The sequence below is a fragment of the Crinia signifera genome, chromosome 6, assembly GCF_055691185.1.
Source record: "Crinia signifera chromosome 6, ASM5569118v1, whole genome shotgun sequence".
Lineage (NCBI taxonomy): Eukaryota > Metazoa > Chordata > Amphibia > Anura > Myobatrachidae > Crinia > Crinia signifera.
This window is the reverse complement of record NC_139222.1, coordinates 106,377,280-106,521,458: the sequence shown is the minus strand read 5'-3', so window position 1 is coordinate 106,521,458 and position 144,179 is coordinate 106,377,280. Positions and strand designations below refer to the sequence as shown.

General features: G+C 42.8%; 2 protein-coding genes across 5 annotated transcripts; both read right to left on the bottom strand.

Moving 5' to 3' along the window:
* Positions 1-42,694: 42,694 nt before the first annotated feature.
* Positions 42,695-142,116, bottom strand: KCNQ2 (potassium voltage-gated channel subfamily Q member 2). Of its 4 annotated transcripts, none has more exons than XM_083146755.1 (17): positions 141,565-142,116; positions 118,067-118,157; positions 117,720-117,846; positions 113,525-113,700; positions 102,766-102,894; positions 101,578-101,688; positions 101,375-101,470; positions 85,332-85,426; positions 80,533-80,556; positions 79,233-79,301; positions 73,446-73,475; positions 59,340-59,563; positions 58,207-58,312; positions 57,450-57,581; positions 55,306-55,413; positions 47,401-47,524; positions 42,695-47,182 (listed from the first exon to the last, which is right to left on the bottom strand). In XM_083146755.1, the coding sequence occupies exons 1-17, from the start codon at positions 141,861-141,863 to the stop codon at positions 46,457-46,459; spliced, it is 2,667 nt and encodes an 888-aa protein (XP_083002881.1). In that variant the 5' UTR covers positions 141,864-142,116; the 3' UTR covers positions 42,695-46,456. The 4 variants fall into 4 exon arrangements, with proteins under 4 accessions (XP_083002881.1, XP_083002880.1, XP_083002883.1 ...); XM_083146754.1 differs by having other exon boundaries at positions 59,340-59,566; positions 141,565-142,115; XM_083146757.1 differs by lacking the exon at positions 55,306-55,413 and having other exon boundaries at positions 141,565-142,115.
* Positions 87,484-91,116, bottom strand: LOC146007030 (uncharacterized). The gene is made up of 4 exons (XM_083145428.1): positions 91,038-91,116; positions 90,330-90,405; positions 89,622-89,697; positions 87,484-88,899 (listed from the first exon to the last, which is right to left on the bottom strand). The coding sequence occupies exon 4, from the start codon at positions 88,896-88,898 to the stop codon at positions 87,960-87,962; it is 939 nt and encodes a 312-aa protein (XP_083001554.1). The 5' UTR covers position 88,899; positions 89,622-89,697; positions 90,330-90,405; positions 91,038-91,116; the 3' UTR covers positions 87,484-87,959.
* Positions 142,117-144,179: the final 2,063 nt, after the last annotated feature.

The window sequence follows — 144,179 nt, the reverse complement described above, 5'->3', positions numbered from 1 at the left end:
GCCGTGCGGGATGCTGGACATACCCTGAGTTTTTTTTAAAGGGGCAATCATTTACAGGGCATCATTTATAAATGATTGCCCCTTTAATAAACTCAGAGTTAGGCCGGCATACCGCACGCCCACAAAACTCGTGGGCTATTACATCTGGCCCAGAATGTGCATATAGAAAAGGACTCACCTTTAGAGCGGTAACATGTGCTGGGTGCAACAGTGGTGGAGCAAGGCACCTGTTCCCGAAGCAAACCATGTAATGGTATGCGCTAAACTAATGGGGGTCCACTTAGGTATCAAAATTGACATAAAGAAATTATGAAAAACTCATGTCAAAATTTTCTGGTGTTGTCATGTTCTATGTTGACCTTTTGCTTGTGTTCTTCTTTTGTCAATGTTGACCTAGTGCCTGTTGATCTTTTGGTGTTGACTTATTGACTGTTGACCTAGACATTGCCTGTGAGCTATAGCACACCCCAAGCTAAAAGTTAAAGATAAATATTGGTGCCCTTCCCACATACACACACACACACATGTACCCACCTTAAAAAACATGGCGGCAATGGCCCAATCGCAATTAATAGGATCAACCCCATAGTGTGTACAAATCATACCATTTTTGCCCAGCGTCTATGGATAACGACAATGGGGAAATCTCTGGGCTGAAAAATGCTCAGTGCATATGCACTGAACGATTTTCACCCGCAGGAGACTATGGAATGCCGCCCACCCCCTTACTCATCGGCTGCTAATACCAGCAGGTGGTCGGCCAGGCCGGCGATGATGCAGGAGCGCACATCAGAGTTGGTCCCCTGCCTTCAGGAATAAAACTGACTTTTATTTCCTTTGGTGTGCACCGACGTCAGCAACCCAGCCCTGGCAGGCATCAGTCCCACTGCGTTCCCAACGCACAACATTTTCATGGGGATGCCCATAAAATGCTTGGGTGTTCCCATGGTCCAGCCCCTACTATCGACCATCAAATGAGTTCATGAACACATCCCCTCACATGGTAATGGGGGGGGGGCAGTCATTCCGTGGGATGGCGTTTCAGCACTCGGAAAGCAGCGATTTTCATTTCTTACTGAGCCAACATGAATCACCCCCCATAGTGCAGTAATATACAGATATAACAGATCCTGTTATTGCTTTTAGATGGATGTGTTCTCTTAGACTAGGTCAGACTAGGACATAACCCACGTGTTGCGTACACAAACCTCACAAGGCCTGGGGAAATTCCTTGCATATTACATTTTTTGAGTTAAATTAGGACTGGAATGAACTAATTTGTGCTGCACTGTATACACTTGGTAATGACAAAATCGACCTAAAACACTATGCAATGCCCAAGACGTACTTATATCATACATTCTTCATACTGAGATCGTAACAACAAACACAACTGCTGCTAAGTGTACAGATTTTTATGCTGTATATGTATATTCCTACTAAGCATATTATTTTAGCTTTCTGTATTTTTTTTTATTTGCCTGAAAGTCCAAGTAATTGTTACTGTCGACTGTTTTAAAATATGTACAGGATTCTACCCCTTCTGGTTTATATTCAGTTTTTGCAAAGAGGTTCCCAGACTTTTTAAAGGATCTATATACACAAAAAGGAGAAAATAGGGGTACCTATTCCCTTGCATTTGCCAACTCAATGTTAACAATCACCCTTTTTAGTTTATTTATATGTATGTAAATGATTATATTTATGCATGTTATTAATTATGGTTTATTACCAAAAATAAATGTTTATATATTTTTTTATAAAATGTTTTGTGGATTAATCCTTTCTCAAAAAGCGAAGATTCTTTCACCTCTTTTTTTAATAAGAAAACGGGACAGACTATCCCGATAAACTATAACTGCTGCAATCCAAAAAGAAGCCTCTGACAGCTCCTGGAATTTCTATCCTTAAGGATAGAATATTTTCCATTTCTTTCCTGGTTGTCACTGTGAACGTCTTATTTGTTTAGAACCTTCTAGAAGATAATAGATATAACTTGATTGGTTGCTATGGGCAACATCCCATCTTCAATAAAACTAAAATATTGGTAAATTTACCCCACAATACAGTATGTGTGTGAGCAGAACAGTCAATAAGGATTACAGCCTTTTAGCCAAAGTCTATATTTTTAGTACTGTAGTGCAGTGGGACCAATTGTATCTCATTGCCACGCCATCAGTATACTGTAGGTCTTCTGTTCTCCATTCTTATAGCCTTCATTCCATAACGGAGAGACACATAAACAACAACAGTCTCACCAGTACAAACCCAAATAATGGAACTCATTGCTAGAACCCAGTTTGAAATAATACACAAAAAAATGCATCATTGAGAGAACGGCCGGTTCTCAAGGTTATTGACAGCAGGCAGCCGTATGTGGGCGGCACCCTAGCATTTTGTGGGAGTGCCTCAGAAAACTCAGGTGGCTCCCGGTCATAGGAAGGAAGCAGCATCCAGCAGTGGCCTTCATCTCCCCATGGCCTTCGCAAATGCCGAGTAATGGGCCCCATACATCAGCAATCACAATTAATGGTTTTCCAGATCCAGTGATTTTTTGGCCAGATAAATGGTTTCTACAATCTATTTGACTTGCCCACATATTACAGATTTATTCCAGTGATCTGCACTTTTTCCCATCTAAAGATTGCATCTTCATATCTGGAAAGTGCCCATACATCACCTCAATCGATTGTCATCGTGCGGGGGGGGGGGGGGGGAAGCTCCTGGCTGCTGCTCTTGGATGTTAAGTGGGGTACACATTGTGCAGCAATTAAGGTGATCTGACTTTTAGTACTACATTTTCCCATACAATAATAGAACAGTGGGTCAGATCACTGAGGTTTGTACCTAGCAGTTGCACTGGGATTGTGGAACTTGGTTATGATTTAACAAGTACTGTACCACATAGGTGCCGATTCTGTGGGTGCTCAAGGGCCCAAGCACCCACGGAAATTGATAAGCACCCACGGGCCTGAGTCCGGCTGCTGGGCCGCCATATTAACTTGCTAATTTGCGGATGCAGCACCCACATTGCCGGACCCGCCACCTAGGAAACAATATGCCGGGAAGAGTGTATTCTGTCCGCGGAGTACCTGCACTGTGGGGGCATTTATGTACCTGCACTCTGGGGGCATTTATGTACCTGCACTGTGGGGGTGTATGTGGAACTCTGTTGCTGTAATTTGAATATTGGAGACCATATAATTTGGTATTATTTTGTGGCCACACCCCTTCCCCATGAAGCCACTCCTCTATATTTTTGGCTTGAGCACCCACCAGCAAAAACATAAATCGGCACCTATGCTGTACCACCCATCAAAGAGTAGAAAATGCCTCCATATCCTGCTCATTGCAATGCAGCCGGGGTTAGCACAGCCCTGACAGTATTATTTCTGATGCTAATACAGCTTTGCTGTCCTTCATACATTGGATATAATTACAGCCATAAACTCTGCTGGAAATCAGCACAGAAGGAACCTAGAATTATACTGCAATGTAATTATGTGTTAAAATCTAAGTCAGTAAGTACTAAACAAACATAATAACGAATATGGAATCTACAACCATGTGTACGTATGTGCCAAATTACCCATCCAAGAGCATATCAAAGTATAAGGTGATAACCATATACTTGTGTGTTTATTGGTACTCTGGAATAAGGCGTACACTCGATGGTATAAGCTGTATAAAAATGTAATTTGCAAATGTCTTTCAGAAACCATTGCTGGTGCACTGTTATCATGTGTTTGAAGCATTTTAGTACATAGTTTTGAGTAATCCTAAACATACACATTCCAATGAAGCGAGAGGCTCAAATAAATTCTCATTAAATGGTCTCTATTCTAGGGATGGATACACAAATGCTATGTGTACATCTGTAACGCTGAATTCCGTTTGAAATGCTCTTTCTCAATCCTCACTGGCTCGATAATCCTGTCCACATAACAAAACATCAGGTTTCCATTGCAAATGATGCACATTGGTTTCCCTAATCTGTAGTCAGACCAGGCAAACCTGTGCCGTGCCCCCCCCCCCCCCCCCCCCCCCCCCCCGCAGATGCCCCCACTTATAGTTTGTGGAAAACTGGGGTTTTGCAGTTATTGCTTAACCAGTGAAAAATTGACTGGTGCTCATTAACCAGCATAGAAAATGCAGAGGAGACACACACAGATGCTATTACTGTTTTCGTGTAGCATCATGCACATGTGTATGCACTGATTGCGCTCCTTTAAAGGACAAGTTAAAGTCACAGGATGTTTCTGTTGTAAACAATGGATGGATATGTGCAATGTTGGGCGCCGCTTTCAGACTCCTGGTTTAGGCCAAAGCTTTCCATTTCTTGTGTGGAAACATGACCTTTCCCTATTGAGGTGATTATGAGCCTTATTTTGGTTCACTCTCTGACAAAGGAGGTTATTCTGATCGGAGCGGCTAAACGTGCGTACGTTCACTATTAACGTACGCTATCCGTACGCGGCCGTTGGGGTTAAGTCCACCCACAACTCAGCCGCATACGTACGGCCAGAAACAACGTCGAAGGGGAGTGGCGTACAATTGAGCGTACGCCAACGTACACGGACGGACCAGCCCTTACACTCCGACAACTGGCGTACAACAGAGCGTACGCCACCGTTTACGGACGTCTCTCGTCCGTCTTCCCACTGACTTCTTGCGGCTATCTGAGTGTACGCCAGCTTGCACGGACGGTCGCTATTGTTTTCAATGGAAAACTCAGCTTATGTCACCGCTCGTGAGAGTGAGCGTACGTCCGTGTACGCTGGCATACCCTTCACATATATGGACCTGCAAATCTTGCCTTTCAACTATAATTCTGACAATTAATTAATTATTGTAATTGTTATTCAATTATTGTTTTCTATTAACTCAATTGAAGATTGTGTGCAAAATAGTAGGCATGGGCTTAAAACATTGCTGAAACATACTTTGTAGGTGTTAGATGTGGTTTATGTTATTGTATCATAAATACAAAACCTATGTTTGTATTAGAGTGAACACGTTGACACATGTCGACTTGTGTAGATTGAGTGTGCTACTGTGTAAAGTCTATGAAAGCACGTAGTGAATGTGTATAACTTTAACAAATACCTACCTTAGCATATATAAGCAGGTCTTAAAAAGATTCTTACCTTAAATTAAACAAACCTTTAAATGTCGAGAAGTATAGAAAGATAAGCTTCCAATGTGTTTGAGTGCTGTGTGTGGCTTGCAGGTAGTGAAATCATGGTTTGGACTTAAAAGACTGCAGCATTGCTTATTACATTCAGGTGTATGTGTTTGAGTAGTAATCTGCGTAAATTAGCAAACCCAGGCGCACGCTGGCATGTGGTATCTGTAGGGGTGGTCTGAGCTGGCGGTTGGCGGCCGCCTGTTTTGTGTCCGAAATGAACGGTGCTTTAGCCGATCGTGCGGTAGTAGCACCGTTTATTTTTGGTGCACACCCCCGTGTACTCCCATATTTACGCCCATTTTCCCTCATTATTTCGGCCGCTCCCCTCAACACGCCCCTATGCCGCCCCCAATGCCCGTACTCTCGCGTACAGGTTTTTTCGCATGGAGAGACCCGTCCGTAAGTGTTGTGGAGTGTTCGCGCCTGCGCATTGGCGATTGTACGCATGCGCAGATTGTGAAAAACCCCGGAACGTACGCGTACGGCCCGGCCGCACCAACCAGAATAAGGCCCAAAATCCCTCTTAGATGCAGTGGCGTAACTAAGTTTTGGGCGCCCCCCCCCCCGCCGCCACCCCGCACCCCCAATCCCCCGCCGCCCATGCAACCCCCCCAATCCCCTGCAGCCTTACCTATCGCGCTGGTCCCAGCGGCTCCATTCTTCTTCTGCTGAGGACCACCACAAAATGGCCGCCCACATACAGCAGACAGTTTCAGAGAACTGTGTGCTATATGGGAGCGGCCATTTTGTGGTGGTCCTCAGCAGAAGAACGGAGCCACCGGGACCAGCAAAATAGGTAAGTCTGCGGGGGATTGGGGGGGGGGGTGGGTAACTATAGCACCGCAGCCCCCGGCGCCCCCACATGCACAACGCCCCCCCGCGGTGGCGGGGGCTGCGGTGCTATAGTTACGCCGCTGCTTAGATGGACAAAACCATGTGCACTGCAGGTGGGGTAGATGTTACTTGTGCAGGGAGAATTAGATTTGAGTGGGGTTTTACTTCAAGGTGAGATCTATATTGCAGTGTAAAAATAAAGCAGCCAGTATTTACCCTGCACAGAAACAAAATAACTCACCCAAATCTAAATATCTCTGCACATTTTACATCTGCCCCCCTGCAGTGCACATGGTTTTGTCCATCTAAGAAGGATTTTGTCAGAAAGAGTGAACTAGAATAAGGCCCTATGTGTGCATCTCACTAACTATACCTGATTCTGCAAATGTTTCACAATTCTGTGAATGGGCAGCAAAATGACCTTGGGATACTGGGTGGCCCTTATATGTACACTACTACACATGCCTTTTTGTTTTGTCTCTGTGCAACTTGTAAGATAATTGTTTGAATCTAGTGTATCAAAGAATATAAAAGGGAAATAAATGCAGTTGATGTCCTCTCAGTGTCATGAGATATGTAATACAAAGCTAGGGTAACAGGAACAGTTATTTACTAGGCTAAAAAGTGAACTTGTAAAAAGGGTTAATAATAATTTTATTTATACAGCGCTCTTTCTCCAATAGGACTCAAGGTGCTTAACAGATAGAATGAATGTAATACAGTACAGGAACAATACTTAAGGGAATGAAGGAAATGCTTGAGTAAACAGGAAAGTCTTGAAGTTGTTGAAATTGTAGGTATACGGTCGTTGGGTCAACACATATAAAGTCGACATACATTGGGTCGACCACTGAACGTCAACATGGCTTAGGTCGACACCTCAAATAGGTCAACATGCCTAAGGTTGACATGGAAGTAAGGTTGACACAAGCATTAGGTCGACATGGGTTTTTACTTTTTCTTGAGCCGACATGTGCCGACAGGCAGTATTTCATGCCCTACCATCCACTAGGGCGTGGAGAAAGAACAGAATAGCGTGCCGAGCATAGCGAGGCACCGTGCCCAAAGCAATGTGAGGGACGCGATGCACAGATGTCCATGTCGACATTTGGGACAAAAAAAGTGAAAACCTTTGTCGACCTTTTGACTGTCGACATTAATTTAAAAAAGAGGCGCGTTGTTTTGCTGCTCTGCTATGCGGTTAGTGATGTAACAGCACATCACATATGTTATGCTGCTACAGCAGCCTTATATATATAGTTGGCTCCAAATATCTCTAGAACAAAGTATCTAAGTATATGGGGTGTAGGCGGTTAGGATATACCTTTCCTCATCAGGCTGAAAATCATGCACACAATTTGGAAGCATCCTGTCTGGTGTAAATATGAGGACTCCCTCACGTACCGGTAGATCTATTCTCCCCGATTACTATGGAATTGCAGAGACAACGCCAAGCTGAACAAGAAACTTTTCTGTTGCAGGTGAAACTGACTCTGTCATGAATTCTCTCCGGTGCCAAAGCTCATATCTCCAGCATACAGGATGCGGCATCTGGAATCATTACTTATCCAATGCCTGCAGAAGAGGATTTGCGCTCCTGTCTTTCAGGATAAAGCAACATGACATTCTGCGGTGTTGACTTCTTCTCCAGCTTTGAGGGCATACTGTCCAGAACGCACTAGTCCTGTTAGATCCAAAATCCTTGCACAACTCCCATAATATAATTTGTCATGAAGCACAAGATGTGAAATGTCATGTGTAGTGAGGAAAGCGTTAACCATGTAGGCAGTGTGCCTAAAATAATTTGTCCTAGACAGATTAAAATTAAAAGGTGATTTTCACCTTCAAGTTTGGTTTTGCAAATCTCCAGCTAGCACGTCTCCCGGTACTGGGACAGGCACTGTGTATGAGGAGCAGCAACCATCATTAATACTTTGTACCGAGGACCTCTGCTGGATACTTTGGGTAAAGCTGGCCTATAAATCTGCGATCTGCAATTTCTCCCATGATTGCACAATTTTACAATCTATGCCCATACACTACAGATATTTAACAGTGATTTGCAGATTTTTTTGAATCTTCACATTAAGCTGGCCATACATCTACAGATTTATTGTCTGATCTGGCTGGTAAAAACCAACACCTGGTAATATCTGAATGACAGTTTGTCAGTTTTCCAGCTTTTTGAAGCAAATGGTCAACTGTCTTTTGCTCTGATCCATTACCAGGTTTTTGTTCCAACCAGACAGATCTGCAAATACATTTGTAGGTACTTGTGTATTATAGCGGCGCCCATCGCATCGCATACCAAAAGGCATGCGATGGTATGCGATGCGATATCGCGCGATATTGTACAATGTCATACAATTTTAAAATTGTATGACATTGTATATGGCATCGTATGCCATACAATGCAATGCGATTAAAAATTGTATAACCACCCTAATGGGTGCTTACAATGTGAAATGCACCCCCACGCCACCCACCCCCCACTATAAACGTGAACCCGAAGTGTGCCGAGCGCTGCGAGCTCGCGAGGGGCGGCGGTATGCGTCCTCCGACCTTTTCATACCCCCACTATCCACGTCGGCGTGGAGTTGAGAATAGAAAGTGTGGCGAGCGCAGCGAGCCACCGTGCCCGAAGCGTGGCGAGCGGACGCGGATACCTGTGAAGCCCACGAAGGGACGCAGATACCTGTGACGGTATCCGCGTCCCCTCGCGGGGCTCGATGGCTCGCTGCGCTCACCACACTTTCTATTCTCAACTCCACGCCGACGTGGATAGTGGGGGTATGAAAAGGTCGGAGGACGCGTACCGCCGCCCCTCGCGGGCTCGCTGCACTCGCCACTCTTCGGGTTCACGTTTATAGTGGGGGGGGGGGGGTGGCGTGGGGGTGCATTTCAAATTGTAAGCACCCATTTGGGTGCTTAAAAGCACCCTTTAGGGTGCTTATACAATGTTTCATCGCATAGGGGGCAAAAATCGCGTCGCATCGCATTGCATGCCATCGGGTGCATGGCATGCGATAAAAACATTGCGCGACCAACATCGGGGGCGCTGTTATAATACACAAGTACCCATTTGTAATGTATGGCCAGCTTAAATCTTCACATCTGAAAATGCCCATACACAACCTATTGTAATCTATATAGCAGTGACTGTCAGCAGTGGAAGAATTGCATGATTGTCAAAGCGGTCGCACAACAGACTGATCACCACCATACATTAGCAATTTCAAATCCAATCCTTTGCAGACTGTCCAACATGTTGGTCAATCTACAGTAAAATGGTGATTGCGATCACTTTTAGATCGCAATCGACAGTTGGGGAAGCCCATACATCAGCAATGGTTTAGGGTAGAGATGGGGAACCTTTAGACCTCCAGCTGTTGTTGAACTACACATCCCGGCATGCCCTGCTATAGTTTTGCTATTTGGCCATGCTAAAACTGTTGTAGGGCATGCTGGGATGCATAGTTCAAAAACAGCTGGAGGGCCAATGGTTTCCCATCCCTGGTTTAGGGCAGTCATCACAAAATTATCAAATTATCCCAATGCATTGCTGATGTAGGCCAGCTTTAGACAGTAGCAGTGCCTACGACAAGGAGGGGTCCAATGCACATTGGTAAAACAACATTCTGACTAAGTGGTATGCTGACATTTTAGGATTTGGCATTGGCCTGCTTCATGCAGGGGAGGGGCCTAAACATAGTGGAGAATTAAGGTACATTAGGCTTCATGCTTACTCATACTGTGGGGCACACAGCCCTCATGCTAAGAAATATTGCCTAGTTGTCCTAAGAAGTTTTGATGGCCAAATCCAGGCCTCTATGGACTCCCTGGTGAGGTACTATTGTCAGTAAAGAAAGCTAAATCCACAAATAAACTTACTACAGATGGAGCCCCAGCCATCCTTGGCCGGGGCTCGCCAGACCCTCCCCGCTGGCGGCAGGGGCTACACTGAACTGGGACGCGTATCCCAGTCTCTCGGCGGGGACGCTGCGTGTCCCTGCCCGTCTCCACTTCAGGGAGACGGGCAGGGTAAGGGGCGCTCGGGGAGGTGAGGTGTACCTATACCGACGAGCGGCGACGGCGGGGGAGGCGGCGGGAACCGGAGGCAGGATCCGTTGCCAGAGGGTGTGCGTGCATCTCATGTGTGCGCGCCCCCTGGCGTGGCTGGCGTGATGGCGGGGCTGGCGTTAGAAATCTGTAGTTCCAGAGGGCGCGCGAGCATCTGATGGAGGGGCTGGCGTTAGAAATCTGTAGTTCCAGAGGGCGCGCGTGCATCTCATGCGCGCGCGCCCCCCTGGCGGGGCTGGCATGATGGCGAGGCTGGCGTTAGAAATCTGTAGTTCCTGATTCCTGCAGGGGCAGCAGTAGCCTTTCACTACTGCTGCTGTCTTTTCATCATCCTCTATTTGCTGCTTGCCAGCTTCTGGGCATGATTCCTAAGATCTTCTCAGTTATCCAGCTCTCATGACATGCTTTATGATCCTCTCTAGGTCTTAACTGCCCGAAACACTTCTTTGCAGCTTCATGATAAATATCAGGTGGTGGAGAGGATACATTTATATGGTTGGTCTGAAGTTAGTATTTCAAGTTATTTTGCCATCAAGGAGCATTTAATTCCTGTAAGCTAATTTATGTGCAAATCAAATGATCATGTAATACAAACAATCACACACCATAGTGACATGTAATACAATAATTCTTCATGTGTCATGTTTTATGAATTATCATGATCAGCACGTTAGATAAAAAAATGTAAATCTGGTTAATGAAATTGCTATTTATTATTTTTATTATTATTATGCTTTATTTTTATGACACCACATGTGGTCCGCAGCCTTACAAAGTACAAGAACAGAAAGTGAATGAACAAACTAAGAAAAAGAGACTAATAGTAAATAGCATTGCAGGGCATTGGTAATAAACATTGCTCTATCAGTAGTCATGATATTAAAATAAACAAGTGTGGCAGCACCCACATATTAGGTGCCATGGTAGGTAGCGGGGAGGGAGGTGATGATGGTATTAGGGAGGGAAGAGGGCCCTGCTTGTCAGATCTCACAGTGGGTCAAATGCATCAAGCCCCAAGTGGAGAGTGATAAACAACCAGTGAATCCGCTCCTGTCTGTTATGATAATCTGGGGTTAACTTAGATTTAACCATCGCTCTGACTTGCAGGTCTGCAGGTGTTGATTACAGCTTGTATTGTACTCCTGCAGTCAAGGTGGTGAAGCCACAGCAGCATCTGAGCCTGACCCTGATTCTTGCTATACCCCAAGTTGGCTTGCACCTGCTGAGTTCTTAGACTTCGCCACTAATAGCCGCCTTTCCAGGGCAGACTAGCTCCACCCCGTACTTGGATGCCACCTGGTCTTTCACGGTGACACAAAGTCCCAACCGAGTCTGGGTACTAGTAAGAGGATACACTGACTAGATAACACAAAAATAAATTAAGTGTCTGCACATGATCATAAACTAGAGCATGCAACCTTGCAGACAAGGACTAAACACAGGATTTGCGGCCTTTACCTCCATAATGCAAAATCCGTTGCAATAAACCAAACAAGAACTATAACCAAGGTTATGTGGATAGGTCTGCTACCTAACCACTATGCGACACCATCGCAAGTCTACACCAATGTCTCTGGCATCTGTCGTGAGACAAACAAACAAGAAACACCAGCAAGACAAGTTAGCATGCGGTTAGGCCTGTGCACTAACTGCCTTCATGACTCTGTCACAGTGCAAGATCTATGGCTCCAGTTGGTGCTGTGAGAATACCAATGGCAGATAGTAATGAAAGGTACAACTTCATCCACAATGGGGTCTATTCAATGCCGCGGGTGAGCGGCGACAGCGAGCAGGGCTTCCTGCTTGCTGTCACCATTCGCCCTGTCAGTATTCAACGCACCCCCCTCATTTCCGCTTCGTTTTTTGAGCGAGGGTGAATCTGCGTATGTGGCTGCAGAAGCAGCGAGACTCGCTGCTAAATACAGCGGGTTTGCTGCATTAGCTACAGGTCTCGCTGTTTGGGGGAATCCTCACCATTCTGTGACGGCGAGGATTCCCCCGGAACGTTGAATAGGGCGAGCGGCCGGCGAGGGGATTAAACTGCAAGGATCGCTGGTTTTCTGCGATCCTCGCTGTTTAACCCCCTCACCAGCCACGATGAGCGGCATTGAATACTATCCACTTTGTAGGGAAGACGCTGGTACTATAAATCACACATGTATGAAAAGAAGACTCTTTTTGGGGGCACACTTAGAGAAATAGTGTACGTGTACCTGTAAGCAATACTGTATGGTGATGAAAGATTATTAGCAATAAAACTTAACTTTTAATTTGGTTATCTATAAAATAATCTTAGATCTTAGAATATAACAGGCAATATTTTTCTATATACACATGTACAGACAAAACACACAATACATATAAAACAATAGTTAAAAGGCAAGAGACTACACCCCTGAATGTAGTAATTATAGAAATTTGAGCAGAGAGTATTTAATTAAGGCTTAATTGCACCAATATTTAATTGTAGCTGCACCTAACAGTCAGAGAGAAAACAATCTAAGGCGTTATCGTGTTTACCCAATTTGGAGATCCTATATCACATAAATTTCTCCTCTTTTTGTTAAAATCGGTATGATATCCACTGGTTTGAAAGCATCCTATAGATAAGGCAAGTTATTTTGTTGCAAAAACGTGCTGTGTCGATTATCAATTTCTAAACAGTTTGCTACATTGAACTGCTGTATCAAATTTTAAGCAAATAAATTTGTAGCAACTGTAATAATTTTACTAGCAGTTTTGTCAATAGACAGGAAAATTAGGGAAACACAGAAACGGCTCCAATATCTTACTTCTCACCCTGTTTCTGCTGTCTTGTCATCATATTTTAAATAGAGGGTGACAGATGAGAGAACAGGGGAGAGATAATGTATAGCCTGAAATTGGCCAGAGAAGAAAGTATATTTCTGCTGTTCCTGTTAACGGTTTACGGGATTGGCTGGTGCATATTATAGCAGAGCAGCCAGCACCGGACCGTGTCAGTGAATGAGAGAAGATTTAAATCAAAGATTGGGTATAGAGAGATAAAGTTGCAAATGTATAACTTTTCTGGCGTTAGAGAGTTAATTATATATCACAGTGCCGATACCTGTTTCTATTCCCTCCTAAAATCCCCAAACATCATGTATCAGAGGATGATTGATAGGAGAAGAGGGGGGAGGAATTGGTAAAACGGCAGAAGTAAAAGTTTGGCCAAAAGAACCCTTCTGCTGCTCACGTGGGCCATGTCTAAGAACAACTGTTGCTCCTTGAGCAGTGGACTCCGGGACGGCTGCGCAAGTGAGAGAGGATTTAAATATAGATAAGATTAGGCTTAAGTATATAGGTGATCAGGTGTATTATGTGTTATCTGTCAGCACAGCTTCTATGGACCCTCAGTTTATCAAATCTCTCTTCTATGATGTCCGTGTGTGCGGCGTTAGAGATGCCGGATAGAAGGCGCTGTGAACTCAGTGCGGCTTTCAACGGATCAATCTGTCAGCGTGCAGTTCTCTGCGGGTAGGGTCAGGGGTGTAGTACAGGTGTTGGGTGGCGAGGAAGACGCGTTTCGCCCCTCCCCGGGGATGACCAAAAACACATCCAGATGAAAAAATGGTACTTATGTAGTATCTGGGCTGCCGATTTTGTGATTGTATGCCTTACCTTAAGGCATACAATCAGATGCGATGCGATTCGATGCGATTCAATGCGATTTTGCATAGGATTCAATGTTAAGAAGGTCCTGTTCATTTCCCCACTATCCAAGTGGGCATAGAGTTGATTTTATATAGCGTGGCGAGCGCAGCGAGCCACCGAGCCCGAAGCGTGGCGAGCGAAGCGAGCCCCGCGAGGGGACGCATATTTCTTAAAAAGTATTCTGTGTCCCCTCGCGGGGCTCGCTACGCTCGCCACGCTTCGGGCTCGGTGGCTCGCTACGCTCGCCACAGGTTTATATCCAACTCCATGCCCACTTGGATAGTGGGGAAAGGAAAAGGACCCCTTTTTCCCATTGAATTCTATGTTAAAATGGACTCAGACCATTTTAACATTGAATCCTATGGAAAAATCTTGACCATCGCATCCCATACGATTTGGTCGCATGCGATGCGATGCGATCCGATCCGATTTCTAAATCGGACGCCCAGATACTACATAAGTACCGAAAAAATAAATATTTGCCCTCAAGGTCACAATACAAGAAAACTGAAGATACAGTATGTCTTTGGAAGTCTATTCATGCTGCGTAATCATTACATCTGGAATGCAACAAGTCAAACATACAATGTACTGTATATAAGCTTTAACAAAAAAAAATCACAGATATATACGGGAAGCGGGAATAAGAAGCAAAATAATGTCATCATAAGGTATGTAGAAGGTCCTTCATGGTCACACAATAACACTATTGAGAGCACTAACAGGAAATGTCATTACATATACCAGGGTAAGCCAAAGAATTGCTTGAATATCTTTACAATTGTATGTATTTTTCTTCCCCTATAAAGGTTATTAAATCACAATTGCAATCCGGAAGGACTGTTGTTTCCCTTTTTTTACATCTGTCTTTTAATTTTTGTTGCCATTTTCTGGATTATCTGTTTACAGAATGGAACTTGAAGGTGGAGAAATGCAATCAAATAAATGGCAGATTTCCAATCACTCTACTCCTGACCTCTTGTTCATCTTCACTGCGATCATCCAAGACATTCCCCTATATTGACTTTCAGAAAGGACGTATGAAGCTAGTGGTCAATAAATAATAAAAAAGATGTGCTTACTTTTGTGGAACCATACCTATTTGTTGTTTGGTAAACAAGACAATGACAGTGTTTGACAAGGTCTATTCCTACCACCTTACGCATTCATGATGTGTCCTGACATTCTCACCCCACTTAAAACCGCTGGCTACCTTCTCCCAGTGTACATTCTTACATGTTCTTTTGCTCGCCTCTCACTATCCCTTTACCCTCCCTTCCTACTACCTTTCATCTCAGCAGCTCTTTCCCTTCAGTGGGTTTCACACTAATTTGTGTGGCAGTGGAGCAGTTCCGTTCAGGAAGTTAACTCTTCCCTCACAAACATGATGGAAGTTTTCCTCTCTTCCCACGCATGACAGTGTTCTATTATGTTCATGGAAATAACATACATTGCATTGTTATACAGGTGACAACATATCAGTGCCATCTACGCCACACAATGCTTATCTTAAAAATAAAGAGATGAATCATCCACAATGCCTTGAAAATACTTTTGCTGAAATGCATATGACGAGCAGACTTTGTCATAAGCAACAATAACTTCCCACACCTACCAGCAGAGAGAAGATTCTGTACAGTGCAGTTCAATTATATTGCACTGACAGCAGCTCTATTCTGCTTCTGCACACAAAAAAATCATACTATCGGTTGCATCTTGGCTGCACAATCGCACCAGAATGGCTGACAGAATAAAGCTGCCAGTGCCAGTGGAACGGAATCCGTGACACCAACATAAACTCTATCGATAACCACCCCCCAGTCACCACCCAGGAACAGCCTTCAAAATTGCATGGATCTTGACGGTAAACATCATGACGCACGTTGGTGCATGCACAGCATTAAATTACCAGGCTTTTTCATCCAATGTTTTCATTCTGTCCACGTCTCAACCAGACCCAAAAATTCAATAGCACCACATAATACACCCAATAGGGAAACTGGCCAAAACCAGCAATCTCAAAATCAATTCACCCCATGTTAGTCTAAATCAATGCCTTTATTTCTCTAACATTTCTGTATTCAGAGCACAGTTTTCAGTTCCAAAATTTTTTGAAAACTTTTAGGCATGTCTGTAAACGTGATGTCTAATGCTTGTGTTTTTATTTTATTATTGTGATTTTCACATTTTTAATAAACATATATTTGGAAATTAGAAAAAAAAAATTTGCACGTTAACATACCACAGATCCAAGATGTAACTATGATTGATTGTTCTTGGGGGCCAGTGGCATAACTAGAAATTTTGCACCCCCCTGCACAAAAAAATTCTGGTGCCCCACCCCAATACATTTATTATAATTGTTGCTACCGAAATGCTCATTGCCAGGGGTTTCATGCTCATTGATAATGTAACATGCTCGTTGCCAGGAGTTTCATTCTCATTGCCAGAGGTTACATGCTCATAGCCAGGGGTTTCTCATTGATTGACAGTGTTTTGCTTATTACCAGTGAGTTACATGCTCATTTGCCAAGGAGTTACATGCCCATTGCCAAGGGGTGACATGCTCATTGCCAGGGGCAATATGTATGTTTGTGTGTATATGTATATATAATGGTGTCAATCAAAAACAATATGTACAGTATACAATAAATACATGCCTAAAACAGCATGATGAACCTGTAGTAAAATTAACAGGTAAATAGTGAAAATACTGGCATAAAAGCCTTTCTAACTATTCAGGTCAAAAGATGTGTGGATGTATCAAACCAAACAACATATTATTAATGCGCAAATACTTATACCATTATGAATATATGTCCAAACCACAAGTGTTATATAGCGCCCTATAGTCTTATCAGGATGTTTTCCTGTCTTTCCTTTATAATACCAGATAAACCATAAACAATTTCAAGGTAGAAAACATTTATTTAAAACATTTAAAACAGAAACCTCATAACATCTTATGAAAGGTTCTTCTAATACAGATGGATTCTTTGGTTTATGGATCACAATGATATTCAATGGTTGCCCTGGGTAACCATTGAATATCATTGTGATCCATAAACCAAAGAATCCATCTGTATTAGAAGAACCTTTCATAAGATGTTATGAGGTTTCTGTTTTAAATGTTTTAAATAAATGTTTTCTACCTTGAAATTGTTTATGGTTTATCTGGTATTATAAAGGAAAGACAGGAAAACATCCTGATAAGACTATAGGGCGCTATATAACACTTGTGGTTTGGACATTGGTTTTTTGATCTCTCTAGTAGGGGATCAAGTGTTATTAAGCGACCGACCTTAGCTTAGCGCAAACTCTGGAGATATTGTACATTGCATTATGAATATATATACAGATACAAAATAACCCCAACCGTGCTCTAAAGGACTATAGCATCACCTCTCAGGGATCCCCTGTTAGAAACTGAAGGAAGAAAGTTCCGAGTGCGCTTACGAATAATTACACAAAATAAAAAAAAAGACAATATTTAATAAAAAATGCAGAATAAAACATTCAGTGTGGCAAATAGTGAATCATCTTTCAGTAGTTAGGCTTTCCAATGATGTAGCGATGCCAACGCGTTTCGTCAGAAAGGTGACTTCATCAGGGGCATTGGAAGCATTGTATTTATAAAGCAAACTTGTACATATAATTTCTCAAAAAGACATGCAGTCCCAAATAATGGAATCCGTGACAACTTTTGCCGTAAATTGCCGTAAATTTGCATATGCTAAATTCTTGATAAAAGTCGTGAGACTGAAACGTGGAGCTTAAGAACCCCAGTGTGGTCTGTTTTTTCTTGTATTCGACCTGTGAGTGCCGCCTCCGTCATCATTCTATATCCAGTGGTCTACCCAGTACCAAGGAGGGTACCCGGGCAAGTAAACCCTCGCATATCAGTGGAGTGCCATCCTATTGTTTCTATATATATATATGAAGAAAATGGGCACTCACCAAGGTCTTATTACATCAATTTATTCCAGAGTAATAGCCATATCCGACGTAACGTGACGTTTCGATCCAATAAAGATCGTCAAACAGGAGGATGGATACCAGGTTGCCTGTTTGATTGTGCTGACCCTATTGCATGTACAAATACACAGTTATGGCCATGGTGGGTATTGAACCCATGACCTCAGTGCTGTGAGGCGGTAATGCTAACCATTACACCATCCGTACTGCCCGTACGGATATATATATATATATATATATAATCTTATTTTTCTTTCTTTCAAATTTTGCATTTTCCCCTGCTGTGACCCAATTTTCCTGATTCCTGTCACTGACCAGAATCTCTGCTAGTATTGTCTCCATCTGACAACAGAGTTAGTTTAATGAATGAACCTACAGTGTAGTGCATATTCCTCCAAGTCCCTCATTGCCCTTGAAGGGGACAGATTCTGGCCCCTTGCCTTGCCTCTGCTTTGTCTGGGGAAGGAGTGACTGTTTGTGCTGGTAGAACAGCTTTGAGCTCATTACGTACTCAGCACTCAGCATACATACGAGCTTTGGGTTCTTAATGCAGATTTTACGGACTGAAGACATCTTTAAATATGCAGGAGATGGGTTTTATGTCTGTGGTACTTCCTGCTCTCCAGGCAGTTTAACCCATCCGTATTCAATTCCTGCTAAGGGGTTAAACTGAATAAACATGCATGAGGCCCAGCACTGTTGCAAGTCTTCAGTAAATGCATTTTAGTGACAGTGATGAATGGGAACTTGGCTTCAGTTCCTCTGTATGTTTACTTTTTAATATCATACATTTGGAAAACCAATTTCCATATTTGCGTTTAAAATAAATATGAATGCAGTATCGTGTTTCTACACTGAGCTCTTAACGATTAAATGAGTTTTATTTTAATATACTGTACTTTGGCTAAGGAAAATACAATTTCAGATGCCTCTTGGCTGCCATTTTGTGATAAGATTTTTGTTTCTGCTGATATTACAGTACTGCAAAATGACTGTAATTATTAGGAGTACATTATAGAGGGATACAGCGGGTGATGTTGATACATTCAGCAATCAGATTACAGTATGTCTATTATTTCTCTATTTTATCCAAGAACATGATAGACAGAATCAGATTGGTTGATATGGGAAACCACCTCTTTTCATTTTTAGAAGCTTTAGTAAATTTACACCCAAGACATTTTAAAAGTATTTGTTAAGGATGGGACTTTCATGTGTCTTCTGAGCTCTTCACCTGGTGGGCAGTGGTCTCTAAACTCTTTTACGTGGCTTCCACCCATCCAGGACTTTTAGGCATCTTGTATCTTCAGGAGACCTTTATTGCTCCTCTTCCATGCTCAAACTGCCTCTCTGGCCTTGCATAGGCTACTGTTAGCTGATGAAAGGAAGAGATGCAATGAGCAGTATTCAATGACAATACTCTGCATGTGCAGTGAATCCTGTTACAGTCGTATGTTCTGGAGGGCTGAAGCCTTCGCTGCCAGCCCTCCCTGCCACTGTATTCAATGCCGCAGGGGCTCGCTGCCCCTGACGGCGATTCTTTACCCCGCAGGGAGCCGGGAGACTGCGGCAGGCAGGGAGATGGAAGCCTCCCTGCCTGCGCCGGACTCTGTGGGGCAGAAGCAGGGCTAGCAGGGGACGGGGTAGGGAGCCGCTTGCACTGCTCCCGATCGTGCATATGTAATGATCGGGAGCAGTTAATATATGAATATCTAATGAGAGGCTCTTGGCCCCCTGCTGGCTGTTATGTGTAAAACAAAACAAAAAAGTTTAATTAAATATATATTCATGTGCTGTAAGCACATGAATAAAAATAGCATGCCCCTTTACATAATAAAATTCCTGATTTTTTTTACACCAAATTTAAAAAACAACAACTTTATTTTAAAAGTTCACATTCCAGTTCACCATAAAAAGATGGTGATTGCTACATGGTGACACACAGCGAAAATCACTTAGAAAGCAATTCACCATTTGATCATTGAATACACTCACGGCGAATCACATTGAAAAACCCATTGAAAAACCACAGCGAATTGCGGTAACTATCAGACGGCGAAATGGCCGTCATTGACTGTTCACTGTCGGCAGATATGCACGTTGAATAGGGTGATTCACTTTTTCAGTAAAAAGATTCACCTTAGAGCATGAAAATAGCACACATTCGCCATAGAACATGGCGAATCAGCCTCATTGAATACTGCCCAATGAGGTGGCGATCCCCGGTTAGCTCACTCTGGCCATCTTGGATTTTTAAAAATGGCACTGTGGTGAACCAATAGAGTAGTCATCGCAATGAGGTGAAATTAATGAAGCATCAAGTTGCAATTTGAAGTTACAGTATCTATTGAAGCATGTTGAGATATGGGGGTATATTTACTAAAGGTTGATTTTCATCGATTTTGCAGACGACTTTTGATATTCACTTTTAAATGTTAATAAATGCGCCCTGAAGCACATATTCAATTTAGATTTAAAATAGATTAATTGAAGAAAAATTACCTTTAGAAAATGTAACCCTTGGTATGCCATAGTTAATAACATTAAACAAAATCCACTTATTATGACATACTAGCTACAAAATAAATGTTACAGGCAGGGATGAATTAAAAGGGTCAGGCCACTCCTAGGCACAACATGACCGGTCACCCCATCATGTCAATGACCCCTTCATGTTGGGATCACACGAGTCCAAAGCAACACCAGTCTCACTACCCCTTCACCACCACAATTTACTGACCATTCCAGAAATGACAGAATGCTTTGTTTCTGGACTTCCCTCTTAATTGATGACTGACATCACCTGTTTTAAACAGGTTAATGGATAAGACAGGTGTTTTACACAGGTGATGTCAATTATAAATTAAGATAAAAGTCCAGGAACAGAGCATTGTGTCCCTCCTGGAGAGGATCATGTTGGGAGGTATGCACACCACCCAACATGCATGTCCCGTTTCGGGAGGGAACAAAATGTTACTGTATCTGTACTTCCCCTTTAATGTATGATTGCAATCACCTGTGTTGAACTTTTGCATTTATAATTAGGGAATTTAACGACAGGTGATTGCAATCATGAATTAATAGGGAAGTTCAGGTAGAGAGCATTATGTCCCTCATGGAAGCGGACAAGTTGAGAGATAAGGATTGTGTATAATACATTTAAATGACAGAAGTACAGTACATTAGATAAAAATTAATAATGTAGTAATGTCTGGGTGGTGTTTATTGAAGGATATTGCTCAGAGTGTGTAACTCTGGATATTGCTGATTCCATTATACTGTAAATACAAACTTGAGAAAGATATTGCCCTGACCCATGCCAACAATCAGTCCAATATGATAAACAAATACAACACATGCACATCTCAAATTACTCGCCATAACTGTGGGAAAATATTGATTATCTCATTGTAGATCGTTTCACTTTGGAAAGAGATACAGTAAGTTAGAGAAAGGGACAATATATACATTTATATATACAAATATATAAATACAATACATTTTACCCGCAAACAGGGAGAAACATGGGAGTGGATAATTAGTGGCTAAAAATTGTACCCATTCAGATCTTCCCATGTATAGAATTTACAGTAAAGCTGACACTCCGGCTGGGCGGCGCTGAACTGTTCGCGAGCCCCGTGAGGGGATGCGGAAAACTAAGCAAATAGTTTAGTGGGCGCCCAACTAACATATAAGTACCTAGCAAACAGATATGAATCAGTCCCTTTGTACCAGAGTAGGCTATATCAGGGGTGGGGAACCTTTTTTGTGCCAAGTGCCGTTTGTATGGGGAAAAAAATCCTTCGGGGGCCATATGTAAAAATTTATCTTACAAATTGTCCTGCTGCAGCCGTCCCACAATCCGGCGGCTGCCGCTGAATAGGACTGACAGTCTCCGACTGCTGTTGATTAAGAGGAATCTTGCGAGAACTACCGATCCCTCGCGAGAATTCCCCTGTACTTATCTCCCAGCAAACCCGGGGGGCGGGTGGGGGGACCACTCAGACCGGCTACGGGTGCCGCATACGGCCCCAGGGCCTGAGGTTCCCCACCCCTGCTATACATGCACAGGTCTCTGGGAACATGTTTTTGTTGACTTCTGTACCAATCTCTGGAAAAATAGCTATAGCTCCTTAAGAGAGGACCCATGAGCAGGTTCCGATTGGGCCCCCTCCTCTCCAGCGGTGCAGTATGCACAGGTCTCCAATAATAAATAATTAAAAGGACACCTACTGTATATGGTACATGCGCAATATCTGATTATATTGAATTTGCCCCCAACTAGTCAGCCCTGGTTGCTGGTTCTCAGGGGCGGATCCAGGATAAAATGACAGGGGGGGCACCATGATAAAAAAAGGTTTAGGTGGGGGAGGGCCAGTGTTAGTGGTGCCAGTGTACATGCTAAGATAGCAGCAGAGAGAGGGTGGCAATGGGATTAAAAATAGGCCCTGGTATTTAAAGTACGCAGGCCCACCATGGCAACAAAAGTGAAGGCGCGCTCTGTAAAAGGGGGTGTGGCCACTCAACAGGGGGCATGTCCTTGAGTGTAGTGTACAACACCATATACAACTTCTACACATTATGCAACAAAATACTAGACCCCATTATACTTGCCCCTTACACATGATGCCAAATGGAATGAGCCAAAATTCAAACAAGGCCAAATGGATTGTGTCAAAATTCACATAATGCCACACGGATTGAGCCAAAATTTACATAATAACACACGGATTGAGCCAAAATTCACATAATGCCAAATGGATTGAGCCAAAATTCACATAATGCCAAATGGATTGAGCCAAAATTCACATAATGCCACATGGATTGTGTCAAAATTCACATAATGCCACACGGATTGTGCCAAATTCATAAAATGCCATATGGATTGAGCCAAAATTCACATAATGCCACATGGATTGAGCCAAAATTCACATAATGCCACACGGATTAAGCCAAAATTCACATAATGCCACATGGATTGAGCCAGAATTCACATAATGCCACATGGATTGAGCCAGAATTCACATAATGCCACATGGATTGAGCAAGAATTCACATAATGCCACATGGATTGAGCCAGAATTCACATAATGCCACATGGATTGTGCCAAAATTCACATAATGCCACATGGATTGAGCCAGAATTCACATAATGCCACACAGATTAAGACAAAATTCACAATACGCTTCATAAACAGGGACATTGTCCACCAAAGGCGCGCATTAAACATTTACACCATAATGTCCATTGCACGTTAAGTTACACGGCATGATGTCCATTATGTATTATGCCAAACACCATAATGCCTATTAAAAATTATGCTACATACAGTAAGTGCTGTTTATCTACATGCTCATTGCCAAGGGTTCCATGCTCATTGCCAGAGGTTCCATGCTCGTTGCCATGTGGGATTACATGCTCATTGCCAACGGGGAATACATGCTCGTGGTAAATGGGGGACAGCCGCCGCCAGGCAGAAGTGATAGCCACTGACAGTGGCAGAGCCTGGCTGTATTCCGAGCACTGCAGGTCCCAGCTATTTGAAATAATACCCATTTCCCACCAGAAAATGCATTCCCAGGTTGGCCCCTTTTACACCAGCCTAGTCCCTTCATTTTCTGGTGTGAGTGGGAGAGAAAACCACCCCTGCCCCCCTTTAACCAGTTATCTCATTTAACCGGCTATATCTTCGGAACTAACTGACCCATTTACATGAGACAAGTATCATATTGAAGAACTTTTGTGTGGGCTTTGAATGATTTTGGTCCGGTGAAACTGGAACGTTTAGTTCCAGAGTAATCTGCCCTCAAAGAATATGAACAGCCATGAAATTACATTTCAAAAATAAAAAAATTGATTTACACGCTATATCTCTGGAACCGATTGACCGATATGAACCATCCTGGTATCATATTGAAGGCCCAGCGATTTGGAATTGAATGACATCAACCAAAAGCTCCTGTGATGCCAGGGGGGGAACTGTCAGCCGTCGGAACCGGGTGGGGGTCGGAATTGACGGGTCCCATATTATCCTATGGGGAAAAAATGTTACAGCTTTACCAGGCGATATCTCCGGTTCCCAGGGGGCTAGAGACATGGGGCTGGGCTCGTTGGAAAGCCCTGGTCCTCATCTACAAAATGAATGACAGGGGGGGCACGTGCCCGGGTGCCCCCCCCCTGAATCCGCCACTGCTGGTTCTTGTACTCCCCCTGTAAAATAAATATTAAAAGATATAAAAGACACCCACACCCTAGAAAGTAACAGTTCAATAGAGCATTCATGCACACTCACATACATACTTACACATACTTATTTAAAATCCCCCGCTGACCTTCGATCCTTTTCTCCAGTAGTAGCCGTAAGAGGAAAAATGTAAAAACCATACTCACTCCCTTGTGGGACTGCAGGCCTATAGAAACACTGAAAGCGCAATGATAACTCTGAGATGTAAGGCTGCCGAAATCAGATTTATTGTCCTATATAAGAATACCATTTAATCAATGTCTTTATTTGTACACATGCAACTGTATTGTATTATACCTTATTGCAAATGACAATAAAAAATTGTTACACAAAAAAAAGCATCTGCAGCAGATATTATAGATGTCTTCTGCAGACCTGCAGCACAGTAGTCGCCATAGAATGCTATGAGGTTGTGATGTCATGTGCCGCTATGCAACAAGCTCCAGATATTTGGTTAATTATGGTATAAGTGCTCACTTAAAGAATGGTATGTTGCGAAGGGGCTGCTGAGATTAGAATGGTCAAGGCTCTATAAAGGTAGCTAATATATATTGGCATTAAGCGCTCACCTTCTGTATGACGCTATCTACAGTATGATAATGTTTATTCAATGCATGGAACGCTGTGTCTAAACAAACTGCAAATAAATCATTAACAGCAAAAAAACCAAAAAAACATACTCAACTTTTCCAGTGTAGCTCACGTTCTCTTTATTCCATATAGACATCCCAGGGGTTAAATTAAAAAACAAGCAAAAAAAAAAAAAAAACACAAACCCAGACAGACATGTGGAAACATACGATTAAATACATACACTTCTGGGGGCGTGGCCACGGCTGAGGGAGAGTGAGGACGTGTGAGGCAGTACTCTCTCCTGACTACATCCGTATGTAATACTAGGCGGTGAATGGGTGTTCAGCTACCCGACGTTGGCTTCCAGATCTCTGCCTCTATTCCTCCGGCGGTGACGTAACAGCCGGCGCGGTGCAGATCCGTCGCAGCGGGTGACGCGTGGCACGTGCGCATCCATCTTCAAGTCCCTTTCACACAGCGCTCCCCGCTGGTGTCTGCCGTGGCGTCTGGCAGCGGCACGTGTGGGTGAGGCAGACTGAAAAAGAAGTGGTGACACTGCGGCGTGGGACTCAGAATACGCGCAGCCAGGGGGTGAATCCAGCGGCGTGTTGGTGCCGAAGCGCGACCCCCCAGCTACACATAAACAGCACCGCAGGTCAGCAAACGCCCGAATAACCCTCAGTGGTCATACCCGCAGCGCCTGCATTAACTGGGACTCTAAACGTGCGCATTCAAGCCCCGCTAAACATCGGAGTGTGCCCATCCAGTTGTCTACAGCGCATCTATCCACAACTGTTGCGAACACTTGGGGAATCCCCCAGCAGCTGTATACCATAAAGGCCGGTGGAGCAGGCAAAGTACATCGCGCAGACCAGGCGCCATGTGTGTGAGCGGCAGGGGTGAGTTGGACTTATAAGTTGTACTCCATACTATATGCTACAGCCGTATATGGCATGTTGTGGTAAATGGTGGTGAGAGGGGTGCTATTCGACTGAACAAAGCAAGTGTGCCCTAACGGACATTTAATTATTAAAAACCCTGTTTCTATCCACTGCTCATTTGGCAGGGCTGGCCTGTTAACCCCCCTCCGAACTTAAAACCAATTTATATCGGGAAACTGATAGTACAGTATGGGGAAAACTGGCACAGCAGCCGCAGCGGCCGCCCGGTTGGGCAAATATGCCAGGACGCAGGCAGGGAACACCTCGCAAAACTCCATAACCACCCCTCAAACCACCCCTTCAAAGGAAAAAAGCCCGGCCGCTGCACCTGACGCCACACCTGACGCTACTCTGCAACAGGTTCTAGATGCTATCAAAGACAGTGAGGTTCGACTTGGGGAAAAGATAAATAATGTACAGGCAGATGTGCTGCAGATAAAACAAGATGTAAAGGATGTTAAGAGCAGACTGAAAGAGGCAGAGAGCCGCATTTCGGCGGTTGAAGACTCAGGCACTAAAGTACAGCAATCAGTTGCCGAGATGGCCACCCAGATCCGTGAAATTAAATTTAAATTATCAGACGTCGAGGGTAGACTACGCCGTAATAACATCAGACTCGTGGGCCTCCCTGAAAAAGTAGAAGGAGATGACGTCCCCCAATTTGTCGAACACCTTATAAGTAAAAATTATGATGCAGCCTCATTTTCTAAACAGTTTGCTGTCGAAAGGGCCCACAGGGTGCCTGCTAGGCCCCTCCAACCTGGTGCACCACCCCGGACACTCATTTTTAAAATGTTAAGCTACCGTGACAGAGATACTGTGTTGCGCCTGGCCCGCACAAAGGGCTCGATGGAATATGAAGGTGTAAAAATTTCAGCATTTCCTGATTTTTCACTTGACGTCCAAAAAAGCAGAATCCAGTTTGCTGATGTTAAAAAACGTCTAAGGGAACTAAACATCAAATATTCTATGCAATACCCTGCCAAGTTAAGGGTTATATCGGACGGAACTTTACATTTTTTTTCAACCCCAAGAGAAGCTGGAATTTGGCTGGATAAAAGGGCCCCTGCGGGACACCAACTTGCCCCTTAAATTAATATGGAACCTTTTTTTTTTCTTAAAGGTTTCGGTTAAGTCTGAAAGTCAGGGGAGAGGGAAAAAAAAAAAAGTTAGCTGTCTCATTTTTTCTCAGTGGCTTAGGGTTTAATAGCCCCACTGGGTGTGAATTTTTCTCTTTTTCCCCCCCCTTTTTTTTTTTTTTAATATAGTATTGTAATATTTCTGTCTTTTCTCTTTTTCTGTGTACGTATGGAGGGGTTAATAAGTGTGCCTAAGGGGGTTGGGCATATGGGGTGGGGGGAGGGGGGTAATTGTTTTTGTGTAGTAATGTGTAAGAGGACGGCGGAGTGCCAGGGCATTGATGGTAATAGTTTTGTTTTCAGTGAGAGATATGGAAGGTGCATGATATGTGTTATTAATGCCCATCTTTATGTAATATTGGTCTATTGGTACATCTATATTCATGTGTTGATTAGATGGTTCGTATCTTAGCATGGAACACTAGAGGTATAAATGATAAGGTGAAGCGCTCTTTGGTTATGCGCCTGGTGAGACAAAACAAAGCAGAAATAATATGTTTGTCAGAGACCCACCTTACAGGCACGAATCTTCGAGCCCTGAACAGGCCCTGGATAAATCAGGCATACCATGCTCCTTTCACCTCACATGCAAGAGGTATCTCTGTCTTGTTTAAAAAAACTGTTACATTTAAATGCAATAGAGTTAAAGTGGACCCAGGTGGTCGATATATTTTTATAGAGGGCATAATTAATACTAAATATCTACAACTGCTAGCCATCTATATCCCACCCCCCTTTGCATTTGATGTGCTGATCGCAGCTGCCGATTTTGTGGCAACTACACCAGAGGTGCCAATAATCTGTATCGGTGACTTTAACAACGTGCTTGACCCTAGTTTGGATAGGTGGAGTAGGACTCAGGCAGGTTGTAGTATTGACAGGTGTTCCAAGAATTTTAAAAATTTTGTAGACAACCTGGGCTGGATAGATCCTTGGAGGGTGAGGAACCCAGTAACAAAGCAATATTCATGTTTTTCAACATCATACATAGCGTTTTCAAGAATAGATCTTGCCCTGGTGTCTAAGGAATTGTTACCTTCTATAGTAAATGTATGCTACAAAACGAGAGGTATTTCAGACCACTCCCCGTTGGAACTGGAGATAGATGACTCCATTAGTAGATACGGATCCTTCTGGAAGTTTAATGCTACATGGCTAACAAACACAGAGGCCATGTCAGGTCTAACGGAGCAGTGGTCTGAATATTGGGCGTTCAACAAAGGCTCAGCACCAGATATGATAATTTGGGATGCTTTCAAAGCCTATGTGCGAGGCACCCTTAAAAAAAAAACAGGTGAGATAAAAAGAGCAAGTAGGCAAAAAATTTTAGACCTCGAGAACGCTTGTAATATTTGCGAAGCTAAATACTTAGTAGATAAAACCCCTGCAGCTAAATTGGCATGGGACCAGGCCAGAGAAAAATGGCTTGATTTCATAAAATCTGAAAATATAAGATATACAAAAATCAACACCCAGAGGTTTTATGCCTTTTCAGATAAGGTGGGTAGCTATCTAGCATATCTCGCACGGGTGGAAAAGCCCTCGAATGCGGTTCATGAGGTTCTGGATAAAAACGGGGATATGCAATATAGCACTGAGAATATCGGTATAGTATTTAAAGATTTTTATGAAACCCTGTACTCTTCTAGTAATCGATTCAATTCCCTGCAAGTGCAGAGCTTCCTGAACGGCATTGAATTACCTTCCCTGCACCCAGATGATAGTACCGCCTTAGATGCCCACTTTAAGTTTAGATGAAATAATATATGCCATAGAGATGCTTCCAGGGGGGAAGGCCCCTGGCCTAGATGGCCTACCTATAGACGTATATAAAAAATATGTAACATTTTTTGCCCCATTATTGATGGAACTTTTTTCATCATGCTTTGAAACAGGTACATGCCCTCATACCATGTTGGAGGCTAAAATTATATTATTATTGAAACAAGGGAAAAACCCCACTGACCCTGAGGCATATAGACCAATCTCTCTGATTCCTGCCGAGGCGAAAATATTGGCTAAGATACTAGTGACTAGGCTGAACAAATGCATGGAAAAAATTATTCACCCCAATCAGACTGGGTTCTTACCAGGTAAATCTACATCGTTAAATATTAGAAAGGTGTTTAGGCATCTACAGATCCCGCAGAACATTACGGATACATCGGCAATAATGACCTTGGATGCCGCCAAGGCATTCGATGCTGTCGAATAGGAATATTTATGGGCAACCCTGAAATCATTCGGCATAGGTGAAAAATTCATTAGATGGATTCAAATCTTATATAATAACCCTACAGCTAGGGTGTCCATAAATGGCTGGACATCCGCTGCCTTTACCCTACAGCGTGGGACGAGGCAGGGCTGTCCATTATCACCAAGCCTATTTTCTTTAGCAATCGAGCCCCTTGCGTGCGCCTTGAGGTCTAGTCTCGAGTTTGAGGGTTTTGCAGCTGGCAGTAACCCGGATAAAGTGGCATTATATGCCGATGATCTGTTGATCTTCATGCGGGACTATACAACATCAGCAATTAAAGTACTAAACCTGATTGAAAACCATGGGAAATACTCAGGCTTCAGTATAAATACTAATAAATCCAGCATAATGGCCCTGAAACAGTGCGCTCCTGGTGAGCGACAGATGGTTCTACCTATCAATTGGACCGATTCCTTCAAATATTTAGGGATAATGGTATCGAGAGATCCTTATAAATTTTGTCAGCTGAATATGCAACCACTGTTGGATTTTATCACAGTAAAATTCAAATCCTGGAGCAAGCTGCTCCTTACCGTTACAGGTCGGATCAACTTGATAAAAATGATTATTTTACCTAAAATCCTGTATATTGTTCAGCAGTCGCCGGTATATTTGCCAATATCCATGTTCCAAAAGCTTAATTCCTTGATATCATCATTTATATGGAGTAATAGCAGGGTCAAAATCCAAATGTGCACTCTAACGAGGGAAAAAACCCAGGGTGGGCTTGCTTTGCCTAATTTCAGATGGTACTATCTAGCGGGGCAACTGTCACATATCAGGGACTGGGTCATTTTTGAGAACAACAACAGTATAGTCCAAATCCTGTTGGGCCAAAATAACGGCAAATGCACCCCGCTTCAATATTTATTGAAGGGTAAAATAGCCCAAAGTGATCCCCCCTTGGTGACCCAGGCGGTCAAAATTTGGCAGGAAGCTAATAACCTCACTCGGTTCTCCGACATCGAGCTAGACCACCCCCTATCAGACTACGTGAAATTTTGGGAATTGAAAACACTCCACCCCGATGTGGGTTGGGGTCTATATGGGGTGACAGCTCTCAGTCAATTTTATGACCATGGGGTTATTAAATCTTACACAAATTTAGCACTAGAGTTTTCATTGCCAAAAGCGTTCTTCTTTAGATTTTTACAGATCAGGAATGCGTTAGAAACCCAATTTAAAAATAATATACCATCTTTTTCCGCCTCTCCAATTAAAGTAGAACTACTAAAGGAGGGAGGGAGGAAAAAAAAAGTTGTGTCTAGGCTCTACAGTGCAATCTCAGAGGCAGATAGTGCTGGCAGGTTGGATTCGCTAGCTAAAAAATGGGAGGACGACGTGGGCGTATTCTCGGCTGGTGAATGGGAAAAGGCCCTATCGTCAATACAATATGCAACTAATTCTATAAGAATGCAACAGGTGCAGATGTACGTGTTGCATAGAACATACATATCTACAACCCGATTGGTTAAGATGCATGCCAGGGCATCCCCCACATGTCCTAAATGTAACAGGACGGAGGGAACATTTTGGCACCTCCTCTGGGAATGCACTGTGGTAAAAAAAATTTGGGATGAAGTAAAATTAACCCTCAGTCAGACAAATATTCCCATCTCCACCCTTAACCCTAAAAGTTGTATATTATCTATTTGCAATGACGGCTGCCTGAGCAAATATGACAAGTTATATATATATAATGTATGCGCAACCGCCAAAATGATGATAGCTAGAACCTGGCATTCAAAAAACAGTCCTGATTTTGTCGCATGGATAGCGTTAGTTAATTACACAGTTGCACAGGAAAAATTTATATACTTAGGTAGGAATAAACTAAGCACATTTTTTAATATTTGGCACAGATGGAATGCATCTGCGTATGCAGCACGCTGAAATTAGCAGCAAATCAAGTTTAAAACACGTAATATTATATGGGGTATAGTTCCCCTCTTTTTTCTCGTTATTTATGTATCTTTATTGTTTTTGAGGGGCTTCTCCCCCTCTTTTCATCTTTCTCATTTTTCCTTCTTTAAATTCACTTTTTTTCCTTCCCCGGCACTACTACTTCGCCACCTGGTTATGATATATTAATTTTTCAGTATAGGCACATGCACTTTAAAATATATATATATCAATTATAAACTATTGCAACGGAAATACAGGACAATGTAGACGACCAGGTTAACACTGCTCAATATATGTAATATGATAATGTATATAACTCTGTCTATTGATGGGTGGGGTGGGAGGAGGGATGTGGGTTGAGGGGGAGCTGAGGTGGATGTGCCAGAGGGGGTATAAGCCTTCTCGTGTATAAATGTATGTTAATGCCATGGTTCTTCTGCATTCATCAAGTGAATGTAAGCGGCAAGTACCGCCACGTCCTCTCCGTTTTGTGTTTGTGTAATGTGTAGATGGGATGTCGTACACTCCGCCTAAATTGTCAATGTATGTTTTAAATGTTTTCTGATTTCTGTCTGTTTTTTATATAAATGCAAATAAAGATGAATTTAAAAAAAAAAAAAAAAAATACATACACTTCTGCTACGTCAAAGGAGCCCACTCTTGGTGGAAACCCATAAGCCAATCATATCAGAGTTCCTCAGGAGCTCTGTGGTGATTGGCTCTTTGCTGCTTGGCTGTCAGTCAAAGTTTCCTCCATAAGCTGCAATGGTGAGAAATCTCCATTTTAGCCTATGATGGGAACCACTACATTGTGGCTAACTGCAGGTTGATAGAGGTCAACCACATAGTTAGCTTCAGCGGAAACATACTTTTCTTGGAATGTAAAAAAATGTTGAAACTAAAGGGCCCCATACATCAGCAATTAATTGTGACAATTTTCAGATATGGAGATGATTGCCACAATTAATTTTAGATGTGTGGGCTCCCCCTTTTGGCAATCCCAATCACAATCGCCAATCGATTGCTTAATCAGGTTTTTAAACATGTTTAATAATCTGGTATTATCTGCAGATCTTTTTTAGATGTGTGGGCATTCCCAATTAGTTTTCTTCATCTATTTACATTATGAACAGCTGAAATGACAATCGATTGGGGCAATTTCCAGATATGAAGATGCAATCTTTAGATGGAAAAATCTGCCGATCACTGAAAAAAACTGTAATGTGTGGGCAAAGTCAGATAGATCTGAAAATCCATTTATCTGGCCAAAATATCCCTATATCTGAAAATCCATAAATTGTGATTGCTGATGTATGGGGCCCATAAAGTCCAGTATCACGATTATGGCATTACTATTGCAGAATTTAGGAGATGATGTATCAAGCAGTGAAGAGTAGAGAAGTTGCCCATAGCAACCACTAGGTTTTAAGGTAGCACTTATCAAGTACACTCCATAAAAAGATAGGTAGATTCATTTACCCATTCTTGATATATCACCCTGTGAGTTTCTTGCTAAATTCCAGATCATCTTCAAGACACTGAGCATACAGAACAGAACTTTCCTTGATCTCAAATAATGTGTGTCAGAAACTCCCGGGTCGGACATTTGACATTATGAGAAACCATTTGACTTAATATATACTGTACTGAAGTTGTTGGTTGTGCTGCAGGTGTCTTAGCACAGTAACACAGAGAAGCTAATAGACCGGGTAGCATACTGCAGTTCCCAATAGCATGCTATAGCAGCAGCTGCTCTCTTTATTAATAAAAGTGAAGACACAGGGCCTATAAACGGAGCACAGACAATTCATGTAGCTGTAGTAGGGTTCTGAGCATGTAGGCAGCATCTAATAGACTCCGGATGAGTAAGAGACCCAGGCATTGTCTCACATGCGCAGTAGGGCATGTTGCAAGATGGACCTATTTGTGCGCCTTAAATTGCAATTTATATTTAAATAAATCAATGCGTCTTAGAAGTGATCATTTCTCTTTTATTTAGTAATTAACTGCATTCCTGCAGAGCACACTTATCAGCATAGATTCACCATGCATGTTACAGCGAGCCTTCTCCCTTAGAATATTGGGATTTATAGCATAACAATGAATATATTTTTTATATAGTGTTTATGCAAATAGAATCTGCCTGATTAAACAGTTACTGTTTATCAGTATAGAACACCTTTCCTGCTCTGAGAAATCACTTTAAAAAAGGAAGGGGAGGGGGTTTACAATGGATTACAACATTTATTTCTTAAGAAAGGGGCCAGGATGTAATTGGAGCTGACTTTAGTGGGCAGACTTTTTTCCCGGAACTCAGCCAATGCTTTATTGCTGCGAATGCAAATCGAATCCAACTTCACACAAAATTTTTCGACCAGGAAGCGTCTGACTTTTTCAGACCAATCAAAAAGCATTGTATAGTATAACAGTTGCAGAAGGGGTGTAATAGAAGTTAGAAAATCTTGCGCACAACAGCTCTATAAAGTTGAACAAAGATAGAGCTGTTTTTTGGGGGGCAAGTTGTATTTGACAATGTTAAAGATCAATAAAAATTACACAATTATATTACTGTTGCAACAAAAAAAAAAAACATTTTGAAAATTATTTCTAATCTTAAAAATTCAACATAAACTTTGATCTTTCAAATAGTACATAAAACATATTTCCCCATAAAATTCGTCTTATTCACAACGAGATGCTATAGGATGCAGAAGCATTAAAATGATATTGGGCATGCCTATATTCTGTGTGTGCTTGTATCTGTATGATATCTGTATCTGGTGTTTGACAGAAAACACTGTAGCATAACATTTCCTATGCAATGCAGTTACAAATACACACAGATTTCAGGCATATCATTTTAAGCACTCTCACTTTATATATACTCTTCTTCAATGTCGATGTTTGATACCTCAAAGAAAAGAGAAGTAAAACACACTTCCCATAGTGTAGAACTTCCTAAAAATATGGTACGTTAAAAAACAATAAAGCATATATTCTTTTTACTCCGCACTGGACAGAGGCCTTCATTTAGGCCACAAGATGTCTCACAGACTCTCCGCAATGTATTCCTAACTAATAAAAACTTGTCAGATCTTCATTAACCTAAGATAAGAACAATGTTAAACATAGTGTAAAGTAATCATTTATTTAAACAAATAATTTTAAAACCATGTAAAAACACAAGGGGACGTAATACCGTGTATGGCCTTACACCAGTGGCTCCCAATCTTTTTTGAACCACGGCGCCCTAGAATATCAGAATATTTTTCACGGCACCCCTAGGTCAAAAGTTTCTTGTTGATCATTTTAGAAAATATATTAAATGAAGTAAATTGTGTTTATATGTTATCCTTAGGATCAATTATGTAGTGAGGAACCAGATAAGCTTTTGTTTGCCCACATATTTCATGATTGGTGACCACCAACTCTGGTTTTGCCTATTGCTTTTCCCATGACTATTATGAATTTGTCCTAGACCACCAATCCAAGGCACCCCTGCAAGTATCCTGAGGCACCCCAGGGTGCCTAGGCACACAGTTTGGGAACCACTGCCTTACACAAAGGAAATAGCGGCAGGGATTGAATATCCCCCTAGGATTAAAAACTGTATAAACTAGAATACAATAATGCACCAATTGCTTTCATTATATTATTTAAAAATTAACACTCCCCCGGGATTTTTTTCTACGACTGTACATGTTTATCTATTAAGTCACCAGGACACCACGCAGTGAGTCACACTAATCAGATTTCTTTTTGTTTGTTTGTTACTAATTGTACTGAAATTAGAAAGTGTCAGTGTCACTGCTGCAGGAATGTTGCTATTTCTCACAGCATAGACATCCCACTCTAATTTTAAAATTGTACATTACGTTATATTTTACCTTCCTCATTATACTACTATGTTCTCCAGTCATTACAGTCTTTGTTTGTTCTGTGTTATTTTTAGAATGCATCCCTAGCCCCCATACACTTAGCAAAACTTTAAAAAATCTGATTCATTAACCAGGTCGGTAACTACATATTTATACCGTTTATACCCCATTTACACTGCTGCAAAAACCCGGGTTTTTCCCTTGTGGACCCGGGTCAGCAGCGGTTTTAAATGGGGTTAACCCGTGTCCCTTTACACGGGACTTCTACCAAGGTCCTGACCAGGGTAGAACATGGGCACGAACTGGGTAGTGGGCAGTGTAAACGGGTATGCCGGGTCATCTGACCCGGCTCCCGATTACAGCAATGAGGGCGAATATGGAGGTCGGGCGGGGGGCGCGCACAGACTCCGCTGCTGTACTTTGCAGACAGCAGCAGGGGCAGGGAGGAGGTGAATGGATTCACCTCGTGGATGGGGGCTGCGGGGTCACAGAGGCTGGGCAGCCCAGCAGCTTACTTTAGTGCTGGGCGTACCCCCAGCGCGCTGTTCTGGGTCTCGGCATGGCAATTGATGATGTCATGAACGGACCAAAATCCCGGATCTGACCAGGCTTGGAACAGTGTTCCAAATACTGGTTCTGATCCGGGTTTTTGGTGTAAAAGGGGTATAATCCTTTCCCCTTCCAATGCTTAGAACTAAACTCTTCGAGGTTCTATTGAAGATTAGATGTTACTATGGGCCACCAATCAGATTCTATCTAGTATCTCCTAGAAGATGCTATATAAATAAGAAGTAAAATCTGACTAGTTGCTGTGGGCAACGTTCTTTCTTCAATAGAACTCCCATTTTAAGCAAAGGATAATTATTTCTTGAATTGTGCATCCAGACATTCAACTATTGGCCCTCAATACCTGTATGAGTTGCCCAAAGCCCCTGACATGGGTCTTTTAATGTGTCGGGGGTCTTCTGATGCACCATCATGTATACCCAGTCACCTCATTGGATCAAATTACAACGTTCATCTGTGTCTTTTGGCAGTGCAGCTTGTACCTGTGAATAAAAGCATTAATATATTTCATTATGGTATTGCAAAAGTTTGGAATCAATGAATCTGTCGATGTAAGGTGAAGCCAGGATAGAGGTGCTGGCATGCAATGATGGTCATCTAATGGGTGTGGTATAGGGGTCCGACAGTCAGGATCCCGACAGTCATTATCTCGACTGGCCGGACCCAGACAGCATGGTGAGCGCAACTAAGCCCCTTGCGGGCTCGCTGTGCTCGCCACGCTGGGAAAATAGCGGGTGGCCGTCGGGAACCCGGCTGTCGGTGTTTTGACAGTCGAGAGCCCGACGTCGGATGAATGCCTGTCGGGACCCCATCCGGCACACCATCTAATTGCTCATTCCAGTAATATTGTGGGTGAGCTGTGTCCAGAAGTTCTGGATGTTGCTTTTCCAGTAGAATGGGTGCCTCAGTCTAAGTAGATGATCAGAGATCTCTAACCCTTAGACAAAGCAATTACAAAAGGAGCCCAAAGTCAATGTCTCCTAAATCTCCTTATATTTTATACATGCCATTGTTATGGCCCAGTGATTAATGTATGTATATTAATAAATGTCTTCATTTTAATATATAATGTATTCTTCGTTAAGTGACATAATGACCATTTCTGATCTGTAGCACAGCTGGACTGTGGAATTGTTATTGTCACCATAGTTTCAATAAACAATACTTCTCCAATGTCACTTATGCTGCTTTCCCACTGCCTAAACGGGTAATGACCTGGTATTTGTAAACGGGTCTTTAAACGGGTAAGAGCCATAAAGACCCTTTCCCACTGCAGCTATTAAACGGTAAATTGCCGTTTAAATACCGTTTTTGTCACATTCACATTGTACCCGTTTAAACCACAAAGTAACCCGTTTAAACATGGGCTGTCATATAAATGGACTTTTCTTGCCCCACTTTACAGTCATCATGTGCAGGAAGCCAATCATGTCCTTAACCCTTATAAGTTTAGGACCCTTTCCCGCTGGCAAAAAAGGCTCTTAAACGGGTAAAACTCTGCTTTTTACCCGTTTAACAAATACCTGTATTTGTTAAATGGGTACAGCAACCTGGAGCTTTCCCACTGCAGCTCTACCTGTTTAAAAAAGCTAAAAAAAAAAAATCAATTTACCGTTTAAGAGCTGCAGTGGGAAAGGGGTATTAGAAGAATCACTACAGATATTGACAGGAGTCCCTGAAGCACTCAAGCATCTGACATCAGAAGGACCATCCCCATGCACTTTACGGAAGCTTTATCATTTTCCCATATCAAAATTTAATTTACAAAGATATTTCCAATGTTATTTTTTTTTTAAATCGGTACAATACAGTATACATATGTTTAAGGACGTTTACTCCTGTTTTCTCCATTGTATAACATCCCTACTTTTAAATAGGGGTAATAAGGGGTACATTTACTAAAGTTTCTAAAAATGATGTTGCCTATAGCAACCAATCAGATTCTGTCTACCTTTTCTCTATTGCACAAACTCGGTCCTCGGGACCCCACACAGTGCATGTTTTGCAGGTCTCCTCACAGAATTGAGTGAAATATTTAGCTCCACCTATGGATCTTTTCAAATGTGTCAGTCAGTAATGAGTGCACCTGTCGGGTGACCTGGAAAACATGAACTGTGGGGGGTCCGAGTTTGAGAACCACTGCTTTATTGCATCCAAGTAAATGATAGACAGAATCTAAATTGTTGCTATGGGCATTACACCTCTTTTCATTTTTAGAAGTTTTAGGAAATTAACCCTAAGGGGGTATGCAATCCCGGATCACAGCTGTCTATCACTCCCACTCACAGCCGTGATCCAGGCCCGTTTACGTTTTGCCCGACAGCAAATTGGCAGGCGGGATGCAATGTCCTGCCGATCGGTGAAAAGTGAGTGTGTCTGCGTAAACGGCCGTGGGTTGTCGATCTGTGGCTGGGATCGCGACAATTCACGGCCGTTATCGGCAGAACGGGCCCGACAGCTTCTGAAGTCCTGCTCATTCTGCTGTGATCCCTCTTAAATGCTGTCTGTAAAGAAGAACATTCCATATGCTATATATTTCTGAAGTTATTACAAAAGATAAATTTAGATAATATAATATGCTTGTGATCAGACCTTGAGAATGCTCTGTACATCTTCAAGATGTTCGGCTCAATTCACACGGATTCGGTATGAAATCGCGACGGTCAAAAAACCGACAGCTATTGACCTACGGTCAAAATCCCGACATGGTCAAAATCCCGACATTTAAAATCCCGACAAGGTCAAAATAACGACATATAGAATGTAGACAGGAGAAAAGGCAACATGACTTTCGGTCGACAGGTCGACAGGTTTTTCACAGTCGACATGGACACAGTTGGAAGTCAACCGCAGCCCCTCGCATCTCTAGCTTTGCTCGCAATGCTTCGGGCACGGTGCCTCGCTGCGCTCGGCACACTATTTTATTCTCCCTCCACACCCTAGTAGATGGTAGGGCATGAAATACCGCCTGTCGGCACATGTCGGTTCAAAAAACAGTGGAAAAACCTCGCGACCTGTCGACCGAAAGTCATGTTGCATTTTTCACCTGCCTACATTCTATATGTCCGTATTTTGACCTTGTCGGGATTTTAAATGTCGGTATTTTGACCTTGTCAGGATTTTGACCATGTCGGGATTTTAAATGTCGGGATTTTTACTGCATCCCATTCACACAGGTTCTTGAGCTGGGAAGAGCATTCATTTTAGACGCTTTATGCAAAGGAGATATTTTCCTAAAGGGTGCCCAATTCTTGCTGAGTAATATCATTCTACTGAGCTGCCACAAGAACACTTCTTCCATATCAGGAACTTTGTTAATTTACAGTAACTATTTGTTTGGTTATGGGTCTGCATTGAGTCGACCACATAAGGTCCACGTGGCTTAGGTCGACATGAAATAGGCCGAATTGGCTACGGCCGACAGGGATGGAATTTCCACACAAGCATCAGGTCGACAATGGCAAAGTTGACAGCCAGAAGGTTAACATGAGTTGTTCTCGTTTTTTATCCCAAATGTTGACATAGTCAACATGAACACCGTCAAAGTGTGACTCCACACTGCATGGATTGGGCATCTCCTAATCTATGAGGCCTCATTACAATCTAGCGAGGCACAAAGCTGACTGAGTTTTAAATGATTTCTTTTTATTACACAGTGCACTATCTGTGGTCTGAGTGCAAATTAATATGTGTGATTTTTTTACAGCAAGTGACCGACAATTATTTAATTAAATATTTGTACCCTTTCATATAGGTTGCATTGTCATTCAGTGTATCAGCAAGCAATGCAGTTACCCATAATATTGTAAATAAACGCATCAATGGGTTGAAGTTTAAGAAAATGCATGAAGAAATCATACACTATGGCAGTGGTTCCCAAACTGTGTGCCGTGGCTCCCTGGGGTGCCTCGGGACACTTGCAGGGGTGCTACAGATTGGTGGTCCAGGACAAATTAAAATTATTTATGATCAATTATTTATGGACAAAACCATTGCTGGTGGCTGCCAATCAGAAAATATGTGTACAATCAGAAGCAAATCCTGCCCTTTAACACATATCTGAACCTAAGAAGCACATATAAACACAATCTTCTTAATTGTATATATATATTTTGGGCCTAGGGGTGCCATAGAAACATTCTGATACTCTAGGCAGGCATGTCTAAACTATGACCCTACAAGTCCCATCATGCCTTGCCAGAGTTTTGCTATTAGGGAATGCTAAAACTATGGCAAGGCATGCTGGGATGTGTAGTTTCACAACAGTTGGAGGGCCATAGTTTGGACATGCCTGCTCTAGGGTGCCGTGATTCAAAAAAGATTGGGAACCCCTGCACTATGGGCATCAGACAATTTGAGGCATACTACATCTGTATGTACAGCACCTTCAAAGATTATTACATGGTAATCAAAGTAATAAGCTATGAAAACATAGTTCAAGAACTACTCACATAACTACATCTCCTACACTATGATAACAAGCCAGACAAAGCATGTATGATGCCAGCTTCTGTTTCATTGCTGTTTCAAACTCTGTCATTCCATAAAACCTCCTTTCCTTCTACTTCACCTTGCTTCCTTCGCTCAAAACCATGCATAGACAGAGACACCTAAAGAGCCTTCTCCTTTACTTACCCTGTGTTCCAAGATTCTAGTTACATAATACAAGGACTTCACCCTTTTCCAGCACAACCTGTTCCTTCAATGATGTTCCTTCCTAACTTCTTTAGACTTTTAAAACAGTTGGTCAGTCTCTTCTTTTTGAAACCCTTATCCTTTCTCCTGGTTCACTTGCAACATTTATTAATGTTCCCAGTGTTTGTGTGACTGAAACCTTCTTCTTTCATTGTCCCCCATCTGTTGCTTTTCCTAAATTCTATGTTCTTGGCCTTCTACATTCTGTCTTTGGGGGAATTCAAATGTTTATCGTTAGCTGATCTCCAGTCTAAAGGGAAAATCACAAGGGGATTTCTAATTGATGTGTTTGTTGCATATATTGCTTATGAGCAGGGTGCAAAAAGTTCTCTTTGAGCATTCAAACAGGTCAATTGTTGCACATTTCAGCTGAGCAGGTGCACACTGAAATGCTGGTGCCAACAGATTTGGATATCTGTTTCTGTATCTTTACCTCAATATCCAAATGCTACCTAAAGTACTGTATGTTTAAGGAGCTCATTATCTTACCAAAGTAGTTACTCCTCCTCCTCTAGTTTTCTTCACAGATGACATTACCACACTCTTTCCTGTTCTATAATTCTCCTGCCTTGGGGCCTTATTCTGATCCACTCCTTCTGGCAAATTCCTTCTTAGATGGACAAAACCATGTGCACTGCAGGGGGGCAGATGTAAAATGTGCAGAGATAATTAGATTTAAGTGAGTTATTTTGTTTCTGTGCAGGGAAAATACTGACAGAGTTATTTTTACACTGCAATATAGATCTCTTTTTGAAGTAAAACCCCACCCAAATCTAATTCTCTCTGCAAAAGTTACATCTGCCCCACCTGCAGTGCACATGGTTTTGTCCATCTAAGAAGGAATTTGCCAGAAGGAGTAAACCAAAATAAGGCCCATGAACTCAACTCAACTTCACTCGTCTTGTTCTTTGCCTTGTTCCAATCTAAACATTCATTCCAGGGTAACAAACGTTCCATTATTTGACTAAACAGATCAAGTGAAATATTTTTTTGGCCATGTGGCTTGATTATTTTGTGCAAAGTAAATGTTGCTTGTGTGGTACATGATACAGTATTCTTTAATTTTGATGCAGCTTGTCATAAAAACTAGTAACAAACGTTACATGAAAAGGACATTTTCGTGGAACAACCCATTAGCATAATATGTCTGTTGTACTTCTGACTTTATGAAAATTCGGTACTTGTGTATTATCATGGCGCCAGCGCGCAACGTAGTTGGTGTAGTCAGAGCTACATAGTCAGCGTAGTCAGAGTTACGTAGTTGTAGTAAGGCAGTGCAGCAAGCATAGTCAGCATAGTGTAAGCCTAGTGAGCGCCTCTCACACAGCGCCGAAAATCGCCAGATCCCCTGCGCTGGCGAATGCCGGCAGAGAGGCGATCATGTGGGTGCCGGTGGAGATGAGCTCCATCTGCCTCATACGCTTGTGCATCTCAGCAATTCGTAAAGGTCTCAGCAATTCGTAAAGGTGACATACTGACAAATGCCTCCATTTCAAACCCCCACTATCCATGTCAGCCCGAATCAGCTCCACACCAACGTGGATAGTGGGGGTATGAACAGGTCGGGAGGACACATACCGCGTCCGCTCGCCACGATTTGGGCTGGCGTGGATAGTGGGGGTGTTTCAGGAACACATTTATACCTCATGTCAAGCAGGTTAAAATGGTCAATGGTTCCCACACATGTAATAAGCGCTGACTGACTACGCTAACTGCAAAACGCTGACTGACTATGCTAACTACGTAAGCTCTGGCTAGCCGCGAATGTACTGAATACGCTGGCTGTGGGAACACGACGCTGATACTGACAGGGACGCTAACTACACTGGCTGCGGGAACACAATGCTGATACTGACAGGGATGCTGACTACACTGGCCACGGGTACACTACACTGATTCTGAAAGGGACACTACGCTAACTACGTAACGGGCACCGTGATAATACACAAGTACCAAAAATTCTTATCAAATTATCTCATCATCTCCCACCTTGACAACTGCAATATTTTATTACATAGCCTTTCCCTCTAAATATCGTAAACACTGCAGTACATCTTCTTTCACCACTCTATGGGGGTTATTTTGGTTCACTCAAATGTATCTATACCTTCAGAGCCCTTGCCAGCTCTCCCTTCATATGTGACTAAACTTATCACATGACCTTTGCCATTCTACTGTGGTCTTGGCTACCAAGACTTGTTCCATATTACTCCCCATGTGTAAATCCCTACTCTGTCCACTCAACATTAAAGCCATCAAAACTCACCTCTCCAATTGCCTGTCTCATCACCATATACTGTACCATGCATAATGCATCTACCATCTGCAGTCCTGATGCCACTAATAGTTGTACTAGCTTCTATTTTCACCACAACGCCAGCTCAATCTAGCCTTTATCATGGTAAGTACTTGTTATATATTCATGGAATTTGTATTTTGTATGATATGTACAGTAATTGTGAGGAACTACGTGTTATGTGAGAAAATGTATATACAGTACCACTGTTCCACTTTCATATTGGATTGACTAGGTCATTTAGTATTAAAGTGTACCTGTTACTTATACTTTGCCCTTCAGTGATGGCATTAGGCCCTGTTGAAAGGACAGGCTACATTGTATTGCAACTAAACGACAAATCTGCTGCATCCTGTGTGTTTCAGTGATGAATGCATTTTGTAAAGTCTATCCATTGTGTTGCAGCACTCCTAGTGGAGGATAATAAAAAGGCAGGACACACAATAAATTATACAAATCTGTTTTAATGACTTATGTATCCATATCAGCCTTTCTTTGCATGGAAAGGCACTCAGCAAGGCTGGAAACCTTTCAAACAAGTTATGGGTGAGCAGATAAACCCTACTCAAGGTCCTTCTGGCACTGATGGGAGGCAACATGGTGTGTGTTGTACTACCACCAGAGAGAGAGAGAGAGAGAGAGAGAGAGAGAGAGAGAGAGCGAGCGAGAGAGAACAGCCTGATCCCTGGCAGGGAAGGTGCTAACATTTTATCCTTTGGCCTGTGCCAGACATATATACTCATCAGTAAGTTCAAATGTTTTGGCCTCTTTATATATTGGATTTAAGACCTTGCATGACAAGTCCCGAGACTACGAATTAAGGGATCCTGAGGTGAGCACGACTTTTGTGATGTCATTTTTATCTAAATTCCTAGCATTGCACAGCTGTGCTGTAGGAGAATGGGATAAAGGAGATTCCACATATTCAGTTAATTATTTAATTGTACATACCCCCTGTAACTCGTACTAAACGCAGTGCTATAGTGAATTTTTGTGATTTTTGTTCTTAGCATTGCAGCTGTGGCTTATACCTGCAAGATTTGACCCCAACCCACCACCCCAGGATTCTATTCAATCAGGAGAGAAATTAAACAACATAGTTCTCAAAAGTTCAAAATGAAAACAGAAAGGAGAAGCAACACATTTAGCAATAGTTGGAAGGTGGCATGTGCAAACTAATAAACAGAAGTCATCTGATTAAGAAACATTGCATTTTTTTTTTTAAATGGCATCACAATCCAACTTGGGAAGATGGTGAGAAATACTGAATTTACTTTGATTATTTTGGTTAAACCCTTTGGTAGACATGAGGGATCATGCAGCAAACTGCACAGCAATGAACTGCTACACCCCCTGACACCAAAAGGGTACATGGAAGTTGTTTTAAATTGCCTTCAAATCACTTGCCCACCATCAAAGCTTGCAAGTATCTGTGTACATGTTGCATGCATTTCTAGCAGTCATCAGGTTAAGGCTGATCCTTCACAATGCATAATAGAAAGGAAAGCGGAGCGTAAGATTGAGCCTTCTCTTGCAGGCTGCAGAACATTGCAACAAGACAGCCATGCACGAGGTGCTGAAAACCCTAGATGCAGGCAGTGTGGTGAACTGGCATGGCCCCCCCTTCACAGCCCAGTGAACCATATATTAGAGCCTTTATCTGACCCATTACAGAACTGGAATGACAAAAAAAGGCAATTATGTAAAAAGTTTCTTTGGAGAGAAGAAGTGCAACAAAAACCCAAGGCTGTAATGCAAATAAATACAAGCAAAAGCCAGTGGGTTGGCAGTTGGAACCAAAGCAGATGCGGCTGGTGAGAGGAGCCTGGGAGTCCATTTATAAAAAGTAAATTTTATCCTCCCAGATGCCCCTTTAATCCAAATGCTATAAATTACTAAATTGAAAGCATTCTCATGCCCATTGTAACCCTTCCTGAGCTTAGAACTTGGAAGGCTCATCAATGTCATCCTATGCCCTCACCCCTAGAGAGCATTCCTCAAGAGGTTAAAGATGCAACCACATCATGTTTTTCTTCAGTGATCCTTTTATAGTGATCACAATCACAGCAAATACTGTGGAAATAAATACAATTAATATTTGTAAAATATAGATGAAATAAAATTTAGGATTTTACTAAACCATAGCTCTTCAATGAATTGTATGAAGAGCTAATGGCAGTTCTTGCAGCTATAAGGCATGGAGAGAAGGGGAGGTCCTCCCACCCAATTCCACATCCAAAGACCTCAATCTTTCCCAAGCATGCTGGGTAGGGGCCCCTGCGCTGCTCTTGGGAAACAGAATGTGGCTCAGGACGCTAGAGAGACATCACTGGAACCCACACTCCCATTTTGGTAGGGAGCCCTCAGCCCAGCAATGGATTGCCCCATTGCTATTAGTAAATCCTAACCATACTGGAAGAAGATGGAATGGGAGCCAGGAGTCATCTCTTCAGTAGGCTAATTAAGAGTATGTTTTTCCAAAAACGTAAGAGTTAAAATACACTTTTGTACAAAAAGTCTGCCATGTATTTAATGTCATCTTTAAATCTATGTGCTACAGTTTGTCGGCAGCATGAGGTCACACACATTTTGTCAACATGTAACTATGTCGGCGTTATGAGTTTAAACATCATGGTAAATACTTAAACCTACTGTATACTGGTAGTATGGTTTTACTAATATTAGGACCAGGTCGTCAGAGTGCGATCGACATTACACTGCCTACAAACCGTTTATAGACATTGTGAGTATTGTAAAATTAAGTGCATTCTAATTATAGAGTTAGTAGCCTGCACAGTATATTTACAGAATACATTTGGGAACATGTATAAAAGTTTTGGCTAGATAAAAAAGGTGCTGTAAGACACAAACACCAGGTATTATTTTTTTCTGATTCTGTTTAGAAAATCAGCCCTCAACATGAGTAGTGTTCATGCCTGACAATGAGGATTCAAGTGTCTGAGTTAAATGATTGTTGTACAGCTTTACCTTCCATAGGCTACACTACAGTATGGTTAACAGATAATGTTCTAAAAAGTGGAGGCGTTACTCAAAACAAATTTTAGATCTTTGAGTAAATAAACCTCATAGACAGATTGCAAAAAATGTGTAAGGCATGTAAATTGTCTATGTACAATTTTCAATGCTTAAATAACATCTCAGTGGATGTTACATCATCTTAGTGGTATGGTTTAAGTCATCATTTTACATGTAATATGGAGTAAGGACATTAACTTATAAATGATCCTAAAGAAAAACGTTAAACAGCACCAGATGAGGTCTTGAGATGTAAACTAGGTGGAACTCAGGCTAGCCCTTGGGTCTTTCTGTACTACTACACTACTTTACTATTAAAGTGTTTGATAAGTGAGTGTGATACAAAACACAGGTCTCCTTGATACATGTAGATGTCCCGGCCATCTTCAGAAGCCTAAAACAAAAGACTGTTGGAGGTGGGAAAGCTATACTAAAAAATCCAGAATCAAACTCTGAATTTTGTATAGATTTAGAAAAATTTAGAAAATTTTTACAGATTTAGAAGGGATGCAAGAGCTTTGTATCTCTCCTTATATATGCAAATGTGTGGGCTTGTATTGCTTCATACACATAAAGAAGGGACTTGTGTTAGTAGAACTCTTGATAACCAATGTGTAAAACTGAAAAATGTATAAATCAAGAACCTGTGAATTGTGGAGTGCTCTTTATGTAATAAAAACACAACTGGTAAATATACAGTATCTGTGTACCTGATGAACACACTTTGTGTGCATAGAAGGAAGTCTTGGAGGTGCCCAATATTCTACACAGATATGTAAACAGGTAGAAGAATAGTTGGAGGTTTACGAAGCTCTGCACCTACCCAAGGACATTTCTGAATGTGTCCCAACTTTCAGTAAATGGGCACGAAATAATCAATGGCTGTTTATCAAGAAATCCCATAAATAAAACTAAATTGCCTATATAACCCAAGAATGTAATGAAAACATTTATATAACAGGGCGCCTGACCCAATGTACTGGGCTCTGCAAGCAAATCCTCATTGAACAACAATGAGTTGTTACAGAAATTGCCACAATTACTTTTAAACTCTTGGATGTGGTTGCACCTTTGAAAGAGGGTGTAGACAAGGAGACCCTTATTCTGGGTGCATTACATTAATGGCTAAATGCCAATATCTACAAAAGTCCAAAATAATCCCAGGAAACAGATTACTTGCCAGTTGGCCATCCCATTTCACCATAAGGTCCCTCCCCAGTGCTTGACCTGGGAGGTGGGCCACAGGGGGTGCACAGGTCAGAGTCTGTGTCTGACTCTCCCTCTGCAATGTAAGGACGGCCTTTGTTACTAGAGCCAGAACCCACCACTGCCCCATTGTTGAAAACATCCAGGTTCTCTTTGGACTGAGAAATGCTGAAGCCACTGAAAGAGCGTTCTAACTCTTCATGATCCACAGAAGGAATAGATATGGAGGTGTCGCTATCTCTAAGGGCTGCATTGTCTCGCTGTTTGGCAGATCCTTCTTCACCAGCCCCCATTCTGCTTCCTCCATACGCAGAAGCTGAGCGCTCATGTGATGGTGGAGGTGGGATTCTCACCATAGAATTAGAGTCAGCCACTGGTGAAGAGCCATGGCTGTGTCGTTGATACGGCTGTTGCTGCTGCCATGATGTGGATGGCGGGCAGTAAGTTGTGCCAGTCCCCTGTGCAGGTGGAGCACTAAAGTTTTTTTGTCCCACTGAGCTTGTAGAGCGAATAACCTTTGTAATGCAGCTGTTCTTTTCTACAGGATCCCGACTGTCCTCGGGACTGTGATATGGAGGTGCTGGCTCACGGTCCTTGGCCCCAAAATAGGCCTCTGTTTCAGAAGGTGGAATACCCATCCTTTGCATGTAGATGTTTACCAGAAAGTCAAGCTTCTTCTCCATTGAAAGCACCTACAAAAACCATGGTGGTTAATTTAACATATCCAAAATGTAGTACAAATAAAATAAAAAAATATGAATATGAATTTATTCAATGTTCATTAAGAAACAAAAATATCAAAAATATAAACATCACAACCTATAGGAACCACTGACATAATTAATTCTTGGTGAATCGATAAGGAATTTTCCTAAGGATTAACTCAATAGTAGTGGTTAATGTGCCTCACCTGCTTCTCCACCTTGCCTAAACGGCCCATCATGCTAGGATCCTCGGGAATCTCTGATTCAGCCGCTCCTTTAGTCCTGTCTTTCTCATTGATGGAACCTCCTCTCCCAACAATTTGGTCCACTCTACCAGGAACATAAACATACCCCAGAATGCCCAAAGATTAGCCATACATCAGGGCAGATTTTGTGCGCTATTGCTCCAATAAGTGGAAAGAAATTCCTCTCAACCAGATACATTCAATATTAAAATGAAGCTTAAGCTGCTATAGCATCTACTGTATGAGGACCTCAAAATTATTCTAGTAACTGGAGCCCATTAGACCGGGTTATCCAGGAACATTGCACTGACATCTATGAAGAGTCCTACAAGAGCACAGTATTCACATTAATAATTAATTAATAAATAGGCGTTAACCAATAAGCTAATAATAATAATATATATTTTTCCTCGTAACTGACATGATTGTTTGAACTCAACCTGATTGCACTTCCCCCAAAATGTCAAAAATGGCGGCATTGTCTATATGAAGAACAGCTGGTGATAGGGTTCATAAAGCCAGACTGACTTATCAGTATGGAGCATTGATGAATTCCTGCTCTTGTACAACTCTTCTGATAGATGTCTCCGGCTTCAGTTTACAGAAGCCTTTCCCCAGTTCTTTGTACCATTCATTACATCTGTGTTACTCTTGAATGCAGAGCGGCTCCCACCAGCCGGCATGATATGTAATGGGGACACGTGCACTTAATGAGGGTGGGGGTCCAAGGATGGAGAGGACACAGACAGACACAGTGACAGCAGAGAGGATGAGGAGCCAGGATACTGCAAGGCAGAAAGCAACAGCCTGCGACAACTGCCTGTTTCATTTACTTCACCCTTTAGTCCAAGTCAAATAATTAGGGGATTATGAATAATATATAGTTAAATTATTAATTACTGCAGAGACTCCCGGGACTACAGTTGAGTACTAAGTTGGTTTCACTGGTCTAATGAGCATTTAAGAGGGTTTTTTCACTTTAAATATGATTTTTACTAATTTGTGTTTACTTCCATTACTAGAACTGGTGTCTCCCCTGTGACTCTATCAGGGTTCTGATTCCATTTACATAGCAGAGACCTCTGCTGATCTGCAGAGCTGCAGAGCTCTGTCTGTTTCAGGAGGACTCAGGCATAGCAGCTGTGAAACTTTTAAATTAGAACTGCTATGTTGGATCTTCTAGATCGGAAACAGCACTAAAGCCCTGTACACACGATGTGAATGGGGAGCCTGTGCTGAGCAATGTGCTTAAGCACAGATCGATGCACACCAGCGATGCAGCACTATGTGTGCTGAGCGATCTGGGCGGGCCATTGTTCTCTGATGAAAGAACACTGGCGATGAGGCCATTGTTCTCTGGTGAAAGAACACTGGCGATGAGTTCATTGTTCTCTGGTGACAGAACACTGGCGATGACTAGATTTTGACTGCGTGCAGTCAAGATCTAGTCAGGCAATAGCGATGCACGATACCCCATTTGTATGCCCCTTTAGATGCCTGGTAGAGATCCTGTATATATCATAATGCTAGGACCCTTCCATATAGAACAAGGACAGAGTTTCTTAAATGTATTTAAATTTGAAAACTGAGAAACTGGAAGCTTTTACTTATACTATACTTTTGCTTGTGCAGCAGGGCGGCATTGAGGCTGAGCAGGACAAGAATGTTTCAGTTTAGCGGGAAGGGAGGTTTAGTCATTTACACTCTTTAAGAGTAATGGTATACCCACCCCTTATAATGTGAGCGTTCACAAGCAGTGGCCTCTTCTCCTGTCTTCTTCTCTGCTCTGTACATCCTTGTATTATACCTCTGCCATATTTTGGACACACTTTGGAGATTTATCAAAGCATGGAGAGATGTAAACTGCCAAGCAATCAGCTACTGTCATGTTTTAAACACAGGGATCTATGTACTAATGCCTCGTACACACGGGAACAGTGTGCTGAGTGATCTAGTTAAGCATAGATGGCCCAGCACACAGCGATGCACCGGCGATGTGTGCTGAGCGATCTGTCAATGCCTGTGTTCTCAATTGAGAGAACACTGACGATGACTAGATTAATACTGCAAGCAGCATAAATCTAGTCAGGCGATAGCGACTTGCTGGACCGCACATCACCGGGGGCCATACAAACGGAGCGATCCGTGTTTTATTTCTAAGCAATCTATACAGAGTGCCTAGTAATTGGGCTGTAATCGCACTGTGTGTAAGACTTGGAAAGAGAAAGTGGACATATATGTACTACCATACTACCAACCAATCAGCTCCTGACATTTTTCAGACACAGCCTGTAACATGGAAGTTAGGAGCTGAGTGATTGGCACTTTTCTCTGCCCATTTTATCTCTCCATGGCTTAGGACATAAGCCCTTATTCTGGTTCACTCACAAGGACAAATTCTTTCTCAAATGGAAAAAAAACATGTGTACTGCAGAGGGGGCAGATGTAACTTGTGCAGAGAGAGTTAGATTTGGGTGGGGTTTTACTTCAAAGTGAGATCTATATTGCAGTGTAAAAATAAAGCAGTCAGTATTTTCCCTGCAAAGAAACAAAATAACTCACCCAAATTTTAATCTCTATTCAAATGTTACATCCCCCCCCCCCCCCCCCTTTGCAGGGCACATGGTTTTGTGACAGGAGCTAACTTATTGGCAATGCGTCTCTCTCCAAGCTTTGATAAATACCCCCTTTATGCTTACTATGTTGGTACTTCTGTGTAACCCCCACTGGGGTTACACATGCTTCTTAAATGTTCAACATTTTACTTACTGGACCTATATGCTTTATATACCATGCTCTATTTCCCACATTACATCGCTGCACAATTTTGTGTCATTTTACTTTCCATTTCCATAACATTACATCCCTCACCTATTCAATTACTTTGCAATTCTGCCGTTCTTGATAAAAGTGCACGGGCACTGAAACGTTGAAGCAAACCTTTGGCATGTGTTGTTTATTGTATGGAGCCTGAGAGTGCCGCCGTCATCCACCAACCTATATATATATATATATATATATATATATATATATATATATATATATATATATATATATATATATATATATGAAAGCTGACTGATGTTTCTGTTTCATAACTACACCTTCTCTATCTTTTACTTCACCATTACGATTGCCAGTGAAAAGGCACTAATAGGGCCTACACACATAGCGGTTGTGTGTCATTTTCTAAGCGATCTGACTTAATTTGACTAGATCCCTTAAAAACTTATCCTACATTGCTCTGTGTGTAGGGACCATAGTGTGGATGTGTGGCCCCACATGTCGCTATCTCCGGGCAATGTAGATCATGCAAGCACGATAAACCTAGTCAGATCACCATTCTTCTCACCGGAGATCGCTTAGCACACATACAGTAGGGATCTAGCATACTGTAGCTCAGATCGCTGTGCAACATCGCCAAGTGTGTAGACCCCATAACACTGACTGAGGAATTGTCATCAAGCAAACATATGGGTAATTCATATTTATTTATATTTGCTTTACTTGACTTTTAGGAAATTATATTTTGTTACTTTAGTTGCTGTGAAGTTTACTTTTAAACGTACAGTATATATTTCTTAACTTAAATTCTACAAGTGCAGTTTGGTTTGTTTTAGACCTAACTAGCTGCAATCTGTCTGACGCTACAAAAGATTGCTGAATCTAAAAAAAAGTCAGCTAGGATGGTTAATAGATCCAGATGGAATATAAACTGCCTTTTAGCACTTGTCCATTCTGTCTGTGCACAAGGGCCGGATCTTCCAGATGCGCCCATTCCATTGGCTGAATTGAATCACTGTGTGTATAGAAGAGCTCAGATGCTTTAACACAACTTTAAGATCCCCTGCTCTTATTACAGACAGGTGCCATTCTACAGAAAAGAAGACTACAGGATATTAAGGTCTTGTACACACAGCAGCTTTGGATGCACTTCATCATGATTAAGTTGTTTAGAAACACATGATTAACACACACTATATTATGGTTAAGTAATCCCATTGGCGAATGCTTTTTGTATGCACAAGCCCATGTACAATAGTTGTTCTCTGGCTGCAAGGCAATTCAACAAGCAATGCTGTTATATATCCAGAGGCCGCATAAAATAAACAGCTGCTTCTCAATGGAGAGAGCATTCAATAAAGAGAATAATGGATCTGAATTTTTACAACACATCTAAAAACACAGAAAGCTTCTATGTCAGTCTAGAATAATTTCTGTGCTCCGTTAGTCTAGCGATGAATGCTATTTGTGGTGGAGGGGGTGTTTCAGAACTGAAGCCTGCTGTGCACAAACCTACTGTGACCATTGCGAGATTTTAACATAGGGGCAGGACCAGGTACGTCACAGCAGCTAAACAGACTGCAATCTCTGTGCTTTTTACTTTGATTAGATCCTGTGGCAAGATTCTCCTAAAGTTATCTAAAATGCAGTGGGCGCTAAGCCTTTCATTCTTAACAGAAACTAAACTAACGAACTAAACAATTATCATTTTACATTCTTAGTTCATATTCTAAGCCATGGGTCCATACATGGGTACATACTCATGGGCAGTTTAACAAACACAAGTGGTGAGTAAGTTTCGCAGGACTTCAATGAAGATCAAAAGCCAAACAGACCAAGAATGAGGTTTGTAGCACTTTCAGTCCAGTCAGAACTCAAATAAAATAGATTAAGTTCTCACAATGCAAATTTCACGCATTGATCTCTATGTTGAGGCCTGAAAGTACCGTGCTTACATTCCTGACAGTGTTGAACTGTCCGTAAATATGTATCCGGACCACCGGCACTAAGTAATAAAATTAATGTTTCAATGCATGCAGTATACATAAAATAAGTTGCAAAATAATTCCCTTTTAAAGGCCCTATTTCCAGGATTCTCAACCCTGCCCCTCACATCATGTTTTCAGGATTTCTTTCATCATGCACAGGTGAGTTCAGCTATTTTGTTGGATCAGTGATGATGCCACCCTGCTTCCACAGACAGAAATTCTTACACGTGACCTGTTCGATAAACTTTAGGGTTGAGGTTGAGAAACACTGCTCTACTTAATTGTACGGACCTTACTAGGATCTACAACAGGTTCCTCTTGGCACAAGCTCAAGATCTAATCTTTTAAGAAGAACTTAATTCAGAAGAAACATAACACTGCTGCTTTTTCTCAGCCACGATGCCATCTTTGTCATGCTCCATTTCATCACATGCGTGCATGCAAAAACAAGGTAGGTCTAGAGCAGAAAAGAAAGACTAGCAACAGATAAAAGGAAAAGATGCTCATCTCCTCAACCTCATTGCAGCTCAAGAAGAAAACACTTCAGCAAACCCCTTTCACCCGTTTCTGTGATGGGCACTTACCTTCTGCATGGGTCACCTTGGCAAGGCAGTTTATCCCTGACCAATTGGTGTTGCTCTTATTGGTGTCATGTGACCTCATCTGGCACTGAAGTTAACACCTGCTCCCTGATTGGGGGGGGGGGGGGGGGGGGGGGGGGTTGGTAGGGGGCAAATACTCTTCAAACTATAATAAATTCTACAATATAATCCAGACCGGTAACCTCTAAATCTTATTAAACATTATTACAAGGTTAATGTTCTTTCTAATAAACCATCTTATCACAGACACATATATTTTCTGCTGAAGTGAATTGGATCGGTATTGCTAGTGATGATGCAAGACTTCGGAGAGTTAATTGGTTTATATGAATAACTATTTGAGCTCCAAGTTCACTAAAGGTCGATAAAATATGCTTTATTTTTTATTTGAAATTTGATTTACTTATAATGTCTTCTTCACCACCCAAGTGTAGATAAAATTCTACTTAAAGAAGCTATTACCATAAAAAAGTGGTTTCAAAGAGGATTCTTAATAAAAAAAAATGAAAAAAGGATATCAGAAAAAGGATAGGCAGCCTTCTCCGATGTATGCTCTTTTCCTTGTACTGCAAAGCTATACTGTAGCTTTTAATAAAGCCGTAAAAACACTGACCATACTATAAAGAACAGAAAACAATTCCTACTACATAAATAATGTATGTTTTCTCGTATGGGTATACTTACTAAAGTGAGGGTTTTTAGAAGTGAACATTTTTGGTTGATATGGGCAACATCTCAACTTTCAAAAATTTGCACCTCAGTAAATATACCCACCAGTATGGCTATACTTTCATGGAGAGGTATCTGCATGTTGTGTAGAATTTTTGGGAAATCACTAATTTATCTAATTCTTAGATATAATACTGTATTTTTATGCACCAAAAAATACTACAATGATTAGATATTAAACATAGCAGGAGAAATAATTATATTTTTTAGTCGCTTTACTTTTATTATGTTCAATTAAGCCAAATTATTCATAACAAGTAATGAATTAATAAAACATTTATATTGTATATACAGCTATATTTTTAAGTTATGATGTATAGGTGTAGGCATGTCCATACCCTGGCCCTCCAGCCTTTGTGAAACTACACTTCCCAGCATGCCTTGCCATAGTTTTAGCATCCCCTAATAGTAAAACTGTGGCAAGGCATGCTGGGACTTGTAGTTTCACAACAGCTGAACGGCAATAGTTTGGACATGCCTGTAAGATATTTTGTACTTTGGACTTATATTATTTTCATGTATTCCTATATTTCCTTATATTTCTCCTCCTCATTTAATTTTTTTAACATGGGGCCTGTAGGAAGAAAGATTTTTTAAGAAATAGTGATTTATCAAAATTTCTGATTTTTGACAATTTAAAAAAGTATATTTTAGAAAAGACGAGCCTAATTGGGTACTGCCTTTAACAAAAGTGACATTTTATTACAGACATATTGGCTGCACACATATATACATATATATATATATATATATATATATATATATATATAATTTGACTTGCATGATTAAAAACAAAAATTTTAAGAGATTTGCATGTTTTACTTAGGGGGTATTCAATCATGGGCCACAGCTGTCGAGACGGCCCGACAGCCGTGACCCTGTCCTGTTCTCTGTCTGCTCGATCAAGCAGGCAGGATTCATTGTCCCGCCTGCAGCGAGATGGGAAGGGGGCGTGGCCGGGAAGAAGCGAGCTGCGGCTGGGAGCTTATCACTTCCTGGCCGTTCTCGGCAGGACGAGCTCGACTGCTTGTGAAGTCGGGCTCGTTCTGCCGAGATACCCTGTTCAATGCTGTCAGGGAAGACAGCATTGAATAGGGCCCCGCAGCCATCTCCCCCATCGAGAAATGGCTGCGGGTGATTGAATACTCCCCTATATCTTTTTGGTGACATAAGTGGGCAATTCAATTAGCAGCAGTAATTTACAGTGGATTCATTGAACCCCCGCGGTTATTCAATTAGTTCTAAAAGCAGGAATTTTTTCTTGTGTCTAAACAGACCTGAAAAGAAATTCCTAAAATATAGCCAATAACACATATGTCTGGGAATTTAACATTTGAAAATAGATTATTTAATGGGTAGGAAAAAGTGTCTGTAAATGATTAGCCTTGGGTGTTAAAGCTCAAGGGTACTTACTTTTTTCACCCTTTTAAATGAATGGTCTAATAGAATTCCCCCTATATAAAGTATGTTAAAATAAATGATCAAGCTTTAGTGAACCAATCCATTGCTCTGTGCTTAAAATACTAATTCCTGGACTATTCTATACATAGGTTTAGCCCTTATATCTGTTTATTATGGCCACTGGTCTAACTGGAACTATGCTAGTTAGTTGGAGACCTTCCCATGGGAATATTTTGTGTCATTGCCCAAGGTTCCCCAGCATTTATATGCCATCACAAACCATGGGCTGGAAGGGGTTCACCTTCATGAAAGAAAGGAAAAAAAAGCAGTCCAGACAAAGAGGCGTTTTGGTGAATCCTAACCTAGGAGAGTACTGGGGAGATTCTTTGGTAAGATGCACTGATCCTTTGGTTGGGTACTTCTTATGCCGGGGTGTTGAAGGGGGTGGGGGACCCACAATCATATCTATCCTGGCAAAGTAAATAGAAAAACAATACACCAGCAAAAATGCATAATGAAGCAACGTGGGGAAAAGTCAGGAAGGAAAAATTTAAAGAGTTTGGAAATATATTCCATTTGGCTGAATACAGCTACGTCAGTGTGTAGGTGCTGTAGGCCTCCAGGGACAACCTGGATGGCTGGGAATACTGGAATATATTTGCATGTATATGTGGCAATATCCTGGTTGGAATACTGGATATAGATCGACATATATTCCTATGGTTCATGATGAAAGACACAGTGTGAGAGTATAGAGAGGGTTTGTGCATCATGATGAAGGAGTGAAGAAATACATAATACTGTATGACACAGGAGACAATTAGCCACAAGATTATTCATCACACATACAGTATGCAAGCCAGAGTGCGCTGGGTGGTGAAATAGGGATTTAGGTGCTGACTACCAATCAAGAGTTGGATATGATGTGCTTATACAACACAAATGCCTATAAATGAAACCAAAAAAAGTTCTTAATAACACAAATTTAAACAAAAATGGTTAAAATGGTTACATATTAAAATACATATCAGGGTGAAAACATATGGCCATAAACTGGTTATACCCCTATTGCTGCAGTACATATACTTCTCTATAGGTATTTAGAGATGGGTCTTATTATCCCATAAAGTTAAAACCCAACTACACTCCCAAGTATCAATCAAAAGACCAATAAAGAAATCCATTCCCATACTTTATATAATCTAAATAATAACACTAAAATATAAAACTGTTAATAATTGTACAGCAAGCCTCTTATAGGGTATATAAATCACAAGAAGGCATCCAACTGGATGTAGTAGTACCAGTTCAGTGTCACCCAGCATGCAATTGTATTGGCTAAATAGACATTCAATGACTACTGGCAGCTTAATAGTTTAACTGGGGACTATACCAACCCTAAATAAACTCAACACGCCCATAACCCCCTCCACACTATAAGCCACTGTAGTCTAGCACAGCACTCAGGGCCGCCATCAGGAGGGTGCTATGGGGACACTTGTCCTAGGCCCTGCCACACTGAAAAGAGTCGAGGGCCCGGGTCCCCTGCTGTATGCCCCTCCCCCTGCTTACAGCAGGGGCATAGTCACAGGTCCCTTGCAGTAACGCTAGAGGTGCTCCTGCACCTCTAGCGTCTGACGGGAGCCAGAACGCCCAGCACTACCCGGAAGCGCGGATTCCGGGAGCACTGGGGTGCAGTGCTCGCCCCGGCAATAAGGCAGTTGGTGTTGTGAGCACCAAGCAAGTGATTCCCCCTGGCAATGAGCATTATGTAATGGGCATTACGATGTGTTGTATAATATGTAATGGGTATTAGCGTGTGTTTTATAATATGTATTGGGCATTGCGGTGTATTGTATAATATGTAACGGACATTACAGTGTGTGACAATATTTAATTGGCATTAAGGAGTTACGGCGTACATTTGTGTAACTATAAGTGTGTGTGTGTGTGTGGGGGGGGGGGGGGGCAGCCCTGACTGCACTTATCTTTTCTCAGTTGCAGTTATATTCCTGAAAGATGGCATCAGAAAGTCAAACAACTACTGTAGCTACATTTTGCTCACCCATTTTCTACACACCAGTACACTCTGAGTTACACACACACAGGTCAAACATTGTGAGAAACTCAATCTGACAATGATGTGGACAATTGTACAGAAACATTCTCTAACCGTTTGTGTCACTGAATAATAGATATGCCTTATCTATGACATAAACAAAGCGTCCAGTAACTATCTCGATATATCTTCGTTAAGGCTTGTTTTGTGTAAATGTGCACCTACAGGAGTTCTATACTCACTCTCTGAGTATCATTACATTTAAATAATGCAAAACAAATACATCATTTTTGCATACAACAGCTCCATGTAAGTATATGTCAGAATATCGTGGTCAGATATGGCAGATGCTGCCAGATATTAAGTGATAATTCATGTCACAACAAAAGCAAGTGTGTATAGTTAAAAATGTGCAGAGCGGAAGGAGAAGCTGTGAGGATTCCTTGCCTGGACTGCAGATTTTTGATCCGGGCGAGCATGTCAAGGTGTCCAGCTGAGTACTGCTCTATAACATCCATGACGTCGTAGGGTCGGAGGCTCTCCTTGAATTTCCGTTTAGACACCAGAAAGCGCATTATGCTTACAAAACAAAGCAACAATAAACAGCAACATTAGCCTACTGCTATTCATTGGCTTCTGTCTATTAAAATGTCCCTATAACTAGGATGGCTTATCAAAATACCTCTCATGACTAGTAATGATTGAAACATCACCATCTGCTGGAGTGTGAAATCAACTGCAGCCAATGATGTTTATCTTTAAGAAATCTTTAACCCTTTGTGTGCCAACGTTACTGTTAGAGATGTGCAAAATATCCGCTAAAAATGCCAGCGTCGCTCAAAGCGACCGAAGTACCCAAAAATTGTGAGTGTCCCATAACTTCCAGGAGAGTATGCGTGGCCGCTGCTGACCTCCTCCTGCGTCCGCCGCTGACTTACAGCCCTGCTCCGCTCTGTAGGGGCCAGGCCTCCTGCACTAGACATGTCCTCAGTGGAGGAGGCCGGCTGCCATGTCCCCGTAGCCGCGACCATGTTATTAAAGCCACTGACTCGAGTTTAAGCCAAGGGGGGGATTTTTCAAGAAAAAAAAAGGGCTGAAAAGCTTGGCTTATACTCGAGTATATACGGTAAGTATGATAATAATGTACTGCAAAATGTACACAGCGCTATATTGATTCAGAAAAAAATTTAGAAGCATTACTTACCACACGGCTCGAATAGAAGCCTTGAGGCCGGGGGTCAGATCATCAGCCAGAAACTCACAATTGCAACTCCTGTTATCTTCAGGAATTTCCTCCCCTGGTAGGCTAGCTGTAAGAAGGAGAAACCCCAGTTGTCTCAGACCATAACAAAGTTGTATTGTATAAGTTACACTTTGCATGCATAAAGAAAGGACACAGTGACATCACCAATATAACTGTTCTATCTGGTGAGCAATCATTTAATGAAAGCACTTACCAAGCAGCAGGTCGTGTATAAAGTATGCATGGATTTAACCGGTAATTAGAAAACTGTGGCTAAAACACAACTGCATTGTCCAGGACAAGAAGGAAGGAGGGAAATTGGAATCCTATAGATGCTGCCACACTGTTATGTTGTTAATAGAGGTTTATCAGAAAACCTTTGCGTTAGATACCAATGAGCACAGCATCACCTATAGGAAGAATTCTCTACTGCGCAGTTACTTATATTGAAGAGCATTGCCATTTTCAGTGATTTCAGTGATTGCTTACTACAGCAATTGGAGTATCATTGTTAACATGAAAAACCCTGGAAATGGCAAGAAACATGACATTGCCCTTTTCCCTGGCAGCCATTATCTCTAACATGGTGGTACACATCCCGTTGTGATATATGAATCAAATTAAAATAAACATTAAATGAATAAAATAATAAGTCCCACCATTATAAAATAGGATAGGGCCACCGTCAGACCACTGTCATCAATGAGGATGCTGATCTGTAATCTTGACTGCTAGCATCCAGAACATAAATATTCACGGCTGGTTAGCATTAGGGGTGAGCAGAGGGTTAGGTTTAGGAACTAGCAGGGGACCAAAAGGTAGGCTCTAGGGGCCGGGAGGAAAGTTAGGGTTAGGCTTCGGGGAGAGAAGATTAAGCATTTAAGGGTGGGATTCGGGTTAGGCTGTGGGGCCAAAGGGATAGGTTAGGTTCAGACTGCAGAGAGGGCAGGGGAAAGTATACTTACTGGATACATCGAGGTTCCTTGCATTGGGATGCCGGCATCAATATTTTGACTGCATCCCCACTACTGGTCACCTGTATGTATTCCCTTATCAAGACCAAGTGAAGCCCAAATCAATGACAACTCTCTCACCTTCAGAGTTTTGCCGCGATGCTGTTCCCTTGATGCGGAAAGCTTGTCTCGTTCGTCCCCTATCTCCGAAGCTCCAACTCTTGGGCACTTTGTTTGGACTATCTTCCATGCTTTGGTCAGCACTTGGGGAACGCCGCATGCCTTGGGCTTGGGGAGAACCTTTGCCTTTTGTGGCAACAGTTCTAGGGCTGGAGAATACCCTTTCCTTCAAGCTTACTTTCTGGCTGCTGACAAAAGGAAAATAGAGGCACTAACCAAAAAGCTTCATACAACATATTTTGCAGCACAAACAACAACAACAACAACAACAACAACATGCACCTAAAATAATTGTCACAAACATTAGTCAACATTAATTCTTCTGCTGCAAATATGTCATAAACATCAATGGCATAGAAACAGTTGCTATATTAGTATATAGAAGGGGAAATTTAACGGGTTCCAGGTCACCGATCTTAAAATGCTATGGTTATTAAAGGGAATACCCCAATAGGTTTTGGTATAATTACATCGCTGGGTTAAAAGCAGTCGGAAAATTGGAGAAGGGTAATATTCCTAAGCCAGAAGCTATTACATTTCCACCAATGTAACAGGTATCTACTGACTTGAATCCTTAATCCTAGTATAACTTCATTGAATGATGCCAATGGGGAATAAATTACTTTTTTCCTGACCAGGGTGAGCACATTGAAGACTGAAGTATGGACGCACATGCATGTATTTTTAGACATATGGGCAGTTTCCAATTATCCCGGAAAAGTATCATGGGTTAAATTGTAATGTTACCTCAGGTTTTTAGTGTTCATTCTAGCACCCGCTGTCTTTGAAAATCCATGTAGTTCCTCTTCCCTGCCTGGGGTGTCGCTGTCTGCTGTAGTGCTTCTAGCACAGTGTGGTCTATATATCAGCACTGATATGCAAACCAGGCCTTTGCTAGAAACACCACAGCAGACAGCGACACCCCAGGCAGGGAAGAGAAACTGCATGGGTTTTCAAAGATAGCGGGTGCTAGAATGAACACTGGGTTTTAATGCCAGGGGCTATTCAATTGGACACCCACCTTCTCCCATTAGCCTAGTTAACAGGCGCTAACACAGGTTCATGGATTTGTGCAATAACGTGGCCGCTAACCCCCGGGTTATCATTGATTTTTTTTCCAAACCCGCTAAGGCAGGTGAAAAAAATAACTACTGGCTTTAGGATTAATTGGATCAATTAGCCCACAGTCATCTACGTAACTGAATTCCCCCTTAAATGTGTAATAGGAAAAATATAATTACTGCTAATAACCATGCACAATTTCGATTTTCCCTTTTATCTCATCCCTACAGATATAGGAGTAAATTAAAGATGTTACTATATAGCATTGTTTATTTGCATCCCATTTACACTTAAATAAATACATATACTGTACTCATATATTGTATGTATTCCTTACAAGATTACCAATGTGCAATATACAAGTAGTTTGTGTGTGCGTGTACATGTGGTAGGGAATATAGATTGTAAGCTCCACTGGGGCAGGTGCTGCTGTGAATGTTCAAATATTCTCTGTTAAGCGCTGCGGAATATGTGCGCGCTGTATAAATAACTGGAAATACATAATAAAGAATACAGGGGTAACTTTACTAAAATGGGAGATCTACTGAAGATGGGATGTTGCCCATAGCAACCAATCAGAGTCTATCTATTATCTTCTAGAAGGTGCTAAATAAATAAAAAGTAGAATCTGATTGATTGCTATGGGCAACAACCCCTCTTCAATAGAACTCCTATCTTAGTAAATTTACCCCTCATACCCCTTTCACATCACCAAAATAACCAAGTCGGACCCTGGAAATTCAACACCGGGTTATAAGGAGGGTTAAACTCGGGTCGCCCTCTTTATAATGGTTGAGCCGGGTTTAATGTGAATGCACCAGATCCGAGTCCAACCCGGGATCGCGATCTCGGGTTCAACTAATGTTAAACAGAGCTCCATTAAATTGATTTGATGACACCATCTCTGATGACACGGTGACCAGTCCAATCCACCCACAGACGTCCCTCGATATAACATCTGGACCAATCTCTTTTGGGATAACTGCATGATCCCTAATTTCTTCCAGCAAAGTAAGAGGAGGATTATACAAAGTGGGAACCTTGAGCCCTTGAAATTATAGGGCAACCCAGGACCAATATGTCACCTTTGTCTGGACACATTCCATCATCGACCAGACCAATCAGGATGGTAAAATAAAAATCATTGTCAGCAATATATGATTTACCACCAAGTTCACAAATATCCCGGTGATATATGTTTTTAAACAATATAAATTGGACCTTTAGTCTAATGATTCACCAATTTCATATACTAGATTGATACTTATTGTATTTTAATTTGTGTTTTATATTTATTAAAAATGTTATTTTTTGAGAACCGTCTGATCCACTCATTGGCATAGCCAGCGCTGATACATTTTTTTGTTTCTCTCACTTTGTATTTGGGGTCCGACAACCCCGTGTCAGCTGCTGTTGATTGCGCACCACGCACACATACTCTTTTGCCCTTTCAAAAAGTAGAATCTGATTTATTGCTATAGGCAACAGCCCATCTTCTATAGAACTCCTATCTTAGTAAATTTACCCCTCATACCCCTTTCACATCACCAAAATAACCCAGTCGGACCCCGGAAATTCAACACCGGATTATAAGGAGGGTTAAACTCGGGTCACCCTCTTTATAATGGGTGACCCGGGTTTAATGTGAATGCACCAGATCCGAGTCCAACCCGGGATCGAGATCTCGGGTTCAACTAATGTTTGAGATGTGAAAGGGGTATTTAAAGAGCTGGAATTCCCTATTCATATGCTCACACATTTAGCACTCATAGAATGTGTGACAGAACACAAAGGAAGTCACACAGGAAAGTATTAATAATACACTGTGGGAATGCAACATATTGGATATATATATAAAAACTGTATATACTGTATATTCTATATATATATATATATATATATATATATATATATATATATATATATATACAAAATTTGTAGAGGAAAGCAGCACTCCCAATATTCCTTCACACAGCAGCTGGGGTGTCCATAACTCAGACCATATTCCATGTAGGCTATAAATATCCAATAGAAAACAAGAGCACTCACCAGACGTAGTACTCAGTAAAACTTCAAGGCTTTATTGGATCCATTAAAAACTTCAAGGCATAGTCGACGTTTCGGGTCTACACATGACCCTTTTTCAAGACAGCAAACGCCTGGATCTGCTGCTCCAGGAATCCAGGTGTTTGCTGTCTTGAAAAAGGGTCATGTGTAGACCCGAAACGTCGACTATGCCTTGAAGTTTTTAATGGATCCAATAAAGCCTTGAAGTTTTACTGAGTACTACGTCTGGTGAGTGCGCTCGTTTTCTATTGGATATATATATATATATATATATATATATATATATATATATATATATATATATATATATATATATACTTCAAGATTAGCAGGCACATTCCACTCAAAATCATCCGCCCAGGTGCTGATGTAATGAAATCTTACATATCCATACTTTGTGACACCGCACGCTCAGGACTTGGTTTTCTTTATATTTAAATCATCAGGCGACAGCCAATCAATTAAGCAACGTTTCGGGACCGTTTATTGTCCCTTCCTCAGGCTTGAATTACAGTACATTCATACAACACATATGTATATTTCTCACTTAGTGTGCAATTGGTATACAAAATGTTTTTTTCCTAACCAGAATTACCCCTCCCTTTTGGCACCTGAGTGACACCACAATCTGATTGAGCAGCTTACCAACAAATGTGTTGTGCAGTTTATAATATAAAAAGTGTTCATGTTATTTACAACTGGATGTGAGTGGTCTAAATATCCTAAGGGAAATAATGTGAGTAAATAATGAGATAACTTAAGAAGACTGAAGATATAACAAGTTTATAATGACATCTTTAAAACACTTCTATCTGCATGCAGAGGGTTATATCCTATTAGCCCCAATGCCTTTAGGTTGATTAAATTAAACGGATATTGCGATTTCTGACTGATGGTCATTATCTTGGTATCCAATTAACCAAAAATGGACCCACGATCGGGCATTAAAGCTTGGGATCGGGGCATGGCAGCTACTTATCAGGGGATATGCTTTGTGTGCCTCAGGAACTAGAAGAATAAAACCTGATAACAGTGGGTTAAAGGCACCAGCATCAAGGCTAATTGGATAGCCCCCATTGAACCTATTAGTAGCGGTGAAGCACTGCTGCCAATAGTATACCCCCCCCCCCCTTTGTACTTGGTTATTACTAGTAATTACATTTACTAATTATTAGGTACTTATATGTTAGTTGGGCGCCCAGTAAGCTATTTGCTTAGTTTTCCGCATCCCCTCGCGGGGCTCGCTAAGCTCGCCACGATTCGGGCTCGGTGGCTCACTGCGCTCGCCTCACTATATAAAATCAACTCCATGCCGACGTGGATAGTGGCGGTATGAGCGTACTAACTATAGTGGGCGCCCAACTAACATATAAGTACCAATTATTATTATGCTATATTTGCTTTTTACAGCATGCCATGAATGTACAGTAATATAATGGCATATGCATGCTGAGTAATGCACAGATGTGTTATTTATGAAAGAATGTTAAAGCTTCACTACCACTTCCTGTAAAGTGTTATGAACAAGCTCCTTCCCATAGCCTGCAGATTGCGCCATAAACCATTTTCCAAGGTGCAGCTGGCTTTACAGTTCAGAACTAATACATCAATTTAGCTCACCACTTCAGAATGGCAATAGAGGGACACGCACATACACTTCACTTTTTATCTAGGTCTGTGAAAAGACCAGAAGCCACAGGGAAAAGGCTGTATAGCACAGCACTGCCCAAAGTCTTCCACAAGAGAAGGTTTCATTAGGTTGTAGTGCAGCCTTAAATGGGGACACCACTTATTGAGAGAGAAATACATTTCAGGCTTTTTTTCAGTGTTAAGTCAAATATGCGCATTTAAATAATTAGGATCTAAGGGCCCAGTGGCGGCTCCAGAGGTAGGGCTGTAGCACAGTCTAAAAATCAGCCATTGCAGAATGGCTGATTCCTGGCCATCCACCATCCATTCTTAATAATATTAATTTGCAACCAACAACAGGCATTGCAGGTGGAATTGCCACCAGTTAAAAAACTTGGGTTAGCTACAACACTACTCACCTTCTAAACTGACTACCCATCCGTTTGAGTGATGATACTGTCCCCTGTTGGGGTGGTACAGCCTTTTAACAGTCAAGCAAGGGAGCGCAACTTAACTAAAACAACTGCACCTGTATCGGTGACCTACTGGCGCCTTGCTCCTGGGCAATACAGTGTGCTGAGGTGATGAGCAACAGTGGCTCTCTGAAGTGCAAGGCGGTGTGAGCGGGAAGCTGTCTCGACTGGGATGCGCTGCCACTGGACATGCTACCATGGACTACACGGAGGTTCCCTGCGCCATCTTACCTGCGTGTCCCCTGGCCTGTGGTGTATGTGATTAGCTGTTGCTGTCTCTGTTGAGACCCACTGGGAATCTTGACTTCTGCCCTGCATTTATGATCCAGAGTCTCCGCTGGTGTACTGCTGTCCCTTTCTGTGGCTATTTGGTGACTTCTGCTGTGACCATGGGAAGTGGTGCTGAGCGAGGCTTGCAATGAGCGCCAATGCCATATTTGCTGCCTGGATACTTGGCCAGGACATGGTGGATGAAGTCTGCTACACCTATTTAGTATATCTGGCCGTTCTCTGTACTTTAATTATTGGATTCCCTAAGCTGCTCCCACTGTGGAACGCACTTGCATTTGGTGGCATGCTAGCCGCCGCCATCTTTCCTCATGATCATTCTACGGCTAACGGTTTTCCTTTCTATACCTCCTATATATGAACATGGAATCCTCTGTTCACCATATACTATGTGCGATTTACGCATCTTCCACTAAACTTCTTCATCAGATAGATGATATACAGGGAGGTATCCACTTCTTATTCCCCTGAGCAATGTGATGCGGTTGGTGTGGGAGATATATCTGTGCCTATTGTTCCTGTGGCTCCTTTTACTTTTGTACTGGTTTCTGCTGTGGACATGTGTGCCTTGGGGGAGCTGCACCAATTTGAGGCTATTTGCTTTACTACAACCGCGAATATGGCCAGATTAATGTCTTACGTTTTATTCTAATTTTGGATGCCGTCTCTAACTGCTTTCGCCCTTTATTATTTTTCTTATTGTTCTGTGTTTTTATATCCCGTTTTACCCATTTTTATTTTATGTAATATTTTCAATTGTGCTACCAAGTATTGTAGGTGATGGGGTGATGGGGACACATGTCTTTTATTTTATTTTATTGACACTGTATTGGTCCACTGTTAACATTAGTCCATGTGTCTCTTATCCGTCCGTGTATGGGTGGGGGGATTTTAGGTAGTTAGTGTAGTTTTGGGGGAATGTGGGTAGGTTATACAGGGTGGGGGGTTATGGGGAGGTTTGATTTGGTTGTTGTTTCTTTTTTTTGTAGTTACATTAACATTATTACATTAACATTATTTTATTGCAAAAACTCAACTTCCACAAAAGGGGAGGGAGGGTTGGAAATCTGGAAGAAAAAAGGTTTGCCCTAGCAAACCATCCCCCAAGTAAACAACTAGCAGCACTATGCCCCCTACACTATCACAGGCTACACAAAATGGTGTGATTAGCACCCCTATCTTAAAGGTTTAACCCACCTCTTTTTTTTATTTAAGCATTCGGTTTCTTAAACTACAATTTACAGTTAGAATTCTGGATTCATTTAATCAAATCAAATTTGTAAGGGAATGATCAGAAACACAGTTTCACACGAAATGATAATATATTCAGATTTCACAAACCTAAAAAAAATACAATAGTCAACTAATGATTGATAATTTAATTTTAAAGTGTCTGATAACCAAAACAGAGCAAGATGCATTCATAGTTCTTCAGAGCAGACATGCGGTTTCCAGGGTTATAAATGGGGGGATGCGGAGGGGAAAAGAAGAGTCAGCAGGCATTCCAGTAGTGTAAAGCAACTGTAGCTATTGAATGATCAGTACATATGTTACATCTCAACTAGATTTAAAAAGAAAATTATGTAAAAATGTTTTTGAAATATTGAATAGAAACACAGGTAACCATAAGTATAAGGCAAGAATTCTATACTTCCATTGTATGACAGAAAATGTTTTATAGTAAAACATGTAGAACACTGAGAGAAAAAAAAAACAAGCTAAATCAGTGCTCTCCGATATGTAAATGAGTAGGGACACATTTCTGACATAACTATACTTATGGGCAAAATTCTGTTACAAAAAATAATGTAACCTAGGAGTCAATTGAAGTTGTCAGGGCAGGTTTGTGCCACCAAAATACCTTGGGGCCTGCATCAGGCCTGTAGGCCTCCAGTTGGCCAATGCAGAACTAGATAAATGAAAGTTACTTCCTATATCTTGTAGAATTATTCGTAAATCCAAGAGACTCAGATCTGGGGTAGATTTTAAGATTATATTTTCAATATTTCTAAAGCTCCCAATGATTGTTGAATTATAGTTAATGATAAACAATAAAAAGTGAAGCCTAGTGAAAAAAAACTGTGGTAATAATACAATTAAAAGGAATGAGTAGTCATTTAAACTAACTTATATATATATATATATATATATATATATATTTTTTTTTTTTTTTTAAGTTAAATTAAGGCTTTACAACATTATTTGGAGATGCAACACATTTTATATTAACTATTTTATCCTGGTGAAAAAGAAAGTAAAATATATTTTTTTTGTTTAAGTAGGTACTGGAACACATTGAAAAATTAGGCCAAATAAATTTAAGGACAAACATAACCCTATTCTTTTAAATATGTGGATCAAGCACGAATACTAATTACGCCAAAATAAACAGAAAAAAAAGAAAAACATTCAGCGTGGCTTGCAAGAGCAGAAGAGGTAGTTTAATTTCAAGGCTAGGTAGACATATTAGTGTTACAGGATTTTCCAACCAAGTAGAGTAGCCAGAAGCCACATAGGGACTTTGATAGTCTCTGGAGTATGACAACTAAACAAAAAGTTCAGGTGGCTGTAGCCGATACCTTTGTTACTATGGGGGAAATTTACTAAAAGAAATTTGTAAAAAAATAGGTGTATTTGTATCCTGAAATACACTTATTTTTGAAGTTTACTATCCTGAAAATACGGGAATTCGTAGTCGTATTGATGTGCTATCAGTACGAATATGAATTGCCGTATTTTTGGGATAGTAAATGTCAAAAATAAGTGTATTTCTGGATACAAATACACCTATTTTTTACAAATTTCCTTTAGTAAATTTCCCCCTATGTGTCTGCACCAATAGTAAATATTTCATCAGAATAAGTACAGTCCCTTGATTTCTAGAAACTCTACTGAGCAGAGAGGTTTTGGACAGTTAGAATGACGGTTAATGGGGCAGGTCATGCAGCTGGGAAGGGGTCCTTGCGACAGTCTCCCACTGTACCTATTTTCCCCTGAGCAGCAGCTGCAGATAAATTTCCCTTTACTGGAAATCAGGGGAGAGTGAAAGATTAGTCTTAAGGGCATGAAGTGGAATGGTACAAGAGAAAAAACCTCCACAATCCAAGATTCCCTAAAATTACCATGTCTGGACTCTGAGGAACAAAGTGCATTATGCTCAAATATATTGCCAATTCCTACTGTATGACTGTGCTGATTTGTGCCCCTGAAAGGATAATATTCTCGCATAGCAGGACACACTGAAGGCAGCCATTTTGTGTGCTGAACCAATGCTTAAATGCAGCCCATCCATTGTCAAGAAGTGACAACTTTTGAGCACAAAATTATCTGATTGAAATGACAAACAATACACTCTCCACTGTTTAACATATGCAGAACTACATTATATGGATGTCATTAAATAGAAAGGCTTTTTTTGCATACTTGTTCAGTCAAAAAAAAAAAAAGAATATAGTTATAGTTGCCATATAGAAGAGCTGAGGAAGTGGGTAATTTTTATTTTTTCTCGACAACAATCTCAAGTTTTACAACAGTCACCCAGAAGAGACTGGGGGAAAAGTTTCTAGTCTCCCAGGTAGCGGATGCGTTAAACAACAAATACCAGTAGTCTGATTATGCTACTGCCCAGAAGGCTGTACTACAAATATGTCCACATACATCTTGCCTCTGTGTATGGGTACTGTCAGCTCACTTACACCATGCATCTCCCGCTGTGTGGTATACTGAGGCTAGATGCTACCTTCAGATGTAGGATGCATCTGCAGGTAGCAAACAGTGTATGTCTTGCTGCCTAAATGAAAATAATGCCGGGTTGGTAGAAGCAATATCATGTTGCACACATTATAGGATTCTTCTGGGTCATTTACAAATTGTTAGTATGAGTGAGTAGGCTCAAACAGAGCACTGCTATGGGCATACAAGATGTTGAGGTGCCTGCCATATTAGATAAACACTGACATGCCTTAAGAACTACAGGTGTTGAAATACAAAATAGATACAGTTCAAATAATTTCCATTTTAAGTTAGCATAAAACGGATTCATACTCGTCCCCATTTATGTGATGGTTGACACAGAACAATGAGCCTAATTAATGTCAATGTTTTCGCAACGGAGCGATTATCTGCCGACTGTGCATGTACAGTTAATGTACCTTTGCGATTGCACTTGCACCAACATTTTATATGCAGAGTGATTGACAGTAAGAGATAGTTTAGGGGAGTAAACGGCCAAAAACGTACCCGTGTCATGGTCATTTACAAGGCATATATCTGCCGTTAGCTGTGATCATGCATGAAACAGGGCACCAATGAGGATGCTGCGGCCAGTCTGCATAGCCTTAGGTCAACGGTAGGAGTGGATGTTCCTCGTTATTGCATTAGGTGCTGTGTATAAGTACGCTAGTGCAGAGAACTCTGCAATGGCTTTGGTGGGTGTCTATTTTATTTTGCTGGGCAGCTTCATTTGTGATGATTACTAGTTCTGTACCTTAAAAAAAGTAGTTGACGCGGGTAGGAGCCCAGAGATGCGGGACCCACATTGACCCTTTTTCACCGAGTCATGCTGTCTTGCCCCAGCCATAATCTGGTTTCTCTTCTCAATTTGTATGGAGTATGATTCTGTCATACTTTCAAACAGGCCAATGAAAGCTGAGTATAGCATTAACAACGTGTGCTATACTGCTACTAAGTGCGACATTCCATCAAGGAATGCTTCACACCGAGTCATGTGACAAGGGTGACAATACTACTCCACAAACATAATGGATAATCTACAGGAGTGACATCACTACTCTCCAAATAGAAATTATATTTCAGAGCAGCCACATCACTATGCCTGCCATAGTTTTAGCATTCCCTAATAGCAAAACTGTAGCAAGGCATGATGGGACTTGTAGTTTCACAACAGCTGGAGGGCCATAGTTTGGCCATGCCTGACATAGAGGCTGATGTACAATGTCATTCTAGACAGATCTTGTGACTTTTTGAGCTATACATACTCCGCAGCCAAGCAGTGAGATTTTATTCCTCTCAGCTGCGTCTACACTTACAAATGTATGTCCTAAAATGGGGGACAACTAGGTGTTGGCATATACAGTATGTGTACTGAGCCAGTGCCAAAGGCCTATGTAAGCAACTGCTGTAACTTTGCACCAGATACATAGTGGGGGTATTCAGACCCGCCTATTCAATGCTGCGTTATCGACAACATTGAAGGCAGGTTCCGACAAAACAGATCCGAAACGTCCGCAGATTGTCAAATTCTTGGCTGATTTTCACCAATCCGTTTTGGCCGATTTGCAGACTTTCCAACACTCGATAGTTGGTACATTTAATACTAACTCTCGAGTTCCTGTCGGAAGGAATGAAAAATGCCCCGGATTTCGACCGTCGGGACATTCCGACAGTCGGAATCCAAGTATCAATAATCTCTTGGTTGAAGGAAGTTCATCATCATTTGCCCTTTTTCCTTTAACATTCCTAGTCTGTGTATAGGTTTACAAATCACCCACAAGATGGCAGCACTGCTTAAATGACAAAAGTAAAAGTAGTCTACGTCTACACATTGACAATAGCATAATATTATGAATACAACAAGCAGTAATGCTAGAATAATGTCAGGATCCTTCTAGAATTCAAAATGATTGAGCGTGAGATGCTGGTCCAAGTACTAACGGCAAACCGAACGCATAGGATGGTGCAAGAAGCCTCAGAATGTCTACATAACGTGGAGGCACCTATTCTTTGGGGAGGCTGCACCAACATACAACTTATTTCATAAGGAACTAGTGCAGGGTTGCCGACTTTAAGATTCTCCTCTCCGGGAGAAGCCTGGAGAGGAGAGATTCAGCAGCCGCTCAGGGGGCGGGGCTTACGAGTGACATTACTAAGCCCCGCCCCAATGCCGGTAAAGCAGGGAATTCACGGATCTCCGTGGAGGGGGCGGGGCTAAAATGACGCGATTGTGCCGTTTTAGCTCCGCCCCCTCCTCCTGAGACCCGAGGATTGCGGCATTTTAATGCCGCCATCCGGGGGTCAGCGGGGGTCCCCCCTGAATCCGGGAGGGTTGCCCACCCTTCCGGGGGCCGGGAGGGGGTCCCGATTTTCGGGAGACTCCCGGAAATTCCGGGAGGGTCGGCAACCCTGAACTAGTGATATAATTGAGAATTGAATGGTCAATCTCTGGATGGTTTTAGGTATACTTTCCTTGTTACACATGTGTTTCCATCTTACACAAGTGCACTACCAAGTAATATTACAGCAATTGTCTTAAATGATTTCTCCTATAATAACCTGCAATATTCACTGTGCATGAGAACTTATTGGCTTAGGCATGCACAGAACGGCCATTGGCAAAGAAGACATGGGCAGAGGAGCTAGTGTTGTGCTAAATGCAACAGGTAATGCTGCACTGCAGATTAGGTGGTTTATCAAATCATCTCTCCTGCAGTTTGACATTGATAAATTGTTGTGGTACTGAGCTCTGTATAGCAGAGATATGCGAACAATAGTAAATATAGCCCTAAATGTTCAAAAACATGCTGGAGAATTTAGAGTGGAAGCCCCACGAGGCCAGGAGATGCATACCTGTAAAGCCTTGTGTAATATGTTAGCACTATATACATAACATTATATTTATAGTGTTCAATAATGAGTATACGTGCACTTAAATGCTACAAAGGCAATATTAAAATCCAAAGAAAAATTTAAAACTTTGTGATGAAAATTATTTTAAAGCCTTAACAAACTTAATGTCAAAATTTCAGATATTCGGCCTCCGTGCACCCCAAGCGTCCGTTGAGGTGAATGGATGCTGCACACAGAGGGTCCTTTTTATTGCAGACTTTTCCACACAGCTCCTGAAGCTACAATGAAAAGTCCACCACTGGGCCTTCAAGCGCAGGGTAAACCCCTCTAATTGAATCAGCCGGTGAGGCTAATTGGATTCCCCCCATAAACAGTGCATCAGATGTATGATGAGGCCATATAGGGTACAAGTGGTATCAACACATGGTATGTGAGTGGATACCGTTAATACCCCATGTATGCATGCGGAAATGTGTGGCTAATGACAGGGGCTCTGCTATCTCCAAGAAAGGGCTCCGAAGTGCACTGACCATTCTGACAAATGCACCTATAGATTTTGACAAATTAAACTGGTGTTACCCCATCACCACAGCAGGGACGGTTCCAGAATGCATGGGAGATCTCACTCCTGTCCATTGAAGCGGGCAGGCGTGACACAGACTATCAGCACTAGGCTGTGTGCTCTAGCAGGGATTGCTGGAGAGGGAAATTTTCACTCCCTCACCACAGCATCCGAAATGTTAATAAATCTTGTGACTATTGCTTCCTGCTTTGCCTTGGTAAAGAGTTGAAGCAGGAAGTGTTATACCCACATGATCTGTGCTGATATAATACATCTAAATAGATAGATAGATAGATAGATAGATAGATAGATAGATAGATAGATAGATAGATAGATAGATAGATCTCAGAGGGTAAAATGAAAAAGGTATATAGAAACCAATACTGTAAAATTATTTTCATGCTAACATGGGAGCAATGAAATCTGACTGGAAAGGGCAGACTCAAAAATACCACAGGACTGAAAAATACTTTACTTGACTGTTAACTATGGGGATTGGGTAAGTTAAATGATGTGTCAGACTGTGGGCCAGATGTATCAAGCTTCAAAATGTCATAAAATGGAGAGTGATAAACAGTTAGCCAATCAGATTCTTACTGTCATGTTACAGACTTGGTTTGAAAATGACAGGTAGGAGCTGATTGGATGGTTGTTTATTATTCTCCACCATATCACTTTTTGAAGCTTGATACATCTGGCCCTCAGCTTCCATGCCACTGCTCCATTCTAAACAAGGATGAATTTGGTCATAGACTAAATTTATCTTTTGAAACACAGGACAACCAAAGGCATCTTATCAATGAAATGCCTCCAATAATTTAATTTCTATCGCACAACAGCAAAGATAGACTTAACAATCTTTGTTCTCTTACCAAAGCTGAAGAATAACTATTGTAATTGACTAATGGAATTAAAATGTGCAATAAAGAAAAGTGTTGTTAGCCAGTTAAATGTAAGGAAAAGGTAGTCAAGCACTGATTAAATTAGTTTTCAGATACAAAATACTGGCACAGTTTTGCTGAACAAATATGGTTGCAGCTTTGTAGACTACAATGACTGCATTAGTAACAGGGCATCACAAATTGCAGCTGTCTCATACATACAGAGCAGGCAACCATTTTTGAGGTGAAACATACTGGTGTTCACTACTAAACTCAGTGAAGCAGCCATTTTGAATTCCTAGTAAACTACATTTTGAATAACTAGGTGAGCCTACAAAATGGCTGCCTCTACCACGTGTTAAGTTACAGGTGTACTTTGTTAGTGAAATTAGGTGAAGTACAAGATTGTGGAATGAAACAGACACTACAGAATCTGCAAAGCTATGGGATGGGTATCAGTGTAGGTTACCATGAATGGGACATGCACATGTTTTGTTATATGATGTTATAGGATACCAACCTGGGTGGAGGCTCAGCCTGTTGCTCTTTCCTTAAAACAAGAAGCGATATCATGTTAGTCGTAATGCAATGACGAAATGGTGCATTCCTTGTTAATTCACAGCTATAGTGTCCCTGGGCTACTAGCAGGAGTATAAGCAAGCCAGGCAAGCAAAAGGGAGGTAAAATGAGGTGACAATGATCAAAAACTCCCACCTAGAATGCTCTTTCTTGTCAGCTAACAACACTAACTATTACAACAAACGGTACTTGTTTCCTAGCACGGCCACACCGATTTACATCGGGGTGGTCGTGTCGGAAAAATCGGGTCGATCGCATCGCATGCGATTTGGTCGCATGCGATGCGATGGACGCGACCGACCGATTTTGGACCCGATTTTTTTTTTTTAATGAAATGTAAATCGGGTCCCTGGGACCCGATTTTACATTGGATTCAATGTAAAATATTCCCAACCCCCCCAAATGTCACGGCGTACACCCCACCCCACGATAGACGCCAACCCAAAGCGTGGCGAGCGCAGCGAGCCCGCGAGGGGCGGCGGTGCGCGTCCTCCGACCTTTTCATTCCCCTACTATCCACGTCGGCGTGGAGTTGAGAATAGAATAGTGTGGCGAGCGTAGCGAGCCACCGCGCCCGAAGCGTGGCGAGCGCAGCGAGCCCCGCGAGGGGACGCGGATACCTTCACAGGTAAACGCGTCCCTTCGCGTCGCCACGGACACCTGTGAAGCCCGCGAGGGGACGCGTATAACTGTGAAGGTATCCGCGTCCCCTCGCGGGGCTCGCTGCGCTCGCCACGCTTCGGGCTCGGTGGCTCGCTGCGCTCGCCACACTATTCTATTCTCAACTCCACGCCGACGTGGATAGTAGGGGAATGAAAAGGTCGGAGGACGCGCACCGCCGTCCCTCGCGGGCTCGCTGCGCTCGCCACGCTTCGGGTTGGCGTCTATCGTGGGGTGACGACGGGGACATCTAAAATGTGAAATGGGTCATATTGGCCCATTTCACATTTTTCACATTTTTTCAGGATTTCAATGTTAAAAAATCTTTTAACATTGAAGCCTATGTAAAAATCGGGGGCATCGCGTCGGGACCTATGTTAATGGTCCCGACCGACGCGATGCCCCCGATATTTTACCTTTCCCGACACGATTTCAATGTTAAAATATTTTTTAACATTGAAGCCTATGGGGAAATCGCGGGCATCGCGTCGGTCGCGTCGGGACCATTGTTAACGGTCCCGACCGACGCGATGCCCCCGATATTTTGTCCTAGCCGGCCAAATGGACCTGATTTCAAAGGAAATCGGGTCCATCGTATGGATCGTGTACCTTAACTAAAGGTACACGATCCATAAGATTTGTGGCCGTGCTAGGAAACAAGTACCCAACAAACTTTCTACATTAATAAAAAATAAGTTAAAGAAATACCATCAACAGCTATCATGAGTTTTGGAGAAAAAGCAATGTTGTCTATAATAATACCATATAAAAATTAGTTATACGGCATTAAGTTTACCTCCTTCAAAAATGGTATACAGCCTATCTCCTTTCTCTAAAAAGAAACTAATTTATGATTGTAACTGTTATAATTGGCCAGATGCATTAAGCTTCAAAAGTGATAAAATGGAGAGTGATAAACAACCAACCAATCAGCTCCTACCTGACATTTTTTTTTCAAACACATTCTGTGATATGGCATGTAGGAGCTGATTGGCTGGCTGTTTATTACTCTCCATTTTATCACTTTTGAAGCTTAGTGCATCTGGCTCAATATGAGGTAGTATATACAGTTGTGTGGCGAAAATAAAATAGTTATGTAAAGGCAAAGTAAAGGCCCATACGCACTGAGCGGCTTTCAACCAGGAATGAACGCCACCATCGCTTACCATACACACTGGGCATAGTCGCCCAGTGTGTATGGACCTTAGGAGACAACAGGGGAAAAAAACACTATTTGTAAGATTTCAGAAGACAGAAGCCTCTTTCAATGCCTTGAAGGCTTACAAGGAGTCTCATCAAAAACACATTTGAAATAGGCATCCCTTTCATAATGGTCGTCTATGAAAGGTTGCAGGCTGCAAACTGTAAATGATCTTTCTCTCTCATATACTATCCTACAAACCTTGATACCTCTAACCTCAAATACCTCATGATATTGAAATTTCAATGCCATTCTCATGTGCCGTGCCCTGTTTCTCAGCTGGCATAAATAGAACATCTACATCTATTGGACTTTCAATTAAATTTCAGTAATTTAAATTTAAGTACAGTAGCAGCTTTCCTGAAATAATTTCCCAGAAAGGATGCAATACTACATAACTGCCTGGAAGAGTTATTTATCTGGAACTTAAAAGCAGCTACTGTATTTACCTTTTGCCCCCACACTTAATGGAAACTGAAACAATAGTGGTATGAAGGTAGCCAATTAATTCCATATATGTCAGAAACATCACTGAATTGATTGGTTGCCTTCTCATGAATATTGGATGAGCACAGAAAATGTGTTCATGAAGGTAATACGCAGTACATTAAGAGCAATTAAACATTTATCTTATTTTGATCATAGATAAGAGCCTACAAAGTTACAGACTGGAGCATTATCAATAATTTAACTCATCATAACATTTTTTTTATTTTTTTTGCAATGTCCACACCTAAGTACGTGTACCCCCAATCAGTGTACTGCGTTGCCTCAGGCCACTTTACCATTCCCAATCGGACTCCACGTAGAAAGATTTTTTTTTAAAAAACAACATGTTTTTAATGATCTTTTGACAATTTTGGCCAAATACAGGCATACCTTCCAACATGACCCATTTGAGGAGGGACAACATGCTCTATTCCTACATTTCCTTGCCAGTGGCAGTTGCAGAGATGTGGCTGCACCACAGTCCAAAATTCAATTTGAATTTTGGACTGCACCGCAGCCCCAACTCTGCAACTGGCAAGGAAGTCCTGGAACAGAACATTTTGTCCCTCCTGGAATGGGTCATGTTGGGGGATATGTAACATGTCAGTCATCTGGTGTTAACCTATTGACTGTTGACCTACCTTAAATAACCACATTTTTATAAGGGTCAGTGCACATATGTTTCCATGGCTCCGTTTTCTGAGCCTTTTGTTTCCACGTGGCTCTTCTTTTTGCCTATATTGCTGTTGTTATTGGTTGGAACTTAAGCTGACTGCTATCAAAACCTGCTATTAGTGCACCTTCTTGCTTGAGTCTTTCAAGAAACACATTACAAAACCTCCTCCCAAAAAACATATATATCTTTGGCAGTTTAATGAGGGTAGACATCCCTTCATCGGCTGATCTCATAGTTAGATGGTCAATTAACTATGAATTATTTACATCACTGACCACTGACCATGCGGCACAAAGGACTACTCAAGTCACCTATTCCCAGTCAATAAATAAATTACACCTGCATATCAGTTCAACAAATTAGGGGGCAGATTTATTAAGCCTGGTGAAGTGATAATGTGGCTGGTACTTTATCACCAACCAATCAGCTTATAACTGGCATTTTTCAAACCCAGCCTGTAACTTGACAATTAGGAGCCACTTTATCACTTCACCGAGCTTAATACATCTGCCCCTTTTATCCCCAGCCAATCAGCTTCTAAATGTCAAGTTACAGGCTGGGTTTGCAAAATGACTGTTAGGAGATGATTGGCCAGTGATAAAGTACCAGACACTTTATCACTTCACCAGGCCTCATAAATCTTGCCCCTAGATGATTTATTTAATCCACAATATTTTATTTTACCACACAATGGATTAAACAAACTATAATAGTGCTATCTCAAAACAGGCATATTTTGTGCTCTGAACATCTTAATTACAGTACTTGCCCACAACACTCAGATATGCACTATATTTCCTAAATGACCAATGATTTACGTCCATACACATATTAGTAACAGCAGGGGAAAGGAATATCATTTCCGTGCTCTGTTTGTCCATTGGGGAGTTAGTGCATCTATTCTCGCTCTTCAGCGTTCACCTCACATACATCGTATGCGAGCAAGACATGAGTCACCGACAGAGAAGGAGGCGTCGGTATGGTAACCACACTCGCCGTAGCCATGGAAACTGCATACTGATCACCTTAGAAGCTCAACAAAAATGTGCATTTGCACTGCAAAAGCTTCTTCTGCCCTTTTTCACAGAAAGGTCACATGGATTAAATAATGCACAGCATGTCCAAGACTGTAAAGTGCAAGACCTTGGCTAATAATGACACAGAATGCAGAAATGGTATCTTCTATGGCTGACTGAAATCATCAAAAGATGAAACTACAGAATCAGCTCACATGAATATTTAGGATGTGGAGGCCTTTGCATGATGAATGGATACTGCAACCTAGGAATTCTTTCTACTTTTTTACATTGCAAATGTATCGCATAGCAAGTAAACCTATGCATAAATTTTGTGTAAGACATAAATCTCTGTCTCACATGACTGCAAGCCTCCGAACTCTGTACAAGTGCTTCGTGGCATTCACTCCTCCATGTTAGAGGTCCAGAAATAACACAGAGGCCCACAACACCTTTGTTTTGGCTCTTTGCTCCAAGTATGGTTAATTCGCAGACAAGGAACGTGTCAGGCAGCATAACCATCTATGAGAAAGCCTGGAACCCCACAATTACTATTAAACTTACAACAGCAGTCCCTCGTTTTACTCCTCATGTTGGAGGAAGTAGCAGGATAATTACATTTTCAATGTGCAGGGCGCTCTGGCCGTGCTCAGCAGATGCTGCCACAGCTGTCTCATCAATGCTCTGGACATGGGTGTCAGAGTTTGGGAATTCAACATTGCCTCCAGGAATAATATTACATACACAGGCATCATTACATAGGTAAATAATACAAATAAAATGATATTTTGGACCTATCATCCACCTGGTTACTAGCACGTAACACGTTTCCTGTTTTTACTATAGTCTATTTTCTACTCAGCTGTCCAACATACTGTAGCATTAAAAAAAAGTAAACGTTATGTTGGCAGCACTGTATATATATACTGTGGGCCAGAGTGATAAACAACCAACCAATCAGCTCCTGTCTAATTTTTTTCAAACACAGTCTATGATATGGCAGGCAGGAGCTCATTGGCTGGCTGTTTATCACTCTCCATTTTATCACTTTTGAAGCTTAGTACATCTGAACCTGTATATGGCTTGATCCTCAGTATATTCTGTCAAAAACACCCAATTATCTCCAAATCTCATTTGTAGACTTCTAATCCCTGTATTTTCTTGCTTGAGGTAGCTGAACATCTTTCAGCAAATGTTTAGTCATTTCCCATTCAGAGAAAATAGTCCTTCAAGTGATGAATCCAAGGTCAAGGCCTTAACTTGTTTGATGCCAGCTAACTATGTCTGAGTACCACCTAGTGTGGCAGATATGATGTGCCTGAGCACGGAGGAAGTGGAGGGAGGGGGTAAGTATCTTGAGGCAGAAAGGGTAAACCAGTAGGTCAGGCCTATTTCACAGGCCTGTGTTCATGAATGTTCCTGCCCTTGATCGCGCTGCCATATTTCCTATCTGGTAGCGTGCATTACGAATCTCAGTATTTATAGGCACCCAGCTTATTAGTATTATATAGTTGATTTTGTTGACATTAATGTTATCCAATTCATCTTTAATTCTGTGGGGAATCTAATTGCAAAGTAATAAAAAAATAATCTACCAATGTAAGGGGAACGATTACTTATCATTTGCACCAAGATTCAGCACTTTGCATGCATGATACTGTTACTCCCCACCCTGGCACATCTGACCTGAATGTTAGTCCTGATTTGCTTTTCAGGTTACGCAGCAGGTCCAGCTGGTTGAGCGGTGGGATTAGCCTATGAAAAGGATACAAAGAAAACCATATGAGACTTCATTGCATACAAATGTCTACACAAATTTCTCAGGTCACTAATCCACTCTTGGTTTGAATACTATTTTAATTCTGGAGTGGCCAGTTTACTGTGAGTCTTAAGCCCCGTACACATGGGGCAACCCGGCTTTTTGTGCTGAGCGAAGTGCTGCAGCACGAACGCTCAGCACATAGCCGGACACCCGCTCAGCACATTGTGATGCTGTGTGCTGAGCGGGTCTGTGCCTATTTTTATAATAGGCAAAGCCACACGAACTGGGAAAGTCATTGTAAGCACTGGCTTACCCAGCCAGCAATACCGACGCGGGGGACTGCGCATTGGTATGGCTGCAGGGCATAATTCCGATTTGATAATTTTTTTAGTCCTAAGAACACGTTTCAAAAAGGAACAAACCAGAAACAGCAAACCACAAACACAAAAAACAAATGATGTAAAGTACTGTACAACCACAAGATATCTCATGACCAACATATACACAACACAATAAGCATAACATAAGAATCAGGAGAAACACAAAGTTCAAGCAGTACTGAAGTATCACCCCCCCCTCCCTCACCCCACATATAAAGCAAAATGTGTTATGCAGCTTTTGTGCCTCAGTGTTTAGTTTCTAGTGACCTGTTGGCTTATTAGTTCAGTGCACAAATAGAAAGCCATTTTGAGGACTAAACCAATATGCATATGTATGCAGCCTGTTGACCAGGACATAGGGTCACTGGTGAAAGGTAAATTGGACATAAAATACCAATCAGCTACTATCTTTTTTCAAACACAGCCTGTAACATGGCACTTAGGAGCTGATTGGCTGGTACTTTATTTCCCTCAAAGACTTAATACATATCCTAATCATATACTGTATGTCTATATTTTCTAGTACATTCATATTCTACATTCTCTTGAATTTTATTTCTGAAACCAACATGCCCCCATTACAAATATTTCACTTTAATAGGTTAGCCATTTTTCTATATTTATACAAAATTTCTTGTTTTCAGACAGAATGTGTACAATATTGTGGTGTGTGTGAATTCCCACTAACATATAACATTCATATGCAAACACATTACCACCACAACATTCACAGTGATCTCACAGACTCTGTGTGGACACAAACCACAGCTGTGATGGTATAACAACAGCACAATGCCAGGTGGGGGGTGGAAGACAGACTGTTCCACATATATTTGTGCCATACCTGGATGCACCGTACGATTGAGAGCTGCTCGCCCAATAGCAAAACGGGGAGGGAAGAAGAAGAAGGAGGGGGAAAAAGCAAAAGAACATCAGGAATTTGGAGGATATACTAAATCTGAGGGAATTAGACATGTCAAATGCATATATGACGTTGACAGTCTAACAACTGAGATAAGATACACCCCTTGGTCAATCTCAAACCAACAGAAGCTACTGCATCAAATGTCAGTATCTCAGTACATAGATGGTGCTATACTTACAGTATATGTAACTACATTTAGCAGGAGCCTGTTCTCAGATACAGGACCAGATGCACTAAGCTTCAAAAGTGATAAAATGGAGAGTGATAAACAGTCCTGCCTGACATGTCACAGGCTGTGTTTAAAAAATGTCAGACAGGAGCTGATTGGGTGTTTGTTTATCACTGTCCATTTTATCACTTTTGAAGCTTAGTGCATCTGGCCCACATTGATTAATATGTCCCCTCAGCAGGACGTGAGAATGTATTGCACACTATCAAGCGTTTGCATTCATCTAAAGACCAAAAAGTATAAAGATTTTAGGGTTCTGGATTAGGTATGCAGTCAGTGGATAGAAAATGTCTAGGTCGACAGTCACTTGGTCGACCAGTCATTTAAATTTACAAGAAAAGGTGTTTTTTCATACTTTACTATCCAAGTGGGCATAGAGAGGGAATATAATAGTGTGCCGAATGCAGCGAGGCACTGGGCCTGAAGCATGGCAAGTGAAGCGAGCCATGCGTGGGGCCGCAGTATATACATACGGTGTTCATGTCAACATACAATTGCATAGACACCAGAAAATCATGCAAAAGTCATGTCGACCTTGCCTATGTCGACCATAAGCTTGTGTTGACCTTTTGTCAGTGTCAACCTAAGGTACCTCAACCCTTTTTCGTTGTCGACCTAGTCACTGTCAATCATTAGTGGTCAACCTAGTGACTGTTGACCTAGACATTGTCTATCATCTATACCAGTCGTCTCCAACCTTTTTTGGGGCGTGAGCTGCTCGAGACAAAATAAACCGCCTGAATAGCAACTAAAATAATAAAAAAATGAAATCTGCATAATAGTCGAAAAATGGCCTTTACACATTTACACGCCCAGCACTGCCAGATAAACAATGCCCGCCTGATTGTGGTGCCATTCTAAATAAATACTCTGGCGGTCCTGTGTGCGCCAAAAAAAGGGTGTAGGCACATGCCACATGCAGTGCTGTCATGTCGCCGAGGGGATGAGAGCACAGCACACCACGCTTCTCTCCTTCCCCCCCTCACTTCCTTGTGACTGAGCCATCCGCCAATCAAAGCTCGCAGGCCGGCTCCTGATTGGCTGCTGGCCCGCAAGCTCTGATTGGCAGACGGCCCAGTCACAGGGATGCACAGTGAGGGATTGGAGAGATGCGCGATGCGCTCTCCTCCCCTCAGAGGGAGAAGGGAAGTGGCAGTGTTGGGTAATGGAGGGGCAGGCGGCTGTAGAGTGGTCGAGCCACCCGGATCGCTGCCATGAGCGACCACTGATCTATACCGCAACCCCAGAAAGTTATCAAAAGGTCGACACCAAAAGGTCGATATGCACAAGATCAACAGTGTAAAAAGGTCAACATGCAAAAGGTTGACACATGAAAAGGTCGACATGAGTTTTGGTTTCATTGTTGACTCTCAGTTAGTGTAGAGTCCGTACTCTCGCATCCTTCAGGCCACATGTCTCGCTCTGTTACTGCTGCGCTCGACACACTTTATCATTCCCAATCCACATGGATGTTAAAGTATGGAAAAATGCATGTCAACCTTTTGCTTGTGAACTTTTGTCAGTGTCGATCTAGTGTATGTCAACCTTTAAGTGACTGTCTTTCTATATCCATATTTGCCAGTCATGAGATGGACACCTTCACCTAAGCACCTCTCTAATAGTGAAATGCCCTACCCCTATTAGTAGTAGGCTTGTTATATGTTATGGGCACTGACCAATAAAGGCAACATTCCCCTGCTGCTATTGGCCAGTACGGAGAGATCTATGAAACCATCTAAAAAGGTAACATGTAGAAAAGGGGTCTTACAGACATTGTGGTCTACATTTCGAGGGAAATTTACTAAGGTGGGTGTTCTTATTCACATGGAATTTTGCTATGGGCAACCAATCTGATACTATCAATATATTCTAGAAAGTGCTAAATAAATAGGCACCCCCCCCCACCCCCCAGCACACATCTATGCCCCCTTAGCCCCATTGCGGTGCTTTTAGGGTCTAATCCCTCAATTTCCATATTTCTCAACCTTGCACCCATAGCAGTGTCATTACTCCCTTGAACCCCACTTTCCATGTGTCTTTGAATTCTGCCCTCCCCCCTTATAGCAGTGTTATCAGCTCCCACACCCACATGTCCGTCCGTCCGTCCGTCCGCCCCCCCCCCCCCCCTCCCCAAAACAGTGTCATATGCCCCTGGGCCCCCACTTTCCAAAGGACCCACCCATAGCAGTATATTTAGCCCCCTGCCCTCCTCTCCATACCCCCCCCCCTTTCCATAGCAGTGAAATTAGTCCTCTTCCTTCAACTGCAGCTCTGAGGGCTTGGCCTAGCTTTCTTCTCTGCTCCTGTCAGTGCTTAGCCCCACCATGCAGAAAGCCAAAGCAAAATCACTTCTTGTGAGGATGAGCACCGGCTGTGTGCAGCTGCTGCAGCCTCTCAACATATATCCTTTCTCCTCCTGGCTGTGATAGCAGAGCTGGCCGGCTCTGCTCTCCCTCCCCCAACTCTTTCATTGCAGGGTCCCATCACCTCTCCCCCCCCAACCCGTGCTCTGGTTTGCAGGCCACGGGGAACAACTCTGGCACAGTGGCACGCGGGTCATGAGCTGAAGACCGCTGATGTACAATTTGCCCATAACTACCATTCATCGTGTTACAGAATGAACTTGATAAATCATAACTGAATGTTTGCCATGGGCAATGTCTCCAGTTTTCCCTCTTTACAAAGTTTGTTCCATCTCCCACTTAGAGAGGGAGCAGATCACTGTCATTCTGATATTTGGGGGATGTTTGCATATTAAACTGGCTATTTGGAGTAACACACAGACACACACATGGGCTGATCCTTAATCACATGCAAGTGGCTGTACTTGGGTGCAGCCATGTAACCCAGATTAACTACGATATGCTAAGGTACAACTGTCACCGTTAGTACCAGTACGTGCCACAGCTGTGCCCTCAGAAACAGGCTTCCCCTCCTTATACACTGCATGCCAACCATTTCCCTCCCCGAAATGCGTACATTTTACATAAAGACAGGCATTAGGTCAGTGGTTAAAGGTATATTCTGACGGAACCGAAGTACAACAAGAGCATTTTGTGGGCACATTGCTACAAACTGTGTCTGAAAGGGCTGTGCATGTGCAGTATGCCTGTTGGGAGGGAATGGACTTGCTGGTACTAAACCCTGATGCAAGTTGTGTGCTGAGGATGATGACAGCTGAAGACGCATTGCATTCACCAAATGTCTCAGTCACACTCATTAATGTAAGTAAAGTCTGCAACTGATTTACAATAAATATTCATTGTATGGACAAATCACTTAAAAAAAATGTAAGTATGTTTACTACAGGGGACAGCTATTCATTTGTTTATTAGTGTTGTTTGGAAAGAGAAAAATAATATATATAATATATATATATGAGCAGTTACTTTAGTAAGTATTAGACTCACTAGTTACTTGCCCATCGAAATGACAGAACATCATAACAGTAATATCAGCTGGGTTTGCAAGCCAAAACAGAGCAACAATGTAATTGCTCTGCCAGGCGCCATCTAGTGGCTGCCGATGCGCACAACACTTGAATTATCCCAATTGAATTACTCTGCCAGGCGCCATCTAGTGGCTGCCGATGCACACTACACTTGAATTATCCCAATTGAATTACTCTGCCAGGCGCCATCTAGTGGCTGCCAATGCGCACAACACTTGAATTATACCAAATGAATAGCTCTGCCAGGCGCCATCTGGTGGCTGCCGATGTGCACAACACTTGAATTATACCAAATGAATAGCTCTGCCAGGCGCCATCTAGTGGCTGCTGATTCGCACAACACTTGAATTATCACAATTGAATTGCTCTGCCAGGCGCCATCTGGTGGCTGCCGATGTGCACAACACTTGAATTATACCAAATGAATAGCGCTACCATGTGCCATCTAGTGGCTGCGGAGGCGCACAACACTTGAATTATCCCATAGAGGTGAGGAGCAGCATTAGCCCTTTTATTATATAGGATTGTGTACTGCGAATTTAGTATATACTGTATGGACCTAAAATGTCCAACCTGGCAGTTCATGTTGGCACACGCACTTTAATTCAGCTGGAAATCCACAGTATAACCACGTCTTCTTGAACATTTTGAAACACACACTAGACTTACATCTTGTATTTGTATCACTGCCCATGAGCATATATATATCTCACAACTTGGTGAAAAGTTACCTATAATCCATTGGTGCCTGAGCCGTCTTCATATGTTGATATGACACAACAAAATGCTACGAACAATGGGAAGGGTGGGGAGGTCAAATGAAAAGAAAAGAAAAAGGGCAAATGAAAAATAAAGAATAAAATTAATGCAATCATAACAAGGAATTCATAAGGATGTATAAATGTGGAATTCAAATTAAAAACAAACTTAAAATCCATAAGATATTAAATAATGTGATTTATGACAAAGCACTGCAAGAATGTGAGGAGAATGAATTGTTGGGAAATGTGATTGGAGACACGGCTTCCAGACAGCTACCTGTACATTGGCACAGTGACGGTGCGTTCATAATAGTGCCACGTAGAGTGCAGGTCCATGCGAGACAAGTTGGTGGCATAAAATCTCCAAGATGCCTGTGAAGACAGATAATCAAAGGTTAATATTATCAAAACATTTTTAAGTTCTAACTATACTGTTTCACAGTCTAGGGCGGGATATTATTTCCTGATTAAAGATGAGATGCCTAGTCAGAGTGAAAGCAGTTTTATGGACTGAGCAAAATATTACCCAGAATTCAGCTCATCTAGCCAATAAAAGCCAGTAAGACCAGTGTGGCACTTCAAATAGGCTGCATTAGTAGTGCCATATAGTACTATAGTGATAGCAAAGCTGGCATAGTATGACAGCATCGCACCAATGCACAAACAATATTTCCTTTAGCAGACCAGTATTATTTCAAGCAGGTAAGAGGCACATTTCTAGAAGCAGTCATATGGTTGGGTACAGTACATGTCTTTTTCCACTCAGCCAAAATGGATGACTACAACTCCACAACTCTGTGGACAAGAGCATTTCACGAAATAGTCAATGTAATAAGAAGCTTCATTCACACTAAACAGATACCTACAATAAAAACGCCACAAATGCCACAAATGTCCAGTTAGTCTCAATCAAGCCTCAATCAATGTAACCCATGAAGGAGGTTTAACTGAACATTTTTGCAAGTAACTGGGATTATTATTATTATTATTATTATTATTAATAAAGAGAAACACATTTTGATGATAATGTATAAGTTTTTACAGAAGTGAAATACATTGCAAATGCCTTGCCTAAAGAGTGCCTTCATAAAGAAAGTTGCTTTTATGCTTTTTTCTTAATATCACTTCTTACTTATTTTAATATTATGTAGTCGTTTTGTAAAACAATTGGGGTCTTGGTTATTTTGGTTAGTTACTGTAACTGTTATATTTGGTACTTGTTTCCTAGCACGGCCACAATCGGGATTGGTCGCGGCTCTTATTTAGTGCACTTTAAGGGCCGCGATCACCCCCGACGGACGCGATTCTCTTGATTTTTTCCAATCTTGTGTATCGTGTACCATGCTTCAATTACCGCGACACGACCGACGCGATAATTGAAGATTTTCCTGAAATCGGGTGGATTACCAGATATCGGTCCCATCGGGAGCACTAAATGACAGGATTTATTGTCCCCGACGCGACCGACGCGATAATTGAAGCATTCACCGATATCGGGTGTTTTAACATATATCGGTCCCATCGGGAGCACTAAATGTCAGTATTCAATGCCCCCGACGCGACCGACGCGATTTTTTTATCAAAAGCAGCCATTTTATGGTTTTACATGGCTGCTTCCAATACAACCCCACATTTACACCCACATTTACAGGCTGCTTCCAATACAACCCCACATTTACACCCACATTTACAAGTTGCACCCTATTTTTAACTCCACCTCAACTATCGGTCCCATTGGGAGCTTTCTTTTATCGAAAGCAGCCATTTTATGGTTTTACATGGCTGCTTCCAATACAACCCCACATTTACACCCACATTTACAAGTTGCACCCTATCTTTAACTCCACCTCAACTATCGGTCCCATCGGGAGTACTGAATGTCAGTATTCAATGCCCCTGACGCGAGCGACGAAATGTTTTTTATTGCAAGCACCCATTTTTAATGTACACACTATTTAAAACTACACCTGAACTATCGGTCCCATCGGGAGCACTGAATGTCATTATTCAATGGCCCTGATGCGAGCGACGCAATGTTTTTTATTGCAAGCACCCATTTACAATTTACACACTATTTAAAACTACACCGGAACTATCGTTCCCATCGGGAGCACTGAATCTCATTATTCAATGGCCCTGATGCGAGCGACGCAATATTTTCTATTGCAAGCACCCATCTCATGGTTTCACATGACTGCTTCAAATTTAAACACACATTTACACCCTAAATAATAAATGACACGACACATGATAATAGATTTCAACACTTTTATTTAAAAGTTGATTTTTTTTTACGTTTTCTTTTTTGTAACGTATTGAACTACATTTTTTTTTTTTTCCTTTATTTTGTTTTTTACGGGAAAAAAATTGAAGAACAACATACAAAAAAATAAATAAATAAAAATATTATGTTTTTTTCTTTTTTTTTTTGTCTTTTTTTTTGTCTTTTTTGTATTTTTTAACAATATAACTGTCATTTTATTTATATTTTTTGTCATTTTTCTTTTTCATATTTTTTTTTCTTTTTTAACAATATGAATTTCTTTCAGACACAAAATACAAACTCAGAAGAAGTTGATCGATCAGTACAAAGAGAATAGATGCCTGGCTATCACAACCAGGCAAATCGAAATGAGGCGTGGGAAGATCACGGCACACTCCAAAACAGTGCCCACTAATGCAAACAATCACATGAATCCAAAAGAAGTTACAAATATGCAGAACAGTGGTTAGTGAAGGAGCAAAACTAGTACAGCCATCGCAAAATTCAGGAAGACCGCACTGCAACGTTCACCAACCAAAATTGTAGTACATGACTAAAAACTTATTATTGTAGAGTACTCAGAAAGGAAGAGAAACAAGAACATTGCTGCCAAATTATAAATTAAAAGTCAAATTAGCCGAATTAATAATTTGAATAACGCTCTTCGCCTGGGGTGGGGGGCTGCACATTCCGCAATGCGGAGTACACAGCACCAGGCAAAGTCGAGGGATCAGTGGGAGGTGGCATAGGGGGTCCCGGCGCATAGTAAGGGGCAGGCGGAGGAGCAACCGGCGCACTGAACATGGGGGGGTGATGTGGGTGTGGGTGTGGTGGCTGTCTGTGCGCATTGCGGCATGACGTTCCGTTGCAGTCAGCACAGATATCATCCTCTGCTGCCTGCAACATCAGGCCATACAGCACACGCTTAAAGTGGTGTTGGGTTGATCCTTTCCACTTTCGCATTTCTGCGCAGACATGATTCGTGAACATTTTGCAGTCATCTGAAGGATTGTTTACTGCTTCCTCCTTGTATGGGCAGCAATATTCCTGGCCGGTAGCAGCAGGTCTTGTCGCCCGTCTCCTTCTACGCCTCCTGGGGGGAGCTGATGAGGTGCTCGCCACCACAGGAGGCGCCACCTCCGACAACGACTCACCCTGCTGCGACGACTCAGAGGGAACTGCTACGTCAGCACTCTCCTGTGCAGTGGATGAAGAGTCTTCATCCGTAGCAGTTCCCTCTGCTTCCCTCCTTCCTTGCTCCTCCACAATAAAGAGCATACGGTCGTAGTACCACAACTTCGGCTGGTACACATCTGCAGGGTCAGTTCCTGAAGATCGCGACTGCTGGACCCGATTGTGCTCCTTCACCAGCACTGTCCGCATATTAGTGAACTTCTTTCGGACCCACGTGACGTTTGCATTAGGGACACGTCTCAAAGCGTAGGCCGAGATCTTCCCAAAGGCCTCATTCCTCTTTGCCTGGTTGTGAAAATCTATGTGATCTTTTCGCCACAGACATCTATTCTCTTTGTAGAGATCGATCAACTTCTTCATGATGTTTCTATCAACCTCACGGGCCATTCTGTAAAAAAAAAAAAAAAATTAGGTTTACACTATTAAAATGAACGCACTGCACTGTTATTCATTAACACACTACAAAAAAAATAAAAATATTTACCTCAGTCAGTAGCAGGTGTAAAAAAAAAAAGAGTTTTAAACTAATTCCCTTAAACGGCCAAAAAAACACAATCAAACTGAAATACAATCCGCAAAAAAAAAAAAAATTTTATCTGAGATATTGATAGCATATGATATAATAAATGCAATTTACACCACATTTGACAACAGAAGTAATTATATATTTGTGTCCCTCCACCATACACACGCACCCGAAGCGTGACGAGCGCAGCGAGCCCCGCGAGGGGACACGGATACCTTCACAGGTAAGCGCGTCCCCTGGCGGGCTTCACAGGTGTCCACATCACCACGGACACCTGTGAAGCCCGCGAGAGGACGCGCTTACCTGTGAAGGTATCCGCGTCCCCTCGCGGGGCTCGCTGCGCTCGCCACGCTTCGGGCTCGGTGGCTCGCTGCGCTCGCCACACTATTATATTCTCAACTCCACGCCGACGTGGATAGTAGGGCATGAAAAGGTCGGAGGACGCGTACCGCCGCCCCTCGCGGGGCTCGCTGCGCTCGCCACGCTTCGGGTTCACGTGGATAGTGGGGCTGGTACACTGTGAAAAAAAGTCATTTTAGGTACATTAACAAATTATTTAGAAGCACAATTTAAGCACAACTTACATTATTCTGTTCAAAGATGGAATTGGCTTCCAAAATATTCAAAATTATTATTTTTCAGATTCACCGATAACCGCAACTGCAATTCCACAAAACAGATAAAAAAAACATCAATAATCAAAATGGAATGACATACAAATCCACCCCCACTATCCACGTGAACCCGAAGCGTGGCGAGCGCAGCGAGCCCCGCGAGGGGCGGCGGTACGCGTCCTCCGACCTTTTCATGCCCTACTATCCACGTCGGCGTGGAGTTGAGAATATAATAGTGTGGCGAGCGCAGCGAGCCACCGAGCCCGAAGCGTGGCGAGCGCAGCGAGCCCCGCGAGGGGACGCGGATACCTTCACAGGTAAGCGCGTCCCCTGGCGGGCTTCACAGGTGTCCACATCACCACGAACACCTGTGAAGCCTGCGAGAGGACGCGCTTACCTGTGAAGGTATCCGCGTCCCCTCGCGGGGCTCGCTGCGCTCGCCACGCTTCGGGCTCGGTGGCTCGCTGCGCTCGCCACACTATTATATTCTCAACTCCACGCCGACGTGGATAGTAGGGCATGAAAAGGTCGGAGGACGCGTACCGCCGCCCCTCGCGGGGCTCGCTGCGCTCGCCACGCTTCGGGTTCACGTGGATAGTGGGGCTGGTACACTGTGGAAAAAAGTCATTTTAGGTACATTAACAAATTATTTAGAAGCACAATTTAAGCACAACTTACATTATTCTGCTCAAAGATGGAATTGGCTTCCAAAATATTCACAATTATTATTTTTCAGATTCACCGATAACCGCAACTGCAATTCCACAAAACAGATAAAAAAAACATCAATAATCAAAATGGAATGACATACAAATCCACCCCCACTATCCACGTGAACCCGAAGCGTGGCGAGCGCAGCGAGCCCCGCGAGGGGCGGCGGTACGCGTCCTCCGACCTTTTCATGCCCTACTATCCACGTCGGCGTGGAGTTGAGAATATAATAGTGTGGCGAGCGCAGCGAGCCACCGAGCCCGAAGCGTGGCGAGCGCAGCGAGCCCCGCGAGGGGACGCGGATACCTTCACAGGTAAGCGCGTCCCCTGGCGGGCTTCACAGGTGTCCACATCACCACGAACACCTGTGAAGCCTGCGAGAGGACGCGCTTACCTGTGAAGGTATCCGCGTCCCCTCGCGGGGCTCGCTGCGCTCGCCACGCTTCGGGCTCGGTGGCTCGCTGCGCTCGCCACACTATTATATTCTCAACTCCACGCCGACGTGGATAGTAGGGCATGAAAAGGTCGGAGGACGCGTACCGCCGCCCCTCGCGGGGCTCGCTGCGCTCGCCACGCTTCGGGTTCACGTGGATAGTGGGGCTGGTACACTGTGGAAAAAAGTCATTTTAGGTACATTAACAAATTATTTAGAAGCACAATTTAAGCACAACTTACATTATTCTGCTCAAAGATGGAATTGGCTTCCAAAATATTCACAATTATTATTTTTCAGATTCACCGATAACCGCAACTGCAATTCCACAAAACAGATAAAAAAAACATCAATAATCAAAATGGAATGACATACAAATCCACCCCCACTATCCACGTGAACCCGAAGCGTGGCGAGCGCAGCGAGCCCCGCGAGGGGCGGCGGTACGCGTCCTCCGACCTTTTCATGCCCTACTATCCACGTCGGCGTGGAGTTGAGAATATAATAGTGTGGCGAGCGCAGCGAGCCACCGAGCCCGAAGCGTGGCGAGCGCAGCGAGCCCCGCGAGGGGACGCGGATACCTTCACAGGTAAGCGCGTCCTCTCGCGGGCTTCACAGGTGTCCGTGGTGATGTGGACACCTGTGAAGCCCGCCAGGGGACGCGCTTACCTGTGAAGGTATCCGCGTCCGCTCGCCACGCTTCGGGCTCGGTGGCTTGCTGCGCTTGACACACTATTATATTCTCAACTCCACGCCGACGTGGATAGTAGGGCATGAAAAGGTCGGAGGACGCGTACCGCTGCGCTCGCCGCGCTTCGGGTTCACGTGGATAGTGGGGGTGGTGTTAACAATTGTGGGGGCCATTTCACACTTCAATTACCAACCACTTTACATGCAAATTACTATAAAGTAGACACAGCATACTGCCTGCTGCACCATTTCAATAACAAGCACAACACACCTCAAACTGCTCTATTTAACAAATATGTACCAAGAAATCATTACAGTCTATGTCACCATGCATTACTATCAGAAACAACAGACTATTTTGTATGTATTATAACACACAGTACATCATTTCCAGGCACATGATATACATAAACCTGTGTAATCCATATTATCATTATTGCCTTGACACTAAAGTCATACACTTCATAAACTACTGCACATAAACACTTTATAGCTATTTAGATAAGCACTACCCCTTGAACATAAGCATTATCCACTCTATACAGCCAATGATAAACCTCTAATCCTCAAACAAATGATATATGAAGGACACATGTATAACCACAGTAAGCACCCCTACCCCTCCAAACCCCCCCCCCCCACCCTCCTAAGCCTGTATATATTGTTCACAAACCCAAAGGCCCACCTATGCTCAGTAAGTCTGTAAATCTACTTACTGTTTTGTGCAGGGGCAGGGAGACAGACACAGCTGCTGCGTAGCGCTCACTGATTACCATCAAAATGGCTGCTGATGTCCTTCCCCAGAGTGCTTTTGGCGCGTTTTTTCCGGCAGGCAGAAAAATCGCGTCGGTCGGGCGGTGATGTTACGCTCACGACAATGCATAAGACCGACCGACGCGATATTTCTTTGTATATTGACGGTGTAGCGCGTTATACAGGGAGTTACTTCAAAATTGATCGGTCGCGTCGGTCGGAGCCATTGTAAAATGCTCCCGACGCGACGGACATGTTAAGAACAGTATTAAGCACTGTATAGTGCTTATACTGATCGGTCGCGTCGGTCGGAGCCATTGTAAAATGCTCACGACGCGACGGACATGTTAAGAACAGTATTAAGCACTTTATAGTGCTTATACTGATCGGTCTTGTCGCTCGGAGCCGTTGTAAAACGGCCCCCGACGCGACGGACATGTTAAGATCTTGATTAAGCACTATATAGTGCTTAATCAAGTACATGTCACGTCGGTCGGCAGCATTGAGCTGTTAAGCTCACAGTACATTGCGGCCGACGCGATATGCTTTTAAACATGTCAACATGTGTATCATGTTGACATGTCGACTAAACATGTCAACTTAAAGTTGAGCATGCTTAGTATGCTTAAAAAAAGTGGTTCTCTGTGTCCAAACCATGGTGAGGGCCCCAAGCCCCAGAAGCCTATGACAATTATAATGTTAATAACCCACACAGGCTTCTTGGGGTTTGCTGCGCTTACCACGATTTTAACTTAGTACTCCACTACACTCACCGCGCTCCAAAAATTATTTGGATAGTGGTGGTGTGACTCCATAGCATTCATCCATCACAAGTCATTCACCTGAGACAAGAAACAAAAGTGTTTTAAAAGCATTTTTGAAAATTTACTTTTGAATTGAAAATAGAAAAACTTCAATGGCAAACAAAACATATGACATCAGCATTAATGGGGGACACAGAAATGGGGGTAATTCTCAAGAGTCCTTGGGCAATAAAGTCAGGGCAATTAGTATGCGGGCAAAAGGATTCTCTTGTCCCAGGCTCTTCCGCCACATGAACTCCTCCAGATAGCTCTGGAGCATATGCCTGGCGGTGCCCCTGTGGCGTTTATTCCGCCACTTACATGCCCCCCACATCCGTTCAACATTCTGGGTATGTACCCCTGTTGTAGGGTCTACAAAGTTATAACGGTGATTGACCTGGGCATGTTCATATCCTGCAGCATTCAGCTGGGCTGTACTGTAGGCTCTCCAGCAGTCAGTGTACACATGAGAGCCCGGCTCCACAAACTGCAGGATAGCTTGCATGAGGGTGTTGGCGTCCCGAGTGGCAACCTTGGTGGCGAAACATTGGCCAGTTTCTCTGCATATGCCACCAAATACCCATTGCTGGGGCAGTACTCGGCCAACATTGGCTTGCCTTTTGACGAAGAGGGTCTCATCCACCTCGACAATCATGCCGGGACCTCCGATCCGGCGCTGCGGCTGCGCCATGAGGTCCAGCAGGCAGGCCTCCCTCATATACTTGTTGTACAGGACAGCCGTCTTCTTAGAGAGGGACAAATTCTTCTCGCAGTAGTCAATGCTGGTATATTCCTGCACCCAGGAAAATATGAAGCGGACCAGCGTTGCGAAAGGCAAACGACAGCCAGGAAAGAACAGTCCTGCTCTCAGACTCCTCTTCAAACGGCAGTCCCTCACGTTACAGCGCCACATGGTCTCCTTCAAATTCAGCCGCATCGGATGACCATTGTCGCATGTAGCCTCTGATGGCAGCAGATGATGGCGCTGCAGAAACGCCACTGCCTCCTCCTCACTTGTAGGCAGTGAGAACATATTCACCTCAGCCATCTCAGAGGTCTTGAAATCACCCACAGAGCACTCCACAGCAGACCAATCCACAGCTCAGGACTAAAGATCAGCACGGCTCAGGGTCAGGATCAGCAGAAATCAATCGCAGAATAATCAGGATCAGCAATAATCCACTGGAACAGCAGCAATCCGCAGCACAAGGCTCACGAACAACAGCAAATAGTATTCAAAGCACAAGATCAATCAGGGAGATATCACCAGCAAAGGATCAATCAGCCAAGAAATCACCAGCAACTGAATACACGTCTCACTCCTACCGAGACAAACCCACAAAGGCAGTAGGGGAAAAAAGAACAGAAGGGGCTGTCAAAGTAAGGGGCCGGACTATCACAATAAATATTGACATTGATGCTGTAACTGAGCAGATTACAGAGGGAAGATTTCATATTGACATAGAAACACACACTCCAACACATTAAAACATATGTTACTAGGTAGATTTTATAGGGGGTCGGACTATATAGATTAATTGGGCCTATTAAAATGGGCCTAAACAGCGGGAAAATCGTTGGGCCAATGGGACAGATGAAAATCGTGTGCATCGTGAGCATTGGGGGGTTTAACTTAAACATGCGACGCGACCGACGCGATTTAATAGAGAGATCGTGAGAAAAGAAGTAAATCGGTAGTATCGCGTCGGTCGGGGGTACACAATTAAAAGGGCCACGACTCAATCAACAAGATGCCGATATGAAAACCGACGCGAAAAAAACACATCGTGAGTACATAACTATATCGGGGGTATCTTATCGGTCGGGAGCATCGTTACCATACAAAAAAACCACCGATGCGACGCGATGCTCAAGACTCTCAAGATTGATATCGGTGTGGCCGTGCTAGGAAACAAGTACCTTATTTTATTATGTTGCTATGAGTGGCAGTTATTAGTCATTGTGTGTACCACTTCACGGTCTGTTCTAGAAACTGGGACGGGACATAATTGTAAGACATAATTCTAACATTTATTTAGGACTGTCATCTGTGTATAGTCCATTAGAACCTATTCACATTTTCTATACATTATCCCAAATGTCATAAAAATCAAAAACTAAATGTGTCATTTCTTTCCCTTTTTGTTTAGAGTTCATGTCTATTTATGTATATTTCACTCAAGCTTCAGTAATATACTGTATAGGAGAAATGCTGTGACTGTTTCTCATCTGCCAGCCATAGAGCCCATCTGTCGGGGATGCCTCCCCTAGGGAGTCTCACCTTGGGTGGAGTGTCATATATATACTGGAATGTAGGTCGCTGGGAATGTTAATGTTCTTAAAAAGGAAGCTTTGTAATTGTATTTGATTTTAACAGGCTTTGGTCCCAATTGATACCCCTTCTTAGTAGCACAGGACATGCAATGGCAACCACGCCTTTAGGTCTAGAGGGCCTTTGTCTTATATAAATCCACCAGTTCTGCACACATTACCCTCCTCAGTAAAAAACAATATTGTGCCATTTGGCTATAGAAAGAGTGGTGCATGTCATAAGTTTTGGTTGGTTGTTGGCATTAACCAATTCAAAGCTTCTAATTACTGTTGTACAGTACCTGATCCCACTACATCTCATTGAACAGAGGCAGCAGCAAGATGAGAAAGAGTGCATGATCTAATGTGGCAGATGTGGTATTAATTATTAATGAGGGATAGTTTATTTCTTTAGTTTATTTAGTAACAGTTTCTTATATAGTGCACACATATTCCGCAGCGCTTTACAGAGATTACTTGAACATTCAGTACCTACCCCAGTGGAGGTTACAATCTATATTCCCTACCACATGTACACGCACACACAGACATTCTAGGGTTAATTTGTTGGGAGCCAATTAACCTACCAGTATATTTTTGGATTGTGGGAGGAAACCGGAGTACCCGGAGGAAACCCACGCAAGTACGGGGAGAATATACAAACTCCACACAGTTAGGGCCATCGTGGGAATCGAACCCATGACCTCAGTGCAGTGAGGCAGTAATGCTACCATTACACCATCGGTAGTTGCACATAAACATGAAAAATGTTTATGGGGGGGTATTCAGTCCTGGGTCATGACTGTCGATCTGTCCCGACAGCCATGATCCTCGCCCATTTTCGTTTTGCTCGACAGCATATCGCCAGGCGGGATTCAATGTTCCACTTTGCAATTGTCGAAAAGAGGGCGTGTCCGTGTAAACGGCCGTGGACTGTCGAGATTCGGCCGTGATCATGACCATTCATGGCCGTAATCGACAAAACAGGCCCTACAGCTTTCAAAGGCGGTCCCGTTCTGTCGATCTGCTTCTTCAATGCTGTCAGGCAAGACAGCATTGAACAGGAGCCCACCACTATTTCCCCCAACGAAAATAGTGGCAGGGATTGAATACCCCTCTATGACTGTACCCAGCTATGAGTGCAAAGTGCAATTAACCTTAGGGGCCCTAGGGCACAGGTAACAGGGCCTCAGACTAGCCAGTGTAATGGATAATAGGGTGATGCCTGTGATGCTGGGACCTTTAGTCCACATGTAAAAAACACTGTTATATTCCACCTTTGGTTAAGTGAAAATCATAAAAAAAGAATCATATCTGCATATATTTTGAGACAAGCCAAGGCAGGTAATATGAATCAGGGAATAATTCAGATGGCCTCTCAATGAGTAGTATTCCCCACATTACATTGTATGGGCTAAGAAAGCATAAGCCATTGCTATATTTTGCAAACAGAGCAAACAGACTCCAGTCTGCTCAGGAACACAGACAATGGACATACAGTAGAACTGAATAAAATAAAGCGACTGAAGATAGATAAAGTATTGCTTGTTCTCTAAAACATTCTAAATTGGGCTGGACAGATTTGATGGTATCCCTGAGAAAAGCTAATAAACAACTGGATAATAGTGATACAGGTTGAGTATCCCTTATCCGAATATCCGTTATCCAAATTATTCAGAAAACTACACATTCTAGAAAGTGATTTTTTTAAAAGCACTACTGGGGACATCTGTAACAGCACTACTGGGGACATGATATGTAACTGGCACTACTGGGGACATCTGTAACAGCACTACTGGGAACATGATATGTAACTGGCACTACTGGGGACATCTGTAGCTGGCACTACTGGGGACATCTGTAACAGCACTACTGGGGACATTATATGTAACTGGCACTACTGGGGACATCTGTAACAGCACTACTGGGGACATGATATGTAACTGGCACTACTGGGGACATCTGTAACAGCACTACTGGGGACATTATATGTAACTGGCACTACTGGGGATATCTGTAACAGCACTACTGGGAACATGATATGTAACTGGCACTACTGGGGACATCTGTAGCTGGCACTACTGGGGACATCTGTAACAGCACTACTGGGGACATTATATGTAACTGGCACTACTGGGGACATCTGTAACAGCACTACTGGGGACATGATATGTAACTGGCACTACTGGGGACATCTGTAACAGCACTACTGGGGACATGATATGTAACTGGCACTACTGGGGACATCTGTAACAGCACTATTGGGGACAGGATATGTAACTGGCACTACTGGGGACATCTGTAACAGCACTACTGGGGACATTATATGTAACTGGCACTACTGGGGACATCTGTAACAGCACTACTGGGGACATTATATGTAACTGGCACTACTGGGGACATCTGTAACAGCACTACTGGGGACATGATATGTAATTGGCACTAAATATGTGCAAGAAAATGATTGCTTTGTTTCATGTTTTGAAACCTTGTTTTATGCAAACATAAAATATATTTGATTGTATATCATGTGTTTGATGTTGTTATACAACATAAATGCAAGATACCTATGGATAAATCATTGAAATATAAAAATATTCTGAAATACTGAATAATCCGTTATCCAAAATTCTTCTGGCCCCGAGCATTTTGGATAAGGGATAGTCAACCTGTATTTCAAATTAATTATGTGATACTTGTTTCCTAGCACGACGCCACCGATTTTAATTGTATTGTTAGTGGCCGCAAAAATCGCGTCGATCGCATCGCATGCCAACCAAATTGCATGCGATGCGATCAACGCGATCTACGCGATTTTTACAGTGGAATCAATGAAAAATGGTCCCTGAGACCCAATTGTACATTGATTTCAATGTAAAAAGCCCCCAAACCCCCCATTTTAATAGCAAACCCCCCCTGATGGGTGAAATGGCTCTCCATTGTTAACGCCACCCCACTCTTGATGCCAACCCGAAGCGTGGCAAGAGCAGCGAGCCCGCGAGGGGTGGCGGTACGCGTCCTCCGACCTTTTATACCCCCACTATCCACGTCAGCGTGGAGTTGATTTTATATAGTGTGGCGACCGCAGCGAGCCGGAAGCGTGGCGAGCGCAGCGAGCCGGAAGCGTGGCGAGCGCAGCGAGCCCCGCAAGGGGACGCACATAACCTCACAGGTATACGCGTCCCCTCGCGGGGCTCGCAACGCTCGCCACGCTTCGGGCTCAGTTCGCTCGCCACACTATATAAAATCAAATCCACGCTGACGTGGATAGTGGGGGTATGAAAAGGTCAGAGGACGCATACCGCCGCCCCTCGCCACGCTTCGGGTTGGCGTCAATAGTGGGGTGGCGTTAACAATGGGGGGGCATTAACTATACTTAATACCCATGAGGGGGCATATACAATGAGAAATTGGCTATATTGTTCCCTATGTAAAATCGGGTTGATCGCGTCGCGTCGATCGCATTGCATGCCATTATAATGGCATGCGACCGACACGATCAACCCGATTTTAACTTTAAAAGTCATTTAACATTGTTCTCTATGGGAAAATTGCGTTATAATGGGCCGCGATGGACGCGATCAACGAGATTTTCTCTTTACCGGCAATTAAAGCTGGTAATTGACAGAAAATCGCATCCATCACGTCGATCGCATGCCTTAAGTACCTTAACTTAAGGCATGCGATCAACCCCGACGGGCACCGTGCTAGGAAACAAGTACCAATTAAGTTGCACAAATATATTCAAGCTTCTTCAGGCCAAGTTTTTCAGAGTGGATCTCACTCGTGAATGTCATTGTAGAGCATGAACGATATATGTATCTAGTAAGAAAAACAGGCGCTAAAATTTACCATATTTGGACCAGATGGCTGGAGTCAGCCTATGTGTCCTCACACCAATCCACGTAGAGCACTATGACCCTTATTCTGGCTCACACGCAAAGGCAAATTCCTTCTCAAATGGACAAAACCATGTGCACTGCAGGTGGGCCAGATGTTTTTTTTGTTGTTACTGAAATATTTAGTATTTTCTTTATTTTACCATTCTTATTTTTTGCTATAGTTACTGTTTTTAGTTAAAGTCTGGTAAGTTTTTTTTTTTTCTCTATAAGATGTTCTATATAAAATTGATATAAGTATTTCTGTATTGACAGTGTTGACAGTGCGTTTACTGTCTTTTGATATACTAAGTTATATTTAAGATCCATCATTAAGCTGGGTACACATCTATACAATCCCTGTTTTCTTGCAACCGTTTGACCGACCATAGACGTGTTGGACCGTCCACAAACAACAGCCGATACGCGCGTACACACCTGTACAATTTTACTTGCGACATCCGATGTACTCCCGTCCAAACAGTCGCAAGAAAAAGGTTGCAAATTATCATAATGGGCTGGGTTAAGGGCATACCAAAACAAAGAGGCGTGAGTACAGAACCTAAACAAAAGTGATTAATTTTTTACAACAGTACTGGCTGTGCAGAGAACAGCAGTCTATAAAGACGGGGTACGTGTCTACAGTCAGCCGGCAGGGTGAATATTGACAGATATGGCAAACTGCTATGAAGACGGGGGAAAGCGTCTAGTCAGCTGGCAGGGTGACTATGGACAGATACATCAAACTGCTATGAAGACGGGGGAAAGCGTCTACAGTCAGCTGGCAGGGTGACTATGGACAGATACGGCAAACTGCTATAAGACGGGGGAAAGCGTCTACAGTCAGCCGGCAGGGTGACTATGGACAGATACGGCAAACTGACTGTAGTCGTGTACCCCGTCTTTATAGCAGTTTGCCGTATCTGTCCATAGTCACCCTGCCGGCTGACTGTAGACGCTTTCCGCCGGTCTTTATAGCAGCCGGCAGGGTGACTAGGGACAGATACGGCGACCTGCTATAAATATGGGGTGCATGTATATTATGATTAATTCTTTAAATATACATGGGGAGAGGTGAACGCTTCTTGTGCTGTAGGAGAGATCATGCAGCTACAGAACGCCCACATGGGCATTCCAGCTTTGGCAGTATAATCGCAAGAACGGCCAGCATATCGATCGAACGTGCGAACACACTGCACTTTTGTTCCGATATGGGCCAGTCCTGTCGGATGAATATTAAACAGCACTGAACCTTCGACCGACCGAGTATGGATGGACAAGACCGTTTTTGCCGTTTATCGATCATACATTTTATTATATGTATTGGGTAATCTGCAGTAATTTATGTGTATACACTGCCTATTCTGCTTTTCTTAATATTGGATCTTTGTACTGCTGGCTCATAAGACGATAATTGTTTAATAAAAACTGCTTTGTTAAAAAAAAAAAAAGTAAAGTCCATGGGACTGTAAATGCAATCTTCTATTATGACGAATCATTACTGTATTATATACTGTGTAGTAACAGCAGGTAGAGTAACATTAACATGTTCTAATACACTGTGGGCACCACATCTTCTGGAGTAAGCCAAGCACTTACAGAACGGTTGTTCCTGCTGCCCTTGCAGAGCTGGATGCACGATTAGATGAGACTGACTCCAGATACTGCACAAAAGGCACTATATGCATCCATTTATCAATTAAAATGCATCCAACTCTACGTGAGCCCCACATTTACATGAAATATGCTCATTTAGATAATGAGACAAATGCATGTCTAAAAATAAAGGTTACAGTGAGATTGAGACAAATCTATACTAGAGGACTAGGAATTTGGGGATTGTAGTACCACAACAGCTTGGAAAACAGTTTGCTCTAATACGCTCTGTATTTTCCAGTAAACTGGGTTTATTCCTCACAAAGGCATTGGCTGATTTACAAGAGGACGTGCTTAATTATTCCACCTTTCACCATTCTCCCAAATTCCCTAGATGCCATCTGCTCCAAGTTCTGATGCGTGTAGAACAGGATGACGTCTTTCGTTGACAGCTATGGACAGATTTCTGTTGCAGAGATTACACATCCCACACTGTGAACTCTTTCTATAACAGGTCCCAGCAGGGGAAATGGGATACTAGAATATTACCTGAATCAACCCAGCGGCAGGATTACGTCTCTTCTCAAAGTGTTTCTGCCTGTGTTGCTCTTGAACTTTAAGGGCAAATCCAGATCCAAGAATCCCCTGAAACAAGAAGACAGCTCCTATTACATTCCATGGAGAGGTGCCACTTACACCCGTGCAGAGGTGCAGTCATTACTAGGAACTCTGTCTCAGGACAGTACACTTACAGCTGGGAGAGCGAAAAAGGAAACGCCTATGAGTGTAAAGGTAGCAGCAAGCAGGCGGCCATTCCAAGTTTGTGGATACTTATCGCCATAACCAATGGTGGTCAGAGTGATCTAAAAAGAATAATTGAGAATAAACATCTTCCTACTATATATTATTGAGAAGAGATCAAAATAAATCTGAGTTAAACGCATGCTAAAGCTGATTAGCAGTAATACCCAAGACTACAAATTACTATGCAATAGTAGGCCGGGTCACTTATACAATAGGTCAAAACTGGGCCATTAATGTATATGCAGACTGGGCAGATGCCGACAGGCTACACAACAGCAAGGTCCTGTAAATAAAGTACAGGACCACTACAGAAATAACGTCAGTATTCCATGCCTACATATTCAATATATATTTTGGCATTAAATTTCTCATATTCATCCCTACAACCTACTATCCATTTTCTTATATAGGTACACCACCGATAAACCTGAACCCTTGGCTCCAGCAGAGTGCCAAATTATCCCTTCTGATGGATTATCAGTGCTATACCCCATCCATCTCCCCCTGTACTCTCTGCAGCCACCTCAACTGCCCCAAGGCTGTCCATCGACTCAGCAATCCATCTGTCCCCGTAGCGCATATCTCCACCAGCAGCACGGCTCCCCCACACACAGCGCAACACCCTCCCTACTCGATGCCACCCTAAACCCTCTTGCAGCCTAAATTACTCCAGCACATGTTGTGTCCAGATTAAAAGAAGTTCTGGACCATCAGGTGCCAGAAAAACTATGGTTTACATGTATATTCCAGAAGACCAACACTGTATACAAACTGATTGCATGGTTCCTGCATTCAACATTCTCAATAACATGCTAAATATATTATTTTGAGTATTATTTCATTGGTTTCGGATTTCCTCTACAGTATGTTTAAAGAACACTAAACACAAAACAGGTTCTTAAACAAAAGATGGATAATAACTTTCATTGTTGGCACCCCTATTAGAACGACTGGTAATTATGGCTTCTACAGCCATTGTATCGTATAGGTGTCACAATCATCTGTTCTTAAAGAACTCTAAAATCTACATATGTAGATCCATGTTGTCATATGAATTTTTTTAATCTCAGAAAAATACTCTTACTATTTTATATGATTTGTGATAATTGGTGACTGATAACTTCAGAGAGACTTACCAAACCCCACCATAAGGCATCTGCATATGTATCAAACATGTCACTGTTCTCCTCCTTTTCTGCCAGATACACCAGGAAAGACGCAAGGATCAGACACAGGAAGCCGATGTACCAAGCAGTTATCAGTTCCTGCAGAGGGAAACAACATTAGATAGTCAGATAGTGGAACACTGAGAGGTAACCTGTGGTGTGAGTAGTGGTGAACATTATGTGGGGTAGTCAATCCCCAACCGCAATTTCCGACAGGGGAAATAGCAGTGGGTGCCTATTCAATGATGTCTTTCCCGACGGCATTGAACAGGCATCTCGGCAGAACAGGCCCGACTTTAACCCCTTCCCGACATTTGACGTACATTTACGTCATGGCCGGGATGTACTTCCCGACACATGGCATAAATGTACGTCATGACTTTAAACTGTCACTGCGTCTCGAGACGCAGTGACAGAGGGACGATGTCTGCTGTCCCTGACAGCAGACATGTCCCTGCATGCCCAGGGGGGGCTGCGATGTCGCCCCCCCGTCGGCGATCGCTGTGATTGGCTGTTCAGTGTGAACAGCCAATTACAGCGTTTTCCTGTGTTACCAGCGAATCAGACGCTCGGTAACACAGGTGTCAATCACCGCCGGGCGTCAGGGGGCATGAGGGGGTCATCGGTGACGATGACACCTCACCCCACCCTCACCCCACCTGCCCCCAAGGCTGTGATTGGTCCGTGGGACCCACGGACCAATCACAGCCAAGGCGCGACATTTAAACTAACGGTGACTGCGCTGCAGACGCCATTCCGGTCTGGAGTAGCGTGCAGAGCGGTCACCGTGCCTATCTGCCGTGATACTGACCTGATCCTTGCTAATACTTACCTGATCCTTGCAAATACCTTACCTGATCACTTGATCACTGCTTGTAGCGTGCTGGACGCTTCCTGGATCTGACTTCCTGAGACTTCCTGCTGCTGCTGCAGTGTGATAGAGAGATAGAGAGATAGAGAGAGAGAGATAGAGAGAGATAGAGAGATAGTGACAGAGAGAGCTATATTTTGTGTCTGCTACCCCCCCTTTTTGGGGGTGCAGGGGTTTTTTATATATAAATAACTGTCGCTGCTGCTGCAGTGTCATAGTGATAGATAGTGATAGATAGTGAGAGATAGTGATAGATAGTGAGAGATAGAGAGATTTGTGTCTGCTACCCCCCCTTTTTGGGGGTGCAGGTTTTTTTTTATATATATAACTGTCAGTGCTGCTGCTGCAGTGTCATAGTGATAGATAGTGAGAGATAGAGAGATAGTGACAGAGAGTGATAGAGAGTGTATATTTTGTGTCTGCTACCCCCCCTTTTTGGGGGTGCAGGTTTTTTTTTATACATATAACTGTCAGTGCTGCTGCTGCAGTGTGATAGATAGTGATAGATAGTGATAGATAGTGAGAGATAGAGAGAGATAGTGACAGAGAGTGATAGAGAGTGTATATTTTGTGTCTGCTACCCCCGCCTTTTGTGCTGATCACCATATCTGAGGTGATCAGCAACTTTTTGGGGGCGCAGAGGTTTTTTTTTTTATATATACCTGTCAGTTGCTGCCAGTTGCACCAAAGGTTGTGCACCTGCTGCCCCTCACTGGTAATCAGTGTCGCATCACTGATCACCTTTTTTTTTTTTTTGTGGGTGCTGTGTGGTCTTTTTTTAATTTTTTTTTTACACACACTGTGATTTTGTGGGTGTCCTGTGGCCACTGTGCGCTGATCAGTGACGTACATCACTGATCAGCTTTTTCGGCACAGGGTTGATCTATTTTTTTTTTTATTTGATCAAATTCCTGTTGCCTTTGAGCGCTGTTCAGTGACAGACGTTACTGACCAACATCTGTGCTCAATTTTTGGCGCAGGACCTTTTTTTTTTTTAACCCCTTCAATTTTTTTTTTTTTAACCCCTTCAATTTTTTTTTTTGGTATAAAGTATTTTTTTTTTCTGCACTACATACACATTACACACTACATTCCCCCCAGGTTGAAATAAAGTTTGTACCCCCCCCTACACTATACACGTGTTGAAACATTTCACTACCAGTAACACAAAAATAAAAATGGCATCCCAAATGTCCTCCCAAATGTCCTCCCAGTCATCCAGGAGAATGTATTCAGTGGAGGAGGCATATGCCATGCTTGCCTCTGACTCTGACACAGCCAGTGATGCAAGCGGGGAATTTGAAGGATTCGTCTTAAGCTCCTCTTCCTCCTCTGGTGATGAGGGACCCCCTCAAAGACGCCCCCGTAGAGCAGCTGAGACCCCCCCCCCCAACAATTGATCTCGTATGGACCCCACCACCAGACAATTTTGAGCCCCAGGTTCCTGAGTTTTTGGCCATGCCAGGAATCCAATTTGATTCCACAGGTCTCAGAGAAATTGACTTTTTCAAATTATTTTTCTCTGATGATTTTATAAATTTAATGGTGGACCAAACTAATTTATATGCCCAGCAGTTTATTGCTCAAAACCCCACGTCATCATTTGCTAGGTGGACCCCTGTAGATGCAGTAGAGATGATGACGTTTTGGGGTCTGGTGTTTCATATGGGCATAGTAAAAAAGCCAGAAATTAGGCAATATTGGAGTACAGATGTTCTGTACAGTACTCCATTTTACCGTATGGCCATGACCCGGACTCGATTTGAGACAATTCTTAAATTTATACATTACACCGATAATGCACAGTGCCCACCCAGAGATGATCCCACCTTTGACCGGCTATTCAAAGTCAGGCCGGTCATTGATCATTTCAGTGCCAAATTTGAAGAGGTGTACATCCCTGAAAAATTTATTTGTATCGACGAGTCCCTTATACATTTTAAAGGAAGGGTTAAATTCCGCCAGTACCTTCCCAGTAAGAGGGCAAGGTATGGCATAAAAATGTATAAACTGTGTGAAAGCACCTCAGGGTACACCCACAGGTTTAGGGTTTATGAAGGGAAGGATTCAAGAATTGAACCGCCAGAATGCCCCCCCTCCCTCGTAGGTGTTAGTGGGAAAATTGTCTGGGATTTAGTGCACCCCTTCCTGGATAAAGGTTATCACCTCTATGTGGATAACTTTTACACTAGCATCCCCCTGTTTAAGGCCCTTGGTTCAAGAGGTACAGCAGCTTGCGGTACTGTGCGCAAGAACCAAAGAGGCCTCCCAAAAACGCACATTGCCCAAGTAATGAGAAGGGGTGAAAGCAGGGGAATATGCAACGAAAATATGTTGTTGGTCAAATATAAGGACAAGAGGGATGTCCTTATACTGACAACAATTCACGGAGACAGTACCACCTCCGTCCCTGTACGAGGTACCAGTACCCACACCTCAAAACCTAATTGTATCCTGGATTACAATAGGTACATGGGCGGAGTGGATCTTTCAGATCAGGTACTGAAGCCGTACAGTGCCCTGCGGAAAACAAAAATCTGGTACAAGAAGGTGGCCGTGTATATCATCCAGATGGCACTGTATAACGCTTACGTGCTATTCCGTTCTACCGGCCAGAGGGGGACATTTATGCACTTTCAAGAGGAAGTCATAAAGGGCCTAATATTTGGGAACCAGCAGGCAGAGGGCCCCAGTACTTCTAGTACTGGCCCACGTATTGTACCAGGGCAGCATTTTCCTGATGAAATCCCCTCCACTGGAAAAAAGGGCAGGACACAAAAAAGGTGCAAAGTTTGCTATAAAAAGGGAATAAGAAAGCAAACTATTTTCCAGTGTGACACTTGCCCCGACAAACCCGGCCTATGTATAAAGGAGTGTTTTAAAATATACCACACATCTATGGAATATTAGGTTCATAATTTCACCGTGCTTCGGGGGTCTTGCTAATGCCACATAGCACCCACCATTCATTCCACCAGAATCTGAGCCGCAAAATCCAAAAATCACTCCTTCCCTTCTGAGTCCTGCCATGCACCCAACTGGTATTTTTTGGTCACATGTGAGGCATTGCCGTACTTGGGAGATATTGGGGCACAGATTTTGGGGTGCTTTTTCTCCTTCATTCCTTGTGAAAATGAAAAATTTTGAGCCAGAACTGCATTTTTGTGTAAAAAAATGTAATTTTTCATGTTCACTGCCCACTTGTATCAAAATTGGTGAAACCCCTGGGGGTTTGAAATGTACACTATACCCCTAGATGAATTCCCTGAGGGGTGTAGTTTGCAAAATGGGGTCACTTGTGGGGGGGTTCCACTGTATTGGTGCTTTGGGGGTCTTGCTAATGCGACATAGCACCCACCATCATTCCACCAGAATTTGTGCTGCAAACTCCAAATATCACTCCTTCCCTTCTGAGTCCTGCCACTTTTTGGTCACACATGAGGCATTGCCGTACTCGGGAGAAATTGGGGCACAGATTTTGGGGTGCTTTGTCTCCTTCATTCCTTCTGAAAATGAAAAATTTTGAGCCAGAACTGCATTTTTGTGTAAAAAAATTTAATTTTTCATTTTCACTGCCCACTTGTATCAAAATTGGTGAAACCCCTGGGGGTTTGAAATGTACACTATACCCCTAGATGAATTCCCTGAGGGGTGTACTTCGCAAAATGGGGTGACTTGTGGGGGGGTTCCACTGTATTGGTGCAACATAGCACCCACCATTCATTCCACCAAAATCTGTGCTGCAAAATCCAAAAATCACTCCTTCCCTTCTGAGTCCTGCCATGCACCCAACTGGTATTTTTTGTTCACATGTGAGGCATTGCCGTACTCTGGAGAAATTGGGGCACAGATTTTGGGGTGCTTTTTCTCCTTCATACCTTCTGAAAATGAAAAATTTTGAGCCAGAACTGCATTTTTGTGTAAAAAAATGTAATTTTTCATGTTCACTGCCCACTTGTATCAAAATTGGTGAAACCCCTGGGGGTTTGAAATGTACACTATACCCCTAGATGAATTCCCTGAGGGGTGTAGTTTGCAAAATGGGGTCACTTGTGGGGGGGTTCCACTGTATTGGTGCAACATAGCACCCACCATTCATTCCACCAAAATCTGTGCTGCAAAATCCAAAAATCACTCCTTCCCTTCTGAGTCCTGCCATGCACCCAACTGGTATTTTTTGTTCACATGTGAGGCATTGCCGTACTCGGGAGAAATTGGGGCACAGATTTTGGGGTGCTTTTTCTCCTTCATACCTTCTGAAAATGAAAAATTTTGAGCCAGAACTGCATTTTTGTGTAAAAAAATTTAATTTTTCATGTTCACTGCCCACTTGTATCAAAATTGGTGAAACCCCTGGGGGTTTGAAATGTACACTATACCCCTAGATGAATTCCCTGAGGGGTGTAGTTTGCAAAATGGGGTCACTTGTGGGGGGGTTCCACTGTATTGGTGCTTTGGGGGTCTTGCTAATGCGACATAGCACCCACCAAAATTCCACCAGAATCTGAGCTGCAAAATCCAAAAATCACTCCTTCCCTTCTGAGTCCTGCCATGCACCCAACTGGTATTTTTTGGTCACATGTGAGGCATTGCCGTACTCGGGAGAAATTGGGGCACAGATTTTGGGGTGCTTTTTCTCCTTCATACCTTCTGAAAATGAAAAATTTTGAGCCAGAACTGCATTTTTGTGTAAAAAAATGTAATTTTTCATGTTCACTGCCCACTTGTATCAAAATTGGTGAAACCCCTGGGGGTTTGAAATGTACATTATACCCCTAGATGAATTCCCTGAGGGGTGTAGTTTGCAAAATGGGGTCACTTGTGGGGGGGTTCCACTGTATTGGTGCTTTGGGGGTCTTGCTAATGCGACATAGCACCCACCAAAATTCCACCAGAATCTGAGCTGCAAAATCCAAAAATCACTCCTTCCCTTCTGAGTCCTGCCATGCACCCAACTGGTATTTTTTGGTCACATGTGAGGCATTGCCGTACTCGGGAGAAATTGGGGCACAGATTTTGGGGTGCTTTTTCTCCTTCATACCTTCTGAAAATGAAAAATTTTGAGCCAGAACTGCATTTTTGTGTAAAAAAATGTAATTTTTCATGTTCACTGCCCACTTGTATCAAAATTGGTGAAACCCCTGGGGGTTTGAAATGTACACTATACCCCTAGATGAATTCCCTGAGGGGTGTAGTTTGCAAAATGGGGTCACTTGTGGGGGGGTTCCACTGTATTGGTGCTTTGGGGGTCTTGCTAATGCGACATAGCACCCACCAAAATTCCACCAGAATCTGAGCTGCAAAATCCAAAAATCACTCCTTCCCTTCTGAGTCCTGCCATGCACCCAACTGGTATTTTTTGGTCACATGTGAGGCATTGCCGTACTCGGGAGAAATTGGGGCACAGATTTTGGGGTGCTTTTTCTCCTTCATACCTTCTGAAAATGAAAAATTTTGAGCCAGAACTGCATTTTTGTGTAAAAAAATGTAATTTTTCATTTTCACTGCCCACTTGTATCAAAATTGGTGAAACCCCTGGGGGTTTGAAATGTACACTATACCCCTAGATGAATTCCCTGAGGGGTGTACTTTGCAAAATGGGGTGACTTGTGGGGGGTTCCACTGTATTGGTGCAACATAGCACCCACCATTCATTCCACCAAAATCTGTGCTGCAAAATCCAAAAATCACTCCTTCCCTTCTGAGTCCTGCCATGCACCCAACTGGTATTGTTTGTTCACATGTGAGGCATTGACGTACTCGGGAGAAATTGGGGCACAGATTTTGGGGTGCTTTTTCTCCTTCATACCTTCTGAAAATGAAAAATTTTGAGCCAGAACTGCATTTTTGTGTAAAAAAATGTAATTTTTCATTTTCACTGCCCACTTGTATCAAAATTGGTGAAACCCCTGGGGGTTTGAAATGTACACTATACCCCTAGATGAATTCCCTGAGGGGTGTAGTTTGCAAAATGGGGTCACTTGTGGGGGGGTTCCACTGTATTGGTGCTTGGGGGGTCTTGCTAATGCGACATAGCACCCACCAAAATTCCACCAGAATCTGAGCTGCAAAATCCAAAAATCACTCCTTCCCTTCTGAGTCCTGCCATGCACCCAACTGGTATTTTTTGGTCACATGTGAGGCATTGCGGTACTCGGGAGAAATTGGGGCACAGATTTTGGGGTGCTTTGTCTCCTTCATTCCTTGTGAAAATGAAAAATTTTGAGCCAGAACTGCATTTTTGTGTAAAAAATGTAATTTTTCATTTTCACTGCCCAGTTGTACCACAATTGGTGAAACCCCTGGGGGTTTGAAATGTACACTATACCCCTAGATGAATTCCCTGAGGGGTGTAGTTTGCAAAATGGGGTAACTTGTGGGGGGGTTCCTAAATTTTAGCATCTTATGGTGCCTAGAAACCTACATGGTGCCTAAAAAATAATCTCATAAAAAGGAGGCTCCAAAATCAAGTAGGTGCTCCTTCTATTATGAAGCCTGTGGTTTGGTCAACGTGCACACTAGGGCCACATATAGGATATTTTTGAAAACAAAAGAATTGGGGGAATCAATTTTTAGTCACATTTCTCTAGTAAAATGTACTGTGTTCCTTAGAAAAATGTATTAAAATTGCAAATCTGCAAAAAAAATGAAATTTTGAAATTAATTCCTGTGAAACACCTAAAGGGTTAACAAACTTCCAAAATGCTGTTTTGAATACTGTGAGGGGTGCAGTTTTTGAAATGGCATCATTTATGGGGGTGTCTCACATACAAGTCCCTCAAAGTCATATCAGAACTGAACTGGTCCCTAAAAAAATCAGTGTTTGAAATTTTCTTGAAAATTTGAGAATTTGCTATTCATATTGTAAGCCTCCTAGTGTCCAAAAAAATTAAAAGGAAGTTGAAATAATGATGGCAACATAAAGTAGACATATGGTCTATGTTAGTTATTAACTATTTTGAGTGGTATGATTATTTGTCTCACAAGCAGAAAATTTAACATTTTGCAAATCGCTAAATTTTCCATTTTTTCACGACATTTTGGTATTTTTCACAAAAAAACACAGACTGTATCGACCCAAATTTACCACTAATTTGAAGTACAATGTGTCACAAAAAAACAATCTCAAAATCACTGGGATAAGTAAAAGCAAAAAAAAGTTATCCCCACTTAAGTGAGACATGTCAGATTTGAAAAAAATGGCTCTGTCAGGAACGCAAAAACTAGCTCTGTCAGGAAGGGGTTAAAACAGTCAGGCCTGTTCTGCCAAGAATGGCCATGGATTGTCGAGCTCACGGCCATATCTCGGCAATCCACAACCGTTTCTCACGGACACACCCCCTTTTCAGAGCTCGGCCTACCCAATCTTAGTCGAGGGAGCAGAGAAAGGGCCTGGGGTTATGACTGCCAGGACGTCCCGACAGTCGTGACCCAGGATTGAATACTCCCCAATAAATTGTAGTTCAAAGATAGAAAAAACACAGACCACTGCTAGAAACCAGTTCTGTCATTGTAAAAGAGGTTAATTGGGATTGCAAAATCTAGAAGTATACTAGAAGGTTGTTTAAATTGCAGGAGCTAGCCATCTTTGTTTGATTGGAGAACTCTCTCCACACAACAGGTCCTCTGCACTCTCCTGCCTTCATTGCAGCTTGATGCCCTCTAAAGTTCAAATATACATATAAGAATGACGGCGCCACTCAAATACCTCAGCACAAGAATAAACACTCAGAGACACTGCTTAAACTCAATGCTTCAAATTCAAACAGAAATTTTCATCAACAGTCATTCTTGATGAAAATTTCAGTCCAAGTTGAAACATTGAGTATATATATATATATATACAGTCTTTGGTTGTTCAGCACTCTGTATAAATATGCAGCTGCGTACCGGTGCCTTCCTGGATGCTGGACTATGTAGACAAAATCCGGGGGACCTTGGAGGGGTTACCCCAGGAAAGGAGGTGGCACTCAGACGTCTTTTTAGAAGATTTTTATAGGAGATTGCAGATCAAAACATAGCTGTGGTCTGACCACAGCTATGTTTTGATCTGCAATCTCCTATAAAAATCTTCTAAAAAGACGTCTGAGTGCCACCTCCTTTCCTGGGGTAACCCCTCCAAGGTCCCCCGGATTTTGTCTATATATATATATATATATATATATATATATATATATATATATATATATATATATATACACTATAGCCAGCTACAGCACTCACACTAAGCAACTTCAACAAAAGGCACTCGCTGGTCCTTGGTACAGTTTTTCAATGTTTCAAGATAATTTAATCCTTTCATCAGGAGTACAAACACATAAATGCCATGATACATACCTTATAACCCTGTACACGTGATCGAGACCCACCTCCAGGAATCCTGACATCAGCACCCAGCATTACAACCCAGCTCAATGTTAGACCCCCAGCAACTTGTCAAGACTGTTGCCGGTCAACAATCAACTCAATACACAAATATGACAGACCATCATACACATCAGCAGTGTGGAGCATTCTATAGCGGCTGCTCGCGCAGGCATTTATTCCATCCGTCCATGCTCCAAAAATATAAGCATCATATAACAAAGGTGCCCAAATCCTGAGATCACCAAATCAAATAAGGTTTCCAGAATTACTGCGAGAATGCCGCAGCTGGGTATGCTATATAACACTTGGTCTAAATCCTTTACAAAGGCCTCAGCCCATAAGGTCACAGTTAATTCACATCCTGCAAAGCAGGGGCTGTGCTGTGCAAATCTCCAAATAAATGACATTACATTGGAGTAGTTTTATGTTACAAGCCCATTTAAAAGGACCTTTTCTCTGTTGATTTTAAGACCTGTTCTTGGAAATATTTTCACTATTAATGCAAATGAATCAACTGTGACCTCACGGGTAAGGCCTTTCGGTACTTGTGTATTATCACGGCTCCCTATTTGCATATGTACGGAACCGTAGGGAAATCGCATCGCATTGCATGCAGTTTTTTGCGTGCAATGTGATTTTCCTATGTCATTTATTCACTGCTCTCTGCTCGCATGCAATCGCACCGCACGCTTAATCGCATGCAATTTTATAGGGTGCAATGCCATTTACTTTACTATACACTTCTATGAGATGCAATGAGATTCTAGGCACCACCCCCACCCCCCCCACACACACACACACACACACACTATCCACGACACCCTGAAGCGAGGCTCGCTGCGCTTGCCATGCTTTGGGCTCGGTGGCTTGCTGCGCACGCCACACTATATACATTCAACTCCAAACCGATGTGTATAGTGGGGTATGAAAAGGTCAGGAAAACGCAGTCCGCTGCGCTCGCCACGCTTCGGGGTGGTGTGGATAGTGGGGGGTGCCTAAATCTCATTGCATCATATAGAAGTGTAAATTAAAAGGCATCGCACCCTATAAAATCGCATGCGATCGCATTGCCCCTGGGCAGAGAGCAGTGAATAAATTACATAGGAAAATCGCATCAAATCACACGCAAAAAAAATATCGTTGTTGAACTTCAAAATTAGTATTCTAACCGCAATCTACATAAGGACATCTGTTATATTAATAATGTTTATATTTTAACTTACGTTTTATTGGTTGTACCAATTATATCTTAAATATAATTTTAATATTACATTATTCAACCTTGATCTTGGGTGAAGCACAACCTTAAGAACTCAACTTATAATTGATAGATGACGCTAGTATTGAGTACACAATCTATATTGTGAAGTTGAACACAAAAACAGCATGCAGAGTTAGCAATTCTAATGTCCAGCGCCCTCTGAGACTTTTGGTCTGTCATACGGTATTGAGGATAGGTGTATGAGGACACATTTGTATGTTATGTGATACCTTGCTGTGTGCATACACCACAGAACCCAGTAGTTTCCATGTCCCCCCTCTACGATCCATACGAATCATCCGCAGTATCTGCAGAAACCTTAGACTCCTGAGGGCTGACGTGGCAAAGACATTCCCCTGTGAGCCTGCAGACAGGACCGCTATGGATGCGATCAACACCAAGATGTCTAAAAATGTAAGAAAACAAAAAACAATTAATGATCTATTTTTTTCTTCTTCTATAAACCAACGAAGCAAGCGCCATCCATTTACAACAAATTATAATTGCCAATTTCCATTTAAGTGACGATATCATGCAATTAATGAATACATTTATGTAATAAGTGCCTGACACATAAATTTATATTCATGAGCATGCTTCTTTGTATTCACTAGCAATCAGTGACAACATGGCTTAAATTCATCAACGATAATCATTAAGCTGCAGGTCCTGCTAAACGAATAGGCTGCCCAGTGATGGCTATTGTGGCAAATTTAGCAACTAGTTTTATGCAGCCGTCGGTGTAATTCCGGTAAGTCTCCGTGATATTTTAAAGCAGCAATAATTCAAAAGGCAAAAATCAGTTTGGTTATATTTCCCCCCAGTACCACCATGTGTGGGACAATATAGATACACTGAACACAAACGGGGCAATTCAAATGACAGTGCGCCGGCAGCCTTCAGATGGCGCCCAACCGAGCGATTCAATTGTTGTTAAATGAGACCGAGATCGGCTGCTGGCACCTGCGCTCAGCCCACAGACATATCCCATCGACCATCTTGCGGTATATCAGCCATTTTATTGCCTGTGTGTTCCCAGCTTTAGACGTATGCAGTTAGATGATAATTGCTAAAACGTGGCAAAATTGGTGATGTATACAACTCTGAATCCAGCCCACAATATTTTACTCTATGTAAACTCTGCCTCATTACGGTTAACGTTGCACCTCAAAACCTGATGCTGGCGTAAATCCCTTCAGCTGCAGTTCTGAGCAGATTAATGCTCTGCAGATTCAGTTATGGGGGAACAATGTGCTTAGGGAACCACTGGTGCACACACTGTTCCCAGTTACAGTTGTGCACTTTCCCTGACTGTAAGCAATAAACTTCTAAATAAAGTATAGTCTGTATTGAATGCTCAATCATGCTGGTACTTTCTAAGTGACAGCAGGCAGATAATCCGCTTTGAGTTATCAAATGTATGTGCAGGGAAAGGGACATTCATTACAACCAGTGAGTGCTTTGAGGCAAAAGGGATAGGAAACCTAGAGACAAAAATAAAATGTGAAGCTGTCTGGAACCACACAGTCTGCTCGTCTACTGATTTATTTCAATCAAATGCCTCAACGTCTGAATGTAAAAAAATGAAAGCAAAGAATGTAAATAGAGCTCAGACATCTGTAAATATGGAGGCCAATTCCGGGCCATTTTTTCAATCCAGGGGCCAAATGTAATAGGGTGAGAGTTTCAGAAAGTAAGAGATTTTGGGAGAGTTTTCCCATGTTTTTTAAAACAGCAATCAATTACATCAACCTGGTTTTGCAGTGCAATGGATTGCTGCACCCTATTTGGCCCCTGGGATTGAAAAACTGTCAATCCTGGGATTCTTTGGAAACTTTTATTATTGGCCTCCTGATGCCGCGCCGGGAACTGCTTTGAATCAGTCCTTCAGTGAGGCAGGTGGGGGCGGTGGAGCAGGTAGGCGGCAGATATGGCGAGCAGGTGGGTGGAGACTGAGGAGAGGAAGGCAGATACAGGGGATGGGACACACGGCGGAGAGAGCAAGCAGGGGCCAGTGGAAGGCGGCCAGTGCATGGCAGCGCAGTGTGACTTCTAACATCACGCTGTGCATCCGCACTGCATGTTTTCCAGGCAACGTTTGAGCTGAGCACTGCTCAGCGCTGCCTGGCAGAAAGGGAAAGAATGCTCATGCTAATTTAATCCTGAAATCTTGGAATTAGAGGCTCCAGTCCCAGGATTGAAATCCCAGCCAAAAATGCCCAAAGAATCCCGGTATCCCGCCAGTCCCAGGATTGGCATCCTTAGCTGTATAACATGGATAATCTGTGCATAGTGAGTATTGTTTTATCAGGCATGAACTGTGTTGAACGGCGATGAGGAGTACAGTAATTTACAGAATCTAAAGGTACCCTTATACGATTTAAGCACTTTTTATAAGTTCCGACGCATTGGGCTGAGAAACCGGGTGAAAAGTTGCCAAATCGTATGTGCCTAACCTCCGATTCCTATCTGATGTGCGTCCCCAGAGATCACAAGGGCTGCACATAGGATTTTTCCCACAGCCCTTGTCAGGATCGCATACAATATATCGTATGCAAAAGGACCACATACAATGTATCATATGTGATCCTGTTACCGGCGGCCAGTTGGCAGGGAATCGCATGCGAGGAGGCATGAAATACCTTGCAGTAATGTACTGGCACCTATACAATTCATGTATGCAGGACTTAACTAGCATACAGGTATTAATAGCATATCGTATGGTATATTTATCTAAAAGACTCCAGGGAACACAGGATAGGCATCGGTGTGGACATAGGTCCAGTAAAAAAGACTGTATTGATAATTATAGTTCAGAAAAAGTTTCACAATATAACAATCCCGTCATAAGTGCCAGAATTTGCCACGGGAACCCTGACACTTAAGGTGCCCATACACGTTGCGAGGGTTCCGTTCTCCCGCGGGCATCCCATTGCACAGAACATAAAGTCTGTGCAGCCCGTGCTTTTTGAACTAGCTACAGATGGAAATATTGTACCGTGTATGGGCACCTTTAGGACATGCAGTCTGAAGTGCAGTCGCCAAACTTACAGAGACACTCAGAGGTACAATTCTGTGTACAATAAACATTTAATAAAATGTGAGTTTTTAGAAGTGTGAGATGTTGGCCATAGCAACCAATCAGATTCTAGTTTTTATCCTCTAGAAGAGCTACGTAAATAAGTAGAATCTGATTGGTTGCAATGGCTTACTAATGAAAACTCAAACTTTAGTAAATTTACCCCTTAGTGTCATCGCAAATGGGGCCTAAATTCCATATTAGTCTATGATTTGGCAGGTTAGTCTAGTGGTTACCTGACAGAATATAATAATTTATGCATAAAAGGGCACAACCAGGGGTGTGGGCATCTAAAAACTGGACATTCAATACATGTCTACATTACAAATTTCTATATAGAGCTAGAATTCCTGATCTCACTTCCCTGATGTGAAGCAAAGTCTGGAGGGGAGTTCAGCCTGGAAGTACCTGGGCTACCATAAGTGCCTGCAATGCCTCATCATCGTTATCCTAAAACCAATGCCTCAAGTGTGCCATAATAATTGTAGCTTGCAGGTGGTCGTTCGCTCATACCCTCCGTCACTATCAGTTGAAGATGGGTAACCTAATAGATTTGCATTGTATGGCCCCACCATCAAAATGGCTGTATGTACCAACTAGGTGATTGGATGGAAAGTGGAGCAGCCACTATTAGCTTGTATTCGGTGGTAGAAAGCTAAACATTTTCAGGTATTTCTTTTCAATGTGTCAGTCATATGTGTGCTGGGACTGCAGTTTACACGTTACGTGTTACAAATGTCATTTTCAGAGTGCTAGTTTCAGAAAGCAAATAGCCTGTTAGACACTTAGGACCTTATTCTGACTTTATTCTTATCAGACGCCGTCCTCTGCGAGGACAGGGTGGGCAGCTGATATCCGACGATGTCAGCTGCCCCCCCCCCCCCCCCACACACACACACACACACCTGCATCATGGCCTCATTAGCCTGAGAACGCCCAGCGTTGTCATGGGAACATGAAATGCTGGGTGTTACCATATGCTAATGGGGCTGCCCAGCATCCCCCGCCCTTCTCCACTTCCCACCCGCTGTGTAGGGTGTGTGCACGCACCCTGCGTCTGCACATGCGCAGAAATGTAAACGCACAGAGGACCGAATAAATCAGAATAAGGTCCTTACTCACACCATCAGTGTCTTATGTTGGTGCACTGTCCTTTACTTCTAACCCTATTGCAGAGCAATACTATTACATGTAAATGCATAATTTATTTCAGGAACTTTAAATAATTTAGCTTAGTAACATGCTTTTATACATATATATAAATATATATATATATATATATATATATATATATATATATATACATATGCCCATTAGAGGGTTTCATTGATCTTTGAATTCCTCACCAATGACACAGAATGGCTTACGAGCAAACTTCAGCCGCCCCCTCCACCCTCTATAACGGCAGCAGCAGCCGGCGGCCCAGATCCGCACAAAGTATTCCACTCCAAAGACCACAATGGTGACGATTTCCTGTGTGATGAGAGAGAAACAGGCTTTAGCAAGTGTAAGACAGTAAGCTGCAGCCACAAAATGCTAATGGCTGCAGCTTAAGTTCACTTTATGTTTTAACCAAAATTGCTACAATACATTAGCTAAGATGCATGCAAGTACAGTAGATGGTATTATGTGTTGCATACTAAAGACAATGATGAAAACTTTTCCACCCTTTCAGAAGACTGTTCACACATACCAGGATGTACAGAGCCCCCTCCGACTTTTCCTCGTACTCTCTGATAGTAGAGAAGACAGAAAGAACAAGACAGGAGAAGACCAGCAGGAACCTATGGAACAAATAGATAATAGGTTTCTATTTGAGTTCTGTTTAAAAACATATCACTGTATCATTTTTATTGCTGAGAGAATGGAACAATAAAGGGTGAGTGTGTAATATCCTGTGTGTCTGGAACAATATAGGGTAAGTGTGTAATATACCATGTATCTGGAACAATATAGGGTAAGTGTGTTATATACAGTGTGTCTGGAACAATATAGGGTAAGTGTGTAATATACTGTGTGTATAGAACAATAAAGGGTAAGTGTGTTATATACCGTGTGTCTGGAACAATATAGCGTAAGTGTGTAATATCCCATGTGTCTGGAACAATATAGGGTAAGTGTATAATATACAGTGTGTCTGGAACAATAGAGGTTAAGTGTGTAATATCCCATGTGTCTGGAAAAATATAGGGTAAGTGTGTAATATACTGTGTGTCTGGAACAATAAACGGTAAGTGTGTAATATACCATGTGTCTGGAACAATATAGGGTAAGTGTGTAATATCCCATGTGTCTGGAACAATATAGGGTAAGTGTGTAATATCCAATGTGTCTGGAAAAATATAGGGTAAGTGGGTAATATACTGTGTGTCTGGAACAATATAGGGTAAGTGTGTAATATACTGTGTGTCTGGAACAATATAGGGTAAGTGTGTAATATCCCATGTGTCTGGAACAATATAGGGTAAGTGTGTAATATACCGTGTGTCTGGAACAATATAGGGTAAGTGTGTAATATCCCATGTGTCTGGAACAATATAGGGTAAGTGTGTAATATACTGTGTGTCTGGAACAATATAGGGTAAGTGTGTAATTGTTAGGACTCTAGCGGGGAATCAGCAGACCTGCTCCCTAACTCTGTTGCCCTAACCCGGAGTCCACGAATGCGTGCGGAGCTAGGCTTCACCTATAACCGTCCCGGCTGTAAGGGCGAATTAGGTCCGCCCAGACTCCATTACAGTCAGGTCTTAGGAGGGGACAACGTATTCGTGGAGGCAGACCAGGAGCAAGAGGATATATAGCTAACCCCGGAACGGGCAGGCCTATGACCCCTAAGGCAAAACAATATGCAACAATGCACCGTGGTGGAATTAGAAGATACAAAGAGTAATAATGACAACGGGATGGTACAAGATAATACCCAAATGCAACAATGCACAGAAGATGGAATATACCCTAATAAAACAGCAACAATGCTAGACGATGGTATTAAACAATACAACAATCTGCTCCCCACTTCCCTGCACTGGAAGGGACAAGCCCCACAGTGCAGATGCCCAAGATGGTACTGGAAAAACAGGAGGCAAGCGGACAGCAGGGATAGAACTATAACAAGAACTTAGCTGCAGCAGGGACAGGAACACTGGAACGTCAGCTTAGGAAGTTCGGGAACCAGGAACACCACTGGAATGCACGCAGGGTCCAAGAAGCTATAACCGGCGTCTGTTCCCAGCAGACGTCGGCTTTTTATTAAAATCCCCTGCCACTGCTGACGTCAGCCGCAGTGAGGGACGCTTGCCGGGCGGAAGTTCGGGGACGTTGCCGAGCAACGCCCCGACGCCCGGGAAAATGAGATCGGAAGTTTGGGGCGTTGCTCGGCAATGACCCTGACGCTTCCTTCTGACACTGCTCTCGCCACTCGTCCCGGACCTGCCAGCAGCAGGAGAAAGTCTTGGCGGCTAACAGTAATATCCCATGTGTCTGGAACAATATAGGGTAAGTGTGTAATATACTGTGTGTCTGGAACAATATAGGGTAAGTGTGTAATATACCGTGTGTCTGGAACAATATAGGGTAAGTGTGTTATATACAGTGTGTCTGGAACAATATAGGGTAAGTGTGTAATATACTGTGTGTCTGGAACAATATAGGGTAAGTGTGTAATATACCGTGTGTCTGGAACAATATAGGGTAAGTGTGTTATATACAGTGTGTCTGGAACAATATAGGGTAAGTGTGTAATATACTGTGTGTCTGGAACAATATAGGGTAAGTGTGTTATATACTGTGTGTCTGGAACAATATAGGGTAAGTGTGTAATATACCGTGTGTCTGAAACAATATAGGGTAAGTGTGTTATATACAGTGTGTCTGGAACAATATAGGGTAAGTGTGTAATATACTGTGTGTCTGGAACAATATAGGGTTATTGTATAATATACTGTGTGTCTTTAACGTAGTCTCACACTATTTGGAAGGAAGAATCTGGAACAGCTATGTTGTATCGCTGCCATCAATTACATATTGTACATATTGAGTCAAATTCAGTAAAACTGGCTATAGTATTATATTCCTATTACAGGCATTCCAACTGGACAATCTCCAATTTAGTGAGATGTCTACACAAAAGGATAACTACAGATTACATACAGAGAACTACAACAATTTCAGGAGAATGCAGCCAATCAGTTTTGTGGGCACCAATGAGAACAATGAATGATACCAATCATTCTTATTAAGCATTGTAACGTAAAACTCTGAAGGCCTGATTGTAAGTTGCGCACAATGCTAGTGTCCATTGAACGGAGGCATATTTTGGTACTGCAGATGAATACCAATACTCCTACAGCGCACACATCTTATGGGGTATGCGTGCAGAAGGGTGGTTGAATTTCAAGCACAAGGGCAGGTGATGAGATAAAGTGGATGGTGATATTGCAGCAGCCAATCAGCTCCTGTCCTTTTCAAACCCAGCCTGTAACTTAACAGTTAGGAGCTGATTGGCCGGTGATAAAGTAACAGACACTTTTTTCACTTCCCCAGGCTTAATAAATCTGTCTCATGGTTGTGTGCTGAGGCCTCCTGGAAAGATCTGTGTTATGCGGGAGTTATGCGGGAATGCAACTAAAGTGACTGCAAACTTACAAGCTGACATTGGAAGCCATACTCTGAGGGAGAATCAGCACCAAACATCAGTGGTGCAACCAATGGTGGCTTCTAAACATAGAAACATAGAAATTGACGGCAGATAAGAACCACTTGGCCCATCTAGTCTGCCCTTTTTTAAACATGTTACCTCAAAGCATAGTTGATCCTTATTTCTTTGTAATGATATCAATATGCCTATCCCAATCATATTTAAATTGTACTACTGTATTTGTGTCTACCACCTCTGATGGTAGGCTATTCCACTTATCTACTACTCTTTCTGTGAAGTAATTCTTCCTCACATTTCCCCTGAATCTTCCTCCCTCTAGTGTCAGTGCATGTCCTCGTGTTCTGTTGCTCCTCTTCCTGTGAAGAATGTCTCCCACCTGTACCTTGTTAAAACCCTTGATATATTTGAAAGTTTCTATCATGTCCCCCCTTTCCCTTCTCTGCTCTAAAGTATACATATTAAGATCTTTTAGTCTATCCAGGTACGTTTTGTGATGTAGGCCATGCACCAAAGAGGTATTTCCACTGCTCAGCGTACAGCTCTGAATTAGCCCAGTATCACTAATCACCTTCCACTTATTGAAGCTGTACATAGATCACATCGCAGGTTATTGGACCCCCTGCTAGAATGAAAGGACAATAGTAAGCTAGACCTCTGCTTTTGAAGTGAATAGGGTTTACATGTGTAAAATCTGTCTGTATCTCAATTAATGCCAGTCAATACGCCTTCCTAAATATTGGGATTCCGGGGGTCATTTTGGTTGGCTCTGTAAACTGCAAATCCTGCAGCCTACCAAGAGCCTGTGACGCCGCCCCGCCAAATACGCGCCCCCACCCCTGTCACCGAATCCCTGTGTTACTATGGAGGTGTTGTGTAATGAAGACACGTCCCCTCACATGTCTCCGCTGCAGGAGAAATCATTCGATGGTTGGTGACCATCGAATGATTTCTCCAATGAGTTCCAGTGGGAACTGACTTTTATTTGTGAGCGCCGGGACGAAGACGGGGATGTCAGCCCGACAGTCATGACCCAACATTGAATACCCCCCTTTGAGTGCCAACATCTCTGTGAGAGATGTTCAAGATATACGCTAAAAATGTCAGTGTCCCTCACATTTGTTATATAAATTCAAATTCAAAATGTTGTGTAAAAATAGATTATATTTGCTATATAAGGTAAGCATTACAGGTCACTATGATGAATAAAAATGCTTGTGTAACAATTTTCACACCTATCTTGACAAATTCACTTGGCATGCAAAGGGTTAATGACTTCCATACAATGTTCAGACAATACACAAATGTATGTGTGTGAGTCTGAGTGTGTGTGTGTGTGTGTGTGTGTGTGTGTGGAGGGGGGGGGGGTGTTAATTACATCTATTCCCAGGGGAGAGCTCAAATTTAGCGATGAGTGCTATATTCAGTCAATAACTTTAGTTCAGCAATTTCTTGTGGTCTTTCTACATTTGGTACCTCAGCTTAAAACATCAGTTGGTCCCCTAAGTGATGCACACCCTCTATAAGCCTTGGCCCTGATTTCATATTCCACAAAAAAAATGATAGTGCAGCGCACGTTTGTAACTCATTAGTAATTTCAACGAGAAAAAAAAAAATCACATCTTGTTATCCAGAGCTCAAATAATTGGATAATGAAAAGGGAAATTAATCTGCGGTTTTAGAAAACACATTTGGTGAATCTGTTTTCTATGAACAAGCAGTTTTAGCCACAAGAAACAGTGTTTCCTAGTGAGTGGTACAGATAGACTTTGGATGATTATAACAGGAAATGATTTGATTATGAGGCAGGGTACAGAGCTGTATATAGTCCATAACTGACCCATCCACCAGGGTTGCCATCAGGGGTACAGCCGGCAATAATGTATTGTGCTCAGATCACAGGGGGCCTTGCAGCATGATAATTATTCCACCTGTGAAATTCTTCATATTCACAGGCAGATGTCTACACTGCTGGGACTCCTGCCAGACTTTCTGTGACTAGTGGCAACTGCAGACTAGGGATGGACATGTTTTCCTTGTGATGGTAATGTTTTACAATTCACTGATTGTTTTCCGGTGGCATTTCTTGTTAAAACGCAACTAAATTCTGTGCATGTGTCCCATAGGAGGGTGGATTCCAGACCGATGGCTCTCTGATTCCCCAACTGTAGCTGGTCTAGGATCAGCAGACCCACGAAGCCTATCAGGGGATACTGCTTACTGTTCCAGTGGGCAGATGATTGCCAGAGCAAATTCATCCCATGCTACTTGCAGGCAGCCTCTAATTCTTGGTGTGTTCCAGATCTAGTTGTGTTCCTCTCTGCAAATTCCAGCTAATATTAGTCTCCATTCTACTCACTTCAGCTTGCAAGTACCAGTATCCATTCTATGCAGTGCATGTACGTAAATATCAGTACTTGTTATATGATCTGCACTCATCTAGTAAGCACAGTGTGGTGTATTCCACTCCTCAATACTCAGCACAGTTCTCCCTAGTTTGACTATTCACAGCAAACCCTGTACTCCGCCACCTCTCACATTAGAAGCATCATCACAACTTCAAGCTTCCTACATTCTCCTAATACCCAAGCCATCATTCCAGCTTCCCATCTGAGTTCATAAACCCCTAGAGATCTGAGGAAGATGAAGATGTCTACACCTAGGGAGGGCCCCAGGTTGTACCTACAGTGTGTAGCAACAGCTGCTACAGAGCCTAGGCTGCCTCCAGGTCCTGCCCACTGCCAGAAGGCGAGCACCCTTATCTCCCAAGTCCCATTGGCTGCTATTTATTCCTGAAGAAGGGTACACACAACAATTTGCGGCACCGTTGATATAACAATATCGGCGGTGCGCCCGGAAGAAAGAGCTAGCTCTAAAACACTGAATGATATTGTTAACCCAGCTGCCTCTGCAGAGTTACAGCTCCAGTTTTCAATTCTCAAAAGGAGGAAATAATGTTGAGGGCATGTAAATGGTAAATAGGGGTTTGGATTGAACAGATTAAGTTGTATAAAAATTCAGATTCCCGGATCTTGGCTTGGATCACATAATCTGGACTTTTTTACATGCTTGATGTCAGGATATGCCGACAGATCAATGATCATTGATGCTCACTGATTGGATCTCGTCTTCTTGTAGGATGGTGGATTGCTCCCCACTTGTGTATGGGCCCCTTTAGCCGTGAGGCAATTTCAATGTTCTACATACTCAGTGAAAATACACCTCCTATCAATGAGCAGCGATCTGTTGGTGGATCGGAGAAATGAAGCATGTTAAAATGTCCTAATTCTGCAATCAGACCGGGATCAGGGAATCAGTACTTTTACAAATGTATAATATCCATGATCCCCCAACAGGTGATCAGGTGATCGAGAGATTGCACTAATACACTGCAGGTGTATGAGCCCCTTTAGACAATGTCTTATGGATACAGATCAAACGACTATACTCCTTTAAAGCTCCCACAAAACACTGCATCTCCGCCCCTTATTGTTACTATCTCTGCATGACCGCAGTTTAAGTGCTCGGGCACGCGCCAGTGGGCACTGGTTTTCAGAGATCAACAATAGGGTCTGAATCAGGCCCTATGCGGTAAAATTAGAGATAATTGTGCAATAGAAACAAGAGTGTTACACAAACACAATTGCCAAATTAGCTGCAATCAAACCGCATTTCATTTACTTAAAGCTTTTAACAGATGAAACGGGATCCACCGGCATCAGGAAGAAGCCGGATCCAATCCTATTTCTGCTGACTTTTCCTCTTTCTTTGGCAGAGTCGACAATGACCTTAGGTTTTAACCCATTCACTGATTGGGTGGAGCTACTGAGAGCAGAGAAATAGCTTTAACACCAAACAATAGTGTCCACAACGTATATTTAATTCTGAATTTACAGAATGATTTCTACAGCGCTGGCAAATCTAAGTCACTCTCTGGTGACTTAAGTTTGTGGCGCCCTTGTACGGGAAGAATGCGGACAGCTGACAACCGGTGAGGTTAGCTGCCCGCCCCTCGCACCCACATCATTGCCGCATTACCATGGGAACACCAGGCGCTACCCATCCCCACCGCCCCCCAGAATGCCAATTGCTACCCATCCCTGCCATCCCCCGCCCACACTGTTCCATGCAAACGAGCCAGCAAATAATCTATTTGCTGCACCCACTCAAAAACGGAGCATGCGAGAGGAAGACAATGAGGGCATTCATGTAGGGACTAATAGGCTGTTAAACTTGGGACACAGGATCTCTCTGTGTCCCGATTTCAACAGCCTGTGTCCTGTGTTCCAATTTCAACAACCCAATAGTTAACTGCATCATTATTTAAGAAAAATCAGCTATAGCTTTTCTGATTGTTGTCAGCACCGGGGTTCCTTGTGTTCCCGGCTGTGACCGTGGTGGACCAGTGGAGGGCGCTGGGTAGCAGGACGAAGGAGGTCAGAGGTAGCTGGAGCTCATGCACGGAGGAGAGAGGATGAACTGCCGGGGACACAGAGGATTGGCTGAGACCTAGAGCAGAGGCGCGGGGTCTAAGCCGACAGTGGTATTCACCAGGGACCCCCGCAAGGGGATATGGACTTCGCTGCAACTGCCGACCAGGTCGCGGCCGTCTGCCCAGGTTCCCCTGTGGCTTTGGCAGGGTTTGAAATACAAGAGTCTTTAGAGGTGTACTTAAACCATCGATGGTGATCGATGGCACTGAATGCTATACAGCAACACGGAGGGTACTTGAGAATAGTGAGATGCGGCCTGGAAGCCGGGGATGACACGAAGATATCACAGGGAGACGCTGGAGACAATGAGAAACACTGGAGCGGCTAGGGAGCCGATACTTGAGATCACTGGGGATCGCTGGAGCGACTAGGGAGCCGATACTGGAGATCACTGGGGATCGCTGGAGCGGCTTGGGAGCCGGTACTGGGGATCACTGGGGATCGCTGAAGCGGCTAGGGAGCCGATACTGGAGATCACTGGGGATCGCTGGAGCGGCTTGGGAGCCGGTACTGGGGATCGCTGGAGCGGCCTGAGAGCCGAGGGGAGACGGGCACGGAACCCACGGATAACCGGACACTGAGTAAGTAACCTGGGCTGCACGAGAAGACAGGATCACACGGCAGATGGAAACACGTGGAGACTTCTGGCAGGAGTGGAATGACCAGGACGCTGAGAGTAACACAGGTGACAGCGGACTCAGGAAACCGGACCTCTGGAGCACGTGGGGAGTCTTGACAGGAGCTTAACGCTGGAGAACTCACAGGTAAACTGACGAGTTGTTCAAGACAAGGAGGAGACTGTGAGCTGGGCTTTTATCCTCCAGGTGATTGCTTGATTGTCTGCAGCTTGCAGCAGCAGACAGAACCAGGAAGTATGCCTTGAGTTACCTGGGATCATGTGACTGGTGCTGAACTCAGGGAGCTTCACAGGAGTTCTAATCACTGAAAATGCAGAGCAGCTGCAACAGCAGCAGCTAGGAAACAAACAGGCATAGAAACCTCAGGAAATAACTGTGAACCAAGTCAGGTTCATGACAGTACCTCCCCCTTAAGGGGTGGACTCCGAACACCCCAATGAACTTGGCAGGGACGGGAGGATCGGGCCCTTGAGGCTAGGACTCCACTATAGCTTAAGTTGCATCTAGTACGATAGCCAGGGGCTTTTGGATAGCAACTTGTAGAATTCAATTTAATTTTTTCCTGAGGCAAAACATGGTTTTCATCTTCGGAACAGGTGGACCATCCATCATTGACAAAAACTGATTTTACTGGAACACCTTACACCTTCCTGGAGAAAAACATGGTCGGGAGGGATAGAACCTCCCGGGAAGGGAGTTTCATCATGAACTGGGTCATAATCGGAATCTGAGTCCAATTCTAATGGACGTATATGATCCTTTCTCTTGGAAGTATCAGTTAGAAAGTCCTGTAAATAATGTAAAGCAGAAGAACCAATACAGATTGCAGACTCTGAATGATCAGTATACTTCTCTTTAGAGACAGAAGTGATGTTAGCTGGTAGTTCCATGGGACTAGAATTTCTTAAAGGACCTGCAGAAGGACAGAGTGAAATTACACCCATCTTTAAGTCAAGGGACCGGGGTTTAGAAATATCTTTATTTCTGGAGATATGTTGACTCTTAATATATGGATCCTGGAGAGCCTGGTCTTGTTCAAGTTTAGATACTCCAGAAAATTGAGAACGCTGATATACACTGGGACAGGCAGAGTCCGGGCTGGAACCGGAACGGACTGAATCCGGACATTCAGATGGTCCATCTTGGACCTGGACTACACAGGGTGTAGACATAATGGCACAGGAAGAAGGCTGACCTGGAGTAAATGGCTTGGGTGCCATTTCTGGAACTGGAGAAACAGATACAGATGTTTTAGAAGTATTATGCATAAGAGCACTGCGGCATTGAGGCTTGTCACCCTTCCTGGATGTACAGAGGTTACAGTCTCTAATAAGGTGACTAGCACTACCACAATAGAAGCATAGGTGGAGCTGTCTGCGACGCTGGCGTTCAGCTTCCGAGCATTTGGAATGCGAGAATCTAATGACTTTGTCTTCACACTGCATGGAAGAGCATGGATTATTTCTAAGGGAGTTTATAACAGGAGATTGTTTCCTTGCAGTGGGTCGAGCAGAACTTCTTGCAGTAACTTGTGTACTCTGGAGGATTTCTGGTATTAGCAGAATAATAGTGGACAGAAGACTTTGCAGCTGTTCCAACAATCTATGAAAAACACTCAGAGGCTCAGAATCCCTTTGGCAAGGGAACTGGGAAATCCGTGGACAATTCATGGGTGACAGGGGACAGGAAACTGGAACAACCGGAGTTGAATTGGAACATGGACTAGAAGTACGCAGGAATTGCTGGAGATCGTCCAAACAGGAAGTGACAGCAGGTGATGCAAAAAATTTTTGGGCAGTCGACGCAGGAGGTGTCAACGACTGCTGTATAGTGTCCAATCGAGTGGATACTCCCTGGAGACTCTTCGTTATCCACTGCTGAGTGGCTTCTTGGATCTTCATACGAGCGGAGACATCTGGAAGAGCCGCTGGTCCCACACTTGGGTCGTGAGCCGAGTCCATCGGTCTTGAACAATCTGTCAGCACCGGGGTTCCTTGTGTTCCCGGCTGTGACCGTGGTGGACCAGTGGAGGGCGCTGGGTAGCAGGACGAAGGAGGTCAGAGGTAGCTGGAGCTCATGCACGGAGGAGAGAGGATGAACTGCCGGGGACACAGAGGATTGGCTGAGACCTAGAGCAGAGGCGCGGGGTCTAAGCCGACAGTGGTATTCACCAGGGACCCCCGCAAGGGGATATGGACTTCGCTGCAACTGCCGACCAGGTCGCGGCCCTCTGCCCAGGTTCCCCTGTGGCTTTGGCAGGGTTTGAAATACAAGAGTCTTTAGAGGTGTACTTAAACCATCGATGGTGATCGATGGCACTGAATGCTATACAGCAACACGGAGGGTACTTGAGAATAGTGAGATGCGGCCTGGAAGCCGGGGATGACACGAAGATATCACAGGGAGACGCTGGAGACAATGAGAAACACTGGAGCGGCTAGGGAGCCGATACTTGAGATCACTGGGGATCGCTGGAGCGGCTAGGGAGCCGATACTGGAGATCACTGGGGATCGCTGGAGTGGCTTGGGAGCCGGTACTGGGGATCACTGGGGATCGCTGAAGCGGCTAGGGAGCCGATACTGGAGATCACTGGGGATCGCTGGAGCGGCTTGGGAGCCGGTACTGGGGATCGCTGGAGTGGCCTGAGAGCCGAGGGGAGACGGGCACGGAACCCACGGATAACCGGACACTGAGTAAGTAACCTGGGCTGCACGAGAAGACAGGATCACACGGCAGATGGAAACACGTGGAGACTTCTGGCAGGAATGGAATGACCAGGACGCTGAGAGTAACACAGGTGACAGCGGACTCAGGAAACCGGACCTCTGGAGCACGTGGGGAGTCTTGACAGGAGCTTAACGCTGGAGAACTCACAGGTAAACTGACGAGTTGTTCAAGACAAGGAGGAGACTGTGAGCTGGGCTTTTATCCTCCAGGTGATTGCTTGATTGTCTGCAGCTTGCAGCAGCAGACAGAACCAGGAAGTATGCCTTGAGTTACCTGGGATCATGTGACTGGTGCTGAACTCAGGGAGCTTCACAGGAGTTCTAATCACTGAAAATGCAGAGCAGCTGCAACAGCAGCAGCTAGGAAACAAACAGGCATAGAAACCTCAGGAAATAACTGTGAACCAAGTCAGGTTCATGACAATTGTACCCCAACATCCATCAGTGAGGTTCTACCAGTTGACTGAGACTGTGACAGTATGTGCATAATATAATAATTTATCAGTGTGACGGTATATATATATATATATATCATGCCTGAGACTGTGACAGTATGTGCATAATATAATAATTTATCAGTGTGACGGTATGTATACAGTATATCATGCATGAGAATGTGACAAGTGTGCATATTATATGCAAGAGTGTGACTGAGTATATATTATGCATGATAATGTGACAGTGTGTGTACTGTGCATAAGCATGGGGCCTCCTCCTCCTGATTGGCAGTGTCATGCCTCCTTCCTGCAATCTGCGGCGTCAGGCCTTCTACTTGTGAATCCAAGGATCAGGAGGAGGAGGCCTGGCGCTGGGGATAGCGTAGAGGAGGCCCGGTGCTGGGAATAGCGTCAAGGAGGGCCGGTGCTGGGGATAGCGTGGAGGCCTCCTCTGCACTATCTCCGTGCACTGGTCCTGCATTGCATTATCCCCGGCGATGGGCCTTCTCCTCCTCATCCACGGCACTGGGCCTCCTCCAAGCGATTCCCGGCACTGGTAGCACAGGGCTCCATCTCTCTGGGGCCGGGTCTCCTGCTCCCACTCAACAGAGCTGCAGGAACTGAGGGGAGCCACAAGACAGCTGAGAAGCCATTGCCAACGCAACATTGTTTTAAAAAGTAAAAATGAAAGAAGAAAAAAAGAGGGTGCAGGGGATTGACTTGGGGCTCCGCCCAAGGTGCCAGCCCATAGCAGCTGCATCCCCTACACCCTCTGTAGTTACACCACTGGAGAGACACATAGGGCCTCATTCAGACCTGATTGCAGGGCCCTGCCAGAGTGCAAGCCTGCAAATTGCTTACAAGGGCTTGCGAAAAGTAGCTGGATCAGGGATTCGCCTGGAAATCCATTCGCAAGCCGCTCACTATAAATATGATTTTCCCATTGTGTGCAGTCTGTACATACTTTCTAGCACTTCACTTTTTAACCTCTAGCTTCTGTTTATTTCTTATTAACACACTTATAGCTTAGTTTTTCACTTGTGTGCTGCCCTGGGGTGACTGGCCTATGCCAACCTTTTTGGGGTTCCGTGCCCCAGATTCAAACTTAGTATTAGGGACCCACCAGAAATGAGGTCACCGTGAGGCTGGTTGGTGGGCAAATATTTCTTGGCCAATTAATAAACCAAGAACCTCTATTATTGATTAATAATATGGAGTGTGCATCTGCACCATGTATTTTTCTTTGCAGAACTACAAGTCCCAGCATGATAGCACCTCATGTATATAGGGTGTGCATTCTAAGATCCACATACATACATATATGCGTGAGCTCCATGAAAGTCTGTAGCACCAGGCATCTTTTTTATGTTACTTTTTCCGTTAAAATGTACCTTGTTCACAAGAAAATAGGATGCACAAGCAGACTCCAGGAAAGCACTGTAATGTAGCATTTCATATACAGATACAGCCGCAGTTGTGCACATAGGCTTCAAAAAGTGATAAAGTGGAGAGTGATAAACAACCAGCCAATCAGCTCCCACATGTCACTTTTCAAACCCAGACAGTTAGGAGCTGCTTGGCTGGTTGTTTATCACTCTCCATTGCATCACTTTTTGAAGCTTGATACATCTGGCCCTAAAATGTCAATTGGGGGCACTGTGCTGCAGAATGTGTTCTGGCAGCCTAATAATCTGACATAAAGAGAACAAGGGTTCCACTATAGATAGTAAAATAAACTAAGGCACTACTATGGGTATAATATTAACAACTGCTGCAGAGGTGTCTCTCTAGAAGCATTGGGACAGAGGCCCCTTCAAAATGATGCTATAGGGTCCATAAAATTTTGGCTACCCCCTGGATGCCCCTTCCCTATAAAAACTCCAGATACATTTCTTACAAGATGGTAGTATGTTATCATACCTCCCAACTGTCTCGATTACAGCGGGACAGTCCCGATTTTCGGGTCCTGTACCGCTGTCCCACCCGCGGCAGGCATTGTCCCGCTGCGGGGGGTGGCAGTTGGGAGACCCCCCAATCTAATAGAATAGACGCTGTGCGCACGCGCACAGCATCTATTCTCGTATGAAAATGAGGCTGCGGCTAATTAGCATAAACCGAACCCTCATTTGCATACGCCCGCCCCCTTTTCGGCCGCTCGCGCGGCGAAGGTCCCTATTTCATCATCACAGAAGTTGGGAGGTATGTGTTATGGATGTCATTAATATTGTTATTACACGTTGAGTATCCCTTATCCAAATATCCGTTATCCAAATTATTCCGAAAACCATAGTCTTCAAAATGTTCTCTTATTTTTTATTTTTTGCTAAAAAACCTACTGGCTACATCCGTATCCGCCCCTACTGGGGAAATAACATGTAACTGTCACTAAATATGCGCGAGGACATGATTGCTTGGCATTCAAATTCAGTGCCTGAGATTGTACACAAACGGTTTTTTTAAAACCTTGTTTCATGCACAGATAAAATATATTTGTGAGTATTTCATGTGTTTGATGTGTTTATACCAGTGGTTCCCAAACTGTGTGCCTAGGCACCCTGGGGTGCCTCAGGACACTTGCAGGGGTGCCTTGGGTTGGTGGACCAGGATCATTTCATATTATTTATGGTCAATGTACCAGGCAAAACCAGTGCTGGTGGCTGCCAATCATAATATATGTGGACAAACAGAAGCAAATCCTGTCCCTCACCAGATAACTGTGACGTATAAACACAATGCACTTTATTTAATATTTTTTTTCAGAATTTCTCGATAAGAAGCATTTGGCCTAGGGGTGCCTAGGGCGCAGTGATGCAAACAAGTTTAGGAACCCCTGGTTTACACAACATAAATGCAAGATACCTCATTCATATATAAAAAATTCCAAAATACTGAATAATCCGTTACTCAAAATTCTTCTGGTCCCGAGCATTTTGGATAAGGGATACTCAACCTGTATAACAGAATAGGTTTCACCTGTTTAGTTATGTGATAAGGTTTTTACCATTAGCATCAAATTCTGTCTGGATCCGATGGATCTAGCTGTAAAAGTACATGTCATTTAAGACGCATAACAAGTGCACTCTGTCAGTGGGGGAGCTGAATTGGTCAGAAACATACACAAGTACATATTTTGATTCATTGTGTTCCTCCAGGGAGATACTGGCCTATAGCACATGTTACTAAAGTGCTTGGAGAATAGAATGAAACACAGTGACCTCTGAACCCTTGCTGGAGCCAGTCAGTGAATTAGTGCATTCCTTTTCATTGTATGCATTGGGAAATCTATTACACATCTTCCACATATACCTATAAACTACCCACCTTACCCAATACAGCTAACCCTATGTATAATTTCTGATGTTGTTGACGTGTCTTCACATGCCGAAGTTCCTCTCTAGAAAATATTTGTATCTCTCTAGAAAATAATGCAATAGGTCACAGTTAAACCCAGAAATCGGCTTGCTCATTAAAAAGAAGAGAGCTGAAACAGTGTGGTTGGCACTGTATTATTCATGGAAATGCAGTTAATTTGCTGCGGCTGAGTAAGACAGACCTGTTATACTTCCTGTAATCTAGTTAGAAAGCAAATGAGAAAATCAATGGAGGAAAATTTGGGAACGTCTGCATTTTAACCAATGACAAATTGATGTTCCTAGTTTTTATAATGGGGGTAGAGTTTAGCCTTACTAGAGGTTAAGTAAAAGTAGAATTATATGACAGAGGCCAAAAAAAAAGTAATCTTATCATGTAATTAACTTGGATTCATTCAGCAATTCTTACTAGTAAATTATATGTATAACGCTTTTTTTTTTTTTAAATTACGGTAGCTATAAAAATTAGACAATGATTTTTGCATATGTACAGTATTACCCCTTTCTCTAATATTAGGGAAAGAATATCAGAAGATTTAATATTCCGAAATTAAGTGGGAATCAAAATGTTGACACAGATACATACCCGCCAGTGTCCCACGGCGAGGGAAGTTGGGAGTCCTCCCAGCCTGAAGGGAATAGATGCTATGCACTGGGGGCGGGAAATGGGGGTGTGGCCTTAGAAAGCATCAGCCTGTGAGGCCATGCCCCTTTCCATAGACCATGTCCCCTCTTCAGGTACGCACCCGACAGAGCCGCACAAGTGTCCCTCTTTCCAAGCCCCAGATGTTGGGAGGTACACAAGTTTTTTTTTTTTTTTTTTTGTTCAACATGTGCCAGGTGGGTCCACGACTCCCATAGAGGGAGAATAGAACCCCTGGCGAGCGCAGTGTGGCAAGAGCAGCGAGCCCGCAAAGGGCTTCTTTTTGCCTGCCCCCCCTATCAGAGTATACCAGCAGCCGGGATTCCAATGTACGTATAGTGACCATCAGAATCCCAACTGTCGGAGCAGCATACCACATCCGAAATACCACACTATACCTATACACTAGAAAAGATCATTTTGAGAAACATTCTAATGATTTCAATTGACGTGTAACGTGTAAAATGAAGACTGCAGTTTGGAATTAACAATACATTTATTTAAGACAAACCTATCAGTGATCTGCTTTGTCTGTCTGGTCAAGCAGGAAATTCGTGATAAAGGACATACAATTGCCTTGAAGCAGCTGTACATATATGATGTCACTGATTATCCATTTCCTATTGAATGAGCTGCAGACAACTAGTCTCCGCACTACAGAATTCTGGATCATATTAACTATATCTAACAACACCACACATAGCACTCAGAAAATCATGGACTGCCACTGCTTTCTCTTCAATAAACAATGAAGCCTGTGACGTTTGAAGTGATCCATTTATATACATTATTAAATAGGTTATGGTATAGTGGGTTGACAATGCCTAGGTCGGCACCTATAAATGGTTGACAGAAGGTCAACAGTATAAGGTCAATATTGACATGGTTGACAATTTTTTACAAAAATACGAATGAATACACCATCGAAGGAATACGCCTTGAATTTTACATTACTCCATTACTAATATTTCAAAATAGGAACATACACTAGGCGTATTCTAGTACAAGTTCCAAAATTCCAAAAAATAACACCTTAATTTGCAGGTTTATTTCACAAAATCAGACTTTTAACATGTGTATACTAGGCATATTCTAGTACAAGTTGTAAAAAAATACTCCTTGGTAAATTATGCTCCAGAATACGAATGTGCAAATTAAATACTCCACCGAAAACAGTTATATTCAGTCGTATACAAAATACGAATACGTAAGAGACATATTCTTAGTAAATTTTGGCCAATAAATTTAGCTTGTGTCCATAATGTTTGATCAATAACTACAGCGTCCTCATTTTAGTAACCTCACCCAATCATCAATAAGCCCAGCATAATCCTACACAACCCCCTCTACCATACACAGACGGCCTATCATAGCTAGATGGAATGTGCTAAAAAAACATGGCCACAGTACATTCCAACAGTGGGACCAATTCAGATGTGTTCGTACAAGTTCGAATTCGGCCTGTCTCCGATGGTGAGGGAACGTGCACGCGCATAGTCAGTCATGTGCATGCACAAACCTCCGGAGCGAACGTCTTTGGCAAGTGTTTTACTTGCCGGGGGGGGGGGGGGTTGCGCAAACTGAGTTATATGTAGGGGGCGGTCACTGGGGTCCACCCAGCATTTAATTGGTGTGCCCATGGAAATGCTGGGCAGGTTTAAGGGGTGGAACAATGACTGCGCTGATGGAATCTGCCCGGTTTTAATTGGAAAGATTTAAAAAATGATCTTGCTAGGCAAAAAGAAGGCAACCAAGTGCTTATATATTGGGAAAGGATTGGAGAAGGGGAATGTAGGTAAGCAAGGATAGTGAAGAAAGCAGATTTTAGAATGGAATTAATAAATGAAAAAAATAAAAATAAAAGCAAAACAAAAAAAATAACCATATAAAATGAAAATAAAATAACAATAAATAAAATGTTTTCAGCCCCATTTGGGCGCTTTTGGTGTGGAGCACACCAGATTTGCAGTCCTGCGGTTAGTTGGAGGCTTTCCCTAGCATCTCACTACCTTGGGTCTCTGTGGTTTACAGCTCACTGTCAGCATCTCTGCACTGGGCCGTGGCGGTCTTCATTGACGTCACCCGCCAGCTCCTCATGGTTGCCGAGACTCAGTCGGCAGCATCTAGGTCAGCTTGATACTGTTCTTCCTGGGGCTCACACTCCACCAACGTGTTTCACATCAATCAGAAGCTTTGTCAAGGATGTTTCTTTGATAAAATAGGATAATCTTTATTGATAAAAACGAAAGTGATCAGGACAGGAAGTGCCCCTAGTGGCTTCTTCAAGGCCCATCACTAAACTTCTTTTTATATGAAAAAAATACAATTAAAAAATAAAAATAAAGAAAAATGTCTGCTTTTTTTACTATCCTTGCCTACCTACATTCTCTTTCTGCAATCCTTTCTCCATATATAAGCACTTGGTTGCCTTCTTTTTGCCTAGCAAAATTATTTTTTAGACCCCAGCAAATGCAAGAGTGGCCCTGCCTGCTTGGGGCAGGACAGATGACGTCACATGACGTCAGTGTCCATCCGGAATTCGGTGGAAATCATCCATATGAAAAGTAAGTCTAGGCTTACTTTTCTTAACTATCAGAGGAAAAATCATCGATTGATTTTTCCTCTGTGCGGGTACATGCGAGCAGTTGTGTAAGCAAACATCTGCTCACATGGTATTTTAGGGATTCAGCCAAAGGGGGACATGTGTTCGGCAGGGCGGCATTTACCTGCTCACTAGGCAGCAAATATACGCAGACTAGTGAGTAGGGCTGAATTACCCCCAGTGCACCTCTTACTCCCTATTTTTTAATATAATTATATTAAAAGTCATTTGGTAATTTCATAACCTTAATTAAACTAAATCTAAAACAATTAGTTATGTTAAAACAGATTATGGCCGTTGGAAGCCCAGATTTGAGAACCACTGGTCTCCAGTGTTTCCCACCTCCAGTCCACAAGTACCATCAACAGGTCAGGCTGCATGGATATCTTTCATCAAGCACAGGTGAGTTCATCGATTTTGCTGGGTCAGTAATTATCCTAACAGCTTCCACAGATTATCCTCAAAGCATGACCAGTTGGGAGTATTTAAGGACTGAATTTGGGAACCACTGCTCTACACCAACAAAAGACACACAGTTACTGTGCAAAAGAAAAATATATTTCCTTTAATTACATGTGTGCCAACATTATTAAAAAAAAAAATTCACATTGCAAGTTTATATTATGTTGTAGAAAACTGGCAGTGAAATACTGTGTTAATGGATTGGTAAGATAACAAATCTAAATTGCTAACAGCAGGGAAACAATTATAAGAAAGTGCATGGGAGCTGGGAAATCTGGCAGTGGGGCATGAGGGCTGTAGGTACAAAGGGACACGAGTGGGTAGTTCAGCAGGCATAGAAAGTACTGTATCTTGAAAATAATTAAATCTGGTCCCCTTTGTTCAGTAATGAGTGTTTAGTCCCCTTTCACTGGCTGCTACATATGAATAAATACAATATATCTTCTATAAGCAATATTCTGCTTAAACTGATCTATGTATGTCATAGAGGAAGAAAACAATATTTTTTCCTAGGACACATTTATCATATGGAGAACAGATTCAGCACTGTGAGCTGTCCACAATCCATATTTCTGTAGAGCCTCTGTAGTTCATTTGAGTGGGAGGTGTTTTCAACACTTGTATCATGCACAACAAATTTGTCAAGTATTTTTGTGTATTTTAGTGCCTTGTTTACCACTATAATGTAAAGGTGTTCAAATATGTAAATAGAATTACCAAGAGAAATATTTATGTCACTCCTTAGACAAGTTTTGTTTTTATCTAATATTTTGTAAAACTATTGCCAGCTTTACCCCAGGTCGTAAAGAACCTCAAATGATCCACCATACTCACTACATAACTTACATTCTTACATTAGATAAAGTATAAATGTACAAAAAATCCGAACTGGCAAAAAGACATTTGCTTTCATTATTTATTGTATTTGTTCTAAGTAATATCTATTAGTTCTATTGTGCTTGTAAATGCTTTTAAATAATATACAATGGCACATTTCTCCCTCATCTTACATTAATGTTCAAATATTGTTCAGTTACAGTAATTCCCTTTATTAAATAAATTATAAGTGTTTTCCAAAGTGTTCTGTGAGAGAATGATTATGATAATGGCCAGGGATCTACTTGTGTGGAATGTGTAGGACTTCCTGAGGGTTTCATACAGGCCTTTCATGTTCTTCCCATAATGCACCAAAATAATGGCATGTGGCAGCCATAAAGTCGGTAAACATTGGAACATGCATAGTATAAGGCACACACTACCAAAAGAAGCTCATGGACTTCTATTGGGTAATGCTATCTAAGAAAGGTATTAACCAAGCTTGGTGCATATGCGATATGTGGCCAAACACCAGATAACTGCATTTTCTTTGGTTTGACCGCAAAATGACTACAGATGCATCTCGCCATTCCCGTTACTGTTTTTAGTAACCCCTTAACTATTGGCATGATAGCTACTAGGTTTGCCTTGTGGTAGCACTAGACATGAACCTCAATGCTGTCAATTTATGCAAGTAGATAATCCTCAGTTACTAACATGGCCACTCAGAATGAGATCCTGGGAACCAAAGGTTAACTACTCCTCACCTCTATGAGGTGAAGGACCGCTACTGACCACTAGAGGACACTCGTCGGACCGAATTAAAGTGACAGCAATTTTTTGCAGGGACACTGTTCTGTTTCAAACTTGCTTGATATGGAGAGAGGGAGCTGTGAAGTGGAGGTAGTAGCAGATAGGGCTAGGGCTGGGGTGGAGAGTTTGTGGGCTGAAAACTGTCACAGCTCAAAGTGAAAGTACATTGCAGAAGCTGTCACTTTGATTGGGCTTTTAACTAGTAGGCTGTAATAGATATTATGGTCATGTCAGGCAGTCACAGTATTTTGTGAAGGGTATGGATCATTAGGTCACCAGCATTATGGTCGACAAGAATTAGGTCGACACCATTAGGTCAACATGAGTTAAGGTCGACAAGCAGGAAGGTCGACATGACTTTATCTCCACAGGGTCATTAGGTGGACCTGGGTAAGGTTGACATTGAAAAAGCCCCCCAAAAAAATTTGTTGCTGTTTTTTTTTTTATCCGGAATGTCAACACAGTCAACATAAACACTAAAACGTAGCACCGCGTGGATGGTAGGGCATGAAATACCACCTGTCGGCACATGTCGTGTCAACATGGAGATGAAACATAGCACCGCGTCCCCTCGCATGGTTCACTACGCTCACCATGCTTCCTGCATGTCGACCTTAAGCCATGTCAACCTAATGCTTGTTGACCATCATGCCGGTGACCCAATGACCGTATCCCATTGTGAATGCAGTGTTACAACTTCACCTTTAAAGAATGAAAAACAATGCATATTTAAATGTTCTTGTTTCCTATACAGTTAAGCCACTTCTTGATCCAAACCAATATTCGTTTTGGCTATTCATTCACTGAGAACTAGTGACAACATCGAGGCATGAAAAAATACAGCTTTAGGGTCTATATCCTTTTAAATAAGAAATGGGGATGCTCATAGCTGCACTCACGTACCTCCGGCCTGTACTTACAAATGCTCCTCATGCTGACAAGACAACACAACTCTGCGTTTTGCAAACTGTCATCCTCTGAAGGATCACAGAGGCTGGAGGCACAGGGATGTCACTAGTCACTAGTTGAACAATACTGGTGCAGGCCGTAAACTGATTGCCTGCATTGTGAGCAGGTGGCAAGATATTTTATTCCCCATTCCAGGTACATCTTTAATCTCTTTGGAGATGTAATTATGACCTACATGAGTTCTACATGATGCATGTCCTTATTTGTAATGCTGCTGTTGTCTCCTTCATCCAGGCAAACTAAATACATGTATTTGCCTAGTATGGGAAGGGGTGGAACACATTTCCATTAGAACTGCTTGATTGTTCATGTTACACAACAGTCTTTATAAAAATTACCACATCTATGCACAGCGCAGAAACACAAACACAATGAGCCATTTACCAGCCGATACTCTACAATGAACAGTATTGATCACTGTTTGCATTAGAGAGTAATGCAATGTGTGACTATACAAAAACCCACCGCGTGAGGCAGACAGCCAATGATAGGAGAACAATTCCTTAGCCATTCCAACAGCATGAATGAGCCAAATGTGCAAAGAATGTTCTGTAACAATCTGTCTGGTAGACGGGGAAATGGCTGAGACTACGCAGTGCTCTCTCTAGCCCAGATGTTCATCTCACATTTTCTATAATACATGGAAACATTCGGCTTTCGGCTGCTCTCGCCACATGCAAGAGACTGAGCTGTGACATTCCAATATGTTTTCAATGGAAGGTTTTGCTTTTTTGTGTCTAGAAATGGTGGGAGTGGCTAATGCACAGACAATATGCATTCTACCCTGTCTCTACTGGTTGCAAACCTAGAAGCATGAGCTGGCAGCTGGGTACAGTCGGAATGATGTCTGATATGGAATTAGGCGCTACATGTGACAGCAGAGCAGCTCTGGCACTGGACCATTATGGTACGAATTACATCACAAGAAGCAAGTTATGAGACATCTAAAGATTGATACATATTACTATCTAGGGCCATCATGTTCTTCAGCATAGGAAGGACCAGGACTACATCCTAGGGGTGTGGTTGTCAAGAGGCAGTTAATTATATGGATTAATGATAGGCAATGTGCTGCATAATACCTGCCTACTGTACTGTAGATTGCAGTACACCAGGAAGAGATCTATAAAGATCTATGCAGTAAGAGGAATGGAATGTACTTTACAATCTATGCTGCAGAAACTCTTTGGCTTACACTTTCCATCTATTAGAGAATGGCAACATAAAAGAGATGTAACCTCATAGACCAGAACAGACAGGATAAAGCCATACACTAAATATTGATATACTGCTGGGCTGTACTATTAACCCTCTCTCATGTCTTGTTCTAATATGAGGGCAGACACAAAGGAGCCATCATCGAACAGCTGCGTGTAGGTGGATGTTTGACTTCAGCCAAAGCAGTCACGTAAGACATCAGCATGTTAAAACAAAGTCATCATATTAATATACAAGTCAATAACATATCCCCAATTAGCCTCAAAACGACCAACCTGAAAACACCCCCATTTGTATAATGTAACAGAACCCTGCTTTATAAGCGTCCATTCCCATTCTCAAACCTGCAATCTGTACTGATATGATATATGAGTATAGAGGCCTCGTGGCCAGCATCTAAATGCTGGATGGCACATGGTAAACAAACCACAGCACTCCACGAACGCATGGTATGTTCTACTTTGTTATATATAAACACTAACCACATATAGGACCTTGGATTATTTACATTCTACCCAGCTTCTGTTACCGAAACACAAATAGTAGCACCACCAGTGTCTATGCTCTACACTGCAAGACATATGCACTATGAGCAAGCTATATATGTGTGTATATAATATACTGGTCTGTGGGACTACACATCGCTTAGAAATAACACCAAAATCCCATATGTCTCCCACTGTAACTGAACTGTCCTTCACACATAACTGGGAACACAATCTATGAATGACAGGACTCCTGTTGTCTATAGTGCACCTTACTTGTGCAGTCTAGTACTCTCTGTATTATTATCTCTATGGCATGACAATGATGTGCAGCTATGGGAGTCTCTGAGCACTTCCCCAATGTAGTAGTTATCTTATCTCCATCCTATCTGTGCCACTGCTGATATAGGTGTTATAATACTAAAGGACAACACATGTGAAAGAAAATGTGGCATTTAACAAAACACTTGTGGGTTTCTGTTGTTGTATTGTACCACAAATTGTTTCACAAACAGAAAATATTAAATAAACCACACTTAAGGCTTTTGCTGCTAGCACATGTGTGTCTAGCCATAGGACCTCAATGTAATGGTAATATTTATGCAGTGTACCCCAAAGGTGTAATCGCAAACAGGTATGACGTGTGAATACCAATTTAGGAACCTGATTTCATTACTATAGCAACACATAACTCCATATATGACATAGCTGTCCTATACAGTACATAGCACAGTTATTGTACAATGCACCTCACTATCAGATAGTACATGTCTGTGCTGTCTCCACAGTCTGCACCCTACACACTGTGCCACCACCACTGTGCTGCTCTACCCCGTTGGCCCGGTTCCCCTGCCGGTACTCACACGTAGGCATGGTAAATGAAAGTCCAACCCCGGGGTCTCTCCAGCACATTGTACAGGAAATTCTGCAGCTTGCGGTAGAAGGCGTTGCGCTTGGGGGGCTTCCCGGTGCCGGATACCACAGATCGTTGCTTACTGAGGATGCTGCTCCTTTTCGTGGTGTGATCCGAACCGTCAATGAGGAGAGCCCCGTCCCTGCTGCATTCCGGGGCCCCGGGGTCCAGCCCCACAAAGCCCACCTTCAGCTTCTTCTCTCCGGTGGGGCCGGGGTAGACCCCCCCATTGCGGGATTTCTGCACCATGGTGTGTGGCGCTCTCACCGGGGCTCATGGCTCCGGGCACCGGCTGGTGGGCTCTGTCCGGGAGGGGCGCTCATGGCACCGGCTGCTGGAGGGCGATCAACAATGGAATTGTATGGGAAGCTGCTGATGTTGATCGCTGTATGTCTGCAATCCGGTCCCTGGCGCCTAGGCTCCTCCCACACCCGGAGGCCACACCCACCTGTCCCCTTTTTAACTCTTTACTTCAACTAACCTATAATTGCTGCAAGAAATAAAGAGTAGACTCTGCTGTTCGGTGCAACCTGTCAATTGTGTGTGGGATGCAGGAAACAGAGCACAGCCACTAGTGAGGTAGTGATGTTTCTATTGAACAGCCTCTTACTGCAAGATCCAGTAAAGATGGGGAACAGCAAACATGTTGTTCTGCATTGCAACTGTATGTATTACCTTTTTAAATGCCTTTTTTTCATTCCATAAATTAAATGTTTATTACAGCTAATAAATGTCAGCATTACAAGAAATGTTTCCTGGAAATGATTAAATAACATTTGCAAAAAAAAAAAAGAGTGAATTTGTTTAGTACACATTGCCTATTCATTTAGAAGAGTAAAATCCAGATAGCAGACCACGTTGCACTGCAAGGTACAGTATCAACCCCTATGAAATAAAAATGAGAGAAAAAGAACATATCTCCAGTGAATGTGAAGTTTGTTGTCTTCATCTTTCCATAATAGGAAAGTAATATCCATTGTAGCGCTGGTGAAGGGGGTTATCTCTCATTTCCTGTACTTAGGGCCTTATTCTAGTTCACTCTTTCTGACAAAATCCTTCTTAGATGGACAAAACCATGTGCACTGCACTGAGTTATTTTGTTTCTGTGCAGGGTAAATACTGACTGCTTTATTTTTACACTGCAATACAGATCTCACTTTGAAGTAAAACCCCACCCAAATCTAATTCTCTCTGCACAAGAAACATGTGCCTCACCTGCAGTGCACATGGTTTTGTCCATCTAAGAAAGATTTTGTCAGAAAGAGTGAACTAGAATAAGGCCCTTAGTGATGTAATAACAGTGTGATTCTGTTCATTAGAGTATGGAAGAGGCTGTAGAGCAGAGGCAGGATTTTACACAAGTCAACCTTGGTGCCTGCCTGGAGGCCAAGCAGGACCTAATAGGCCTCATAAACAGGGCCGGCGCCACCACTAGGCAGCTCTAGGCATTTGCCTAGGGCGCCGGCCACTGGAGGGCGGCACTTGGGACGGAGCAGGTCACAGAGTGTACCCCCCTTCCCACCCTGCTGGACCAAGGTGAGGTGAGCTGCAGCAGCACCTGCACCACTACCCAACCCCTACCGTACAGCAGGTGAGCGGTGGTGCTGACCAGAAATCCCCGGCGGCTTTGTGCAGGAACTCTCCCGGGCGGTGATTGACAGCGGGGGATCAGGAAGCGCTGCTGTGCTATGATGGTGCCATCGGACACACAGCGCGTGGTGACACTGAACTTGCGCTGTCTCACCATCATAGCAGAGCAGCGCTTCCTGAGCCCCGGCTGTCAATTGCCGCCCAGGAGAATCTCCCCCCTGGAGTGACCCGGCAGCGGCAGTGGACGCATCACCCCCGGCGGGTGAGTGTCGGGTGAGCGGCGGGTGGGGGGCGGGTTAGCGTCGGAGCGCTCCCCCCCGCCTGGGGCGTTGTGGTCTCTAGCACCAGCCCTGCTCATAAACATATCCTTCCTGGCCATCCAAAATGTTCCCAGAGGAGTACTGAGCGACTACTGCATGATGTCATGACATCACATGGAACTGTCCACACTCCCAAAGCCCCTTTGATGTTCTTTGGTAGGATAAAAAATATTTGGTTAAACATAATGGTCTCATCCACTGTATGTGCACCGGCAGTTTACTTTAAATGTGACACAGGCAAGGAACCTACTTCCAAAAGACCTAGAGCCTGATTCAGATTTGTACACAATGCGATGTTCACGCAGCAGGGTATTTATCGGTAGACTTTGCATGCTCCAAGTTACTCTTTCGGTACAGGCTGCAATCAGCATAAAACATGCTATGGATTGTTTGGGGAGAGGATGTCAGGACTAGAATTTGGACAGGATTGATTAAACGTGGGTCTGAGTTTAGGGCTGTGAAGGGCTATTTATTACATGTGAATTCAAATTACTTAGGGCCAGATGTACTAATCTTAAAAAATGATTAAATGGAGAGTGATAAACCACCAGCCAATCAGCTCCTAAATGCCATGCCACAGGCTGTGTTTGAAAAATTACAATTGGGAGCTGATTAGTTGGTGGTTTATCACTCTCAATTTGATCACTTTTCAAGG

Bases quoted from the DNA above. Each gene is read 5' to 3' on its own strand.
- LOC146007030 (XM_083145428.1), bottom strand. From the start codon at position 88,898: ATGGCCCGTGAGGTTGATAGAAACATCATGAAGAAGTTGATCGATCTC.
- KCNQ2 (XM_083146754.1), bottom strand. From the start codon at position 141,863: ATGGTGCAGAAATCCCGCAATGGGGGGGTCTACCCCGGCCCCACCGGA. The intron at 85,427-101,374 runs GTAATATTCTAG...CTGTCTTCACAG, and splicing joins CTGCCGCTGGGTTGATTCAG to GCATCTTGGAGATTTTATGC. The intron at 55,414-57,449 runs GCAAGGAATCCT...TTACTTTGCCAG, and splicing joins ATCAAAAATCTGCAGTCCAG to GATAGATATGATTGTGGGTC.